The sequence below is a fragment of the Tinamus guttatus genome, unplaced genomic scaffold (genome assembly GCF_059628265.1).
Source record: "Tinamus guttatus ecotype Peru unplaced genomic scaffold, ASM5962826v1 Tinamus_guttatus_pri_ptg000188l, whole genome shotgun sequence".
Classification (NCBI taxonomy): Eukaryota; Metazoa; Chordata; class Aves; order Tinamiformes; family Tinamidae; genus Tinamus; species Tinamus guttatus.
This window is the reverse complement of record NW_028288722.1, coordinates 1,537,878-1,677,857: the sequence shown is the minus strand read 5'-3', so window position 1 is coordinate 1,677,857 and position 139,980 is coordinate 1,537,878. Positions and strand designations below refer to the sequence as shown.

Here is a 139,980-nt window from a genome sequence, read left to right as displayed (position 1 = left end):
GCTTCCTCCTGTGTAGCACATCAGTGAGGAGCTGGTGGCAGGACCCCATGCTCTTGAAAAGGCCTTGCTGGCATCTGCTGTGAGATGTGGCACCCAGTCTGTCTCTGTGGCAGCTCAAAAGGGAATCCCAGCCTTATGCTTCTAAGGCAGCTTTTGCTGTGGTGTACACAAAATAGCTGCTTGTAGAGCAGCAGTGGATGTTGGACGTCTCTGGAGCAGAGACCAGCATTGGTGTGGGATAGCCCCCGGAGCAGGGGAAAGGATATTTTTGTCCAGTGGTGCTGTGTTTGTGAAAGTATCTGGATGTGCTGGCCAAATAGTAGCTCATTTTTAAGCTTTTGCTCAAGCGTTAGAACTGGTGATTGCATCTCAGCAGTCTGAAGCACACAGGAAGTTATTTCCATGAGATGAACATGGAAACGCGGAGGGCAGGTGCTAACCTGATGCCCAGAACATGTGGCAGCTGCACTGCATTTCCCTCAGAAACACAGTGCTGATGCCAAGTGACCACGAGGCTGAGCAGACTGGAGATAAACTGGAGGGCCTTTGCAAGCCAAGCTGTAACTAGAAGCAAAAGGTTGTTGTTTTTGAGCTTTATTCTTTTTTTTTTTTTGGTCCATACCAGAAGAGTTTTATTTACAGGAAGCACTTTGTGCAGCTTAGAGTTTTGTTTGGAGAAGGAGTATAGAGGGAAGGGACAGTTAAAGGCGTAATGGAAATGAAAAAGGTCACGCTTATGTTCAAGAAAATCCATAATTTTCCAGTGTGGGAGTATTGCTATTCTGGGGACCGAGGGAATAGCAGAGCTCTGGCTCAGGTTCCCGGTGGGAGAAAGCCTGCACAGCAGGGGCGGATTTGCCGAGGAACCCGGCCTCGGCTTAGGCTCTCGGATGACTTAGCACCCGATAACTCTCAGCGAGGCCTCGCGTGGCCAGGCCCTCATCAGCTGGCCTGGTGGCAGAGATGGTCCCTGGTGAAGGATCCTTGGCCCAGCTTGGCGGGAGTCGTGTCCCACAGCAGGCAGACAGAGGAAAACCAGCCAAGCCAGGCCCTACTGACCTACCTGAGGAGCGAGCTGAAGTCTCCCCCGTCGTCTGCAAGAGCCGCCTCTGGGTGTGAGTTTACTTTACTTTTGATGTTATTAAGGGAAAAGGGCCTGACTGTAGCTTGCTGTATAATCAGAATAAACAAAGGAAACGAGTACAAGATGCCCTCAGCAATTACTGCCAAGAACTGTTGTTGAATGGCTCAGTGATAAAATTGCAAGTGCCTGGGCATGTACCAAAAAAAAAAAAGTTGCTAAGAAGAATAACAGAACTCGGGTAGTTACAAGTCAGGACAAGGGGTTTGCACATGGTAGACCACAGGAGGGATTTACGAAGTGAATTTCAGGTTAATGTAAAGCTGTAAATTAACATGACTGGGGACTGGAAGCTTTGGTTTGCCTGAAGGAAAGGTAAAGTCTAGAGCAGAGCGAGTGTCCCCTCCGACGTGACTGGTGGTGAGCTCCCCACCTACACTGAGGATGAGGATGAAACAATTCACTGCCTCCGTGGAATTTAGTCAGTGTCTCTGAAACTTGATGTTGCCAGTCCAGTCTCTAAACAACAGCATCCTCCCATCCCCAGCTGTTTGCTTTGGGAACACTTTTTCAACTCACTGATTTTTTCAGTTTTCTGTGATAACAGGAGTGATCTATGGCATATTACTTTTATGTAAGGCCCATTGCTAGAAGCTCCAGGAAATCCCTAAAATCAAATGCCTGTGATGTAGCATTACTACCCTGTCTGCCACCTGCAAGATTTCTTTCCCCTTTGGAGTCCTGCCTTCAGACGTTTAAGAGAGCATGTTTTACTGTATTGGGCAAAATAAGAAATAAGAGTTCCCGAGTTGACCCTTAGCTCTACCATAACCACCACATCCCACCCTTTGATTTCCCATGCTTCTGTTGCTAGTACTTAGCAGAGCTATTTACCGAGCGCAGTTCAGACTCGCACAGCCTGAAGAAATGACGTTGACGCAGTTAATTGTCCCTCGGCATTAATTGTCATTCAGCAGAGTTGGCGTCTGTAAACTGATTCTCAGATTGCTGTAGTGACAAGCGAGACGCTTTGGTTGGCTGTCCCCGTGTCGGAACACAGAGGAGGTGTTGGTGCTGCGCGGCTGTGAGGGGCTGTCATGGCTTGGGTGGTCTTTCCTTTCCGCTTTGGCAGCTGCAGCACAAGGCTGTGATTTATTTCCTGCAGTGGATTTCTGTCAGATAAACCTCCTCGCAGTGATGTGAAATAACATGACAGCTGATTTCTGTAGTTAATATTGTGAGTGATGAGCTCAGCTGTGCGGAGCGTGAGCCGTCCGTGCGCTGAGGTTTGCGATGCTGCTGCGTGGCTCGGCCTGCTGGCCTCCTAGCCGTGCAGCCCTGCGATCAGGGCTCTTGAATGCTCCAGTTGCTGCCTAGGAAACCAGCATCAGGAACAGATGTTGGAAATAAATGTCGTGGTTTTCTGACAGTGTGTATATGGGGGGGGAAGAGTTGGCTGGCTGCAGACTTTTGGCTTTGCAAGTTTAAATATCATGGAAATGTAAAAGCTGTGCTTGGGATGCTGTAGAGAAGAGATACTAAACAGTTATATATAACACTGTCTGGGCCTGTCCTCTTGTTTTTTTTATCCAATTAACCCCAGTCAGTTCATACTTACTGTTCAAACAGAAACTATTCTGAATGACACCTCTTGGGGATGCTGAAGCAATGAGGTTTACAATCTCTGCATGGCCGTGCATTTCAGTGAGAGATCAGGTGCCTCCTCTTGCAGCAGGAGCCTGGATTAATGTGCAGATTTCACTGAGGCTTCTGTGTCCTGTGGGCCATGGGTGTAAGTATAGGAGCTCACAGGAGTAACTATATGCTGGAAAAGCCTGCGTCCTTACGATTGCAGGGATCTGTGCTAGACCCCTTTCTAAGTTGCTCATATTCCTAGGAGGAAATCTTGTGGGCTGCTGTTGGCACAATTACAGGAGAAGGGTTAGTGACTGTACTGAGGAGCAGCCCAGGGCATGGTCATGAGCTCCCGAGAGCTGGAAGCAAAACTTGAACTTAGTCCGGGGTAAAAGGCAAAAAATAAAGTTCCTTCATGCTTAACATTGTGGAAATATTGCTGTGCCTGAACCCCCCTCCATCTGCCATGACAGACAGCCTCTGTTGAAGCTTGTCATGGGGGAAAGAAGTGTTTCTGGCCGGTCAGGTGTACAGCAGCATGGGATCAGTGGGGAGCAAACGGAAAGGGCTGCAGTGGAGCCGTGCGCCCTGCAGCCAGGTGCGAGCTGCCGCTTCAGGTGCTGCTGTCGCTGCCTGCTGCTGTGGCCTTGATGGGCATCCATCGATGCTACAAGGGCCACAACTTCACTGACGGCCAGAGCGTGCTTCCTCCGTGGACACCCCAGGCATGGGTGTGTGAGCCTGTTGCTCCTTGCTCTGGGGTTTGGATGGGTGGGATTTCTACATATTTAGAGTGTATCTGCAGTTAGAGTTTGGGAAGAGAGAGACAATACGAGAATGGGATTCCACCTGCTTCCAAGACAAATATGGTCACCTGTGGGAGAGGAAGAGGAGAAAGCATGAGGAAACCATAAAGACAGAAAAAGCTAACAACGTCTTCAGAAGTATGTGTGCTAGAATGAATTAAAATAGGCGCCAGCTACTGGGAGGGCAGAAGGAAGGGCAAGCCCTGATAGCACTCTGAGAGCTGTACAGGTAACACAAAATACAATTCAATTCTTTGTTACGTATTTTATTGCAAATAGCTTGATGAGGTGGCTTCTACTGATGACTTTACTCTGTGAACACTCTTCTTGGTGAAGTCAGACATCTGTATGAGAAGGTACCTTTCACATAAATAACACAGTAGCCATAAACAGTTTGTCTTTGATTTCAGAACTTTCCTTACAGAATCTCATCATGGGTACAGGGCACAAGGCGCTCTTTGTACTTGTCAGACCCCAGGCTCTGAAGTATGAGAATGATGCTTTTTAAAATTATTTTATTTTTTTAAATTTTTTCCCTTAACTTTGTTGTAAAAGATGGTGTCACTGGTCAGAGAACTGTCTGAGAGAAATGGTATTAGAATACTCATATTTTCTTCGTCACGGCAATAGTGTGACTCCGTATGGAGCATAGACTATTCAGATACCATGTTGATTTGTAGCTTTTCACCTTCCTCATTCTCACCCCCTGTTCTGACTACAGACTGCTCTGGGCATGGGGGCAGATACTTTACCCAGAACTGTTCTACCCTCCCTGGTTTCAATGTTGAGATGACCTTGTTTGAATTTCTAGGAGAGTATTGAAACTTGCAGGGGTGGGTTTGTTTGCATTTCTCCATAACCAAATACCTGGCTGTCGCATGGTGCTGGAGCAGCTGGTGTGCAGGATATTGTTCAATTCCAGGATAGTCAAAGTTTCACAGCAGAGTCATGGATTACCTAAAAAATATGGGAAGAGATGGGCCCTCTTTTAATGCTGTTCAGTCAGGGGTGTCTGGGCCCTGAACCGCTGCAGGGGCCTAGATGAACAGAAGACTTTAAGGCTAATTCCCCGCTGCTATAGAAAGACAGTGGGTAAGTTGTCAGCCTGCACCTCACTGGACATGAAGGGACAACTGGGCTTCCCCCTTTTGGGGGGGAAACTTGTGGGCCAGTTATCTGTGTATGAAGTAAGGAAGCCAAAATACACCATAATGTCAGCCAGCAGCACTAGGGAAGGGTATGGTGATCTGAGGATGAGTATGAAGAGATGTGAAGGTTTTGGAGACAGCCCCCCTGTAATCTGCAATGAGTTCCAGATCCATCCCTTCCTCCCTGCAAACACCTGCCTGGAGTCCTTGTTGCCTGAAGTCAATGATAAAATATGTCAAATTTGGCCCACACGGATCTGAATCTTCTGGAAGCACTGGTTATAGGGAGCCCTACAGTTTAGGTCTTTGCAGTGGTCCTTGCTGAACCGTGTCCTGTTTCTGTATGTTTTTTAATCCCCTTTTGATCATTTATAGTGCATCATGATCAATTTTGAATTCTAAAGTCTATCAAACAGAAATTTGCGCCAGCATAGGATAATCTTTAACTGTTACAGCATCCTCTGTTTCATGCTGCACATGGTTAACGAAGGAAACATCCATTGGTGAAAGCGTAGCTCAGACAGTGACATTTAACCTATAGATAACAGGATCTGGACGGATGTCACCGCAGAGGCTCATAGGTCTCTGTGACAGGGTGGATACTGAATCCAGGCCTCCTGAGATCCCTGCTTATCCCAAATAATGGGCTATGCTTCCCTCAGAGGCGCTCCCTGGACTTCCCAGTGCGTAGCGCTGCTTTGAGGCTGGCAGGGAGAGATCTTGTGCAGCATCAGTGCAGCAAGTGGCTGCTTTTGGTACTTAAAGCTTTCAGAAGTGACAGTGTCCCCCCATGACGTGTGGCTGGATGGGAGGCTGCTGAGTCTGCTCCTCTGGTCCTGGTCGTAACAGGAGGTTACAGCTGTGTCATGTTAAGGATAGGCACCATTACAGATTTGATGCCTCAAACTCTGAATTTATTTAGTCTGTACCAGTGAGCGTTCTTCTCCGGCTCCAAACATGCTGTTCACACACAGAGGTGCTCTCATGGAGAGAAAATGGGTGCCAGCAGAAACCTTGTTGAGACAAAGCAGAAACATTTTCTACCCGTGAACTCAGCTCCCAGAGATAAGGCTGGAATTTTAACACCCACCCCCCAGCATCCTCCCTTGGACCCCTGTCCAGCCCCGCATCCGTGCCTGGCCAGCGGGGATTCCCTCCTTGCAGGGGCTGGCCTGGGAAGCGCAGCGCTGGGGGACGATGCAGCAGCGTCACCTCTCCTCTGCAAACGAGCTCCTGGAGACCTGCTGCCTGGCCGAGGTGCAGCTCACAGAGGGCCAGCCTGCCCAATAACCCCAAGGTTTACTGCTCAGAGGCAGGGAGCGTCCTGAGCCTCCGCACTGGCTCAGGAAGAGCCGGCTTTGCCTCGCTCCGCAGCACCGTTCCCACCCGGCCTCCTGCACGGCTGGAGCTGAGCGTGCCGTGCCACCGGGCAGAGGACAACTGCAAACTGCAGCGTGCGAATCATTAACCATCTTCCTCTTCATGTCTTCTCATCCAGTTAATCCTGCTGCTGGATAAGCAAAGGAGAAGAAAATGAAGTAGACCATTGAGATCCCTGTCATAGGGTTCAGATAGGATCACTGTTAACTTGTCTCCTTTTGGATTAATAAACTGTTCCTTCTCTCTTGATCTGCACAGGCTTTGGAAAGGACATCACCCAGTGCCTGTCTCCCGATTCATTGCCTTAAGCACGTCATAAACCACATCTTTTATTACTTATGGCGTATGGTTGAGGCCCATAAACTCGACCGTATCAGGAATCTCCTGTGTTGCTGGCAGTTAACACGGTGCAAGGTCTCGGTGTTTCTGGGAATTACTGTGTGCTGAGGGGAAATGCAGCAGTGCTGCTCTGCACGCTGTTGCTCATGGGTGGGCACCGTGAAGTCATTTTGGTTTAGGTTACTCAATAGTTTCAGACGGGGCTTACTGGGGAGAGTTGAGACTAGCATGAAGCAGATTTTAGTTCAGTGTATGTGTATATATGCATATATATCTGTGCTGCAGAAATAGCTGCATTTCTTTTTTTTTTTTAGTTGGGATTTTCATACTGGAGTCTGCACATCTATATCTTTTTGAGAATCTGGTAAACAAGGGGAGAGGAGTTTTGGATTCTTTAATAGTCAAGGCAGACTTAGGAGGTCGCTCCTGTGCTGCTCTGTTGTATCAAGCATGCCATATTCAATGTACAACTCTGCCTTTGGGTGAGTCTTAAAGACTAACAGACCAGGTTTTGTGCCTCCCTGTGTCATCTGTTTTTTTTTTTTTTTAATTATTTTGTTTTTGTTTGTTTTTGGCAAGGAAAAGCTTCCTTAGATGTCACAGGCTGCTCTCCGTGCTCTTAAAGTACCATGCCAGGTACTTTTTTCTTTTCCTGAGAGTTCCCTCTCTAAAGTGGCCAATGGAAAAACCTATTAGAGTAGAGAGTTGCTTGTGATCACTTGGCATCTGTGGAGAAAAAAAAGTCTAGTTACAGAGTAATATCCGACAGTAGTTTCTACAGCTGGGATTTATTTAAATGAAACTATTCTGCCTCTGGACCGACTGTTGGAGATTAGCATGGATTAGCAGAATGCTCTCTGGGTCTAGAATTATTTTGTGCATGCTTTACAGCATAAACCAATAAGGTATTTGTACTTATATATAGTTTTTGCCTCTTGTGTTTAAGTGGCTTTAGCACTTTCTTCCTTGCTGGGTGCCAACATGTGTGTACTTTTTTCCTCTGATGTGCAGAAGCTGGACACAAGCGATTAGAGGGTTAGCATGTACTGGGCAATAAGTACTTGCAAAAATCTGCTTTAAATGCCTTGATGAGAGAGAGGAGCTCACAGGGAACTTAATCCAAATGTTGGTTGTCAGAGCCTCACAGATCTAGCCCTGAGCTGCCTGTGTTGCTGGCACTGGGGCTGTGGTCGTCTTCTGCCAGTGTCCATCAGTCTTGGAGACAGAAGAAAGAGCTGTAGATGCAGCATCAATGTTTTTAAGAACATTTAGGTCCTCTCAAGATGCAGCTAGAATGATACTACAGTTTGTAAGGGCACTCTTGCAAGCTGCAGCAACATTAGGCACTCAGATACTTCCTAAAATTGGGCAAAGTTTCCCTGCTTACAGCCACTATTAAATATAATTCTAAGATACAAGGGGAAACATTCAAGGAATGTTACAAGCTTATGAAATTGAATTGCCTTGGCTACTTCTGTGGCATATTTTGTAGAGAGAGAGAGAGAGGAAAAAAAAAAGAAAAAAACTCCATTGCATGGAGTTTCATGTACTGCTTCCTAATGACATTTCCCCTGTGCCTAAGGATGATGCCCATTGTCTCAGTAACCTATAGACAGTGCCAGGGTCATTCTTCACATGACTTAATGTTAAAACATTAAGCAACCTCTCGTGCCTGCCCCACGAGAAGGGGAAGTGTCTGACACCCCACTTTGCAGACAGAGAAGCCGTGGTGTGTGTGAGGCAGGTTAGGTGCAGGTTATGTGCAGCGTGTGCGAATGTGCAGGAGGAAGATTGGGTCCGAAGTGCCGGAGCCATGACTGTCAGGGCAAGGGGCGGCTGCAGTTTGAGCTGAAATTATCTGCATGACGAGTTGGTTTCTGAACTGCAGCTTGAACTCAGGGATTTTTGACTTCCAGGCAGTTTTGTGTAATATCAGAAGATCAGAGGCTCTTGCACAATATTTCAAACTCCTGACTGCATCAATGCATGATTGCAAAGTGGGACTGTCCGGGCTGCCACTCCACTTGGGTGCTTAGGTGAATCACCTGTGCTTTGTGTTCATAACCCAAGGTATGTCTGTAGCGAGAAAAGTACCCAGAGTCTTCTTGACCTTAATGCTTTTCCAAAACTACTTATTTTCAATCTAGCTCCTGAGTTCCTGAAACTCTTCTGAGTGTCCCCGTGAGTGACTCACAGCCCTCGAATTCCTTAGCAACATGGCAGTCCTGGCTGAGGAGGGAATGTTTACAAACTTGGCTGCTTCTTCACCTGCCCCTTGTCCCTTTGCCCAGCTGCTGCACACCCGCAGCAAAGCACAGCTCGTGCGGCGTGGAGGGGAACCAGCACTTCACGACTGCCTCCACGCAAACACCCTGGCTCTGTTCCCCCTGCACCACCACCCTTCGCAGTGAGTCAGATGTGGGTCTCAAAGCTTGATTGTCAAAGCCTGGCCCTTATCTCATCCAGCTGGGAAGGAGCAGCTGGGCAGCCTGAAGCAGCCACGTCTGCCCTGGGTGCCCTGTTAGCTGTGGGTGCTGTTGCACCTCGGCCAGGGGAGCCTGCTGGGGCACCCAGGCTCAGGAGAGCCCTCACCTGCATCCTCTTCTCTGCAATTTGTTATTGCCTTTTCTCCTTTCTGCAGCCTTGTTACTCTCTGGGAAAAATCAACATTTGCCTTTCAGAGCCTGGCAAACAGAAGGGGTCTGTATTGCATCCTGATGGCAGCCCCAGGCTTGCAGGGCTCTGGGGATGAATTCAGTGATGTCTGTTGGGGCTGGGGGGACCCTCTACAACAGAAGTTTTGGAGTTCTGTGCATCTAAAATAAGAGCAGGAAAGCAGCCAGTGGTCATCGAGAAAATTAAATTTGGTTTGCATTGAGGTTACTGGAAGAAAGCAAGAAATTGATTTAAAATAATATTAAATAAGGGTGTATTTAAAGTTTGTTTTGCTTTTTTTGTTTTTCCTCCCCGAAGCAACACATTGCTGCTGAGTGTGATAAAGCTGCCCAAGGTGTCAGTGTGCAGCAAAAAGCCAGATGCTGATGCTAGGAAGTTCATACCAGGACTTCTCCTACGTGGACAGAACTGAAATGTTATGGGCCTGCAGGGACTGGACAGGAAAGTTGTGAGGGAGCTTTGGGGCTGTTTGATCCATATGCAAATACCAGATTGCAGCTTAGAAGTTGTCTTTCTTCATTGAAATCTGTCAGTGGTTTTTCTCCAATTAATCCATGGTTATTCCCAGGTGAATCTGAGAGAAATTGGTACACACCTAAGTCTGCATGCTGTAAATGTTGGGGGTTATTTTGGAAGGCAAGGGGAAGGGTCACTTTTTGTGCTGTGTTTGTATAGTGCTCTGCATGCTAAGCCTCATCCCTAGTCCATGCAGGCTTCTGGATACTGTTGTACTATTACTGCTAATCATTAACTAAAGTGGTTTTAGCTGCTGAAACTCTTGTGGAAGTTGGTTAATGTAAGGGTCTGAGAATTTCCTCCTTTGAGCAAGGCCACAGTTTGAAAATGAGCTGAAATGGGCACTGTTTGTTCAATTGCCTTCCCTTTTCACTGTCTCTGTTAGGATGTTGCAGGGTCTGCGGAAGGGAATTGGACAGGCCTCCAAGCTGCTCTGGCGATGCCTTTGCAAATGCTCTGGGGTATTCTTGCAACACAAAAGGCTCTGAGGTATTCTTGCTCGTGGAGGTTTTTCTGTACTTGGTGAGAAACCCCCAAGGATACAGTCTGTTGTAGTTCTTAGGTCCTGTTTCTCATGTCTCTTGGATTTCAGAAGCTAAAGACTGCCCAGATGAGGAGAATGGTGAAGACAAGGCAGATTTAGTTGAAACCATCTCTTTGGAAATCTGGTTAGCTTCATAAGTGAACTGAAAGTGACTTTAGACTTGATGGTAGTTACCAGTCCTAGTCAGTATGGCTTCACAAGACTAATCTTCTGTTCCTTTATAAATCTTTTTCCCTCTCTTCCTGCTGTTTTGTAAAAGAATCACATAAAACAGCAAAACTGACAGTACACATAAAAGACCCACTTTTCCCAGTCCCTTCCAGTTCCATTACGAATACGCATTTGCACAAATCATCTGATTTGTCAGTGTGGTGATGTGGCATCGTTCCTGCTGCCCAGCCACATTACTGAAACATCCTAACCAGAAGGATCACAGATGATGACTAATGCACTTTTTTTTTTTCATACGAAGAATTGCTTGTGCTAATTTGTTTGCTGCTTTCATGATTTTCCAGTATATCTCTGAATAACAGCCATCAGCTGTCCAAGAATCTGTGGGCAGCTGATTCAATCAAGACAATATCTGATACATAGACATATTCTGTTTTGTATGATGCAGCTTGATCACCTCAGAACAAATATAAGAGAAAGAGGCCAACTTGAAGCTTAATTTAGCTATTGAGCAACTTGCCAAAGTACTTGGGGTTGTTCCAGCATTTTAATCTTGACATTGAGATTGAATGCCTCTGAAAAGCCAAGGCTTAGTTCCAGCACTAGTTACTGGGCATGATTCAGGGATGACTGGATAAAAATGTGTGGTGTGGGTTATGTAGGTCTGTCGAGGCGATGTTCGCTTCTGGCCTTAAACTCCCTGGATGCATGAATTGCTTTCCTGAGAATTATTGCAATTTAGTTTTGAATTAAAATCTTGGATCAAAGCCTGAATTTGAGCAAAATTAAGGTGTCTGGTCTTCTCTCTTTTCAGCACTGTGTCCAGGTCTGGTCCTGCTACCTAACTTAGCCCTTCATTGTAGCACTGAATGCACACTAACTATTGGAAAAAATTAAAGCTTTTTTTTTTTTGTCTCTTATCATTAACATAAGTTTGAGAATGGTTTTTTTTTTTTCAGTATTAGAGCGTGTTTGGCACCTTCCAGAAAAAAACCATTGTGGTAGGAGCATATGCATCTTGCTAATGCCAGTTTTTCTGTGTTTTCCTTGCGTGTTATCTGTAACCTAGACTGTAGCTTAGACTTTCTATGTGTGAACTCTTGGCTCTAGTTGTGTTAGTGGTGCTATACTGACTCGCAGTGCTGTGTTTGGCCCCACTCTGATCATATCCAACTACCACGCAGGTGAAATTGGTGGTGGTATTTTAGGCCTTGCAGTCTGTACTTGGCTTTAGACCTGGATGCACAGAACTTGTTGGTGTGCCCGTGTGATAGGAAATGTGTTGGAGAAAGATAATGGAAAAGGCACCCAGGGAGTCTGCAGCCTTGTCACTTGGGGACAGCAGATGCAGTCATGCCTCCCTCCCCATGAAAGCTCAGTTTGCTCTGCGATACCCAATTCAGGAGGAAACAAGAAAGCAAATACATGGCTTGTAGTTTTTGTCCAGCTGTTCTCAGCTTATTTGAAAAGAGTCTCCATTACAAAGAATCTGGAAAAGTGTCTTTCATTCTCCAGTGCATGTTTCTGATTAGTGCTGGAAACTAGCACGAATTTTTCTTTTCTCTTTTAACATATTCCTCTTGAGGTTAATGTTGCAAGGAGATTTGAAGTTTGTGGAAGTGAAATTGTAGTTGGGTGGTTCATGGAATTCAGGGCCTGATTGCCCTGTCCATGCAGGGCAGCTCTACCTATGCAACGTGATGTCCCTTGTCGGCATTAAAATTTTGCAGCTCCTAGTCTAGTGGATTGAGGAAGCCACTGAGACAGTAGCTATGCAGTATAGATGAAGCCACATGCAGGTTGTGCTCTTCTTGGAGACAACTCCAGTGCTCATTACTGATGAAGTCTTCTCCAGGTATTTTATCTAAGGAACTTCAGAGCTCATCTGCATGGAGTGTGATGAAATTCAGCTGCCGGCAAAGGCAATTCTTTTGTCTGGATTGTACTTGAGAAGCAGAAAAAAAAAAAAAAAGAGATGAATTTCACATTCCATAGGTCCTAAGAGTTTTGAAATGCATATGCAAATCCTAAGGAGAGGAAAATTCTGTCCCAATAGTCTGTACTGATACTTATGCCAGCTCTGCAGCCGCTGGAGGGCCATGAGACATCATAAAATCATTATGATTGGAAAAGATATTCAGGATCGAGTCCAGCTGCATCCATCCTTGCAGCCATTCTTGTATCCTCCCCAGTAGCCATCAGGGAAGCCTGATACCATAACTGAGGCAAGGATGGGTTAGACCAGGGAGAGAAATGGATGCCTTACAGATGCTGATCAGACCCTGCCCTGGAAGGAGCCAAAAATCAAAGAATCATATAATTGTTAAGGTTGGAAGGGACCTCTAGAGATCATCTAGTCCAACTCACCTGCCACGCAGGGTCACCTAGAGCACGTGGCACAGGACTGCGTCCAAGCGGGTTTTGAAGATCTCCAGAGAAGGAGACTCCACAACCTCTCTGGGCAGCCTGTTCCAGTGCTCTGGCACCCTCACTGTTAAGAAATTTTTCCTTAAGTTCCTGTGGAACTTTTGATGCTTCAGTTTCTGGCCATCTCCTCTAGTTCTGTCAGTGGCCACCTCTGAAAAGAGGCCAGCACCATCCTCCTCACTGCCTCCCTTGAGGTACTTGTATACAGGTACCCTCTCAGCCTTCTCTTCTCCGGGCTGAACAGGTGCAGCTCCCTCAGTCTTTTCTCATAGGGCTGATGTTCCAGGCCCCTGATCATCCTTGTGGCCCTGCGCTGGACTCTCTCCAGCAGCTCCACATCCCTCTTGTACTGTGGAGCCCAGAACTGGACACAATACTCCAGATGTGGCCTCACCAGGGCTGAGTAGAGGGGCAGGATCCCCTCCCTCGACCTGCTGGAGACGCTCCTTTTACCGCACTCCAGGATCCCATTGGCCTTCTTGGCCACGAGGGCAACTGCTGCCTCATGGTCACCTTGTCGTCCACCATGACGCCCAGGTCCCTCTCTGCAGAGCTGCTCTCCAGAAGGTCAGTCCCCAGCCTGTACTGGTGTCTGGGGTTATTCCTCCCCAGATGCAGGACCTTGCACTTGGCCTTGTTGAATTTCATGAGGTTTTTCACCACCCAGTTGTCCAGTCTGTCCAGGTCCCTCTGGATGGCAGCGCAGCCCTCTGGGGTACCAGCTACTCCTCCCGTGTGTGAAATGCCCGCCTTTCCTTTAAAAAAGGCCTGTGTTGTTGAGGTGCTGTGGAAATCTATGAAGTGGTCCTCTGCTGGGGCGGAGGAGGGGAGGTCTCCTGCCATCCTGATTCTTGTGTTGGTGGGAATCAAGGGATGGAAGCATGATTTGGCCCAGACCTGTATTTCCTAGGAGAGAGTTCGGGGAGCTAGGGGTGCCTGAATGTCTGTAGGAGGAAATTTGTCTTGGATGAGGACAACTCTTGACTCTGCTCTCTGGGTACCCTGCGGTGTTCATGCCGGCTGGAGGAAGAAGCTTAATTATCTGATCTCAAACCCGCTAGTAAATACATCTGACACAAGCAAAGGGTCACATTTGCTGCTTGGATAGGCTGGTGCCGCATTGCTGGCTCCAGCAGAGTGTGGGATGTCTCCTGGTCTCCTGCTGCTCCTGGCCTATCCCTTTCAGACGTGACCCTTGTTTGTTTTGGGTGGGTTTGTTTGTTTGTTGTTTATTTTTACTGGACTGTGCAAAGAGAGTAAGTTCCTGGGTTACATCCTCTGTTATTTGTCCTCACCCTACGTTTTCTCTAGATAGCGGACATTATCCATTTGTTCTTTGATTTATATATGCAGTAAGATTAGCAGCATAGGTCACTTACTAGGAAGAGAAAATACATCTCCTCTGACTTATTTTGTCACTATTACGACTGTGCATAGGAAATTTAGGGTGTCATGCAGAAATTCTGATTTGTTTGGCGGAATGTATATGCTGGTGTTGAACATATCTGCCAGTTTCTCTATTAGTGTGAGGTTTGGGTTTGGTAACAGTCAGCTGAAAAAGGCCATGTTCTGATAAAGACAGTTTGTCCAGACACCTTGGATTCCTGCACCACGGTAAGTACCTGCACAGCATTCCCACTTCAGTGCTGGCACGCTTGATGTCCACGGTGTGTTATATCAGCAGCTGTAAGAGGCACAAGCTGGTAGAATACATGGCCCCATACGGTTTGGGGAATGATTTATATGTGAGCCTAACCGAGATCTCCCTCGTGCTGACACAGCCCTGTTGAGGGCTCCTTGGTTTCAGCAGCTGTAAGAAACCCAGTGAAGCCCCGTGTGCCTTCAGGTACCGCCGCTTTTGTGCCGTGTGGTGCTGGCCTGTGGATCTGGAGGGAATTAGTCGTTGATTATAAAATGTGAAAAAATATTGCGCAGTCAGCCAAGGTGAGGCTAAGTGCTGGGAACATTATACTTCAGTGCTGCTGCAGCACATCCGCTGTGTTGAATGAACTGTTCTTGGCTTGACCTGTTTTAGCTGGGGCTGTTCCGTTTTGAAGCCATACCGACAGGGGATGTGGGGAAGCATTCCTGATTTCAACCAAATAAAACATAGTTCATTATGTTTCTTAGTCCAGTGCACTACAATAAATTTATAGCGTGGCCTGCGGGCACTTGAGCTGTGTTAAGAGGGAAGACTCACAGACAGTATGTCTGGGGTGGAAACCTTTGATTTTTCATTTAATGGCCCCACAATTCAAAACTGGGGCTCGGCCTGCCACTCTGCGCTATAAATAGAGGTAACCCCAGCATGTTGTCAGCACAGCGATGCTCTCCCTCCGTCCTGCCCGCATTGCAGGCTTCCTGGCAGCGTGTTCAGAGCGGCGTATTTTTAGCTAGGACTCTTTTATTTTTGAGGAATCTTCTGCCTCGCCAGACTGCTGCCTTTCCCTGGCGTTTGTCTGCTTTCCAGCGCTGCGGCTGGATCCCCTCTGCGGAGGGGCAGCGTGTGGCATCGGGGACAGCAAACTTGGCTTAGACTCAGATTTACTGTCGTGGTGTTGGGCGGCCTGCGCGAAATACTTATTTGCCTCTTACTTTCCTTTCTGAAAGTGGTTAGGCAGCAATAATCCCCACAGAAAGCCGTGGTGATGAGACTTGTTGTTTTTCTTGGTTCCATCTTAACATAGTGTGACTCACTGGTTAGAGCAAGAGTTGTCAGATCTCACTTCTGACCTGACCATGTTACTGACTGGCTGTAAGAACTTAGGCAAATCAGTTTAGCTTGGCACAACAGTCAGAGCGGATTATAGGGGTGTTTTTGCACTGAAATTGTTGCTAAAGGGAATGAAAATGACTTCCGATGGATGGTCGTGCCCAGGCTTGTAAACTCCCCACTCTGCTTCTATCCTGATTTGCTGCGCAATGAATGAAGGGTTTGAACGTGAAAGGATGTGTTTAACCAGCTCTGCGTGGCTGCATATCTATGTTCTTCAGTGTGCTACCCAAAATGGACATTTTCTCCAGGTTTCCAACAATTGTGAAAGCCAGATTTAACACCATGCCCAGCCCTTGAGGCAGACAAGGTGGAGGTGTTCCTCCTCAGCCAGGATTCTTGCTGTTCCTGAACACAGGAAATGAGCCTCTTCATTCGTTCAGCAATAGACATTCGAGGGGGAAAAAATAATGAAGAAACGACGGGGTTTTAAGAAAAAATATAATGTTGATTATTATGAATAACCCCCTGGACGCATTAGACCTATGAGATCCTCTGCCAGGTGCTGCTCAAGCACTGATAGCAAAACAATCCTTGTGCAAAAGGCTTTGCCATCAAAACAGATGTCTCCCAACAGTTGCACAAAAGTTTGTAGTGGAGACGTGCCCACAGTCCCAGCCTGCAGATCCCAGGACAATATTCCTGCCCTCTGCTCTCCTTTCTCTTGCTGTCATTTATGGAAACTGCAGACGGAGTGATTTGTATAGCAGCAAACTTCCCTGCCACAGTGAAAATAAAGATGTTGAGGGAGTCGTGCTGCGGCCTGTGGAGGGGCCGGTCCGTGCCCTGGTTTGGTACGTTGGGGCGGAGGGGCAGGGCCCGGCTGCCCAGGCCCTGCGCAGGGGAAGCTTCGAGAGGGGCTCAACGCAGCTGCGCCGGGGAGCGGTGCCGTTTCCCTGGAGCTGGCCCTGCGGTTCAGCCGCAGAACCTCTGAGGCACAGAGACCTTTTATATTAAAAAAGGAAAGGGGGAGAGAAAATGTGCACACATATGAATATATATAAGCAGAGGCTTCTGAGCATGAGACAGTTTTTCCATGTCAGGTTGCCAGGCAGCGCTTTTCCTGTTCCTCCCACCATCCTAGGCTCATTAGTATGAAAGTTTCCCTGTCCTTTTATTTCTATTTATTTATTTAATTATTTATTTTTCCTTTTTCTGGATGATGCAAACTCTTCCAGATGACAAGGCTTGTAAGGTTGAGACAATGTCACAAATAACTGTGTGGGAATTTTGTGTGGCTTAAATTGGTGCTGTTTTAATCTCTTTGGTTATTGTCCAAAGATCTGGTAGATGATAAGAAGATACTTGCTTAAAAAGCATCACTTATAGTCAAGTAACAGCATCACTTAAAGTATCTGGGGCTCAGCTGCACAGCAAAAGTGCTTATTCAAAATATTCCCATGTTCCAGCAGGGTTTCTGTAAATTAATGACTCTGCTTGGCTGCTGCATTTTGGAGCTCAACAGTTACAGTATCTGAGATGCTGGAGCATGTTGGAGCTGCTCTTCCCAGAGCAGAATTCAGCAAAGATGAAAAAATGCACTGGATCTTCTGCAAATTCCTGTACTTAAAAATGAGAAATGGAGGCACTGTTCAGCTTGCAGTTTCTGCATGTTGCTAAGTTTTAAGCAGAGGCCAGTTCTGGTGAACTTTTGTTCCTGCTGAGTCTCACAGCATAGCTGGGAAATGAAGGCTGTGGCAATCTCTGCTTTACAAACAGGCAGCTGGGAGTGCAGAGCCATTAAATGAGTTGCTGACGGATTAGAAGTGCATCCCAGCATTCAGCTTGTTGCCTTCCAGCTCGCAGAGCGCACTGTTCTGTGTGGCATCTGGGAGCCTGGCAGGTGCCTTAGAGTTACCAGTTACTTCCTGAGATGGGGATGGGAATGGTGGGGACCAACATGTCTGTCTTTCAAAATAATTGTGTTCTAGGTAGGTTAAGCTTTCACATACCTTTCTCCAGCATAGTGTAGGTGAAAGACCTGTGTGCAGCACTAGCAAATCTGAAGAGGCCTTTTGAGCTGAAAAAAATGATGCAAAACTAACTGAACATCTGGGTTTCTGTGTTCTGGTTCAGGATCTGCCTAGGACAAGCAAAGTGCCCAGTGTTTCAGCTGGTCCAGGCCCCAAGTAGGGTTCCCCATATGTGACTTGTTCCCAGGGTGTTGGGAACATCCATCTGAAAAGTCTTACTCTCTTTGCCTTCTTGCAATGCTGGGAAGGCTCCCAAAAGCCTGTTTCTTCTCTTAGTCCCTTTGCCAGTGCAAGGCTTGTTCTCAAACTTGTTCTCAAACTTGAAATCCTGTGTTTTCCTGCCTTAGAAATATACCCATTTTCTCTGGAAGGGCTGGGAATCCTGGAGTGAGAAATGAGCCTGCAGGTCCCACTGAGGCGCTTCAGGAATGCTCACGTTTCTGGAAATCCTCAGTATATCCATGCTTCTGATATGTTTGAATAATATTATTTGACATCTTCAGGAAAAGGTGGAGACTTCTCCTCAGGTGCTTTTCTGCTTAAAAAATAACAAATAACATTCCTTTGGCTGTGCAGATGACAGTGCAGAGCGGATCCCCAGCGTGTGCCCTGCCAGATGTAGGATCCTAGCATGGGGATGGTTCCACACGGCATATTCGCATGAATTCACTTAGCCTATTCTAACCTTCTCCTTGCTGTAGGCATCACCCGGACGTCAAGTGGGCGACTTCGGAGACTCAGCGACCAGACGAGTCCAAGTAAGCTGCATGAATCTGTCCCTTTGAAACCTTCACCTCCAATAGCAAACCCAGATTGTGAGGATGCAAGAGGTAACTCTCAGAAAACATCTCTCCTGCTGTCTGTCAAGCGCTTCCACAGTGTAGAAGGCAAAGCTGGCTGCTAACAAGTGAAGAAATCTCTGTGTAATGCAATGAAAAAGCAATATGAAAAAAAAATTAGTTAATAATGACTCCAGAGAGGATAATTAAAAAGCCCTATCTCAGTTGAAGGGGTCTGACACTGGGCAACAGAAAGCAGCAATGCCCTGAGGATGAAATATAGCTTTAGTAATTAGTGGTTCCTTCTCACTCTCTTTAGCTATTACTTTTTATTGGCTGTGGAGATTTATGGATTGTGTGTGCTTGTGACTAAAATTACACTCCTAATTGCAGTTTGATGTTTGCAAAGCTGTTCCTATTCTGCAGGAAGCAAGCAGGGGGGTTTCTTTTTTGAAACGAGTGTTTTCCAGCTTCATGACAGTGTAAGTCTGGGTGCTTGTGACTGCCTGAGCCCATTAACACCATCGTGCTTCTGTGTGATGCTGATGGGGACTGCCCAGGGCTATAGACAGGTCCTCAGGGCTTACCTACATATTGTGACCCATTTTATCTGGTGTAGATGGAAAGCTTCTCTCTTTGTGTCTAAATTGTGCAACTGGAAGCTCAGACAAAGCCCATTTTGGGGTGTTTGCTTTGATAGCCCCTTTGGCTAGTGCTTGTAGTTCTCTGATGGACTAGTGCTGCCTCGCGGTCCAAACTCCTGTGAGAAACTGCTATTGCTAAATGCAGACCTTGGTACGTTGCAGAAGTTCCTCTTAGCAGGTGGATTTGTGTTTGCTTCTGAGAGATAGGCGACCTCCCCTTGGACTCTGCCTCCTTATCTTCTCCAGGATGCTGAGGGTTGTCTCTCCTGCATATTTTAGGCTGAATTTTCTTGTTGTGGCCAGCCAGTCCCTTGCAGAACTCCCCTCGCCTCCTTGGCACCTTGTTCTGTCCATGGTCTTGCTCATTCAGGCCTTTCATCTTGCTCTCATTCCCTCGGTCTAGCAGTCATTCACAGTTGCTGCCTTTTGGCTCTCTTTGCTATTTGTATTTATTTTCTCAGCCCCCATATCCTGTCTCAGCTCCCAGATGGACTTATCAAAACAGTCATTTTCAGCCTTTCCCTCTGTGTTTGTGTGTGGGAGGAGAAAGCCCCCTCGGATGCCTTCCTGCAGCAGTGACTTCAGCATTTTGCTGTATCAAGGCCTAAGCCCATGTGGTTGGGGGTTATTCACCTGATTCTGGTGACACACGCACTTTAATGCCTTGGAAGCTGTGACGCTGGCTGCCTGCCCCTTGTCATGTGCTAGTGAAGAGGACAGACACAGGTATTTACATTAGGGTTCCTCCAGCATCGAGGGTTAGTCCAACACATCCCGTGATGCTACACGTGGCTGCTGGGACTCTGGCTGCCTTGTGGTGGGATGTTCAGTCCCCTACCTGCTATCATGATGTAGAGCTGTGAGGACAGAATTGCAATAGAGGGGCTATGAGCTAATGTCAAATGGATGGAGAAAAGCAGCACGCTAATTTAGCAGGGAATGGCGTGCTCTTCTCCTTGATGAAAAGGCTTTAGTGCAGTGATGGTTCAGTCTAGAGGGAACTGAGCCATAGTTCACAGCCGAAACTTCAGACTTCTGCCACCATCGTAGAAGGTGGTAGATCTGAAGTGCAGGTTTGTCTTCTGCATGTGCAAAAACAAGGTTGCAGTCTCAGCCTTGGTTACGCATGTTTTCACATACCTATGTCCAAAGACAGAAAGGGGATTTGGTAGAGCTCCAAGGGTAACTGGAGCGCAGTGACTCTACATTGAAAGACATAGCACATTTGTTCAAGCTTGTTTTCCTTAGACTCTAATTATACACTTCTCCACTTTTCTGGTGAGAGGACTTTTTAAATTTTAATAATTTTTTTTCAAATTAAAATCAAATGAGAAGCTCAGTGCTCCAGTTTACATTGCAGTAAATATTTATGACTCCATATAACTGCAGCTCAATTTCCCCTTGTTTCAGGTCCAAATTTTCTCTTCTGCACATCTGGCCCTGCACCCAGAAGCGTTTATTCCTGCAAAGGATAAATTGGGATTGGAATGACTGAGCAACAGTTGTAAATGAAGCATCACAGAAAGAGGTTGCTTTGGGCTCCTTGCCACCCTAAACAAAGACAGGGATGACATGTATTTCCGTAGCCACTGAGTCTTGGGAGCTAGGCAGTTGCACATTCATCGGCAGACCATGTAATATACTGGGGCAAATGGTGTTACTAAGATCCTGAAGATCTAATTTTGACCTCTTTTGGAAACTCTGTTCTATGATACCTTCTGTTTTTCTTGTCCCTTTGCAAGCAGTTATGTTGCATAGGCAACCAGCGTAGCCCCGCAAGTTTAAAAAAAAAAAAAAAAATGTGACTTTGAAATCTGGGATTTTGTGTCTTACGAGTCTACTACATAGTTCTAAGTTAGCCATTGAGATCTACTTCATCCAGACCTCCTTAGTCGATGGAGAGATCTGGATGCTAACAGAAAGTGCCTGAGAACAACAGCTTTAGGATGAGATCAGTAAGTTTCTGGAAGAAACCGTATCCCCTCACAGGGTAATGGAGAAGCATGGCTTTTAGGTAGCTGTGTGTAAATCCTGGACTGTGTCTAAGTCTGTTTTAGTTTGGCTGCAAAGTGCAGTTAATACCTACATCCCTCAGAACTTTCCTGGAGGGCAGAAGCACCAAGTGAAGATCGTGTTCACCTGTCCTACATTAATGAAGGCTCTGGCTGTACAAAGCAGAGCCAAAATTACTGGTACAAGAAGTGCTGAGCTAAACCCAACCAGGAGATGCTGAGTTATACCTGACCCGTGATAAACATGCATGGAAATGGTCTGGTTTCTGGCTCCTTCTCTCCCCAGCCCTACTTGCACTGCTGGTCCTCAGCTCCATGTAAGCTCTGAAGTGGAGCCAGGAGGTTGCGGTCAGCCTTGAGCTGAGCTTCGGTTCTGGTTCTCCATGGACAGCAGCAATCTGCCACAGGGTACAAGGTACTCGGCAGCAGTCGGAATCTCTGCTCAGCAGCTTGAAGGACATGTAAAATGTTTGGAGTTTGGCTCTGTCACCCCTCAATTAATGTATGGGACTTTGCCTGTGAGATCGGGTTCTGTGAATGGTTCGTAGTCTGTGTTCAATATGCATTTGGAAATGGAAAGGTTTCCCGGAAAGAGCAGGGGAAGGAAGTGGAAAGCCACTTGTGAAAACTTCCACCAGAGTTTATGGTTTTGTGCCCTCAAAATGCCACCTTCTTCTGATTTTGGTAGTTAGGACTAATATTTCTGCAGAGTGTGTTAAGGAAGTTATTCCTACTTTCACTTTCTTAGGATTATACCTGATGAATTTGTACAAGAGAGGTATTTGCTGACGTGTGCCATCTGGAGCAGAGTGTGTGGTGCCTCACAGGCCGGAAAATAGCCCCAAAGCAGTCCGAGTGGAAGAAATCCGCACCGTATTCCTCTTGGGCTGCCAGATGTTCTGTACTTTGATTTGCTTCCAGCCTCCAGTTTGGTTTTCGCTAAGAGGAAGGAACAGGAGTGATGCGGGAGTGTCCAGAAAAAGGTATAGCTTACCCATTTAGTTAAAACAGCATGTGTAGGCAAATGTGCTTTGCAAGTGGGAGGAGAATGCCTTCCAGTTGCTACACAGCAAAGCTCTTCATGGGCCAGCTCTATTTCTGGGTCAGGTGCTTTGTTCGTGAGAAGTCCCAAGGGGCCGGGAGGGGAACAGGTGCCTCTGCTTTCCTGTTCCAGCCTTTGTCTCGTCGCAGGGCCACTCGGAGGGAGCCAGAGCGGAGCAGGCAGCCTGCCAGGGCCAGCTGCAGTCCAGGGCAGGCACGGGTTCCTATCCAAGAAAGACAGGGCGCTAACAGCCCTAGTTCTGCATCATCAGCAGTTGGCCAAGGATCAACCACAACTTGTCTTGGTGCTTCTTGGAAACACAGGGCATGATTTAGAGAGGCATAAAGCTCAAGGCCAGCTCTCGGGGTTGCATTACAAAGGGGCACTCGCTGATGTCGTGAACCCTTCTTCAGAGCAGCTTGTCTCGTGCTATCCAGATACTTCTATTGGGTATGCCATGGAAAGGAAACCCATGCTAGGCCTTTTTGGCTTGAACCCCATGTCCACCTCTCAGGTTGATGATATCAGGGAGAGAGACTGAAAGCCACAGTGGGTGGGAAGCCTGGGATGGAACCATGGGGCATGGGGCAGGGTTTGAGGGTGCTCATGATGCAGCACTCCTGCTTTGAGTGTGAGTTTGAGGATCCTATTGACCACGAGGACACTGCGTTGGCAGGACTACTGAGGGCACCCGCTGCGCTTCTGTAGGAGCTACCAGCTTCTGTTCACAGACAGCAGTGTAAAGCCCCTGCCAAAATCCAACCCTAACCCTAGGGCTCTGTTATTACATCCCAGTTGTTGCAGGGCTCCATTGCCGATGAGGTTACTCCCATACTGTGGTCCTCATCCTTTGCAACTTGAGAAAAGGGCTCTGGTAATCTTGGAAGAAGGGAATGTTTCATTAGTCAGCACTGAGCTGGGGATGGTCTCACACGTGGCGACTCCTCACCGGAGCTGCGTTGCCCTGCCATTTAATGACAGTCCTCAGGATTAATAAAGTGGGAAGAATCCAGGCTTGCGTGAACATTTGGAAAAGGCCATTCACAAGGAGCTGACTTAAGTCTTATATTTTGCTTTTTCCTGATTTAAGCCTTGCAGTTTCCCTTTAGTAGCTACTGATGTTCCTCTTTCATAGATTAGGGAAATAGAGCAGCAGGGAAGCAGCATTTTTTCTTGCATTGCCCCTGAGTCTGGGGATGCTTCCCCATGCACAGCGAATTGAAAAGATCTGTCCTCTGATGAGGGGAAGAACTGATCAAATACGGTTTAGGGCAAAGCTTGTTTTGGCCCAATTAAATAGCCCCCAATTAGTGAACCTTGCTAAAATCAGGTGTTTAAGTGATGAATCCAGCAAATTAAAGGTAAATATGGAAATAGAATTTGTTGTTTCTGTATTTCAGTTTAGTACTTTCCCCAAAGACTATCTTCTGTCTTTGTCTAGAGTCTCTAAGAGAATTGTTTTAGTAAGGGCTTTATGCTTGGTGGCAGATGAACTAGAATAGTGGAAATAAAAGAAATCTCTAAAGCCAGGGGCTGCCTACTAGCACGTAAATGATTACAGTTATGTAAGCTAGTTCAGAGTGATACAGGAATGATTCTTCTAGGTCTTCTATTTTTTCCCCTAGGGAAATGCTGCCTGAACTGCCAAATGCTTCCTGCAGTTTGGATGTGTGCTATGCTTAGGCTGCACATGTAGCTCTCTACATACTGTGATGGTATTTGAGTATGCGGCTTTCACCTCGCTAGAGCAGCAGAAGGGTTAACTAGAGACACGTGGCTGTATCTAGTTGCTTTGGATGTGTCCCTAGATGAGGTCATATGAATTTCTTTGGGCATTTTCTGTTCCCCTTTGTTGTAAGCACCACGCTGGTCACACCAGCTGCATGTGTCTCTGTGCCAAGGGGCGTCCCCATGCACATGCATCGCGTGCTCTCCTTGGACTCCCTGGTGACCAGCCTTCATTTGAAATGTGTCCTGGTTGTCTGCCCCTTCACAAGGGGGAAGTAGGAGAGGATAAAGTTTGGTCACCACCTAGCCAGGAAGGTCCCTGTGGCAGCAGTGCATGCTCCATGGATGTGGTCATGCAGAAAATCCCAATTCCAAGCACCCATAAATTAAACCAAAAAGGCTGCTTGTGGTTCAGGTGGTGGGTTTCCTGCATAGACAGAATTCTTGCGCTTGCATAACACAGACACGTGGATTCAGAGCTGACTGGGAGACTGCCGTGGGGATCCCACGTGCTGGCAACTGCTGCTTGTTAGTTACAGTGGACGAGGGGACATCGTTCAGGAATGCCTGCAGACGGATGCTCGGGGGTGTTTGGGGGTTCTGGCTGCAGACCGTGTTTTCAGATCGTCGTCTTTGCCATTGCGGTGTGATGTGAGTTTGTTGGTGAGTGTTGACAAGGCCCGTGGAGTTTTCCCTGATGGAAAGAGATGCAGGAGTGCAGAGTGTCCTCATGGACGGGCCGTGAATGAGGTTATTTACAGCCTTGTGCCAGATGTCACTGCAGCAGCTTCCTGGTCATCGCGCCCTTTCAAGAGATCCTCACACTGGTCGTGACGGGGAGGGGATGGGAAAGCAGAGAAGGGGAGTGACAGTGAGAATTTAGTTTGTCTTTGCCAGTCTCATCCTATTGCAAATGAGGGAAAAAAATGCCTCTAGAGCAGAACACAGTGCACCTAAAGAGGAAAAAAATGTGTTTATTGCCAACCCTCCCAGCCCAGCAAATGTCCTGTGAGGAAGAGGAGGTGGAGGAGGGTGGCAGTGGAGGAGGGATGTAGCCACAAGTGACTTGCTATGGGCAGGGACCTGATGGTGCAGGATGTGAAGGGCTCTGGAGCTTGTGGGAGTGCAAGGAGCATTTGGAGACAGGGTGTTCAAGGTACCGGAGGAATGGGTTAGCTTTGAAGGGTGCAGCATGGGGTGCTGAGTGTGATACCCCTCCTCATAGGAACGGGCAAAAATCCGGACCAAGTGAGAAGCAGGGCCCAGGAGTGAGGAAGACTCATGTGCTGCTTTTCTGTGCCAAGTCATGCAGTGCTGGTTACCTGAGTAGCTGCGTGTGGTCAGACCTCTCTGTGTCGGGATACGTGCGTCTCTCCATGGTGTTTATTTTCCTTCATCTCTTTGTTGCTGAAATATCAGTTTGCAAATTGCTCTTGGGCATGCTTTGGGCAGCTCGTGGCTGCTGAACTTTCTGTCTTCCCCTCCGAGCCTGGTGTCCTTTGTCACGTGTGCATGAAAGGCAAATTCCCGAGCCCTGCCTGCCCGCCACAGGCATCTTCTGAGCCTCCGAGGCAGGCACGTCCGGTGTCGTCTAGTGTTTACCAAACCCCTAATTGCACCTTAGGCAGAAAGCACCGATTTACTCCCTGCTATTTTTATCCTGCCTCCAGAGCTGCAAAAGAGATGGGAGCGCAGCCTCGTTTATGTCCTTTGCTGCAGTTGGAAGGCAGCTGTTTGCAGCTGGGCTAGCAGAGAAGCTACTGGAGATGCATAGGGCTGATCTACACATGATCCTAGGAAAGCTCCAGCAGCAGATGCTTTCCTGATTTACTGTTCAGTGGAGCAGTCCCTCCATGGCTTGACTTTTTTTTTCTTTTATTTTTTTCAGTTTAATTTCGGATCCAAAGCATGAAGTGATGTTCTGTGATTCTGCCACTTAAGTGAAATAGGGACTACGACCCAGATCTGGAGTCCTTGCTGGATTGGCCCTTCTTCAGCAATCAGGACTCGAAGGGGCCAGTTGTGTTGTGCTCTTGGTGTATCACATCACGGCAACATCTCTGTGTCCTGGTACAACAGCGAAGACCAGGTTGAGAATGAAGAGCAATAGTGGGGAGGAATCTGCAAAGGAAGGCATAAACTGGAAAGTTAACATGTACTGGAGAATCCATGCAGCATCCCGAGAGGGTGCAAGGCCGTGTGTTCTGCCTTGCTTTTCATTCTGCACTACCAGCTGCTATTAATACGTGAGCGCATGAGTGTGAAAGTGCGAGCAGAAAGCCTGGAGGAAATGCTAGGGATTTCCGGCAGTTTGAAGCTTTCGGGAGGAGAGATTGAGCCAGCGTGGAGGAGAGCCCCTCCAGGGGCTCATCTTAAAGACACATCATTCCCCCCGAGCAAAAGGCAGGGCGGAGGGAGATGGGTGGAAGTGTCCGAGCAGGATGCTGGGATGGCAGGGATGTCCTGCTGATGTTTTACTGTCTGCTGCTTCTGCTGGACTTTCGTGTGCTGTTCGGGGTTGTGATGGACCTGGAGCGCTGGGCATGATCTCTGGCGTAGCAAAAATAATATCTTGAAAAGGGAGGATCAGTGTGAAATGGGTCTGGTTTCTCATCAGAATATTCAGGGCGAGGCAAAATAGCACTTGGCAAAGATGGGCTGGGAGCCCTGTTCTGGGACTGCCCAGAGCCAGTCTGGGATGGGGCAGCTCAGCGCCCGGCAGGATGGGCGAGAGCAAAGGAGGAGTGAGGAGGCCAAGAGCAGGGCCACAGTGCTCAAAAGAAAGTGCCTCCCTTAGAAAGAAGGACATCTCTTTCATTAACTTTTCATAAAAATAGAAGAAAGAAAAAAATGCAGCCAGCATTTCTTTTTCTCCCCATCCCCAGGGCTCATATCTGTAAATGATGGGTTTTTGGAACAAATACTGAAGGGAGGCTCAGGTAATGTCATCTTCTGATCCAGCCTAGAGGTAAATGGGGTAACACTTGAATGCACTGTTTGAGTTTGAACCTGTGTTTCCTCATCTGCAAATGCTTTGCTGAGTATAATTTGGCTTAGATACGTTCCCCTCCGTGTTTGCCTTCTCTGCCTCCCTCCCAGCTCACTAGCATTACCGATAGCTGAGCTCGCAGAGGAGCAGGTTAAATGCCCGTGTTGAGTCCCTGCCTCGCCAGCCCCTCCGGGTCTTTGGGCTGCCCCAGCCATTCCCCAACGCCAATGTCAGTGCAGTCGGAACCTTTGATCCATGCGCTGACCTGCAGCCTTCATCCTTTCCAGCTCACCCAGTGCCAGAGCAGGGGTTATAAGGCGATAGATATTGGCTAGTGAAAAGCCAAGGAAGGTTCTGTCAAGTGTGGGCTCTTAATTCTAGGATAGAAGACGAGGTAGAACAGAAATACTTTGCAGTGTATCCACCTATCCACGGCCATGGAGATTTTTTTTGCTGTCTCCACAGCGACTTCTCCTTGTACCTACGTACACCCATGCAAGCAGGCGGTTCATGGCTTAGCAAAGGGCTCTGGTGCTGCTGGGCCAGCAAGTGAAAGGTGCAGGAGACAGAAAATCCCAGCTCGGCCTCTGGGAGGGCTTGGCTGCCGTTCTTTCCTGCAGTTTCCTTCCTAGCTTTCTGTGCACCTGGCAGAGCTTCCTGCTGCTGCCCGGCACTGTGAGGTTTGAACCTGCTGGGGGGCAGAGGACGCGGGCGCTGCCGCGTGGGACCCGCGTCCCCAGCTCCTGCTTGGTTTCAGCTGCCCTTTTGCAAAGGGAAATGGATTTTGTTTTTATGGTGGATGGTGGTTGCTTCCTAAAAGCTGCTCCTGACTCTTCCCTGTCCAGCCGGCTCTCCCTTGAGCCAGGGAAGGTTCCTGTCTGTCCCCTTCGCAAACCTTTGATATTTGCCTGGCTCCCGTCCAAGCATTTTAAAAGTGATATAGAAAATGCAATATAATTTATCTTGCTCTGTTTAGATGCATACAATACTTAGATCCCCCAAAGCCTGTTCAAACAGGAGCTCAGTAAGCTGCTCAGACTGAGGCAGGCGGGAGGATCCCGCTCCCTGTCCTGTGGCTCCGGGCACCAGCTCTGGTGCGGGTTCCCCGCACAGGTTTGCTTGGAGCCATGGGCATGGCATGGGCAGCGAGCCCCAGCGCCGGGAACCGCCGCCACCTGCACGCCTGGTGCCCGCAGGGTGGTGGCACTGCTCTGTGAGGACTCCTTTACAAAGGACACACCGTTGTGTCTGGAAAGTGAATCCCTTAAAACTTGCTTGGAGACGTGAATTATCAATAAATGCATCTATCTTGAGGTTTTGTGAATTTAGAGTTCACTGGCATTAATCATAATTTGGAGTCACTTCCATGAGTGTTGATCTACCCTTGGAGGAAGGAGGTCTTTGCTTTGTCTCTCCGACTCGCCTGGGTCTTGATGGGTTAAAATCTACAGGCTGAATCATGTGTGCTGCCCTCATCTCTTCTTTCTTTCCATTCACCTTCCTCCTTTTTTTGATACTTCCCCTGAGCTTTTCCCTTCCTCTTCAGCCTGAGCCTGGTTCAGACATAAGGAGTATGGCAATAAAGTCTGCTTGGTGAAAGCCAGGGGTTGGATTTTGGGCTGCGTGTAACCATGTGGCTCCCCTGGGTCATTCTTTTTGTCCGGCACCTTTTAAATAGCAGGCAGGAAATATATGGCTTCAGATTGTGCATGGGAAACCATTGCTTATTGTCCCCTCTGCAATGCCTTGGGCACTGGCAGCAGGAGCAGGCAAAGCTCTAGCAGCAAGTAGAGAATGAACGGGAGTTTGAGAAGGAATCTGAACCTTCCTGCCTAGGGACTAATTCAAACTCAAGCCGTGGGGATCAGAGTGAACCTTTCCTGGGGAATGGGCTGTCTTGGAACTACTTCCTACCAACTTCCCTGTGTCTGTTGCAGCAGCAGCTGCTCCAGGCTCTGAGATGCTGGGCAGACCACAGTGCTCATCTGAGCCCTTGTGCTGCTTTCTTTGTTCCTCCCTCTGGTTTGGTGACGATGATATTCCATCAGCTGGTGTAAGGGAAAACATACCAGTTTGCCCAGTTTGCTGCCTTTTACTTCAATTACTTTTTTTTTTTTTAATATTCCAAGCAAAAAGCAATGCAAGATAAAAACCAGGCTACAAAATCCAAAGCATTTGTCCCAGCGGTTCTTTTAACGCCTGGATTTCTTCTTTGGAAGCTTATTCATCCAGCTGGGAAACACTCTGTTCTTCTGCCCATGCTGTGGAGGAAAGTGCCAGGTTGTGCTGTAGCTCTAACCCGTGTAATTTTCCATGTGAACTGCAAGTATTTTAGGGCATGGAGTGTCATGTGTAGGGCTCCGAGGGTGCTACTGGGTGCCCGCTGGCGTGTTTGCCCGCTCGGAGGGGCAGGCAGGTGTCCTCACATCTGGCTTGTTGCTCCTGGCACCGGATTATCCCTGGGAATCAGCTGGGAGCGACGCAGGGGCTTGGCTGCCCGCTTTGCTCCGCAGCGTTGCTGTCCTGTGCCGGGGTCCCCATGGTGTTTAGTGGAGCCAGGGCCCCCCGCGCGGTGCCGGGACACGCTGAGCCTGGGGGCAGCGCCAGCCCCGCGCGGTGCTGGGGAAGCTGCTGAGCCCAAGCGCCTGCCGCCGTCCCTGGCCACTGGCCAGGTGGAAGTTTCCACCACGACCAACCCATTGCGGCGGCCGGGGTGCCAGTGCATCCCTGCATCCCAGCCCACAGGGCTGCTCCGTGCGCTCCACGGGAAAGAGAAGGTGCCGTCAAAGCCCAGCCCTGCTCCACGGCGGGACTGGCTTTCGCGCTCGCATTGGGGCTGGCTCCGACCATCCTCTCCCGGTCACCGCCGCGTCGCCGAGGGGCTGGCCCGGCCGCTGGCTGCCGCGCGAAGGCGAATCCAGGACGCCCGTGCGGGATGCGGTAGCAGAGCTCGCCCGGCGGGAGCGAGCGTGTGCGGCGCGCGGGTGCTGCCCGGTAGCCGCATCCCGCGATGCCGAGCCTGGCAGTGAAGTCAGCCTTCATCAGCCGAATAGTTTATGCATGAATCGAAACTTCAGAGCTGCCTGGGTGGGGGAACGAGCAGGATCTTTGCTCTTTTAAAGCACTTGGAGTCGAGGAAGGAGGAGGGGAATAGAGGAAGTAGCAGCAGAATAAGCCCAGGGAAGCGGGGAGAGATTTGAGAAGCTGCAGGAGTTGTTCGCTCTGCTCTTGCAAGGAGCCAAGTTCCTTAAGCATCTCCTGGCGGATACTAAGAGAGAACTGTGGAGACCGGAGCGTTCCCCTGGACACTTGCGTGCTGTAGCTTTAAGACTGTTTTACAGAGGACTTGGGATTTTTCGGTTTTCCTGTGCCTGGTGGAGTATTCCAGGGAGCTGCAGAGTTTTGGGGTCATGCACCCCCTTTTTCTGTTGTCTTCTGCCTTTCTCTTTCTCTCTTGCTCCTTTTCGTTTCAAAGGGACAAAGCTACTTCAGTTTGGAGCACAAACATATGATCAGCACATGGAAATGTGGTAATTTGGATGCATTCATGATTGCAACAGATTGAAGAAATTAGACCAGACAAAGAGCTTTTTTTGGAAGAGGAGGAGGAGGAGGCAAGGCAAGGAGGGAGGGAGAGTGGGTGAAAGAAGGGGACGCCACCAAAAAAAGGGACGGCCGTGACACGCGGATGCTAAATATATCCCGTAGTAATGGAGAGGGACCGGATTTCAGGTAGGCTATTGATCTTTTAATATGTTATATCTTGCCTCTGCTCTCCTGCCTCCCCAATAGCTTCTGCACTTTAAGAAGAAAAACGGCCACACTCTGGTTTGATTTCAGTGAATTCTATTTTTTTTTACAACGTTTCCTTTTTACTTTTTTCCCTTTTTTCTCTTCCCTTTTTTTTTTTTCTCTCCCCCATCCTCCGGGGTCCTCTAGAGAGAATGTGGTTCCAGCAGGAGCCTGGGGGGAGCGCGGGAGAAAAAGGAAGGGGGGAAAAAAAAAAAAAAAGCTGCTTGGCTGGGTCTGGATTTCATTTGAGTCTCGCTCTCCCCCTCTCCGCTCCCATTTGCCGCGCGGCGCGAGGGGGATGAATGCTGAGCCTGTTAGCTCAGCGCTCCGAGCTGGGAAGAGGGAGGAAAATAGCCGAGCTCTTGGCATGGAGATGCATTGCTCTTCTGAAGGTTGGCTCCTCTGTTTGGGTGACTGTGTGTTGTGGCTGCGCTTTCTCTGCCTGCCAAAAAGCCTCTTCCCCCTTCTTTTGCCCTCCAAAAATGCCTCCTTTTGCCGGGCGGGAGCGGGACGGGGCCGGTTGTGCAATACTGGAGCGGGCAGGCGGTGTGGCCGGTGCTCCCCCTTGCTGACCAAGCCTGTGGGTGTTGGTGGGGCAGGCAGGGGGCCGAGGGCGATTGAAAAGAGCACGGAATAACTCCCTTTAACTCCTCGTTCCCAGCAGATCCCCGCCGGCGGTGCGTGGGCGCGCGGCTGTTGGCCAGGCGGGCGCTGAGGCTTCGCGGAGCAGCTCGGGTAGCGCTTGCAGGGTGGCTGCGACCGTTCGGTCCTGAGAGCAGGAAGGTGGACGGTACCGTGGCTGCTCCAGGGGCTGCCGCTCTTGGCGTGCTCAAAGAGGACAGAAGGGTCCCAGCAAGAGGGTGTGCGCCGGGGAGGGGGAAGCGCTTTGGAAGCGGCCGGGGTGGCTCAGGCCAGTCTAACGCAGGGCTTGTCGGACCCACGCGCGGCAGGCGCGAGGCCCTGCGCTCCCGGGAGGGCCCCGGCGGGCATCGGCACTGCACAGAAAACCACAAGGAGGGAGGAAACACTTGAGCCTGGGTGGAGCGAAACTGTGGCCAGGGAAAGCTGCTCCCATCGCTGACCTAAACTGGCCCCGTCTAGGGGACTTCCCACCACCTTTGGGGGTCGCCCATGTTGACCTCTCATCTCAGCATGAGTTGGCCTTTTAAACATGCCTCCCCTTAGACTCCCTGTGCAGGATGAGTTCCCCTTCCCAGGACAGTGTCCGAGGTAGCTTCTCCGTGCGCTCGAGCCACATGTTGCAGTGAACAAAGAGCCTTCTGGCTTCGGGCTCCTTCTCAGCCGCTTGCACCATGTGGAACATCCCATGGATGGGAAGACCCGGGTGGAGGGTGTTTGTGTGAGGATGCAAGGGCTCTTGCTAGCCCCAGGGATCACTGGAAGCGCTTGCAAGATGCTGTGCGCACTAAGCTCTTAGCACACGTGTATCTCCCGGACCGCTGCTGGAACCTGCATTTCCAGGGGTATCTCAGGTCGGGCTGAGTCACAGGTTGCCGCAGGGGTAATGCCGCTGTGGAGCGCGGTGGGCACCAGCCGCCCATGAGGGCGAATGCACCCTGGCGGGAGGCGCTCATCCTTCGGGCTTGGAAGGGATGCGGCACCCTCGCTTGGAGCTTTAGACCTGCTGGGGAAGTCGGGGAAGCCATGGGAAACTCCACGAGGATGCCGCTGCTGGAGAGTGGGCCCATGTCAGAGAGTGCCCTATTGGATGGAGAAAATGATGGGAGGAAGAGCTGGCGTTAGGTCTTATCTGCATACCCTGGTTTGGAGGAGGTAAGGCAGGAAAAGGGACTTAAAATGGCAATACTGGAAGTGTTAAATGAAAAGTGAAAAACTGAGGATATCACCAAGTTATGCTGTTGGCTTCCCAGGTCAATGGTGCAGCCCTGATTCCCAGGACAGGTGGCTCAGCGGATCCCGGTCCAGCCGGCGGCCAGGCCTGCGGCCGGGTGTTTGCCGGCTGACGTTCCAGCTGCAGCCTGGGGCTGCGCTCCTGCTTGCAGCTGCCTCTGCTACCGTGGGCTGTTGGGTTTGAGATGCTCCTGGATAGGTGAGAGAAGGACCTGCCACGGTGGCACAGCCTGCCTGTGCCTCGATCCCGTCTGGAAGATGCTTCTCCGATGGCCGAGGGAGCTGGCAGTGCTGCTACTTGTGGCAGGGCAGATATGCGCAGGGCCCCCTGCGATGGCACTGGGCTGGGGCCGCGTTCCAGCAGCACCGGTGTAGCCCTCAGTGGTTTTAATTAATACTCTGCTGTGGCTGGGAATGAGTAACTTTAATCTGAATGTGCTACCAGACTGATGCGAGGACACCTCCGAGAGGGGAAACTGGGCCTCTTTTCCTGAGGGCTGTTTTGCTACAGCTGCTGGAGCTGAAAATGCCCCTCAGAATCTCCTCTGGCCCAGAGGAATCCTTGATCTCTTAATAAAAGCAAATAAATAGTCACTATCAATCTACAGGACTGAGGATCATTTACTGTGGTGCTGGGATGCAAACATCACCGGAAGGGAACTCTGCTCTCCCGGGTAAATTAAGGTCACTTTTAAACTACCCCTCTGAAAGTTCAGTGCAAGAGTTAGCAAGTGATTTGTAGGTGAATGTAATACCCGCTTGCAACGAGGCGTTTCCTGCGGCCCAGGAGCTCCCTGCTCTAAGTGCTGGAGGTGCTCATAAGCAATCTGCTGAGCTCTAGAATTAACTGTTTATTAACTTGTCTGGTGATTATCTATTAATCTTTCAGTTAGATATATCCATCCATAAGTACTTACGTGTATATTTTTGTATGTGCGTATGCATATAAAACTTATTTGTTTGTTTGTTGCATATGCATATAAAACTTATTTTATTTGTTTTAAACTGCTGCATGGAGTTTCTTTTTGAGGTTCTTCTCACAGCTGCGCACTCTTTTTTTTTTTTTTTTTTTTTTTTTTTTTCAAATCACTGTCTTTTTCTCCTGCCTTAAAGCATGTTACGCTTGCGGGATGCTAGGCCGGTCGTTTGGAGTCTGGGTTTGTCTCCCTTCTGCTGGAGTCCACTGTGCTCCTCCAGGACAGCACCTGGAGAAGCCTCTCTGTGCCTTTGCGGTTGGCTTTTTGGTCGTCCTTTGCACTCCTTTCGGTTGCTGCTGTTGGTGTCCTGTCGCGTGGGTTGGATTCCTCCCATGTGGCCCAGTGACCTGCAGTTTGCTGCAGTGTGCAGTGGCCTGTCCCCAAGGCTGTAAGCCTATGTCCTCAGCACTGTAAATGTAACTTCAGTTCTTTCATCATGGTTCTTGTTTGAGTATCTACTTTCCAGGTAGAAACAGAGTTGTGAATGGCTTTGGCTTCATGTAATAACTCACAAGGTAAATTTTGGCTACCTCATAGGTTTAGAGTCGGGTTTCCAGAGACTGCAGCATTTCTAGCATGCTCTGTATCATTCCCAGTGTGCTCTGGGCTGTATGTTCTTGCCTGGCCAATGGATGCACCTTGGTAGTCTGTTGTGTGTTAAGGTATGAAGTATTAGCCATTTCCTGATGTCTGCTCTTAAATCTGCTGGAATTTCTTCTCATCTTCATTAAACACAATCCCGTGTGGTAGACAGCTCATCTCTTGCCTGACAACATAGGTGATGCTTCTCAACACTGCTTCGTTGAACTTGGCTAACCCCAATGTAGGAACTCCTTTCCTGCCTACTCTTCTGCTTTGTGCTTTGCTCAGTAAGCTTCCCATCAGTGTGATTCCCATGGAGCTGGGGATGAGGGAGGACGTTTCTCATGCAAGTCAGAGAGCTTCCAAGGTCCAGCATGCCATAATGCTGAGTAGGAATAAGTACGTAGTTAGGGAAGTATGTCTGGGTCAACATATGTCTTGTGTTGTCTTAGTGATCTCAGAAGCGCAGTATCTGCGTCCTCCGGCTTCTCCATGCAGTAGTGCTTGCAAGTGTAACGAAGCCTTGCAGGATGGAATAAGATGTCAGGGAGCAGCAATGCTTCATGATGCAAGTGCTGCTCTCACGGACTGTTTCCAGGCTTCCTCTGCCCCTGTGTTAAAGGGTAGGGAAGGATGGGGAGGGAGTCCCATCTTAGGGATGGTCTGAGACTTGAGAGAATTGCGGTTAAGTTTCTCGCTCTGTTTCAATAAGTTCTTGGGAAAAGATGTTTTTGCTGCCATTACATATTGATTTGGTGTAAGAATCTGGCCTTTGGGTCTCTGGGCTGAGGCTATTTGTCGGTGATGTGAGAATGACAGCGGTCTGGCTGGATTTGGGAGCAGAGAAGTGAATTTAGAAACCTGGAGGTGTTTGGCACTGCGTCATGGGGAGCTGTGGATTTCTGGTCTGAGCTTCTGAAGCTGTTCTGAAGACTGTTTATTTCTGATGGGTCCTCACAGAGGACAGGTGAAGATGACACTATCCTGTCCTTTCTATTTGTGCTTAATCAATGTCCCTTGAGTGCTATAAACTGAGTTTCTAAGGGGCTCTGCCCACTGCCCTCTCATCAAAGGCTTTTGCTGGCAAGTGCATCTTCCTTCCTTTCCAAAACAGTTCCAAAACAGACAGCAGGTTTTCAGGCACCTCTTAAAGCTTACATTCCCTCTCTTTCTCTAGCTGCTATTTCAGGCTGCTGCAGTTGTATTTATTTTCGTTGTACTGGCAGCTGGGTACCCCAACACAACACAGGATCATCATGACTGTTGCTGCTGGATGAAGCTGCTACTGGAGTGATGAGTGAAGAAAAATGGTCCTTTGATGTATCATTCAGCAGCCCTATGGCATTTTTGATCCTACAAGTGTGGCTAGAGCCTGTGAAGTAGCTCTCTCTTGTGGCTTGGGTGAGAATGGGAATGGTTTTGCAGGTGATTAAAATGCATTGGTTTTACAGGTTAATAATCATGTAAGAGACTAGGAATTGGATGTTTTTGGCTTGGTGTAGTTAATCTGCATGTGAAGTTAATGTTACCTGAGGAAGTCTGTGCTAATTTTGTGACTGCATTATCAACTATCTTATAAACCACAGGAGTAGGTCTTGGAGCAAATTATGGATTCTAGGGAAACTAATCCTGGGAATTGTAAGCATGATTGTTTGGATGTGGGATTCATGGGTGACCCTGCCATTAGCTCTGCAAAATCTCCAGGTTGCAGTTTTGACCATGAATTGACAGGAAGTTTGTGGCTTAAAAACTGTACCAAAAAAAAAAAAAAAAAAAAAAAAAGAAGTTTGGAGCGTCTCAATCCTGGCTCTCTGATCTAGAAAACTGAACCATGGTGCTGGGTGCAGATCCTCTGAGTCAGTTACAGCCAGACTCCTGAGATGCTGCTTCCTGCTTTCCATATTGTCATTTTTCAGTGGAAAATCAAGACCGGATGTGAGACTCTTGACCTGCTGTTTTTCCTCCCCAGAAGGGAGGCAGGGGATGGTGTAAGGCAGCAGTGTAGGTACCTGGGTGCTCGTGTGGAAGTTTCTCCAGGACAGAAGTGGTGCTTTGGTTTTGTTGTCTGAAATGCTGATTCCTTAAAATCCCATTAGGTGTGGAGAAGTGGTCTTAAGGCACAAAAATTTGGGCACCCTCTGTGGTTGCCAATAAATTAGCCCAAATATCCGTGAACTACTCTCATCTTGAGTGACTGCTTGTTTAATTCAGCCCAAGCTGAGCTCTCCTTCTGTGGCTCCAGAACCTCTGGGAATATCCATGTATGCCCTGCAGCATCGCCCTTGCTGGCAGCTCGTCCTCTGCCATCTGGTGCTGGTTGCCAGCACGTACTGGTCTCTCCTTCGCTTTCTGATGAGTGCAAGACGTGCATTTTTATTAGTTTCAGATGTTTCCTCTTTCCAGGGCTGCATGGCTCAAGTTCTCAGTCATGGCTCTCCGCAGTGGCTTTGGTGACGTATGCAAACCCCTTGCCACCAGCGGGAGAGGCTGATATGGGAAGTGTCAGGACCTATGGGCATGTGCTCCGTAGGTGCTGGGCTTTGTCAGAGCGCTTGATCCTTTGTGGCAGCGGGGAGCATCTGGCCTGCCTGGTACACGTGGGACGGGGTGACTCAGTGTGGCTGAGCCGCTCGGATACAGCTGTGTGGGGCCCCTGGTCATCGGGGCTCTCTGGAGTGAAGGAGCCTTCCTAGAGCCTTTGTTCTGGGCAATCTGTCAGGGTGGTTTAGGGGAATGAAAGGATGGAGAAAATTCCAAATGATTGATGAAGATGCTTGCTGTGAAGGACACCTAGGCAGCCACAAGGCAACGCTTGGGATTGTGACTCTACCCAGTGTGTAAGCAAAGGGCATGGAGATCCTCTGACCTATGGAGTGCTGGAAATACAGAGCATCATCCTGCTGGTTGTCAGTACAATGCGCTGCCTGACGTGGAGGGAATGGGCATTCTGGAGGCTCATTTCACAAAGTGCTGTTTTTCCTTGCCCAGGAGTGTTTTTTGAGAACCTCTGTGGTTCTGTTGCTACTGTGATGGTGCTGCTGGGAGCCTAACTCTAACCAGAGTTGTCTGTGCTGGCTGTGGATGGGCCTAGGGACAAGGCCTTACGACGCGTGCAGAAATGGGGCAAATTGCCCAGCTCTACACAACTGATTAGCACAGAATCTCCAACCTCCCAGTTCAGAGACACGTTACCCTAACTACACTGTCTATCAAAGAGAAGAAGAGGCTATTATAATCACTTCAGTTTGCAAAGGTTCTGCAAACCTCTATCTTACACCCAGTGCTCCAGGAACAGCCTTTTTTTCAGTGCATATGTAGAGCGGATTCTTGCATAAAGAGGGGTTAGACATGGGTTACTGAAAACAGCACTTTTTTGGCTTCATTAACTACTTGAATGCTTCTGAAAAGTAGGTAACTCCTGGGTCAGATGACTGAAGTACCTGGAGGGACTTAACAAGTTCAGGGAGAGGGTCTTCCAAGTATTGCAAGTGATGTTATTGGCAACTTCAGCCCAGCAAACTCAGTTGCTGGTTGCTGGTTTCCAGAGGGCTAGGGGAGGACATATTCATCCCTTGATGCATCGCTTTGACTCATGGGTCTAGCGCTCCCAGTGACTCATTCCCCATTCCCAGGGGTGGATAGGTCTGGGAACAGGGTGACCAAGAGCAGGGAGCTGAGGAGCAGCACAGGGCTGGGGCTGCGCACCCTGGGGATGGCCTCATCCTGCCTGTGTCCAAAGGGGCTATTTCAACCTGCCTCGTTGCTGCCACGCAAGTGTCCGTGTGCCAGGGAACACCAGCGACACGCGATCTCGAGCGGAGATGGAAGGGATGCACAACAGGCTTCTTGGGATGCACAACAGGCTTCTTGTATGTGAAGGGCTGCTGCAAAGAGCTGATCACTGGGCCAGAGCCGTGGGGAGGGAGGTGTTTGAGTGCTGCCTCCTCTCCTCTAAAATCCCAAGTCTGGAAGGGATTTTGAAGCTGCCGCACTGAGCGGGGCTGGTGCCATTAGATGGCAGTGTTAACTTCCCAACGGCGTCTTCTGAACACCAGAGCTTTGAAAAGATGCTTTAAGGCTTGTTGTTTGCTCATGATTTGTGGAAGGAGAGGTGGCTCTGGCCGCCCTTATCGCCCGGGCGGGCTCGCCGTGCTCTCCGTGTGTGCCCGCGTGCTCTCCGTGTGTGTACGTGCCGGCGTGCACCGCGCTGGCCGCCCGGGAGCGTGCGCCCACGGGGAAAGAGGAGCAGGCCCCGTGACACACCGGGCCCGTGGCTGAGGCAGCGTCCCGCAGGCTCCCGAGGGCACAGCCTGCCTGGATGAAGATGCCGTCAGATCTCTACAACTAGCAGGATCGGATTGTTCAACTTTTCTCTCCTGTGTTTCTGAGTCCCGCAGGAAAAGATCAATCAGGTGCAAGTCTGAATTTCACACCTGATAGAAGAAGATACAATTTCTAAAAAGGGAGATAGCTGGTGAGGATTACAGTGGAGTAAATCCCTGTATGTGCATACGTGGGTGCATTTTATTCAGTAAAAGTAGTTTTTTTTTCCTACATTGCTAAAGCATCTGGGTCCCTCTCTCCTGAACAGATCAGAGTAATTCTGGCACAGCTTTTATTTATCACTGAGCCAGAATTTAAACTCCACCAGGAGGGAGTAATATTGTGGCAATTAGAAAAAGTTGGACTTGTGCAGTCTCTTTCCGACTCTTCCACTAAATTGCTCTGTAACCTTGCGTAAATCATTTAACACATGTGCTCTAACTTCCTATGTGGAAAATAAGGTAGATGCTTTCCGCTTTTCATAGATGAGCACTTCAGGATCCTCTGCTAGGCAGCCGCAAGGGAGTTGTCATCATAAAGCTGGGAATTTGGCCCTGTTGTGATGCCAGCACCCCATGTGGAGCAGACAGGAGACTCTCCATGGGGTGAAGGCAACGGCTGGAACTAATCTGGGAAGTGAAGCTGAGGAGCAGCTGAACGTTTGGCTGTAGACGTGATCAGTTCTGACTAGATCCATCTTTCACTATGCTGGCGAGCGAGAGTATGAGATTTGTTCCTGGGGTGCTATTCCTGTCCCTCTGTCACACAGCCATGGGGTTATGTCTCCTCTGTGCTGATGCTCCTCTCCTCAGTAAGAACCATCCAGCTCTTCTCCACTTGCCAGGGAGATGGGAGGAGGCATAAAACCACTCATGCTGCCCTGCTGCCTTCAGGCTATGGTGTCCCACCAACCTGGGGAGCTGGCTTCTTCCTGCCAGCAGTTTCTTTGGCAGTTGCCCTGACCCCTCTCCCCCAGATCATGATCGTCTTTTCTTGGTGTGGCCATTTCTGTATCATTTCCCTTGTGTCACCTGGAGTGCCCACTCTGATGCTTAAGCATTTAGCAGATTCGTTCTTTCTTGCTTTCCTTTTGCCTGTGGCTCCTTTTGGCTCCACGGGACTTTGAGCAAGGAGGGTCTGAGATGTCACTGCAGAAATGCTCGCAGAGGACTGTGTTTAAGCATTCAGTGATTTATCTGGGCAGAGGAGGAAAAGCAGGCAACCCTGAGAGCAGATGAACTGCTGAGCCAGGAAGCAGAAGGTCTTTAGCACCTAAAATATTTATCATTTCTTTCCTTTCTTGCATTCCAAGCAGTTCAAGTGGAGAACTGGTCAAACCCAACTTGAGCTGCCTAAAAAGGGCTTGTTGACATCAATATTGACAGCTGCTCTCTGGGGAAGGGGGGCCCTTTTGAAAACTGCCATGGTTGGTGAGAAATTGGTTGTTTGGGGATTTTTCTTTTCTCCAGAAAACGTGAAAAATTCCCAATGGGTGGAGAAGGAAAGTGATCTATGGAAATTAATTATGTCTCATGCTTCAAGTGAAACACACCCTGGGGAAGGCAATATCCTCCATAAGAGGAACAGCAGTATTGGCCACAAACCAGGAAACCCTTCCCCCTCCGCTCCCCTCTTTCCTCCCTGCGTAGCAAGAACTAAGCGCCACAGGCAGCGTTTTCCATGCCGAGGGCCCGGTGGTGCCTCCTGTTGGGTGTCCTCACCCCGGAGGATGCCCGCTGGAATAGCCTGCTCAGTTCAGCTTGAGCCCAGGGACGCTCTCTTCTTCACTCATCAGTTTTTCCAGCAATCTGGAATTGCCAGAAGTGCTGGGCTCCATGCTTAGGCTATTGCACTGGTTGTGCTACAAGAACATTGGCAACATTGCTAGGTCTAGAGGAGTGTCCTCAGCTCTTTGATTCTGGTGTCTGGTGCTTGATTTGGGTGCCTGCTTCCAGCCTGCCATTCCAAAATGATACAATAATGATGTACAGCCCTGAAATTCATAATGACCAAAATTCCCTGAATGCTAAATCCCCCTCAGGTAGCTGTACTTGGAGCCATTAACCTCATTTTGCCAAAAGTGGTGTTAAATAGTTTCAGGTGAATTACAGTAACGTGCATAGGGCTAAACACTGAATCATAAAGTGCCCCAAAATTTCCTAAATGGGGAAGAAATTAGTGGGTCAGATCAGCTGAAAAATGTAGGAATTATGGGAATGGCAGTGGAGGGCCATCTTCAGACCCTACCCTTTGAGTGTTAGGTACACTCTGCAGAAAGGAGGTAAGACTCATGATTGATCTTTAGCTTGGCTCAGACACACATGGGCACCAGGGCTGTTCAAAAGCTGCGTGTCTAAAATGTTTAAACTCGCCATCTGGTTCCCAGATTGGGTGAGACCCACCTCTGATGTCCTCTGCTTGCTGCAGCTTGCTTATCTGTGACCCACGTGGAGTGTCCATGGCCACTGCTATGGCAGTGATTCTGCTGCTGAGCGTGTGCATACGCTGCACATGGTGGTCCTGGGGAGAGCAGATGTCAGCCCAGTGCCGTACAAACCAGGCCAGACCCTCACTGAAGGGGGCTGTGGTTGCATTCAGGAGAAAGGGAAATTTTCCTGACACCCAAACAGCAAGCTCTTGAGTTGAGACATTCCTGAGTGGCTCCCCCAGTCCTCTTAGCCAGCAAGGGAAGCAGCTCAGCAACTAGGCCCTCTGTGTGCAGCTGGAGAGGAAATCTCATCTTGTCCTGCACAAAGGCAAGATGATGATGACCGGCAGCACGAGGGCCCCAGAGGAGCAGAGGAAGGGATGTGTAAAAGCACGCAACGCAGAGAGGTTGTAGCAGCAGCAGCTGACACGGAGAGCATCAGCCCCAGGAATGAGAGTGCTGGTAAGGTGCTTTGACCCACAGTGAGAAAAGATGAAGCGTTTGGGGAGATGAGGTTGTGAAAGGCAGAAGGAAGAGTATTGGGAGCCCCTTGCATTGGTGAGTGGGAACCCGGTCTGACCTCTTCCTTTCTCAGCCTGGCGTCATCTCGCTCCTCCGCTCGCTTCCTCCAGAGTTTCCTCTCTTCAGACCAGGAGAGACCTAGATCTTCGCTCCATCGCTCGTAAAGCTCAGGCTGCAGCGCTCAACTGAGCTCTGCAAGCAGTAGCATTCCTGGAGCTTCTGCCAGGTCCTGGGCTTAGTGAGAGAAAGTTTTTTGCTTTAGTTCGGTGAGGGTTTTCGTTTGTGTGTTTTTTTTTCTTTTGGGGATTTCTTTTTTGCACTACTCATTACAAGTGGGGTGCAGCTGGTGCTGGCACCTCTGCTAATCTTTACAAGAGCAGAAAGCACGAGCCACCGCCTTCGTTGAAATGAGTCATGATACAGCACTGAAAGAACCAAGCAAGTCATTTCTTTCGTTTAATACTTTCTTGCATCGTGCTGCATGTTCTTTACACGGCCACTAGTCCTGTTTCTAGTCTGAGCTACTCTGCCCTGACAGAGTGAGTAATAAACATTGCACAACATAAATAATGGGAAATCCGGTTCCGTGTCTGAAGTACTGTTCAAAGGCACCTTGGTGTTGTGCATTTATGATCAGGACCTTTGGCTGACAGATTTTCCCATGGAATAAAACGTGCTGGCTGTTGACATACAAATGTATTCTAAGTGTACGCTTTTACCATCAAATTTCCCTGTTTCTGGCTTAAAATCTTCAGTGCATAGAAGTGTAAAACTAAGGAGAGCTTTAGCGGGCAGAAGTTTTCTGAGCTTTAACAGAAGCTCACTTTATTTTTTTTGTTGAAATTCAGGTTTCTGCCTTTCTGGTCTGAAATGATTCCTCAGTCAATTCAGGAGATGACGCACGCTCCCACATGGAGCGGAGAAGCAGCGTGGTTTAGGAGTAGCGGTTAGCAGGACTATTCTCTAATTTGCCTCTGGCCATCTGGGAGAAGCTGCTTAAGTTAATTGAACTCTCTCTCGAAGTTTCTTCCCCGTTTAAACAGCAAATAGGGATGTGATCAAAGCGTAAGTCAGTGCTTGTTGCATATTGCATGTTTAAAGGATGGCGATACACATGAGAATCACTAGACTTGGAGGCAACATCACCATCTAAAGCCCACGCACGTCTACTGGCGTTGGTTGCATGTGGCAGGGCCTGGAGAGAAGTCCTAGCAGTGAGTGCTCTTGGTTGCGACTGGAAAGTTGTATTTCCGTGTGGTTGTGTTGTAGGGATGTCGCTGGCAAGCAGTGCAAGCACTTGTTTCTTTCAGCTAACAAGCTCAGTCCTCAAGCAGATGACACTTGGGAATGTATGAACGAGCTTATATTAATCAGAACGGATACTTACCGTGGGCAGTGATAAGCACTGGTCCACGTTTGAATTGTTCACTGTCAAGTGTCTGAAGGGTGCGTGGATGTTCGTCCTGGTCCTTGTCCTGTGCGCGGGTGCAGACATCGGGGCAGAGGAAATCGCTCAGCCGGGGGGGTTGAACACCAGGGCCGTCAGCTCTGGGAGCTGTGATCGTTTCTGTGATCAAGCCCATGGCTAAAGGCAGACAGGATGGGCTGAGCTTTCAGGTCATAGTGAGGAAATCTGGAGTGGTTCCAGGCAAATCACAAGGCAAGGTTAACTCCAGCCTGGTTCTGCTGTTAATGAGAGCAAAATGTGTTTGGCCCCTGTGCTGTGCAGATGTTCTTGGAGAAATGGCCCCTATTTGTCCTGAGCTCCTGGTGGCTTTCACTTGTTTTTCACTGATCACTTTAAATCAGTCAGAAGGTTCCTGACTTGCATCCTAATTACCTCTTAGATTAAGTATTTTTCCTGTATTTAGGAGTGTGAATTAATGTTAAGGATATCCAATGTCTGCTTAGCTGCTTCTGAGGCAAATGGTTGTTTGCATGTGGCTATGAGAATTTTGTGTGGATGTGTCAGCTCCATTAAAATATATATCCTTCATCGCCCTCTCATTCATATTTCGTGTGCTTAATAATGCCAGGCTGCTTTTCAGTCCTTTGGCCAGGTCCTAACCTCAGATAAACAGCAGTAGTGTGATTGAACAGCTGTGCTCATTCCCAGTGTCACTGGCTTGGAAAACAACCCCCCTTTTTAAAAAAATAAAAATAAATAAAGCAAAATAAGTATAAAAAGCCCACCTCCTGTTTTTCTTTTTCCAGTGTGGAGTTACAGAAATTGCTCAGCAGGAAGCTGGTCTCTTTCAGGAAGCTTGGGAAGTGGCGTTTTGGAATTGCTATAGTGCTCATCAGCTGTAGCTTTTCTTGTGAGCAGGAACGTGTCATATCACAAGGGCTTTGCTGTTTTCTGTTAGATCGGAAGTTGCTCTTCTTATTAAGAGGTAAGAGCAGGAGCAGATTATCGGAGCTCCACTGACTGCCAGCGTATTCCAGTGCTGCAGCGCTTAGCGTTTTCCTCGTGTTACATAAACATCCCTGTTTAATAGGGGGGGCCAGGACATGCGGTCTGCAGATTGCTGCCTGTCTCTTGACAGAGCTGCACGAGAAACTGTGGGAGCTCCTCAGCACTGGGGAGGGATGGGAGAGAGCTCAGGCAGAGCCAAAGGCTTGAATCAGAGAGCCTGGCACTCGTGCCAACATTGAGGTTCGGCTGCCAACATTGAGGTCCATGGGCCTGCTGCTTTGAGGTGAGCCCAGCACCTGCCTCTTCTAAAGGAGCTGATATTGGGTCACTTCAAAATGTGCTTCAGAGCTTACTTGAAGGTACCATTCTAGAAAGTTGGGCTTATAATGACAAAAGTCACCAAGACAGTTTGTGATGTTGACACCCGATCACAGATATTCCGGGCGTTTACAGCTGGGGGCAGGGGAAATACCAGCTCTCGTGTCTTCCTGAATTCCTATTGCAGAGGTGACTTTCCATCAGCTCGGGTGTTACCGGAGCTGGACCTGCGCATCCGCAGCCGCGAAGCCGCGCGATCCGCTCCTCTTCCTCCGTGTGTGTAGGAGTCCCGGTTATCTCCGCGCTGGCAGGCAGGGAGGATGCCGCACCTCCGGGAGCCCCTGGGGATGGGTGGAGGGGGAAGCAGAGGAGCAAGACAGGCTTTCAGGAGCCTGAGAGCTGTGTCATGGCTTTGCCTCTGAACCCAGGGCATTTGGAGACTTGCAACATGCTTCTAGGGCCCCTGTGGGAGGAGGGTGACAGTAAATCTGAGTCATAAATAACAGCGTATTGCCATTCCTGGTGATTTTTGACACACTATGCTTTTCTGACAGCAAATGAAGCAAGAGGCTGAAATCCATGGGGCTTTCCTTGGCTCCTGAGCTGAGAAGGCGCTCGCTCCAAGTGGGTTTGGCTGCAAGGAACTCCCAGCTCTGGGGGTGAAGGTGGAGGGGAGAGGAAGCGAAAGGGCAGATGATGCTTTGTGTGGCTCTTTCCTTGCCACGCTTGGAGATTTTGTTCTACTCAAAATTTGTCTCTTGCCCTCTGCTCAGAAGAGCTTGATGGCTGATGCTGTGGCTGTTCCCAGAGGAACATTGAGTGTCACATCTCCATCAGAAAACGCACCTAAAGAAAACACAGACCACATATGTCCTGTAAACTCCAAATAGATCTAACTGCTGGGGTTGGAAATTCAGCCTCTAGTGTCTGGGGTGAGTTGGGAAGCACTTTGACAGAAGGTAGACAGACGTTCAGTCTGTGAGTGTGGCTAAAAGATAGAGCTACTGTTGTGTAAAAGATCAGGATTGGTAACAAGAGAGATTCAAAAAAGCCTCAGGTCCCCACTTTTGGGATTAAAAACTTTGCAGAATATCCCAGAGAGTCTGGGACATCTTGAACTGTGTCTGGCTTGGGATGCATTTCCCTGGAAGATGCCCAATTCATCCCATGGGAACCAGCTTTCTGCTGCATAATGTGACAAAGGGGCTTGTGTATCCCTTCCACCCGCATTCACACCTGGCTATACCTGTCTGGGCAGAGGCCGTGGCCGATTTTAATTTTATTATAAATTGGGACTTGGGATCCTGCTTATAGGCCCTGTCACCAGCACTTGAGTTTTGCTGGTTCTTCTCTGTATTAGCTAGAAGAGTGTTAGAGGTAGGAGGAAAGCAAATGCACTGCATTCAGTGCGCCTTGTTTTGAGCTTAATTCAGGAAGGTGAAGAGAATTGTTTGTAAGTAAAACTTTGCCTCTGAGTAACAACCCTTATTAGGCCAGCCAGTGAGGAGGGCTCTGTCGCTGTCTGATTTTCAGGATGGGGGCAGGTTGTCTTCTCTCTCTTATGGCCAGCAGCTACTCAGCACATCTGACACGCGAGAACTGTGCTGGGCTCTTTGCCTCCTTTTAGAGGCAATCCAGCATGGACTATTTGCCTTCTTTTGGAAGCAGTCCAAGCTGCCAGTTCCTGAAAGCTCATCCTGTGGTTTAATGGCTAATACTGCGTCCTTGTTCAACTCCCACGCTTTTGTGCCTTGCGAGTGGGTAGGAAAGACTTTGCAGAGCCTGTACTGTGCAGAGATCTCAACTCATCTTTGTGGAAGGCAGCATGAATATTCATTATGCTTTGGAGTGTTTGCTCCATAGTTTTAATAAGATGTTTATTATTGCGCAGGAATGACCGTGAAAATCATGACAGGTTGTAGCTGGTCAGCATGTCTAAATGATGTAGGATGGTGGCAATACTGTGAGGGAACTTGTTATTCCTTTTGCTGGTGCCTTTACAAGAACTTGACTTTCGCTGCTGTTGTCATCCTCTCTGCCAGGACGAGCGCTCGTGTCTGTGGCAGCTTCCTGGGCCCTTGTCACAGTGGCTGTAGTCAGCAGAGGCTTCACGGAGCCAGAGACCGGGAGGAAAGTTACACAAACCTGCGTTTTCTCAAGAAATTAGCCAAGCTGCTGAGCGATGCAAATCAGTTTGACAGTGAAGTCGAGACCAATCGTTTAGAGATCAGCAGGCAGGCTTTACTCCGTCTGCAGCAACGTGACTAAAAAGGAATCCAAGAATCCCAAAACTAATGTTGTTTTCAGCACATTGAGGAATTGGCTGCTTTCTTATCTCAACAACCACCTAACGCTTCTCTGTAGGAATCTGTGTTTCACTTTCCCAGGTCTTTTTCAGGTTTGGAAGGTAATGCACGCTGCATGGTAGATATGTGGGTGATGTGCTAGATAGGAAGTCAAACTGAAAGGGATTGAGGAATCGGCATCTGTTAGCAACCCTTGTCTGAGCAAAGCAAATAGGTTTTCTGTGTGTTTTTGGAAAAGCACTGAGCAGCACTCATGTGGCTAGCAGAGGAAGATGCTTAGTTCTTCGAAAACTGAAAATTCTCAGCATTTGGAATTTTTATCTGTTCAGCTGCCACATCCAATTGTCACATGGGCCGCCCAGCTTGCCCAAACGGCACACCAGGTTACACCAGTTAGTGTGCAGCTACTGCTTTACTGCTGTGTGCCATTCACCTTGCTCAATACGTGCAGAGCGTCGGTGTCTTTGGTGCTGGGCTGTCCGCAGTGCTCAACAGGTGTCACACCGGGAGAAGCGCAGGCTAGGAGATGTGGATGTTTTCCAGCATGGAGAAGGGATCTTGAGAGCTGTGTGAGTGTCAGGGCTTGAAACCTGGCCATGAGCTCACTGGAAAATCAGGAAGGTTTCGTGGCTCTCTGGGAGACCGCAGGGCGCGGATGGCAGCATCGTCATGGCAGTGTGTAGGAAAGGGTCTGCAGGAACCGTCTCAACGTCCGGAGGTTTCTTCTGAGAGCTTTACTTAACAAAGCTATGAAATACTAAAGCTTTTAGCCACATCTGTTGTGAGGGTGCTGTAACACCGTTGACCTTGGTCTATATATTATTAAACTCCCGTGAAGGTGCCTAAGTGAAGACAGGATGGAAGTTTCTGCACAGAGCACAACAGCACAGAACACAATGGAATTTGCTAGCGAGCCGCACAATTTTTCCTGCCCTCCTACTTCACCTAGGCCTGTGGATGTGTTGAAGATATATGAGGTGAGCACGTTTTGGTATGAATGTGGCTGGCAGCAGACACAGATCATGGCTTAAACATGTGCGTTGTGAAAGAGGCTTTCTTGAAGCAGACAGAGAGGCCTGCTGTTGCCACGCAGCCGTATTCATCTCCAGCGCTGATGCTAACATCATTATCAACATGTTTATATGAAGCTTGGCTGCAAGATGGCTCATCGTCCTCAAGTTTTTTCAAGAGAGTCTGTAGTTTTAGTAAATACTTCTTTTATTGTGCTGCCAGGGGTTCTCCCAGAGGCCAATAAAGGAGGTGGCCTGTTTGGCCAGGGTGATGTCTGGACCGGATGTTCAACTCCCATGTGTCTTAAATCTGTCTGCAGACTGGCAGGAGGCCAAGTGGGCACCTTTTTTCTCCAAATAGTTGACTGCTTATGTGCACATCAGCCTTCAACTGCTTCCGTGATGCCTGGCTCACCATAGTGGAAGCAAAGCGTGCCTCTTCACCACCCGACTTGACCAGAAAACCTCACCTGTTCCATGCTGGTTGATGCAGGAAATTCCAAAGGCAGGAGCAAGCCAGCCCACCTCTCATTCTTCCGCATGTGGTCACTGTCCATCACTCCAAGGGAGTACTGAATGCTGCCCTTGGCCTCCAGCATTTCTTTGTGCTGCAGGAAACAGTCCCCAGCTGGTCTCCAAAGCTATAAACAAGCACTGTGAAAAAGACTGCTATTTGGAAACTACATGGAGAGGTGAATCCATATCGGCACATTCTGGGAATCAGATGACAGCGGCAGACGATATACGAGAGATGTGCAGCTCAGGTGCCTTGGGCCAGCGGCTGTAACTCCAGGCCTTAAGTGGCTTGTGTCTGCCCACGGATTCAAGGCCCCTGGGCGGGTGCGGCAGATATTTTCAAGGCTTGTGTTTCTGTAGAAAAGGAGTCACCAGTGACCCAGGGAATGGATCTAGCCTGTAGGGCAGTTTCATTTGGCTCTCAGGAATGTTGACTGATTATGAAACGACCCCATCTTGGGAGTACTGTGGTGCATGGAGGGTTTCTGGAGGCTGGTAGAGTGGAGGGGAAGGGGGCATGTAAAGACAGAGCTCTGGTCTGGTGGCTTGTGTTACTCTGCCCCTTGATTATTTGTCTGGGAATAACCATATCCCTTCAGCTTACAGGCATTGACCATCCCTGCTGAAGTGAGAAAGGCAAATGTTTAATGCCTACAGCTTCCTTTCACTCCTTTATAGATAAAGTCACTACAGTTTTTGTTTCTAGCTTATATTTAACCTCTCCAGAACAAGGGTGGTTTAATTCTGTTGGTTGAATATCCACTACAATGATGCCATGACCTGTCGTGGGTATCCTAGGTGCTAGTGCTGTAAATTAAAATGAAGTATTAGCAGAAAATCATGGGGTGAGGTTGAGTTTACTGGCTTCTAAGGCGGAGAGACAGCCTGCCAGGCATGTCTGGAGATTGCAGAAATGATACAGCAGCCGAGCACTTTGTGAACTCTGCATTGCTCCGTGGTCTGATTCACTTTTGGGTGCAGTGGCCGTACATCATCGGAAGAGGAACCTGGCCTGTTCCTTTTCCCCTGCTGGGCTTGGCTGCAGGAGCGATGGGTATGAACAGAGCGCGGGTTGTGTGCAGGCACTGATAGAACAAGCCCTGTTTCATCACCGCCAGGGAGCAGGTCCAGCTCTGCTCCCTTAGGAAACTTTGACTCTGCAGTCTTCATTTAAAAACAAAAGCAGCGGAGCTAATTACCCCACGGCCTCCAGCGAGATGTGGGGGTTTGTGCAATACCCATCCAATGGTTTTGTCTCCCAGCTGATGCTGGATCCATTTCCTGTCCAGAGTGCACTGGTGGAGAGATCAGCTTATGGCAGCACTTTGCGAAGCCAAAGGCAACTTTTTAACCCCCAGCCCGCCCCACACCAAGCTTTCCTCCTCATCCTGCCCAGGTGCGTGTTCAGATAAGGCAGTGGGGTCAGACCCTGAAGCACACGCGGCTCCGGTGCCTCTGAACTGTACCCGATTCCGGGACTCCCAAACTCGCCTCCCGAGCGTACGTGGCCCGGCTTGGTCTCCCTCCTCCTGGCGCTGCTTCCCGCTGCAGCGCCCGGCTCTCCCCTCCTCCCGCCTGGCTCGGTGCCCCGGCCCCTCCGGTGCTTGCGCTCGGCCGCCCTGCGCGCACGCAGGCCCCTTTCCATTTAGGGCGAACGCTGCAGGGCCCCCGGGTTTGGCTGCCTGCTGCACAGCTCCAGCAGCCTCCGGAGCCTCTTTTGTTTGCAGAGGCTGAGATCCCCCGGGGTCCCGCACGCACGTGCCAAGCACGGCCGGTGCCAGGAGACGGGGCTTGGAAAGCAGCGCTCAGGCGAGCTGTGAAAATGGGGATAGCCCCAAGTGGCACCTTGCCCTGAAGGAGTTTTGGGGTTGACCTCCTGGCAGGGGAGAGAATGAGCGGGTGATTGTGCGTGAGTCCCTCCTGTGAAAAACGGGTAAATCTCAACAGCAAAGAGCTCCCCACGCCAGAGGACCTGGAGGCAGCACGGCTGCGGGTGGGCAGGCAGAGGCTGCTGGGCATGTGAGAGGGACGGAGGGACCTCCAGGGAATCTCCCCTAAAACCTTTCATAGTAGAACCATTCTGCAGTGACTTAGTTTTTAAAACTTCTCTGTGTCTTGTGCATCTGTCAGGGAGGCGGAATCTGGGTTAGGAGGAGCTGCTATCTGAGCAATGGGAGTGGAGCAAAGGGCAGTGTCTTGCCCACCGATGGAAATTCTAGTGAGAGGGCATCTTTGCCACCACTGCTCTGTTTTTGTAGCAGAGAGGTGAGTTGTCCTTGCAGACCTGCAGTCCCGCTGGGTTTAGTTGTATTTGCCTTGAAGTTGCATCTAAGATGACCGCTGTGTTGCTGCCCAGCGAGCCTCTGCTAGCAGGAACGTGCAGAATCAGGGCATTGCAATGGGACACAGTGTGGGATCATCCTGGTTATGTCTCTTTTGTAGATCTGATAGCGTTTGCAGTGAGCTTTTAGAGAGGACGCTGAGATTTAAACACAAAGACAGACCTGACTCACCTACATGACTGGTTTCCTGCAGGGAAGTTGGTTTCATCCTCTTCCATGAGCTGGGCTGCCAGCTGGCTGCTCTGTTGCACGTTTGCATTTGTCCAGCCCAAGTTTGTTACGGGATTGATGATGCCTAATTTTATGTATGTGTATGTCTGTGACTGGCTTAGTCATGCTGAGGTGGAGCTGAGGGTATGGCCCATCTGACCAGATGTAGGCATCTGCCTTAGGGTGATGCAAAAGCAAAATCCATGAGAACTGTCTGTGCCTCTGCTGGTCTGAGTGGGATTCGCCCAGCATAGACCTGCAGAGAGTTCGCTCTCTCCCAGCAAATCTCCGCTGAATTTGCTGCAGGCGTCTGCATGTTGCGCTGAGCTGGTGGATGTTTCCTGCATGCTGGAGTGTGAGAGATGCGTGGGGATGTGCTGGGGTTGTGTCCTGCTGCCCACCCCTGTCCCCGCACATTGGCAGAGGCAGCCACTCTCCGGGCGCAAGCTCCCCTCGCTGTGGCGGGATGTCAGAGCAGGGCTCGCTGCGGGCAGTGCTCCTGGCAGGCGTTCGCCACGCGCGGCCTCCCTCGGTGCGAACCTCAGGTGCTAACGGGAGACGCGACGGTGGCTCTGCGCCCCGGCTGCACATACCCGAGGCAGCGGGAGCAGCTCCTTGGTGCCCGCGTGCGGCGAGCGCAGCACGAGCGAGCGCGGGGCGGGCGGCGCGCCCAGCTGCGCCGGCACTGGGGACATCCTTCCTCACCCAGAAGAACAGGGAATGATGCAGCAGCCCTTCCTCATGCAGGACTGTGTCTTGGTCCCGTCGCCTCATGGGAAACCTGCGGGTACCTCTTCCCACCCTCGCGCCAGCGATTCGGGGGGTGAGGGAAGGCTGGGGCTGTGCTAGGTGCTGCCTGGTGTGCAGAGCATCCCCATGTTCCGTGATCTCAGCAGGGGCTTTCCTTGGCCTTGCCAAAGGCTTTGGAAAGGAAAAGAAACATGGCTTTGCTCTTCCTCCCCTTTCTGTTCCCTGCCCTCGTTTCCTTCTCCGTAACGTGGTGAGCGCGCGGCGCTCTGGCCGGGCTGTGCAGAGGAAGCCGCTTGGGTGTGGGACGGAGGCTCGTGGTGGGAATTGTTCTTATCGGGCCTTCTGCAGTGGAAAAAGAATAACCCAAATAAAATCTTTGCTGGTAAGAAAGGAGATGGGGAGGCCCAGCTGGCCCGGAGGCCCGATGTGCAGCTCGAAGCCCTTCCTGTGCCTCACTGGGTGCTTTTGGGGCTTGGTGGTGCTGCAGACTTGGTCGTGTGCCTGAAATATCTGAGAGGAGCAGGGAGAAACTGCCGAGGGGCTGGCGTGGGGGCCACGGCTGCCGAAAGCGGCTTCTCCAAGAAGCATAAGAAAAGCAAGTTTCCTACCATTAGCCGGTATGTTTATGAGTGGAAAGTTTGGGGTTGAAAAGGTCGCGAACAGGCGGCTGAAAAGAGCAGCCAAGGGAGGCAGCATCTGTAGAAGCTGCTTTCCCAGCTCCGACATGATGTACTCGGCTGCGTGGAGCAAAGAGGGAGGCTGAGAGCTGCATCTCACAGGCCAGCGTAACTTGAGATGGAGGAGGAGGGAGGGAGGGAGGGATGGATGGATGGAGAAGAAGGGTACTGAGGGAAGCAGGGATGAGCGTGTCAGAGGGCTTTGCGTGTGCCTGAGCAGCCGGTGGAGATCTCTGTGCTGCTTTGCTATGGAAAGCCCATTCTGTGCCTGAGTCTTCTCTCTCCTGGGAAGGGATGACATTTCCAGCCCTGCCTTGGATACCACACGTGTGGACATTGCTCAACAGGTGTGGTGTTGAGGGGCTTGCAGTTGGACTCGATCTCAAAGGTGTTTTCCAACCCTCATGACTCTATGATTCTATGAAAACAAGAGCGAGACACAACTGGAAGCCAAGTGCATGTGTGTAGCAGAGCCAGCTTGCCTCTTCCTGCAAACTCTCCATAATTAGGGACTGCTGAGAACTTTCCAGTACTGGGAATCTCTTTGTTTCCCCTCCTTGCACCTACCATAGGGCGCACACATGGTGGCAATGGAGGGAGGTCTTCTGCACCTCGAGATAAAGGCCCTGCAGTTCCCTCTGGAGTCAGATGCACCCCTCAGCTGTCAGGGAGGGCTTTGCTAATGGAAACGCTCTGGGCGTGTGTTAAAGTCATTAGAGGATGAGCAAGGTTTCTGAACCCTCACATTCCCATTAAAATATCTGTGCTGTCATGCAACACCAGGGTTTGTGCCTGCATTTGGTTTTAGTGTTAAAACCTGCTGTTTAATAATGCTGTCATTAAATAATTAAAATAATTAAGTATAATTGCTGCTAATCTGGGCTTGGGCCTTAACCCACTGCACCTTGCATTTTCTTAAGAAAATCTGCCCTGAACATAAATGAGAAAAATAAGGGAGTTAGGTTGAGCATGAGGCTCAGGCAGATGAGATCCTTCCATGCCCTCCGCACAAGTCTCTTCTGCTGTTTAATTAATGCCAGGGAATTGCCTTGCCCTGCCTTGCCAGGCACCGTGCTCTCACAGCCCACCCCACCGACACGCTGGGGAGCCTGCAGGGCCGGTGTGCAGAAGGATGAGCAAACGCGTGGCTTTTCCTTTCCACGCGCCCCACTCCCTCCTTTGGCTATCGGGTCTGCCTGCTGGCTTTTTGGCTCGTACCGAGGCTCTCACTGTGCCGCTTGGCCCAGGCTCAGCAGCGGGTTTTCCTTTCCCAGTTCTCTGCATGCACAGTCGTTGGAATTGCTGCTGCCCTGCAAAACGCGTCAAGCCGGGCTCTGACACGGCCGTGCCGAGCGACTCGGGGGTTTGCAGCATGAGGTCAGTGTGGCCAACAGCGGCTCATTGAGCGCGTGCAGGTCACTGCATAAATGGACAAATTGCTCCTTCAAGTCAATAAGGCTTTGAGTGCTGCTGGGAAGGAGGGGGACGTGGCCCTGCCAGCTACGGCCCTGCAGCCGAGGAGAGCGGCACAAGGAGGCCTCCACGGAGGCCGTGGGCCGCCCGGGCCCTCTGCCCACATCCTGCTGGTGGCTCCTTATCCCTCCACGCGCCCTGCCCTGTTCAGCAGGTCTCATCCCTGGCTCCTAAGCACACGTTTCCCTGTCTCTTCCGTGCCATGTCTGCCAGCGTTCTTGCCACAAGCATGCAGAGCTGCAGGCACTGGGAAAGCGAGGAGGAGCAGGTTCTGCTGGAGCACGGTTGTGCATTCAGAGCTCAGTGATGACATCAGGCTCCGAGCAGGGTTCTTGCTAATCCACAGTCGTCCTTCCCAGCCTATGGTTATTATTAACCTGTTGTACTGTGTGACACTTTGGGTTTAAGGTTTTGGTATTCTCTTGGCCATGTCGCTCTTTGCCTGCAGTACCTTTCCCATGTAGTGCATATCACTGCAATATTTCTAGCAGTTGTATCTCTTCTCAGTCTTCATTTTTTGCTAATGTTTATTCAAGTCAAGTAGCCAGGATGAGACCTGACAGAGCGCTAATAATTTCTACTTGGCTACTGAAAGTATCTGCTTTACTACATTTAAGAGGGCACTCACTTTTTTAATTGCATCACACAGGTGCCTCAAAGTCACTCCGTGACCCACCAGTGCAGTGAGGTCCTGGGGATTAATTCGGTTCAGAAGTAAAGACTTTGTTAAGGGCCCTTGAGGTACTGACCTTGCATTCATTCTGCTAGTTGTCATCCTGCTGCTACTATCCAGTCTTTGACTCTATCCGGGATATTTTGTGCAGGACACTGACTCCGTGTTTGTAGATGTCTCTTCATAGCCTTGAGGCACCAGGCAGATGAGATATGAGATCTGACTGCACTTCCTTTATTTATAAAATCAATTAATTGTCCAATAATGTGAAATCACTAAATCTACTTTGCATTTTTTAACTTTTTCCGTGATCTTAGTTCCCTTTCACATGTGCATCTTTCATGGCTGAAAGCCCTTAAGCAGAGACCGTCCCTTGCCCAACTCCTGTGCTTTCCTTCAGAAGCTGAGCAAAGACTTTCTCACTAGGGTTTGAGTTTTTGAGCTGGAACAGAACCGGCCTGGGCGTGTCAAAGCCTTGCAGTTAACTTTTGGACTCTTCTTCCTTTTCGCTTCCTGGTTAAGCCAGGATGAGGAGTGTGAATATCACTGCAATAAGGCTGTCTGCAGTGTATTTCCTACTCCCTTGGAGGCAGGAAGGCCATGACGTCTTGTGAAAGAGCCTTTTTCTCGTGAGAATTCCTGCGTAATCAGTAGGATTGGAACCATGGTGTCATCTACACAAAAGCACAGGCAGAGGTGCTGGGAACCGAACGTTTGTATCTTCTCCTAGGATCTTCCCCATCCCCTTCCAGTCACCCTGACACAGTTTCCAAAGTGCTCAGGGACAGATTCTGCAGTGACTAGCACCACAGTTGGAGCCTGGGCTTCCTAAAAGCCTATTACTTGCCAGCTCCCTCTCTGAGTGATGGATGCTACGGGCCTTGGTTTTCCCAGCTTCAAAAGGGAGATTGTTCAAAATAGAGATTTTAACACCTTTATATGCTGGATTTATAAACAGAAATGTTTTGGAACAGAATCGTAATAACCTGGAGGGTGCAGGGAGCACACAAGCAGAAGGCTTTATGTGTTGGTATTTGCAAAAATATTACATGTTCGTAATTGCAAAAAGGGTGTTTTTTTTTTTCTTCTAAAGAAGAGATGTTACTTGCCATTCCTTCACTTTCAGAATCTGTTTTTTTTTTATTTTTCTCTCTCTCTCTTTTTTTTTCCTCTGTTATACCTGTGGTTTTGTATGTTTCCTTAATTGATGCTACCCTCTGGACAAAAGCTGGCTGGCTGGTCCCATCCATGTTGCTCTGTGCTGAGCTGTGAGGTGATGCTAAAGTGACGCTGCAGGGATGCCGTGAATGGCAGAGGGGTTAGTTCTGCACCGTGCAAGATCCTCTCTCTGCTTTGTGCACCTACTCTGAAAGGCTGAGAAGGATGTTTCAACTCAGCAGTAAAAAGACTTTTGGATTTCCGGTGGAGACATTCGGCTGTTAATAAGGATCCTTATGTGCTGCTCTGTAGTACTTCTGATGAGTAAGTCTCAAAGTATTTGATAGAGGAGGCTCCAATTCATAAAGGATTCTGTTTTCTAATTAAAATAGGAGGAGGAAAAGGAAGATGATGTGGATTAATTTACTTGCTTTCTTGTACTAGATAATTTAAGATTCACATAGCCACAATGACTAATGCCATGTAGTCTAAGTGAGCCTCCGCTTATGACTGCAGCAGATTGTGAGTCTGATAAGAGAGCAGTGAGGGTTCAGAAAAACCTCCACTTGTGGGAGGAAGAAAATCTGCTTGAAAACTGCATTCTTGGCCTCTTGCAAACAAACTACAGTGCTGTTTGAAACCTGTGTGTACAGAAAAGAGTCTAGTCTGCCTTAGCCTGACTTGAAAAAATATCTTAATGCTGACACCTTCCATGTCCTTGTGGTTTATTTTCCTCTTCCTACTCCTTTTCTTGAAGCGACTTCCTGTCTTCTCTGTATCAACAGGCAGTTAAGGGTCCTCCAAGCCCAGCGTTAGGGTAGGAGCAGCAACCAGCCCTCACCGCCTCTGCGGGAGGCTCTGCTGGGGTTCGGAGAGGCCCGTGAGGTCCCCCGCTGTGTGGAGGGCCCGGAGAAGCGCTTCAGCTCCTGGCTCTGGACTGAACCTGGGCATGAAGTGCTTCGGACAGCAGGATGCCCCTGCCAAAATGTGCGCTAGGAAGTGTGGGCATCCTCGGAAGGCGTGCGGCTTCGGCCGGCCACGCGCGCAACGTCTGCAGGTGGGAAGCGGCGGGTATGGAGAGCGGCTCCGTGTCGGCAACGTGGGGAAGGTGGAAGCCTCAGCAGCTAGCTGAGCTGCAGATGTTCTACCAAGTACTTCATGGGGCCTGGGAGAAGCAGATGACAGAAGACAGACAACTTTAGAGAACACACTTTAAAAAGTCAAGACCACTCCATTCAAGATGGTAGTGACAAGCAAAGATAACCAAAGGAAAAAGAGTCAAGGCTACTTGCAAGTGCAGGGTATCATCAGATCATGCTAGTTTAAAGTTGGTGATCTCCTGCTTTACAGGCTCCTTTCTCAGAGACTGAAAATCACTTGCAGGTCATCAAAACAGCGTCATAGGAAGTTTGTTGCTCATCTAAGGAGCAGAGGATGGGGAACAAGAAAAGGCACAGGCAGTCAGTAAGATGAATGGCCTGGATTACCTAGGGAATGGCTGTAATACAGAAAGCAAGAGGGGAGATGTTCTCTTCAGTGCCATATACCACATAAAAATCACAAGACAGGTATCCAATATTCTCTTTATTTTAAAAATAGAGTTAAAAATTAGAGTTCTTCACATTAAAAACAGATAAACAAAACCAAACACTTGTAGTAAATGGAGGAAAAGGAGCAAGAAAATCACACAAAAAAAGAAAAGACTAAGGGACTGGAGAAAATACCTGACACAAGGCCCAAAGAAGTGAAACCTGATTAGTTCATCAAAAGGAAGATAGTTGACTTGATTAGTGTGGGAGAGCTTTCATCAGGAGAAGATTCAGGGTCCTAATCTTCTCAATCTGCTAGACAAGGGTGAAACAGGGCTTGTGCCAAGATTGCATTTGGATGAGCAGTACGGTGTGTGCTTTTGATATGCTGATGATGAACCCCTGCAAGAGATTTCAGGAGAAGTGGCGGATTCTCCATCGCTTTGGACTGGGTTCTCCATTTTCATCTGCAAAGTTGTCACATTTCAAAAAGAAAAGTTTTAGCTGAACACGAATTTGAGGGCTCAGAAGATGGGTGACAAACCAGAGGAAATGCTACCGAGCCTAATACGTGCAGACTAGGTAGCTGAATGATTCATTTGGTCTTAAAGCCCCATGGTAAAGCTATGCCTCTGAGAGAAACTAAATCAGATAAAAGTGCAAGAAAATCTCCGGAGAGAGAATTATGGGCTTATCTCATCTCAAGAAAAGCTTGTTTCTCTTCTAAGTAGCAGGAGCTTAGGTTATGCACTGGGGTGAGCTGTTTACATACCTTTCCATTTTAAATATTTGTTATTAGAACTCTGGATATTCTTGTTATTCATTAGTTTGTTGTAATTTTCCATCTTCCTCTCTCCTTTTCAGAGCCTCAGGTTCATATGGGTGCAATATTTGCTGTCCTGGCAGCTGATTTTAATGAGAACACTTACACCCAAGACATTTTATTTTACACTTCTTGGGGGTATCCTCTAGGCCTGTCAACGTGCTTAACCTTTATTAGCAGCAGGTATTAGACCCAAGAGGATAACACGGTCTTTGTATAGAGAATGCAGAGGGATCCAGCGTCATGAAACTACCTGAAGCTTTCATGCTGAAAAGCTCTGAGCATCCTCACTGCCTGTATAAGACAGACTCATGTCCTGATACTCTGTAATCAGAGTAAATCAAGTTACAGTTTCTTTTAGTGGTTTACTACTTACTGCCTCTAGTGAAATTACAAGCAGAGCCCCCATCCCAGTGCAGCACTCTTCCCTGTGTTACTCTGACCATTAAAAGATGTGCCTAGTCCTTCCTGGGTTGACCCTATCGCTTTTTTCTCTTTTGTGCAATGCTGATTTTTAGTTCGTCTTGCTTACTTCATTTTTCCCCCTTTAAAAACAATCTGCAACCTTGATGACAGCATGCCAGAGATTTGTGATTTTAACAGCCTTCGTAGAAAGCTAATCCAGGCTACAGAGCTCCAGCAAGGGAATCATCACCAGCTTTTAACAAAGCGGCTTTTTCTCCCTTACTAACTAGCAATAAATATTGATGTTTTTACCCATTTGAAATAGATTGCGGATGTGACCTGCACATCAGCGCGTGAAAGAAATAAACCCACTTTCTTTCGGTGTGGGTGCCCCTGGAACGGGTCAGCCAGCTTGTGGTCCTGGGTAAAGCAGCAACAGCCACCGAAGGCCACACGTGGGCACGAGAAGGGCAAGGACCCAACCAGGGCCCTGAAACGAGCAGCCCTGGCTGCAAATCCAGCTTCTTGCTTGCTCTGTCTGGAAGGATTTGGGTACTAGGGACATTCAGGGAGGCTTGTGCCCATGTCTTGCTAAACAACAATCACATGGTGACACATTTATGTATCTAGCCTATATATCTAATATATCTATATATCTAACCTTGTGATGGCACAGAGTGTGCCCTGCTCTGAGTTGCTGTGGTATATTGGTTTCTGATGTCGCTAAGAATTTAATGGAAAGAGATCAGCATTAATTTTTGTGAGCGGAGGAGGAAAACCACACTGTCTCACACCATGCATCTGTTTTAGAGGTGTGTTACTCAGCCTATTTAAGTGGTTCTCATGTTTAAAAATAATAATCTTTCCTTGGATTAAAACCTTAAGCTGTTAACAGCACGGAAAGCCTAGGTCAGCATTGCTTTCCATTCTGCCTTCTTTCTTTCCTCTTTTTTTTAAGTTGGATTTTCTTGAGGTTGTAAGGTGGTTGCAGTTGGTTTCATTTTCTGGTTCACATGCACTGCTGAAAGCCTGTGGTGTGAGTAGAGTTTGGAAGTGGGAGGGCTGTAAAATTAAAAGTATAAAATAAGTGATGAAGCGCTGACCTCCTGCAGCAACAGAGGCATCCTCCTGCTTTGCATGGTTTTTTGCGGGGGGAGCCGTTAGGTGGATTAAAACCTGCGCCCATTTGCTTTGACTCTTCTCACGTTCAGTGGGCAGCAACGACCCCTCGGTGACGCTACTGAAGTGTGAGGTGGGCGGATAAAAAGGTAGAGGGTCAGAAAGGCAGCATCTGAGTCAACCCGGGAGGCAGAAACGTCGTCTAAACTGCGTAAATGGAGAGACGGGGAGGTAGGTCTGCCTGGCAGAGCCTGGGGCTGGCACAGGAGCATGGAGCTCGTGTTCCGCGTGTAGCTCGGCTGGAGAGGAGCGCGGCTGCAGCAGCAGAGCTCAGCCCAGCTCGGCACCCCGGCGCTCGCTCCGATTCAGTGCAGGGTTTGCAGGCTTTCCTGTTGCCCTGTGCTAATCATCTACCTCTGCCTGCAGAAATGTCTTGGGTTTGATGGCGATGGGCGTTAGCGATTTGGTTTGGTTTGCAGAGGGGGCAGTTGACAGAAGAGCAGGGGATGATGGAGTTGCTGTTTCCCTGGCAAAGACAGAGGGAGCAGGGCATGGGACAGCAGAGGAGGTGATCAGCACTCCAAGGCACGGCCGGGATATGCCACAAGCCCACCCTGGTGCCATCCCTTTTCTGGGCCCCGGCTGGCTCTGCCTAACCCATGTCCCGCGCTAAAGCGGCAGGATGCAAAACCGCGCCCGGCAACAGGGATTTCAGCGGGCGCTTCCCGGGGCCCGCCCGGCGGCGCGGGGCGGGGTGATGGGCGCGGGGCGCAGCCAGTGCGCGCCGAGGAGGCCGGGCCGAGCCGGGCCGGGCCGCGCCGGGGCCGCCGCTCCAGCCGCCCCCATTCATTCGGCCGCGGGAGGGGGCGGCGGCGGCTGCTGCGCTGCTCCCGCCCAGGCACCGCGCGGCCCCGCCGCAGCGCCCCGGCCATGGCCGACCCGGCCGTGAACGCCCACCTGGAGGGCATCATCTCCGACTTCGAAGGTGGGTCGGGGGGCGCCTGGTACCGGGCGAGCAGCGGGCGCGGGGCTGGGTGGCGAGGAGAGAGCGGGAGCCGCTTGTTGCTCTTGCGCGGATCGAGCAGCGCTGCGGGGAACGGGCAGGAGCCGCAGCCCGCCCCGGCGGGGACGGGGCACGGGCCCCCCGCTCCTCCGTGGCGGGGCCGCCGCCGCGGGGCGTCCGTGTCGCCGGCGGGACCGGTCCCCGCAGGGCCGGACAGGCCGTGGCCGCCTGCGCGCAGCCCCGCGCTCGGACGAGACCCTTTTCCGCACTGCCTTTGCGCGCTGGTGCCTTTTGTTCGGAGCGGGACCTCGCACGGCGCATTTTTTTTTTCCTGCATTTCCAAGTTGCACAGATTTATATTTATTTATGTGTGGCTGACAGCAGTTAAAAAGTTTGTGAACCCGTCAGGCGCAGGCTTTTCTCTTGGTTCTTGGATGTGAGCGCAGCTAGGAAGCGGCTGCGCGATGGGTAATGAGTCTAGTTTTCCAAAACGTCCGTAGCGGGAGCTGCCCGCCCTAGAAAGCTCCGCGCTCGTCCTGTGGCAGAGCTCCAGCTGCCTGATAGCGCCGCAGTGCTCTGCTGCGCAGGAGCTCCCTCAGTCCCCTTGCCGTGCCGGAGGGGCTGCCTCCTCGCGGGGCGGCTGCCGCTCTGCCCCACGCGCCGCCTTTGCAGCGGAGGATGCGAAAATACCTGAGTGGAGGGCGTGCTGCTGCCGAGAAACAAGGGAGAGGCAGGGCGAGGAGCGTGGGGTTCCCCCGGAAAGGACGTGGAAAATGGCTCGGGGAGCTCGGCTTCCTAAGCGGAGCAGGGTTCGGGAGAAGCAGCTCCATCCCTGTGCACACACGTTCTCACATCCTGGCTGTTATCCAAGCTGAGCTTCTTATGGTAGTCTTTAGGGGAAAAAAAAAAAAAGAAAAAGGAAAACAGAGGGTACTGTGACGAAAACTTATTCAGTGTCTGCGGGGCTAGCTGTGGGTTGAGACAACTTCCCTGCCTCCTGGCATGTTCAGTTCTGGGAAGTTCTGGGAAGGAGCACAGTATTGTTTTTCTTGCTTTGTAGATGGGGAAGCTGAAAGCACAATCGTTCCTCTTCCAGGTCATACAGGAAACGTGTGGCAGAGCTGGGAACTCGACGCACTTCTGAGTCCCAGTTTGGTGTCCCCACTGTAACGTGCAGCCCCATCCATCTGTGTTTTCTTTTTGAGCCCCTGGGTTATTCCACGCGGCCCAAGTGCGGACAGAGCGCTGTGGGTGGAGGGCATGGGGGGACACAGTGCGGGTGGTGGCTCATGAGAGCGTGAGTACAGAGAGTGGCCCGAGTCGGCGATGGGTTTTGTGCTCTTGGCTCCGTGGTGCATTTGTAACTGCCCTTTGGGGCCTGCGAGCCTCCCCACTGCCTCTCGAGCGCTGATGTAATTGCAGCCCTTTTTTTTTGTCTGCTCCAATTGTATTTAAATCCCTGAAAGTGAGTAATTCTCTACTTGAATATGGTAAAGGCTCTGCCCTGAGCCCTTGTTTGCTTGTTCCTGGATATGTATGTTCCTCCGTGGCATGAAGCTGCTCATAGTAAGATTTTCAACCCATAGAGCACTTTATAGTTCCTGTCTCTATACGGAGAGGCTGAGGAGAAGCGCTGTGTACCTCTGGCCAAAAGGTCTGGCCTTGCCCTTGAGCAGGGATCCAGGCTACAGTTTCACAGTTTAATTAGTTCTCTCAGCTGCACAGCAGCTTCCCAAGAGCAGGACAATTAATTTCTGGCCTGTAGGGCAGTAGATGTAATATTCACGTCTTCTGGGTGGGTATCTCAGCCTGAGGCAGCCCATGGCCAAGCAGGAAAGATCAGCCAAAAATACCATGAGGCAGAAACACCAGCTCATCCAGGCAGTGCCACTTTGTTCTTACCAGTCACAAGGCAGCCGCCTTTCCGAGTCACCTCAATGGTTCCTGCCCAACTTCCTCATAGCGTTCCTTCCAGATGTGGGACCAACAGGTTTCTTTAACTGCTGGAGCGCAGAAGGAAGAGAGGTGCCGACTCAGCTGGAGGTGCTGCTGTCACCCTTAGTGAGCCTGTGGAGCATGCAACTGAGGCCAAAATATTCCACTACAGTTTAGTTTCCAAATCACAACAACGTATGAAGGGGCAATATAGCACAGCAGGTTGCGTGTGCTCTTCCTTATGCCCAGTGATTACTTTGAGCCAGGTAGCAGCATTTCCACTTCTCATGGAGCTGACAGGTACACCGATGAAAACACTAATCCTGCTTATTTGCCTGGCAAGAACTTCCTCTTCTTTGCTAAGAGGAGAGCAATATCAGGTCTGTGGTTTGCCAAGATTTGCGGTACTTAATAGTTACTCTTCTGGATTTAAAGATTTTGGCAGGTCTTCTGAAGTGTCCCTGGTGCAGCCTTGATTGCACTAGTCCTTCCCACGCTCACGTCTGCCATCAGAATGTCAGGGCTGATCCGAAACGGAGCAGTGCCCTGGGGCAGCCAACCTCGTGGTGCAGCAGCAAGGGGACTGCAGCCAGCTTGGCTTCCGTAATCCAAAATACATACCTGGGAGCAGTGTGGAAGGGAGCCCATTGCAGCACTCAAACCAGGCGGTGGGATTCCTGGGCAGAGCGTTAACTTTGTGTATAGGCACGAGACTGCTGTGCTCAGATTGAGCAATCCTGTATTGTCAGCATCTTAGACAGTCAACTGTGGACATCATGGGGTCCTGAAGGTTAAGCAGCTTGCACCTCTGATGGCTTGTGATGATGCCCGGACATAACTCTGGAGTGGGACACTGAGGCTTTGTTTGCTGAGGATTTCAAAGCATGGCATGCGCAGGCTGTCATGTGCATCTCTTGGAGAGAGGGAGAAAGGCTCTGCGGCTCTGGCCCTCTCTGCATGGGAACATGCCTATTCCCTAACGTGATCGTAGGGGTAATTGAGACTCGTTTTTGCTGGGGATTGCTGATGGTGACTTGGCAGCCAGAATGCTGAGTGCTCTTTGCCAATGATGTCAGTTGACACCAGATTTGGTTCTTTGCAATCACGCTGGAGCTCAGAATTTCATGGCAAATGCAAACAGCAAATGACAGTAAGGACTGTGTGGTGCTGTAATCGCCTGAAATTGCAGGGTAGCGTAGTGGAGTAGAACGTAATTGGCAGAACTAGAGGCCGAGTAGGGCTGGAAGGTCCGTAGCTTTGCTTTGGCAGAAACCCCAAGGAAGCCTTCATTGACAATGGTCAATCCTCTGGAGAGCTGTCGCTGACTTATTCTTTTGTTTAGCCCAAGTCTAGACTTGCATCCTGTGAAATCTGGGATAACCTTGCAAAGGTGACTGCCCCAAGCAGCCGCTGCGGGGGCACCGCTGGTGGCGCGTGCGGTTGTAACGTGCGATGCTGCTGCCATGGTGGTGGCTGTGCGCTGCTGTGGGGCTGCACGTTGCAAGGGCCGGGAGCCTCCCAGACCTGCCAGTGGCCTCCCCTCCACATGGGAAGGGTTCTTTGGCTTTCCTGGTGTTGGACTCCCCACCGACACGCGCTTCCTGCGCTGCCCACCACACGCCACTTACAGGATTTCAGCACAGGCTGTGTGTCCGTGAGGGCCCGAGTTGTGCTGTGGCTTTAGGGGTCATTAAAGACTAAAACAGGCAGTCAGGTTGTTTTCCTAAGGGGTCCATACTAAAAAATCAGCATTTTCCCTGTGTGAATCTCATGAGTTTGTCCATGAAGTCCTTAAAATCTCCTTCAGCAAATGCATGGACTCTGTTTGGGCTGCGAGGCTGCAGCTCGTCCCCGAGGCCGCGCAGGACTCGCATTCCTGCTGCACGGGAAGCAGCTGCTGCCTGCGTGCTGCAGATGCTGAGATCCAACCGCGTGCTAATATTAGCAGTAACGCGCCAGAGGGATGGGCACGATGTTATGTGGGTGATGTGACTTGAATTCAGTATGGTGAGAAGCCTCAGAGAAGGGAAGTGCCTGGTGTTTCCATAGCCGTCTCCTTTGGGGTTCAGGCTGCTCCGTCTGTCCTTTGAGCCCTGCTGCAGCTGGCAGGGTGAGCTCTCAGCTGTGCCTGTGTGCTCGCGTGCACGGGAGCGGGATGGGAGCCTGGGTCTGTGACTTAACAGTCCTGTCTGTGCCGTAGTTCAGGGCCTGGAAAAGAAAATGAGGAAAAAAGAAAAAAAAAAAAACGATTATACCTAGAATTGAGGCAAAGCTCCCAAACATCTGACTTTTGAATTTCCTTGACCGTCCTCAAAAAACAAAGTTGTAACTAGTCTTTTCTGATACTTCTTGTCATCAGGTTTGTGTGGTTAGAGTCAGCATCTGCTCTCCTAACTCATGGGACACGTGTGCTGCTCCAAGACAGGCTGCCACCTCTAATATTCTCAGAAAGCTTTACAGGGACCTCGGAGGGTTTTCTTCTCTCCCTTCTCCCTCCCTAGCTATGTTTCTGATTGGAGATAAATGGCTGGTGTGGCTGGAGGTATTCTGCCAAATCAACACGTGGTGTAAAAGGCTGACCAGCCCCAGGAAAGTGTCTGTGGGAAGGCATGAGTTATCTTTTCCCAACAGAGCTGGTGTTCCATGATCGGAGTGGAAAAATTGCATCTGTCTGTTAACAGCAATGGAGACCTGCATGAGTAGGTTGTTTTTTCCCCATGTATATTTAGTTCCTTGGGAATAAAAAGGTTGTGAGGGGGTGGGAAAGGACAGGGATCTCTTTATGCACATGAGCTGGACTCTGGGGATAGCCTTTGGCCCTGGGTAGGATGTGGGATCATCCAAAGGTCGTTGCTAATAGTCATCTTATGCAACAAGGGCTGGGCTGCCTCTCCTTGGGGGTGGGCAAGCTCTGCAGCGTGGAGCCGCGTGTCCTTGGCTCGCTGTCAGCATGGAGAGCATCCAGCGTTGGCTGGTACGGGTAGGCGCTCGCGGTCCCTTGGAGATCAGTCTCGGACAAGCTGAGCGCAGTGTTGTGCCCATAATAGAGACTTGTCAAAAGTGGTTAGATGCGAAGGGGCAGGGCAGGGGTGAGGGCTTTACGCTGGGGCCAGGCTGGCCGCTTTGGCGATGCCAGCATTGCTGGTGCCTGGAGGCAAGGCAAGCTCTGGGCGCACACACCGTACTTGCTCATCCAAATTCTCACCACTCCCTGGGATCCTGGTAAGCAATTCCTGAAATTTAGGCTCATCTAAAGTGTAATCATTCTGCTGCTTTACTCTTTGCTAATTGCCAGTGGGTGGTTTATGAGAGCAGAGTGAGTAGGAAGCACCTCCGGTGCGCTTTGGGTTACACTCATGCGCCCTAGGGACCTTGCCTACGTCTATAGGCCAACAAATGCCCGCAAACCTGCTGCTACAGGAGGGTCCTGGTGCACCAGAGGTGCTCGCTGGCGTGGGCAGTGCCAGGGTGCTCATCTAATTTCTGTGTTTTAGCCCGGCTTCCGCTCTCCTTTCGGAGAGCCGAACAGCCTGTTTTCCCAGGAGCAGAACCCAGGCAGCAGCAGTGCAACCGAGACTGGGACTTGTCATAAATCCAAAGACAATAATGGAGACTTGAGAGCCCATAATCACTGCAGATATTCGTGTTTCTAGCTCTGATATTTGATATTTAAGGCAATGTATTTCTGCAGTCTCATTATACAGGCTTTCCTTTTTCTGACCTTGCTCCTTCTGTTTGTCCTCGTGCTTCAATGAATTCTGGAGGGCACTTCTGTAATCACAAGAAGGTGGGGACGAGACAGCAGGCCAAGTATCCCTAAATCACTGCCTCATTGAGGCTGTTTGGCACCTGTAAAAGATGTTGATGGGTTCAAGTCTGGTTTCTGATGCAGAAGTGCTTATTTGGTAGGGATCGGTCTCCGTCATGGGAACTCCTCATGGGACAGGGCTGGGCTGCCCTGTTGTGCCCTTCAGCGCAGGCCGGGATTGTGTCCCGGTCGTCTTTCATTTCGCACATCCAAGGTGCCGTTTGCTCTGCCCATGGGGCAGGCAGCAGTTTTGGGTGCGCTGGCTCTGTGGCTGTCTTCTTCAGCGACCCTGAAACCACGGAGACCTCACTTGTACCCCTGTCCCATGAGGGGTGCTGGGGAGCAGCAGGCCTAGGGCAGTGGTTCGTTGTGATTCCTGATCTGTTCTGAAAAGCTGCCCCTAGATTAATGAAAGCTCTTATCTCCTGACAGCTGTGACTCAGGCTTTTGCTGTGATTGCTTCTGCAAAGGAGCTGGACGGAGCTCAGCACCTGGGGCTCCTGGGGACATTTAGGAGCTGTGACTTGGGGGTGCGTGGTCTGAGCTGCCTTTCAGCTGGTTTGCATGCCAGAAAGGCAAGACATTGCAGGTGCCAGTGCAGCCTCTGCTCGGCCTCCTGCAGCTGCAGATATCCTCTTGTTGGTACCAAAGTAGCTAGGTTAAACTCAATGTGCTCTGTGGACGTGTCCTGTCCATCCATACCTGATCCAAGGTATTTGTAGCTCTGATTTGTTTGAAACTTCAGTGGATCATTAGTTTTTGCTGCTAGCACGACTTTTATCACTGAAACGCAAAGAGCATCCCTTGTCTCTTCTCTCTTCAAGTGTGTATCTCCCCTGGAACTCAGGATCTGTCCCTGTACAGCTCCTGTCTCCTTCTCTTCGTTTCCAGCCTGGGTTGCAGGGTGCTTCAAGGCTGTTAACTGGCCTCTTAGGGAGTTGGACTGATGGTCAGGTGCTGCATTAGGTGACAGTAGCAATGCTTGTCCTGTTACTGCTCCCAGTGAAATTGTCCATTGCGTCTCATTTGCTAGTGCTAAGAAGTGGCATCATGAGATATCTGCACTCACAAAGTCGATACAACAGTGTTGGTGAGAGGGGAGTCATATGTGTTTGCAATTGCCATTTTCTGCAGTGAGCTGGAAGAGAGCCTGAGCTCAGCCTGTGACAACAGAGGCCACTTTTGGGTTGCTCTGTTGAAGGAGCCCATGCTGTGGGTCCAGCCTTTTCCAAGAGGGTGACTGGGATCTGCAGCCAGCACTTTGCATCTTGTGACATGAAAAGGGTGTGAAATGCCCCAGGTGCTCCAGGGAAGATCCAAAGCGCACCCAGAGATTTCGTGATCACGTAGGTTGCAGGACCAGGGGCGTGGAGAGAGCACCACAGATGCCAGTCTGTGCAGGTGCCCTCCCTTTTGGGTGGAGGTGGCAGTTGAGTAGCCACCACCACAATTGATACACAGTCCCGGGCTCCTGGTGAGTTGGATATCTTCCAGCATGGCCCGGGACTCATGACTGGGATTAATGGTGAGGGGAAATGGCGTCTAGCGTGAACCAGCGCTGCTTATCTGGGGCTTGTTATGGAGAGGAGCACGGCAAGCCTGGAAGATGCCTCCGTGGAGCCAGGGCCTATGGCGTTTCTTCCATGTGGTCACTGGAAACGCAGATACAGGAGAAACACAGAAGGATTCACTTTGGTTTCTTTTGAGGCTCGTTTATGTTACTGACGAGGATATTCCCGTTCCTCCTCGGGGGCAGCTGCTGGCCTTGCAGACGTCTGTGAGCGCGCCCGGTGCCGTGCACGCTTCCCTTGCCGCCAGCTGCAGCGATACCAGCAGCCGCCATCGCTCCTGTGCCTGCTCCTCCTCCCCATCTCCCCCCGGTTACAATGTCCATGGGGTCAGTAGGAGCCCAGTTGGTTTCCTGGGCCATCAAGGACAAGCGGACGATGGTTGGTGCTGCTGTTGGACCCTGCGAGACTTGTGTGCATTTTGCAGCCGCTATGAACGAGCTGTCCCTGGGGACCGCAGCGTGGCCGGCGGCGGCCGGGGGCATCTGGTGGCTGTGGGGATGCTGCGGGCTCCCTCGTCTCGCAGCTGTTGTTGGGTCTGTCCCTGCTGTTGAGACGGGGGCGAAGCACCGAGGTGGATTTGGGGAGGGGGAAGCGCATCGGTAGCGTGGGCCGATGGAGCTGCGTGGCGCTTTGGAGCCTCTGCTCTCCTTTTCCCACCCGTGCAAGGGGGTCACCTTGTCCTTCTCCTTACCTTATCCTTACCTCTCCACCTTATCCTTCTCGTAACATTTTAAGCACTGTGTGGTGCTTCCAGTCATCGGAGCGTATTATTGAGCAGGAAGTCGATCACTTAACAGTTTATTCAGTTTAATTGCTGCTTTTCCAGCGAGGAGCGTCCGTCACCCACAAGACGCTCATTACGTGGGTGTCTCTGCTTTGGGGCTCGTGAGTCACCGGGACAGTGGCTAGTGTTGGCGTCTGACGTGATACGGTGCTTGTGGCTTCTTAAAATTGATACCTTTGTTTTTAATCCTCTTAATTATTTTGGGCTTTGGTGCCCTGTGAGTTGGTAGTACGGTGCTGCCTGGGGGCTGTGATACCATCTGCATCCTAATTTAGCTGCTTGCCAGCAGTTTTGAGGAGCTTCAGAAATATCAGTGAACCGAAACAGTTCTGCAGCCCCCAGGAGAGGAGGAAGATTTATTTCCCTCTTCTCTGCTTCCCTGAGGGAACTGGAGCATGGATCGGAGGCAAAAGCGGTTCAAAAAGGCAGTGGCTGGGCCAGTAAAAGGGCTGGATACCCTATACTTTATGTAATTTTCTGTACTTGTATGAAATGAATATAATGGATGTGAAATACACTGTTCTGATCTGGAAGCATTTTGCTGAAGGTTAATGATTATATAAACTAAAGTGCAGTGGAGAATGGAAACAAAAACCTTTCTAGAACTCCATTAAATTGAATAGAAATCTGGGATTTTGGCTTAATTTGAGTGTGGATTCTTTCTTTCTGTCTTCGTAAGGCCAACTTTGCTTTTGCATGTTCAGTTCTGATAAATGAGTGGTTTTACTGTACGATTCCTACAGGCTGTCTTTATAACTCACCAAATCCACATGAAACACCACTCAAAAGTCAATGTTAAGTTAGAGCCCTGAACTTGTATGCGTCCCCAAATTTCCTCCATAACTCAATCCTTGTTGCCATTTGCACAGTTCAAGCTGTGTGGTGACAGCAGTATCTATCTATATAAAATTTAAATGTTAGGCTTTGAAATCTAAGGAAACCCTTTCTTTTTTTAGTGCTGTTTGAAAAGTCAGCAGAAGTATTTTGTGTGTGCTCCTAATTGCTCACGATAAACTGACAGCTGTGCTGCAACAGCAGATCATTGCATCATCTATCTATCAATCGTTGCATCATATATATAGCTAGATATAAAATAGCATCTTGGATTATGCGTGTATATATATATATATATATGAGATGCATATTTAAAATTTAGGCATGTATTGCAACAAGGTTGGTTGGTTGGTGAAAGAAAGGCTTTAAAACTCCTGGTGCAAGCACAGGGGCAGGATGCAGCATTCCTAGTTTTCTGTCTTCCATTGAACTGGAGCTCTGGGCTGCATGTAACTGGTTTTGGCACTGTGGAGGGCTGTGCATCGCAGTGTGTTGGTCAGGACAAGTTGCACATTCCCACCGCAAGCTCACAGCTCCTTAAGTCTGTTCTGAAGGGGTTTGAGCCGCAGGAGGAGGGTGTGTGTGTCTGCCTGCAGTGAGGGGGTAGCACCCTCTCCTGCGATGGAGACATCTCGCTCCTTTGGCTCACGAAACCACGTCCGCCTTTTTACGGGTTGTGGCACCTATTCCGCAGTATCACAGACGGCAGTTTTGGATAAGCAGCTCCAAATACCAAACCCGAACGACCCTGGAGGCGCACTAATGCGGAGGCCACTTTATTTAAACTAGGATTTGGCCAGAAAGTGGAGGCGCTCGCCCTGCTGTCTGGCGATAAGGATCTGGGAAGCTTTAATGGCCACGAACGGTTAATGTTGTGGGGTTTCGAAAGGGCTCATTGAAAGATGACACCTGCGGTCCTCAGCCTCCCCCTTTTTCCTCCCCCTTTTTCCTCCCCGGGAACAGGAGGTTGCCATCTGGTAGCAGTTTAAAGAAAGTCCGTGCTCTGAAACGATACCATTGTATCATGTGGAATAACAGGGCGACCGCCGGGCCTATTCCCGCAAGGCTCTTGTGTGCCTGAAAATGCAAGAAAAGCTTTCAGCGCTTAAGCAAGCAAGCAAATGTAACCCCTGGGTTACAGAAACCATGCATGGGGCGAGGGAACTTTAATGGGAAGCAGTTTAGGGCTGCAGTCTCTGCAGAGCCCGAGGCTCCAGTTGCAGAGCAGTGAGCGCAGGTACATGTCTGGCTGTTTATTTTGGTCTCTTCCAGAGCCCTGGGTGTAGAGGTTTCCTTATATAAAGTGTCGCTTTTGGGTGCTATTTGGTGCGTTCTCTTAAAAATAGTAGATGTTGCTTTGTTGACCACCTCCCTTCCCACGTGGACGCTGGGCCTGGGCAGGGCAGCGTGGTGGCAGCAGCATGGCAGGCCGGGGAATACGGAGCCTGCGGGCAGAGCCAGGCTCCCCCTTACGCCATCCAGAGCCTTTGACTTGGCTTTGTGTCTGGGGGAGTCTTTGAAGCTGGGATTCGTGCCCTGGGGGAGAGGAGGGGTTAGATGTGCCCTGTCCCATCCTCCAAATGCACGTTGCCAGGCTGGGGCTTCATCCCTGAGCCTTTCCCTGAGGAGGGAAGCAGGACATGGAGTGCGCCAGCATTCGCAGCATCAGCCCGGGAGCAAGGAGGAAATCCCAGATGGCTGCGGCGCTGAGACGGGATGTGGCTCTGCCGGGAATGGCTCGCTGGGGAAGCGGCTTTTAAAGCATAGTTGCGTTAAGGAGGGGGAAAAAGCGCCAGCAACTGAAGGAGATGGTGCAGTTAGAAATCTCAGTTTGCTCCGTTACATATGTGAAAACACTTTCTGAGGATAAAATTACTTTCCAAAGTACTAAAGCTCCTGCTTAGGCATTTACTTTACTAAAGGGATGGGGCTGCCAGTTTGGGTTGGAGCCCGTGGGCCTCCCCAGTGCCGGGTTTGTCATCGGTGCTTTGGAAGGCCGGGGTCAAGGCAGGGGGAGGCCACGCGGACTGCGGCTCCTAGGGGCTGCAGCAAGGGGGACCTCTGAGGGGGACACCTTGGCCCTGGGAATGTTGTGACGGGAACACCGGGAAGGGCGGCTGGCAGCCGGCGCGTGGCCCTCGGTGCAGGCCGCGAGCAGGGCCTGCGGGGCCTCCGCGGTGACCGCGCTCCGCTTCTCCCGGCCGCTGTCGTCCCGGCTGAAACGCCAACCTCCCCGCAGGAAGCCGGGAGGCGGGTCGCTTGGAGCAGAGGCTGTTTACTTTCCTTTCTTGGCTCTGGCCAGGACAGGCTATTTTTAAAGCTTTTCCCTCTTTTTTTGAGTTGTTTTGCTTCCTGAGGTCTCAGCTTTGCTGTGTTCGGCAATGCCGAGCAGGGCAGCCGGAGCAGTGCTGGGTTGGTTGGGCCGAGCTCAATGCGCAGTGCAGGATGGGATCCTCGAGCTTCATGTGCGCCCAGGAGCACAAGGAAGGCAGGAGGCCCCTGTCTGCGAGGTGCAAACACAAGCCCTCGTGGCCACGGCCGCTCTCCCGTTCTGGGGCATGGGAAGTCTGAGCTCTCCAGGCCCAGCTGAAAGTGGGGCAGAACCTGCTGAGGACAATGTGGCTTTGCTCCAGGCTACCCTAGGTGCTCTCCAGACTTGGATCAGCAAGGTCTCCTCCATTTTCTTGCTCCAGTTGCCTCTGCCGTGATTTAACAGGGATCAAGCTGCAGGACTTCCAAAGTGATTTCTCTAAAAGCCTCTGAATTTGGCAGAAGCTTTTTGTGGAGCTGATTGGCAGGTCAATGTTGTTGCTGGGGGGATTCCCCCCCACTCCACAGGCTTTAGACCTGATTCTTCAGAACAGAAGTGGCCAATGTGCTGGCATGACTAGGTGGGTACCAAAATGCTTGTGCAGCCAGAGCTGTAGGATGGACACCCTCCGCTTCAGAGAGCCGGTGGTGGGCAAAGCTCTGGGAGCTGCTCGCAGGCACCGACACCACAGGGACACCATCGTGGAGACGGGGAATGCCACTGGGTCCCAGGGGTCCTGGTGGTTTTGCTCTCAGAAATGGTGCTGTGCTTTTTCCAGCCCTTATTTGGGGATGGAGGTTACTGCTTGTTCAGCCCCCCACCCCTTGCTGCCAATGGCAGGACGTAGAGCTGGCACGGAAGCGTTATTGAGGCTGCTCGAGTCTTCTGTGGCTGTAGTCGTGGTTTTGCAGCTCTTCCTTCTTGCACCTTCTCTTGAACCTCTTTTTTGTCAGAGTTTTGAGCTGTTCCTTGCCAGATTATCCCTTCTACGGTCTTTATTTTCTTGCAGAGTTGAAACTAGACATGACATTTGTGCATTTTTTTTCAATTCTTGACTTAGGGAAAAAAGTGCTTTTTAAAAATTTATTATTATTATTATCATTATTATTTTGGTAAGATTAAGGCATGATGGAGAAGGGAAATGGCAAGAAATTCAGTGCTTGGGTTTTCAGCAGAGCCAGCACAGTGCCTGTGCCCCCAGAAACCCCAGTCCCTCACAGAGGCTTTGGGAGTTTAACCGGAGGCTCTCATGAGACCTTTCAGCTTATTCAGAAAACAAGGTAGATAAAAGGAGGAAAACTGTTTCCTCAGAAGCCTCACATGCCTCTCATCCCCCCGAGTGGCACAGGCGGCTCAGTAGGTGGCACTCCAGGCCCGTGCCCGCCCTGCGGCCCGGGGCCATGCGACCCTTCTCGGGAAGTGCGATGCGAAGTCGGACATTTTGGGGATATCCTGGCCACACACTGGCAGGCCACGAGCTTCACCCTCTGCCTTGTGCCCTGCTGCTGTGGGCTGGCCTGTGTGAAGCGCTGTCCTGGCACGTCCCGCGGCGCGTGGCTGTCCCTGCGGTGGCTGCGTCCACCTCGGCAGTGCCCGTATTTCTACAGAGGCTGAGCTTAGCCTCGTCCCCTGCCTGTGGGCTATGGCTTTGCTGCCTCCTCTCCCTCCTTGCTCCTCCGTATGAATATTTGTGATGCAGGACAGGACATTCCGTCGTTGTTAGTTGGCCTGGGGGAGAGGTTTCCGGGTTGTGCGCGGCAGGATGGAGGTCGCATGCTTTGGTGCTTGCTGTGAGCTTGCGTCTCTTAATAGTAATAAAGACTGCGTGGTTCCTGAGCCGCCCATTCAGCTGCATGGATACTTAACCCCTCCTGATAGAGACTCATTACCTTGAAAATTCCTATATGTCTATAAATAGGTCTTTATCTTAATTACTGGGGAGGAATAAATGAGGGAGGTCAAGTCTAGCATGCCAGCAGCAGTACTTGGCTTCCTAGGCTCTGGCAGCCTCCAGCGGGGTGACACTACCTGGCTTATGGAGGTGGGGACCAAACGGGTGTCCCTTGTGCAAGGCCAAGCCGACGATGCTGATCCTCCAGAACTGCTGGAAAAATTCACTGGAGGCTTCTCTAGCGCCCTTTCCGTCAGATTAACGTGCAAGGTAAAGGACATTTCATGGCACTATGTATACCTCCCTTCTATCCTGGCTCGTGCCCATCCCCAGGGCTGTCCAACTGTGCCCCTGCGGCAGCCCCTTCCTCTCCGCAGCAGTTTTGGGATGCAATGCAGCAGAGCCAGAGCGAGGCCCCCATGGCCCATGGGGCCAAGGAAACTGCCATGGCGGGACCTGAAGTCTGAATGGAGCCCTTGGCCTTGGGACGCTCCTGAGTCTGCCAGTGCAGGTGCCTCTGCGCTCCTCAGCTGCTCCCAGCTTTGTCAGCATCCCTGAGTTCAGCACCAGGAACCAGTTCCCAAGTCCCTGTTTGCTTCCTAGCGTTTCCCACTTCAAGGTCTGAACCTCACCTGGGAGAGAGTCTGATCCCAGTCTGCATGTCCTTGTGTCCCTGCTTGTTGCTGAGCATAGAGGACTTCCACGGAGTTGCTTTTGCAGGGTCGCTAATATCAAACACCCAAGAGGAGCTATAGGCTCATAACCCCAACCTTTCAGGGTGGTTTTTGAAACCTGATATTCGTATTTAATAGTTCTTGGGAACCACTCCCAAAAAAGGAAGAAAAGCCCAAAGCCTGCATCTCATTCGGACGTCTTAACCCCAGCATGCTTCGCCTGGCGCAGCCTGTGTCCGACGTGTGAACCCCTGCTCTGGTGCTCGCTGCCAGGGAGGAGGGCTGGCAAGGTCTAAGTTTTGTCACCTTCTCCATCCCCTAAAAGCCTCGTGCCTGGCTCTCTCCGTGGGTACAGAGCTTGCGGGTATGGTGCTGCTGCACGGAGCTGGCACCGTCTCAACCCGGATCCCTGGGGGCAGCGCCTGTGTGTGTGGAGCTCGCGGCGCCGGGAGGAGAGCGCGGGTGCTGCTCGCGCGGCCGTGTCCTGCTCGCGGAGCAGCGCTGGAGCGGCTGCCACGTGGACGGCTCTGCCGCCCCGGCTGCGGCAGCTGCTTCCCATCGCCGAGCAGCAAAGCTGCGCTCCGACGGACAGACGTGTCGGAGGGGCCTGATGGTTCCCAGGCCTCCCGGGCCGGCCCGCTGCCCCGGCGGGGTCGGAGCGACTCTTGCCAGCCCTCCGGAGAGGAGGCGCTTCCCGCGGAGCTGGAAGAGATGGGCTGGCTGGAGGGCGAGGGCAGATGTCCTGGGGGAGGGAAATCCGTGCTCTGCCCAGCGCCTGGCATCCTGTGTGATCCCGGGCCAGGATTTTGAAAGGCTAAGTCGCTCTGATTTGATCCTGTTAATACACGGATAAGTGGACCCGTTGCTCGTGCTCGCGTTAGCTGTCAGTGCTGCAGCTGCCCTGCAGCGGTTTGGTTTTGCAGGGACCCATCCACAGCTCTGTATGTGGCTGGAGGTGAAGGCTGTGCCTCATCCTCACCCGCCTGGGGCTTGGCACCTTGGCGCCTGGAGCAGGGTGGGAAGCAGCTCCTCCTGGCACCGGGGTGTTCGGATGGGATCTGCCAGCAGTTCCTTGCATTTCTTCCCTCCTGCTCCTCAAGCTTAGCCTTTAGTTTCCATAGAGATGTTTTCTGTATGGAGTGAGGTGCGTGTTAGGCTTCTGGGCATCTCTTCCTTTAAGGAGATCTAGCTGGAAAGGTGAAAAGAGGCTGCGTGAGTCATTCTTGTCCATTTGGCCCTGAGCCAGGACATCTTCTCACAGCTGCTGGCCCTCAGCTGCTGATCTTGGATGGGAACATCCATCAGTAGCCTGGGTGCTTCCTTCAGCAGCGTGTTGTGTCCCCTCTGATAACTCCAGCTCAGAGCCGGCAAGCAGAAGCTCTGACACTTTAACCCACTGGGTTTCCTTAGAAAGATCCCTGGCTTTGGGGATTTTGAAGATTTTATTCTTAGGTAGCTTGTCATACTGGGGGAGTTCTCGGTGCTGAAGGGGACGCAGAGCTGTGGGACCTCTGCAATGAAGAGTTGGAACAGTATTGAGTGTCATTTGACTTCATTTGAACGTTTCCCTGCTGTGCAGCGGTGACCTGTGCTTCCAGGTGGCTCACTGCAGCGTGTGGTCTAAGTGATTGAGAGAAGTCCTGTCAGATCCTGCATGATGCTGGATCTTGATGAAAGCAGGGGTCTCTGCTGCCTCTTTCCAAGTATAAATTGGAAAATTTGTTCTCCTGAATCTCAGTGCTAATTGAGTGATGTTGCATGTGTCAATCTTGCTGCTTAACTTTACAGGGATGATGATATTTGCATTTGGGGATGTTCCTAAGGCCTCCCAGTTGGCCCCTTCCATGTATTGGGGACATCATGTTTTTAAAGCACATGAATATTTGGCTAAGATGTTCTCTGGGGTTGTTTTTAAGTATATGAGCTTCAGTGTCTATCACCTTTGTTTTATTTTTTTTTGCTGTTGTGCTTGTACGGATTTGCTGTGCTGAGGTTGTTTTCACATTCTGGACTTGGGCTCTGCTGGCAGCGATCCCCGGGAAGCCTGTGTTTATGTGTACATCCTTTTAGGTTTGAGAGGGAAAGTCTGGTGCTTGGAGCAGGACTTTGCTGTAGGCAGGGACTTCCTCTGAGTGGGGAGAGGCTGATGCACGTTTGAACACGGGTGGGGTGTGAGCAGTATGAAGGGCAGGATGGAGGTTCGTGCCCTGGGTTATGGGGTTTAAAGCTTCCCTGAAGAGACAGAGCCTGACCTCTCATTTCCCACATACATTAAATGATGTTACTAACCCACGTGCGACAGAAGGGAAGAGAAGCAATGGGGTTATGAGACTCGGGGAATATCTGTGTCTTTTGAGATGTGAAGATGGATGATAACTAAATTCCAAATTCTGTTTACTATCTTTCAGCTCTGAAAAGATCTTTTGAGGTCGAGGAGGTAGATCAGTCTTCAAATTCCTCCACCCCACAAAGACGGACCCCAAACCCTCTCCTCAGATCCACTGTGTCCAGCTCCACACAGAAGTTTCAGGAACTCGGTGCCAGGAATTCAGAGCCATCTGCCAGGCATGCAGACCCCACAAGCCAAAGATCACCCAAGCCCTCTCTGAGGAGAGTGGAGCTCTCTGGACCCAAACTGCCCGAGCCGGTGTCCAGAAGAACAGAAATCTCCATTGACATCTCATCCAAGCAAGTGGAGAACTCCACCTCAGGGTTGTCAAGGTTTGGCCTCAAAAGAGCAGATGTGCTGGGGCACAAACCTCCTGAGCCCAGCCCGAGAAGGACTGAGATCACGCTAGGCAAGCCCCAGGAGCCGGGTCTGCGGAGGGTGGAAGCGCCCGTGTCAAAGATCCCAGAGATGCCCCAGCGGAGAGCGGAGGCAGCCGGTGCTCCTGGGCCCGATCTGGCCACCAAGCGAGTGGAAATTCAGGTAGCGAAGGCTGCCGAGGTCCCGGCCCCGCCGCTCCGACAGGGGGAGAGTCTGGAACCTTCTCTAAGCAGCCAGCCTCCCGCGGCAGAAGCAAAGCCTGCACCTGTGGTGATCGAAAGCCCACCAAAGAGAGAAGAAGGTGAGTAAATCTCTGTGTAGCTGCTTGGGTAACGCGCTGGCTGATACCTCCCTTTGTTGGTTGATAAGATAAGAGGTTTTGCAAGGGCTTCGAGAGGCATTTGCCATTAATAGTTACTCTTCTGGCTTCAGTGGTGGTGTCTTATAGTGCTGGCACTGCAGAGTCTTAGATATGTGCTCAGGGGCGTCTAAATACATGTCTCTCATGCTTGGTTTTATGCTGGCTGAAAGCGCTGCCAGTTTGAATAAAAATGGTACCAGGCCTATAAGAAATAGAAGGAGGAAAAGGCAGAAGCCTGGGTGCTTACGGAAGAAGACGTTTCTGCCCTTTCTATTTCTGTGTTCAGACTCATCTGCCTGTATCGTATCTCCTGAAAAGCTTCGGACTTGTGAGGAGGTGTGGTTGTTGCAAAACCTGTAGAAATGCTGTTGCGAGTGTTTCTTGGTTTATGTTGTTGCTTATGCTTGTGGGGCAGAAGCAGCCTCTTCATAAACCAGAGTCAGATTTTTTTTTTCCTTCTGATCCCAGAGACAAAGACTGAAAACATCATGGACAAGAGCCACTATTAAACTGGAGCCCTGGCTTATGTTAGCTCTATCTTGTTTTCGATTAATCCTGTATTAGGCAGTAAAGCCAGCTTCCCTCCCCCACCGGCCATCATTTATTTTTCCCTAGCATTTTAGAAACTTTTCTCTTCTAGCTCTTTGATTATTTTTCCGTTCCCCGTCACAGAGTGGCTCTCCGCTCTGCGAGGCTCGGTGTTCATGCGGAGGCCGCAGGCTCTGCGCATGCACCGTGCGTTTGTCTAGGGGTGGACGTCTGCTCCTGAGCCCTGACACGTGAAGTTACACAGCCCTCCCTGCCCTCTCCAGCCTGCACATCTCTGGGCCAGACAAGAGTTAACCAGACTTTGTTACAAGGCAATGGGGTCTTTGAAGCCCAGCGGCTGGGTTAGGTCTGGTAGTAGTTGAAGGCGGCTGATGCTAAAGGCAGCTTTTCCTCTACTCTGTCCATTACATCAACTTTTCTGGACCTAAAGCTTGCTCTGTGCAAGAAGCATCTCATCACTGAATCTCGAGGACTTCCCTGCCCAGAGCCAGGGGATGGAGCCATTGGGGAGCTGTCAGTGGAGGCTGCTCAAAGCTCTGCTTTGGGGCCAGCTCAGAGCCAGGCTCAGGCCATTAGGCAGCTGCTCCTCCCACTCAGGACTGGTTCTCACCCTGGCTGGTTGGTCAACACCATCTTGTTGCTGTTACATCCATCTGTGGAGACAGCGCCAAGGCCTGGGATCAGGTTGGTCTTCCACGGAAGCTGGCTGCCACGGTGCCGTGTAGCTGTGTGCCTGGACCCCGTCGGCAGCGAGCTGGGATGCTGCTCTGCTCTGCCTGGTCTGGGCCGGGACAGCGGTCGTGCAGCACCTGCAGTCACCGAGACACAAGGCCTCCAAAGAGCCTGTGTTTTGTTTTATGTATTCTGTGTAGAATCAAATCAAGTATCAGTGATAGAACTAATACTAGACTTCTAGGAGTAGCAGTGTGGCCTAGGTATGGCCTTTCTGAGTTGTATTTTAAAGCATGGAGAGAAGTCTCCACCAGGCAGCGGGTCGGTTTAGCTCTGTCGGGGCATGGCTGAGATCTAAAAGCCAATGCAACAAGGTATGGGGCGTTCCAGCTGCACCCCCTTTGTAAGCTCCCTGTCCCCAGATGAATTGTGAATACCATCCAGCTTCTCTCTTGTGTGCTTGGTCTCGCGCTGCTGCGTTGTGGCTGCCGTGCTGAGCTCGGAGCCACTCGTGGTTGGGCGCTCTGTGGAGAACAGAAGACCATCCAAGCGGCCGAATCCCAGGACAGCTGCCCATGGTGGGAAAGAGGGGGTCTCAGAATGAAAAAGGGCTCCAGAATGCCGGACAGCTGCCAGGGATGAGTTTTGCTGAACAGCCCAGCTGTCTGGAGTCCGCCTTACAAAGCAAGGCAGCCGTGCTCCTCGCTGCCGCTACAAAGGGCGCTTTCAGTTGAAATGTGTCCAAAAAGAGCCAGGAAACAGAGCTGAAAGGATCGGAAGGCCTTGGGCTCTTTATTTCTCCTCCTCAGCCTGATGAATAGCCCAGGGTTGTGCTAAGAGCCTGTGTCCCTTCTACCCAGACATCTCAATCCTCTTCCATCTCTACTCTCGCGTGAGATCCCATTTCTGGCTGTTCCTCTCTAAGATCTGCAACTGCTCTAATTCCCCCTGCCAGATGCTTCAGGGGTGTCTCACTGCGTGGCTGGCCCAGGCGTGGACAGGAGTGCAGGGAGGACAGAGCTCAGTTCAGCGGCTTGTGCAGGTCCTGCCCGGGCGAGCGTAGCTGCTGGAGCCGGGAGCCAGGGGCTGCTCGGCGTGGCAGGAGGTGCAGCCTCAGCAAGGTGTCCTGGGCGTCCTCCCTATCTGGGAACCACACTGAGTTAGATGCTCTTCAGCAGGAGTCCTGAGACGCAGGGAAGTGCCTGATGCTTGTGGAAACAAAGCAAAGATGATCCTCAAGATCCCGAAGTGATAGCTGGTGAGAACCTCTTCCCTGGGGAAAGGGTGAAGGCAGCGGGGAGGCCTCCTCTCCTCTGTGTTTGAGGAGAGATCCTCAAGCTGGTGTTTTATTTGCAAGAGGAGGAAGTAGTCGTAAAGCTGCATATGGCCCTTATCGTGGGACTGCGCAAAATAGCCCATGGGAAAAACGAGCTCTTCCCATCCCTCCAGGAATGGTAGCATGGGAGGATTTACGCCAGAGGTGAACTCTCTTGGTGACTTTGAAGGAACTTTGATTTGGAGCCTGATGACAGCTCGGTGACTCGGCTCCTTCCAGCCCCAGGGAGGCGCCGCTTGGGGAGAGCAGCCTGGGGCAGATGCCCAGGCGCACGGCGCCGGCTCCGCTGGATACCAGGCAGCTGCTGCAGGTGACTCGATGTCACTCTGCGGTTGTCCTGCATTTCTGGCCTTGTGGCAACCCCCAAAAATGAAAAACTCTGCTCCGAGTCATGCGGCAGAGGCAACATGGAACCTGCAGTCCTGCTTCGTCTTGCGGCCAAGTGCTGCCAGGGTTTGGGCAACGTGGATGCTCACATGGTGCTGGAAACTCCTCTCTGCTGTGGCCTCTGCCCCTCTCCAGCAAAAACAGCTGAGTGGGGGAAGCAATTCTGGACTCCTCGGTGCCTCCAGCCCCTGCTGGGATTTGCCTTTATTCCCCCGGAGCTCCAGCTGCTGGTGGCTGGGCTGTGCTCCCTTGCTGCTAACCCCTTGTTCCAGGCAGGCCGCCTTGGCTGCAGGTATGCAGGAAAGCGTGTTGTGCAGGAAGGGGCCAGCTGGAGGAGAAGGGCAGTCACGGCGAACTCAGCAGTTCAGAGCAAACCACAAAGGAAAGGAGTAATCACAGCACGCAGCTTCATTAGGGCCGCTGTGGCTGGTTGCTCAGGCTGAGATCGCTCTGGAGCAGTGGTTCTCAAGGTGGGAGGAGTTCAGAAGGTATCTTGGTGGGGCACAACACTAAGGAAAATTCCTTCCTGGCTCTGTTTTCCCTTTCCATCTCCTTCCCATGCTCTGCTGCACATCTTGAGGACATTTTCGACGCTCCTGCAGTTGTGCAAAGGGGTTTAGCAGTGAGCTAGACCTCTGGAGGTAGGAAGGTAGGAGACAAAGTAGGGGAGGGGAGAGAAGGTTGGGACAGGAGAGGACAAGGAAACAGGCAAAAACCCTGGGAGAAGGAAGAATCGATGGAGGCAGCGATACATGGTGCTGGATAACAAGGATAGGGCTTGCTGTATCTGGTGTTCAAGGCCATAGCACAGGGAAGCTAGAAGTCGGGACGGAAGTTGTGGGGCTGGAGGTGGCCTGCCTGGGGCAGAGACACTTTGCTGAACAAGAACTGGGGTGAGGCAACAGATGATGTGGTCTGTTATGTCAAAGTGGAACAGAGAAATACACAGCAGGTATATGCATTACGCAGGCAAAGAATGGATAAAGGGGGACAAGAGGCTCAAGAAATTAAAAAAAAAAAGGAAAAAAAAAAAAAAGAAAGGGTGAGGGGAATGGCTGAGAACCTGCTGCTTCAGAGACCACAGGGTGGTGCCAGATGTGGGCAGACTGACCTCAAGCTGTAGGACTTCACCCAAAGAGTAATATTCAAATACAAGAGTTGCCTATAGTTAGGCAGCTCTTACCTAGCTGGGTTACAATTATAATGAGTTACAGCAGAGTTACCTACACCTTCCTTTTACCCCCCTGCACACTGTTCTGCGCTGACTTACTCCCTCAGCAGCCCTGCAGTGCGAGGTTCCCCCCAGGCTTGGCTCCCCCACAACAGGGAGCAGGTGTGCAGGCTTCTCCGTCCTTTTCTTCCCTAATGTCGTCTCAGTGTGATGCTACCCTGACCTCATGGATTCATCACATGGGAAGAGAGCGGGGGGTCGCTCCTCAGCAGCTTCGTTCCTGGGTCGTGCTGCGAGTGCCCGATCACAACCTCGGTGGCTCAGCTTGCAGGTAGCTGCCGGGCCCGGAGTGCTGCCCAGGGAGGCGCTGTTGGCTCGGGCTCTGTTCCTGCTGGGGACCGGCCTCCTGTGGCTCTCCAGGACAGGTCTGAGCACGGCGTGGAGTGGCCCACGCTAGCCTGGCTGAACCTGGTTCGTCCACGCGGTGCTGAGCAACGCTCTGCAGAGCCGGTCACGCCAGGGGTGGATGGGGAGGGAGTGGAGCTAGCATGGAGCTGCCTGGAGCGGCATCCTTGCAGGCGTTATGTATACTGATGAGCGCGGGGCTTGGTGGGACAGGTGGGGACTGGAAACATGTCCCCCTCTTTCATCATCCTTGCTGACCTTGTAGCCACTGGGCTGCTGCCTTATTCATACTCTGACTGCTCCTGCTTTGGCCCCTCTTGCTCTCTGGTCCAGTCTGGAGCAGCATCTCCACCTGAGATGTCCTGTATCGTCCTGAAGAAGGAGGGGAACCACATGATATAGAGGTTGTAATGAGGCAGGGGTCACTCTCTTCTCCAAAATAACTGCCAATAATATGACAAGAGGAGATGGCCTCAAGTTGCACCAGGGGAGGTTCGGGTTAGCCATTAGGAAGGATTTCGACGTGGAAGGAGTGGTGAAGTGTTGGCACAGGCTGCCCAGGGAAGCGGTGGAGTCACTGCCCCAGCGGTGCTCAAGACACATGGAGGTGAGGCACAGGGGGACGTGGTTTAGCAGGATGGTGTTGAAGGGCTTACGGTTGAACTCGATCTTCAAGGTCATTTCCAACCATGAGATCCTCTGATACAACCTCCTTTAGCCTGAGCGTGCTGGCTTTCCCAGGAGCAGGGACTCTTCAGCTTTCTGTTACGTTCTTGCTAAAGTTGTAATTTTGTATCCTCTAAAAATACTCATGGAAATTCATGTGTGCATTCCCTACAGTGTGCATGGATTTGCAGGCCCAGATCCCTGTCCACGCTGTGCCCCAGGAGGGCTCTGCGTTTCCGACCGGTGAGCACAGCACACGGACAGCGCAGGACGCTCTTCCGCAGCAAGGAGCGTTTCCAAGCACTGGCCAGGGCAGCGCACGTAGAGTAAGCACAAGGCTCAGAAATGTGTTTAAGCACGTGGAAAATTTTCAGGTTTAGGATTGTTACTCCAGGGCTTATGAATGCACGCGATGCTCTCGACAGTGGCTCATCCATGTGGAAGAAGGTCTCGTTGCCCTGTTGTTTGTCAAGGTCACAAACGTCTGAGCTGGGAGGTGCTCGAGGGCCCCTTGCTGGCGTTTGCACGCGCTGCTTCGCTCCCGCGAGCGTTGGAACAGGCTGCCCAGGGAGGTGGTGGAGGCGCCGTCCGTGGCAGTGTTGGAGATGAGGCACTTGGTCCATGTCCACATGAGGACATGGTTTAGCAGTGTGGTGCTGACGACTGTACGGTTGGGCTTGAGGTTCTTGAAGGTCTTTTCCAACCATAACGACTCTGTAGTTCTAAGGCAACGCTGGTCCCAGGACAGATGATGTTTTCTCCTCAGTTTTACCCCTGTTCCCCTAAATTTGAACCTGCTCGTATTAGTTGTCGAGGCTCAGTCCTGGGACCTCAGGTGGTAGATTAGAAATGATCCCAGAAGAGCGAAAGCCCTTTTGATCCGATGATCCTTCCGCCCCCAGTGCGAACTCCTGCAGCCTCAGGGTGAGCCCGGCGCGTGCTGCTTCCTGGCTTGGAGCTGCTCTCTGGCCTAGGAACACGGCTCTCCCTTGGCTGGGAGCTCAGGGGTACCCTCTTTGCAGGGTTAGGTAGAGATAAGTGAAGGCAGATATGCCCACTAATGGGAACCTTGACCTGAAAAGGGCTTGCGCCCTTCCCCTGCAGCAGTCTGGCCTGGCCTGACATCCTGGGCTAAGTGCATCTCACTTTTGCCTTTATTTATTTTTTTCCCAGCCCTGCAAGTATCTTGTTTTAGAGCTTTTCTGTTTCTTGTTCGGAAGGTTCTTTAGAGCTGGGTGAAAGAAGCAGAGCAAACTGTGATCTGCAAAACTCCCCGCGAAGGATCCCCAAGGATTCCATAGGATCACAGGCAAACTCGGGGCCAGCCTTGCCAAGCTGCGGCGCGTTCCAGCCTCCGAGCAGCGCACGCGGCTCGAGCGCGGAGAAACGGAGGAGGCTCCTCCAGCGCCAGGAGGTCTCTTCCAACCACCACCCCCTTTTTCCCCCCCCCCCCTTTTTTTTTTTATTCCCTTGTTCCTCACGGATGAAGCCCCCTGGGCAGCTGGGATGCCTTGGTGTAGCTGGGGGTTTAGGGAGATTTGGAAGACAATTAACACAGCGACTCTACCCGCAATAAAACAGGCCAGGCCTGTGTGGATAAACAGTGAGTAATCATTTCCAGCTCCCTGAGCTGCACAGCAATTTAACTGCACAAAGAGATTAAAGCTGTAGGAGACATTTCCTTAAAACCAGCTGACACATTTGGGCTAGATTATGGTCTTTTTTTTTTTTTTGTTATTTTTGTTATTTTTAACAGGAAAGCGCCTACAGCCTGAAATACTGAACAGAGAGACTGAGCTTGAACAAGAAATGCAGAGATTCTTCCAAATTCGTGCACTTGGGGCAGGTGCCAAATATGAGATAATCTGGAATAATGGAAACCTGCAGCACCAGTGACTTGGAAGGAAAAAGCGCAGGGGAGACGTGTCCCCGTGCCGCGACTGTACCTATACCGGGAGGCCGGGTGACGCCGGCCTGCCAAGGAGGCCCTGTGTGCAGGGAGGGTACTGGGGACACAGAAACTTCCCGCTTTTTCCCACCACGGTCTCCGTCCCTGGTTATACAGGGAAAGGCAAGGGTAGCTCATGTGGTTTTGAACAATGGGGATGGCAGCAGAGGGATGGGGTGATGCAGGGATGTTGTGTGTGCGTGTGTGTATACCTACCTATATAAAAGGTATAAGGTACTATGCATATAATCCAGAGCAGGGTGTCTTTGAGCCCGTCAGCCCCCCTATCTCCAAAACAGGCTGTAGTTTGGATAGGTTTTGCTGTCTGTTCTAAGCTATTTGCGAGGCAGCATAAATTGGTTTTCCTGGCGTCTGGTCATGTTGCCCTTTTTAGCCAAGCTAAGTAGTCTGGAGTCCCTCCCAAAGTTGTGCTTGGTTATGGGCACAAGATATTTAATGTTGCTGATGTTGTGGAGTTTCACTGTTTTTATATTCCCCTTTGTTTTTGAATAGGAACCTGGGCCAAAACTGCAACTTCTGTACTTCTTCTCTAGCAAATTCACGTTGTGTTCTCTCTTCACTTCATGAGACAAACGCAAATGAATGGAGAATTTGCTTGCCCCGTTGGAAGTCCCTGAGGGCCTGCAGTGAAAGCGGTGATCTCACCAATGGAGATTCATTATACTAAGTAATAGTTTCCCATAGGAAATGTTTCCCCCTTCCCTCCCCTTCCTCCCATCATCCGAAAGCGGAAGGGGGCTAATCCATGGATGCTGGACTGAAGGGGCCTTCTGGCACTGGCCTTAGCAGGTCTCTTCCATCTCCAGCGCGGCTCTGTGGACCAGATTGTGAATTGGTGTAATTGTTTCCAGAAACCTTTGGGAAGCGCGTACGGCTGCGTGCAGCTCTGGAAAGGTCAAAGCCGCCTGTTCCCAGGTGGCAGGTGATGACACGGCGCGTAGGGGCATCGTGCTGGAGCATCATCTCTTGGCAGGCTCGCGGGGCCGACGCTGGCTGTGCCAAGGCATGAGCGGGTCTGGGGACCTGCTCCTCAACGCGGAGCTTTGGCCTTCAGGGATGCCCGGGCAGCCAAGTCCCTTTGCTGCGCTGAGAAATGCAGCGATGAGATTTCCTGCCCGTTACTGGATGTGCCTGTGTGTGAGCGGCAGTGGAAGCGAGGGGACGGTGGCGCTGCGGGAGGGTGAGCGGTGTTGGGTACAAGCCCGACCGAAGATTTGCTCTGTTTATCTGGCGATAAACACGTCTGGAGCCCTGGGCAGGAGTGCTCTGGAACACGCTCCCGCCCGCTAAGTCCTCTGGCATCTTCCAGCTTTCTCACATTGAGGTTAATCATCCTGCAGGCTGATAAGACCAAATCCGTTATCTTGGCGAAGATAAAACAGCAAGCTTGCTTTGATCTCTTACAGTAAGGCCTGGCCACTCGTTTTGTGACTTCTCTGCTGCCTGCCAGGGAGGGAAGCAGTGGCAATGGTGGGGAACCTTCGGAGTGAGGCAGTTTTCATCTGAACTATTTCTAGATCTCTGCCTAAGATGTTGCTGTTGGCCAGTAGTTGAGGGGACACCATAGGTTGGGTACAGCGCCAAAGCTATAAACTGTGGGAGAAGACTTAAACTAAAGTAAGATTACACAGAGATAACTTTGTTTTGAGAAGATCAAACATTGTTGTGACCAAAAAAAGATAGCTTGACAGCAGGCCAGTTGTGTTCTTTACTCCTCCAGCAAACAAACAGACACTTTTGTATTGTCCAAGATGTTGCAACGAAGCTGGAGTGAATGTGGCTATAAATGGAAGAAGCAGCTCGTCTTGGATTAGAGCCTGTGCTCAGGCTGCAGCCGGCTCAGTTTTTCTTACATCTGCTATAGTTTTTAAAGGAGAGACGTGGGGAGAGGGCTGCTGCCATTTCGGTTAGTTGAACTCGGGGCATTCATTTGGTGAGTTTTCTGAACTGAGGGTCCAAGCAAGAGTTTCCCAGATTCCTGTAGAGTCATTTGCAGTAATATTTCACTCCCTTGAATTTTCATTTTACTTTGGCATGCAGATAGCTCAGGACATATCTGCGAGACAAAGCTTGACCAAAGGACATGGTTCAGAGCATTTTGTGAACAACAGTTCACAGATGTTTAGGCATATATGAAAAGCAGTGAATGTGAGTAAACCATACCAAGTTGCTGTGACTACTTGGGAGTGACATGATGGTTTTTGTTTTCTGAGTTGTTTGTTTGCTTGCTTGTTTGGGCCCCTTCACTTTGTTCTGTCTACAGTTTGTTCTGAAGAAGCGGATTGATTTTTTGCCCAGCAAAGGCGTGGGTTTTGTTTTGTTTCTTAACTACGGGGATGAGAAATGGCCAAAATGAAGCGTCTTTCAACTTCACATTCAAAGATTGCCCAAGTACTAGCAAATATGAACATAACCTTGGATTTATGTTTCAGCTTTTCAACCCAAGTAATTGTGCCCAGGTCGTGGGTGGAAGTGAGCTGGGTGGTCCTAGCAGCCCCTCCACGTTCAGTGGGTTCTGCATGTGTGGAGGTTAACCACGATGCCTCCAACATGTGCTCCTTGGCCAACATGGGACATGGTACCCAGCCCCTTTTGCATCTTTGAGAAGTCGGTCTTGGTCTGCGTGTGAGCAAGCCAGACCTGCACAAGTAGTATTTCTAACGTATTCCCAGCAAACCTGGTCTCACTATGTCAGACTGTTCTGCAGTCCATTCACTGTGGACAATCATTTGCTTAAGTGTCTGGATCAGGCCCTATTGGGTGCTTATGGACAGGACTTTCTTTTCTTTACGATGGCCATATCTTGTCCCCTCTCCTCCTCTTGCCGTGCATCGAGTGGAACAGACACTCCTTCCCTCTTGCAAAGAAGAGCTTGGTTTGAGGAGATCTCGGGCAAATAAGATTAGATGGGAATCCAAAAAGGTATGGTGCCCAGGAGAAGAAGGCAGTGCTAAAAGTTAATGATTCATAACCTGTTTAAAGGAAAAGCCTGCTCAGTTACACTGGTGTCATAGCTTGTAACTTCTGCACGAGAAGGCATTGCTCTGCACCCCATCGTGCACCCCTGTGCGTGTTTCATGTGTGGCTGATGCACTGGGAGGGCTTCCCTGGTGTTGCTTTGGGCTGGGGTCTCTTTGCTTTGGGCTGGGGTCTGTTTGCTTCCCCTGAGTATTTTGGCTTAGGAAGGGGGGTTTGCATTTACTGTGCTTATATTCGGTCAGATTTGGGAGTCTGGGCTGCTTTTTGCTAATGCATTAAAATGGTGTGGTCCTCTAAACCTTTCTCTGCATGAAAATATGGGGTAAGGCCAGGATTGCAGTCTTGGACGCTAAGACTGAGCAGGTTCGTGTTGTTATGGTATGTATGTTACCTCCGTTGTACACCTGACACAGGGAGTTCATTAGCAGCTCATTGCATCTGTAGTGCAAATAGGTTCAGGATTGTGAGCTTCAAAACCAGCATCTTCTGAAGAGCCAGCGCAGGGCTGGGTGACAACCTCGCAGCCAGGAGCCTGGCCGTGCTGTTCCACTGCTTACGGCCCTGGGCAAGCCCCCATGCCCATGCCATTTTTTTCTTGTATAAAAATGAACTGGCGCATGTGGTGTTCTGGTATTAAGGAAATTTCTTTTGGACAGAGTTCTGGTTGCTGTGTTAAAGCTGGGTCACTACAGATGAGAAGCTGCACAGATTAATGGGGTGCTGTGGGAGAGAGATCCTCAACCTGTCCAGGAGGAAACACTTTGCCCTGTCCAAGCCCTTCCCAGTCTCCTCTTCAGTCTGCTTTCTCCTAACTCCTAAACTTCAAAATCAACTGGTGGTGTCTAGAAGCCCAGGGTTTAGTCATTTCTTTTCTCTTCTTCTTTCTCCTTTTTTTTTTTCTGATTATCTTGGAATATTAGATCACAAAGCTCTATCCAGGGCTAAGGTTAAACCCCGTGCACTTTCCAGCGTGCATCACCATGTGCAGCCCGGACTGAGCAGTCTGCCCTGCTTGGGAAGGAGGAGCAGAGGCAGGAGCGACGCACGTGCGGTCACGCAGCCTCCTAAATCCAAGGCAGTGCTAGGGGGCCTGCAGGGCTGCTCTTTTACCGTCCATGCACCAAAAGAGAAAATCTCGACACCGAGCATAAAGAGGGGGTCATGTCCTCCCTGCCCTTCCCGAGGCTGAGGAGGTGCTAAATGCCCATGCGAGGAGGAGCTTTGCAGGGAAGATCCTGGCGCTGTTCAGAGCAGAACATCCCTGGGGCCATTTAGGCTAAAAGTTGTGATCTGACAACTAGTTTCACGGGGAGCAGGGCCGCTATCGCCGCCTGTCAGGACACTTCACTGGTTCTTCAGAGCCTCTGGCGCTTTTTTTTTCCCCTCCAGTGCTCATGGAGAAACACAATTAGTGCAAGTTTCCAGAGGAGGGAAGGAGAACTTTGTAAATCCTCAGACTTGCACTGGGGAAGCTTGGAAAAGGTAACCTGAGTGCACCCAAAAGGCTGCAAATGCAGAGGCAGGAGAAAATACTTGAAGTTAGGAGGGGGAAAGGAGGGCTCAGGGGGTAACCTGTGGGTGCGTGGGAGACATCTCCTGATTTCTGAGTGATGGAGACTGCTGCAGCTGGGATGGGTGGAGTGGGTGCTAGCAGGGAGCTTGGGATGCCGTTTGCCTAATGTCCTCTCCAGTTTCCATCTTGTCCCTATAGGAAGGAGAGTGGAGATTACCTTGCAGTTGTTGAGATTTGCCTTGGGAAAAAGAAGCAGATCTGAGCAGCTTTGCAGATAAAACATGATTGTTTAGACAAACTCTGGCTGAACTCACTTCCTCCTGCAGCTCAATGCGCTGATAAAATGGGGCTGGGAGTGGGAGAATGAGTTCACAGGCTCCTAAGGCCTTCGCTGTGGGTCGCGCCACCCCTGAGATCCAGTGTCCACCCTTTTTTTGTGGCCTTGAAGACGACAGGTCATGGCCTGGCACTGTTCTCGGTGCCTAAGCCTGCCGTGGCCTCGGGGTACTTTACTGCTCTTACATGCAAGTGGTACCTCAGAAATAAAGCATGTTAGTGCTGGGAGGGTGGACACACAAGTGTCTTGGTGGGTGTTGGACTTGATGATCTTACAGCTGGACTTGATGATCTTGAAGGTCTTTTCCATCCATAATGATTCTATAATTCTGCGATCACGCATGGTTAATTTAGTGATTTGGTCTTGTCTGCGTTTTGCTCGGCATTCAGTGGATTTTCTAAGCCATGTCAGGCTGCCACTGCCACCCGAGCAGCTACCCTGGCTCTGTCCCGTTGCCATACGTGTGGGCAGACCCGGATCCTGAAGAGGTTCCTGCTTAAATGTGTGAGAAGGACGAGAGAAGCAGGGAGCGCGCGGGAGGCCTCCATGGCAGTGCCCTGTGTGCCTCCTGCTCTGGGAGCTGCGCTGTGGAGATGGGTGAAGGCCGAGTCTGCCATAATGCCCATGTTCCTCCTGACATCCCTTGGGAAATGATCTTCCTTGCCCTATTTCCCGTAGTAAATAAAAGTTTATGTACGGCTTAGGAACGCGTGGCCTAAGGTTTAGGAGGTGAGAGTTTCCTACGCAGCTGGGAAGGAGCTCTGGGATTTCCTCATTGCTACGTGGCTTTGTTTTCCAGGCAGGAGAATCTTGCCGAGGGAGCTCAGCAAAGCAGAGAGCTCCGTCGTGGAGCCCGGGGCTCTGCTCCATTTGGCTGTACCAAGGAAGTGCGTCCGTGCCCGTCGGCTGCAGCGGGGGCGCTGGGGTCGCTTAACCGCAGCCTGTGGGCTGGGGGAGCAGGGCCGGGGCTGCCGGCCGAGCGCCTTCCCCCCTGGGTAGGGGCACCCGGCAGCTGCCCAGTGGCTGTGGGAGGGTCTGGGGGGTTTGTGCTCTTTTGCGGCCTTATCTTTGGGACCTGATCCAGTCCTGGTGCCAGCTGCTCCCTGGCTGTACTAGACTCAGTGCCCTCTGGTTTGGGGCCCAAATAAAGCTCTGCTGATGCCCGAGCTGTGAGCAGCAGCTCGCCTCCTGCCTCCTCCTGGGCACGTCTCCGGAGTTCAGACACTGCAGTAATACCAGCTCCTTATTGACATCCCAGTTTGGGTAGAGAGGAAGGAGATAAGGAGCACGGATTAAAACAGATTAAACAGGAGAGGAGCAAAGCCAGAGCAGAGAGCAAGGCCCGGCCGTTCCTCCTGCCTGTGCACCCCGGGCAGTGGGTCTGGGAGCACGCGGTGGCACCCAAGGGGACCCGGGATTTGGATGTTGCTTGTGGGATCAGGACCATGGTCCAGGGTGTGGCATGTAGCAGCAGCCCACTCTAGGGGGTTGATTTGTGCCATTCTGATGCTTTGGCTTTTTTCTGTATTTCGCAGCACTGGTGGGAGAGAGGAGACTTTGAAACCAAATGTGGAGGAAAAACACTTGGAGGAAAAGCAGGCAGGTCTTTGCTCCCAGGGGAGGTAGCGTGAGACTGTGGACCCCAGAAACCTCACCCCAGCTAGCCAGCAAGCTCTGCTGACCACCAAGCTCTGTCTCCCCACAAAAACCTCCGTCGGGTTTCACTGATGCTCACTGGGAGGCTGTGGGGCTGCCGGACAGCCAGCCCTGGGCTGCAAGCCCCGGGGAGGAGCACAGGAGAGCAGGGGACAGGAGCGGGGTGACAGTTCGAGCTGCAGGTAGGGGCTGTTGGCGCTCCGGGCAGCGCGGGTGTCACCCCGCGTTCCCGCTGCACCTCCTCCGCCTGCGGGAGCGGAGCCACCGCAGCTGCCATGGCAGAGCTGATCCGTGGGTTCGTGCTGTAGACTCCGTCTGCCCTTAGCTTTGGAGCAGGCAGAGAGGAGATGGTTCCTCCGCTTCTGCTCCTCGCCGCAGTGTAGCAGATTGCATTCTGCACCAGCCCCTGGGGGCCGCTGGCCTGGCCTGCTTGGAAAGGCTCTAGGCCGCGATCCCCAGGTCCCTCCTCTCCAGGAAAGGAGCCCTCTGAGGTGATGAGCAGGGCTGGACTCTTCCCCTGCATGCGTGACCTTGGGCAGCGGGGGAAAGGATGGTGCTGAGCTGTGACCTCCTCCTTGCTGAAGGGGTGGCTGGGAGATGGGGCCAAGCTAAGGTCAGCCCAGAAATGTGGTATCCGCAGGGCCAGAAGTGATGAGTCCCCAGCTCTGCCCTGCAAGGGCAGAAACTGCTCTGCAGAGCTTCAGTGTCTGAGCATTTGGCCTTCTTTCCGCTTGGAGAAGCGGGAAGAGTCACTTTGGGGTTATCTCAGCCACTTGACTGCTTTGTGGGATAGACAGTCTACGGGATAGTCCTCGGAAGGACCAAAACCATCATTTGGGCCATCATTTCACTGAAAGGGCAAAACTGAGGAAGCCTCAAATTATGGGCTGGCGAGATCAAGGGATACTGCTGTGAGCTTCTGGTGGGAAACATTGCTGCATCCCTTCGGGGACATAGAGAACACTTTTTTTGAGGCTCTTTTATTTTTTTCCTTCTCCTTTCCAGGCATGCACAATTCATTTATCTCTCACTGCCCACTGTTGCTGCTGCTCCGTGCTTGCCCTGGGGCAGTGGGGGGACTGGGGCTGTTTCAGATCCTGGTTTTCCTCTCGCAGGGCTCCTCCTGTGCTGCGGCTCCAGCTGCCAGGCTTGGCTTTCCAACAGTTCATACGGAGGCTGAAATATTGGAAGGGCAAGCAGTGCCGTGCAGGAAATGGCTTGAGCTTCCGGCTCCCAAGATGGTGTGAGTGTTAAAACAGAACTAGAGAAATATTAGACATCGTGCATCCGGCTTAGCAGAGGAAAGTGACCCCGGGGTGATCTGATGGAAAGTCCATACCCACCCAGCTGCCTGCACGGGGCTGCTTCCTGCAGGCTGGAGGCAGGACGAGGGGTTGGGCTGGCTCCCTTCGGAGCAAGGGACCCCTGGGGTTTTTCTCCGGCTGCTCCCAGCTTTGTAGGCGAAAAAAAAAATGAGCAAATTGTTTCCTGCTCTGCTCGGCTTTGCTGTGGTTTCGTCTTGCACGAAGTGTGTGGGGAGAGCTGATCAAAAGTAGTGGCAAAATGTCAGAGGAATGATCTTTCATCGGAAAAGGAGATTTTTGTGTTGGAATTGAAACAGAGACCGGAAATTGGTCATTGCATTGTGTTTTCTTTTTTTTTTTTTTTTTTTTTTTGTTTTGTTTTGTTTTGATGAGATGTTTGCTACTATTTCATCTGCAACCAAAATGGGGTCTCTTCCATCCCCAGTGAATGGTGAATGTGTAAAGTACATAAAAGATGGGGTCTGGCTCACTCCAGTTGGTTTAGAGGTAGCTTTTGCATCTGCGGAAAGCAACACTGCAGTATGGAGTTAATGAAAAGCAAGTAAATTTTCCAGCTCATTTTCCAGCACAGATGATTTCCTACTTTGTGCTGGCTGAGCACCATCTACCTGGCCAGGCGGGGAATAGCAACTTACTGCTTGTCCATCCAGGGCAAAAATGCACTGGAAGTGGAAGAGAAAGACAATTTGTGTGAACCGAGTGGGGGGAGACTTTGGAGAGGAAGGCAGGAGTTGTTGCAGAGCAGGGCAGTCCATGCTGGCAGCTGTGGGACAGATGTTGCATCTCCAGAATTCAGCTAATTGGATATTACTGCACCGTTGTGGAAAACTTCTCCAACCCTCAACTCATTGGTCGGAGCACAGGAATTGAGCTAATTTCATGCAAAATGCCATTAATAGGTTAAAAATGGCCTGAATGTGAAGGCGCCGATACGTGGCTGGGAGCAGGCGGCTGCGGCAGCAGAGGGAGCGTGAACCGCAGCGGGGCAGGCCGGGGACGGGCACGGGGCCTGCAGCGTTCTCCTCCGCAGCCTCCTGAGCCAGAGGCTGATCTCACTGGCATTGGCTTTACCTTAATGGCTATCATGAAATTGCTAGTAATGGAAGAAAAATTAGGCCTATTATTAAGCCTGTACCTTGGACCAGAGTCATTGTGGGGTACCTTGTTCCAGCTGCAAGAGCAGAACATGTGAGTGTCCCGTCGGGCAGCTTGAGCGTGGCTGGCGCTTCATGCTGCTCCCAAACATCCCCTTTTCTGGCTCTCGTACATGAGCCCTTCTCCTCCCGTGCTGGAGCGTTTCTCGTGGCAGACACGGAGCTTTGGTGGCCCCTCAGGAGAGGAGAGCGGGCGAAAGGACTGAAGTACCTAAGTCTGGAGGCGCCTGATGCCTGGGAAAGCCGGTGACGCCAGTGCCGACCTCTGGCCGTGGCTCGTGACCCGTCGGGCCCGTGCGGCAGCGCACCGGGGGCCGGGGCTTTGCTCCGCATCTGCTCTTGGTTTTCGCAGGGGCTTCCCGGGGTTGCTTTTCCCCGGGAAAGCCTGTGATTTGTCAGGGAAACGTGGAGGAGGGGCAGGCTGAGTGAAGGGCCCCAAACGGTTACAGATGGTGGGAGGCTCCGCGCACGGCCCCGCACGGCCCTGGTTATTCGCCCCGGGCCGGGGGGGGTGACGAGCCACCCCCTGTGCTTGCAGGGGCTGCCGCCCAGGTCCTGGAGGGGGGACACAGCCACTCGTCCCCAGTGTTGCTGCGTTCCCGCTGGCCTCCGGCCTGGCCTTCTTCCTCCACGGATGCCCTTTGGCCACAGGCCTTTCCCAGCTTTCAGGAGGTGGCACGCTCTGGTCCTCCAACACAACCCTGTGAAATTAAAAGGGAAGAAACACGTGGTTTGGTGCCTTTCATTTGCGTTCCTGTTTCTCCTGCCTGAGGCTGGGTTTGTTTCCCCTTCCTGGCAAGCGGGATGGCAGGAACGACCTAGCGATGCCTTCCAGGGGCCCCAGCCCACACGCCGGGGATCTCGGATGGACGTCGTCCTGGAGAAGTACCTGGACGCCACAGATCTTGGGTGGACGTTGTCCTGGATGCCTGTGAGGAGAAGTCAACAGCAAAGGGCCAGTGTCTTTTGGACTCTTCTGGTAGTGACAGTGATTTGGTTTATGTACTTGGTGTTCTCCATCGGGGCCTGGAGAGCTGACCTTCACTCAGGAGGTCCGTAAGGTGGCCCAGCTGCTGCAGACTGATGTCTCTTATCCATATGTCTGTTCATGGAAAACAGCTGCACGGGAGGAAAAGTTACTGACAGGAGAAGAAGTGGGTCTGGGCCCCCATGAAACACCGAGGTCAGCAGCACTCCCTGCTCTTGGTTGTGTGTTAGAGGCGAGAGCTGCAGAACTGAAAACCCTCAACCCAGCAGGGCTGTGACCTTTAAGGGCCTCAAGCACTGCAGACCGAGGTGTTTCTGCAGATCATGTCTGGGAGCCAAGCTGCTTCCTGGGGTGAAATGCAGCTTTGAGCTGCTTCTGGGTTGTATTGGCAGTTCTGGTGTGACCAGCTGGGGGTTGCTGGGGTGATGTTTGGCTGCTGCTTCGCTCCTGTCTTCTTGGAATGAGGATTTGAGGGGCTTGCAGGGACTTGGTGTCTGCCCAGCCCCTTTGCTGTGGGTCAGCGGGTACTGCCTCCCCTTTCCAGGTGCTCAGGTGGGTTCCTGTTGGCCTTCTCGTGTGGAGCATCCCCAGACCTGTTCCTGCAGCCACTTCACGTTCCAGCCCTGTCACCGAGGATGGCCACGCTGGGTGAACCCTGGCTGCCCTGGGGCCTTGTACCTGAGGGATTTGCTCTGGGTCCTGCTGGAAGAGCCTCCTTCCAGGGAATCCTAACAGGGATGGCAAGCAGGGTCTGCCGTTTTGCCATTAGGTTTGTGGGTGCTTTAAAACTGAGGATTAGGTTCAGCAGCTGAACCAGGTTTTAGGTGTCAGACAAACCTTGCAGTTTCATTAGGAACAAAAAGATGTCAGTCTGGGGGTTTCTCCTGTTCTGGGTTGCTGTGGTTCCTGGCCAGGAGCACAGACGCCCACACGCTCCGGTACATTCCCCAAGTGCAGAAACCTGCATCAGACTTTCCAGCACCAGGACTGGTGAATGGAGGGAGCTTCAAGGAGGCAAAATGCTCCTTTTCATTACTGATTTCTACAGCTGAATGTTGCAAACATGGTTGAAGTCTCTGTGAGATTTCCAGATTTGTAGTTTTCAGAACATGGGGAATATAGCTCACATGTTGTACTTTAAGGGAACGGAGCACAAAAGGGATACCTAGAACTTTTTTTTTTTTCCTGCTCTGAATCTGTTTTTTATTCTGAGGCTCGTTTCTTCCGGCGTGAACTCTGCTGACAGCAGTGCAAGTGCTTGTCACCAGTCGTATTATCAGCAGCTCCTGGCTCTGTCAAAGTGCTTTAAAGTGGCATGTCAACCACAGCCAGGGGACTTGCACGAGGTTAAGTATTAGGTATGGAAGGTGACCTGGCTTGGAGAACCCTGGATGACCCAAACCTTATTTCCAAGCTCCTAATCCTGGACGAAGAATAAAAGAGACAAGCGGAAGAGCCGCCTGGTCTGGAGACTCGCAGAGCCAGTGGTCAGAATTCACTTTCTGAGGACGCTACGTTCATCAGCCGCAGTCCCAGGTGGAGTGGGAAGCATGGAGGTGCAGGAGGTTCAAAGCAGAAAGAAACTATGCAAAGAAGAGAGAGTTTACTGAAATCACACGCTGAGGTTTGTAGGTGCTGTAGAATTATGACTCTGCTGAACGCACCTCATAAAAATCCCTCCAGACCTTGACCTTGTGTGTGTTCAGCCTGACAGCTCAGCAGATTGGTTACGCTGGGCCATGGCTCAGAGTCCGAGGGCTCCGCGTGCTCGTGCGCTCTGCTGAGTCAGGCCCCGCGCGCTCGCAGATCTCCTGCCGCAAGGTGAGCGGCACGAGGGAGCAGGGAGAGACATGGGGTAGGGAACGGGGTTATCTCTGGCACCACGAAGCCCTCAAGGATTTCAGGGCTCCTTCCCGTTTCCTGTTGCTGCTCTCGGGATGCTCAGTGGGAGCTCCTTCTTTGCCAACACGCAGCCCGTTCTGGGGAGACGTGTGGAACCGTTTTGCAATGTGCCCAGCTGCTCGGGGCAAATCGAGGATTTGGCTTCCCTGAGGCAACACTGGGCTTCGGTGGGACGGGGCAGGTCTTGGCCCTGCTCGTCTTCAGCTCACCGCAAGCAGGAAGCTGCAGTGCTTTTATGGTGCACTCAAAAAATAGCAAGTAAAGGAGGTTCTGTGCAGCAGTATCACAGGATAGCACGAGCTTGTAAACAGTTGAAATGCTCCCAGTCCAATGCTAAATAATTTGGCTCTTGGTTTATTTCAAAGGCAAGAACCCGCTGGCACTGTTTCAAAGGACACCCAGGTGAACTCCTTGGTGCTTCTCGGCAGCACACGGCCCCGCCGGGGAGGGCTGTTTGTTTCCACAGGGAGGCACGGGCAGAAGCCCTGCTCGCGGGCAGGGTGTGCGGGCGGCGGGTGGCAGTGGCGGGATGCGGGGAAGCCGCGGGGACGGGTCACACCGTGCGGGGACGGGTCACACCGTGCGGGGACGGGTCAGGCCGTGCCGGTTCTGCTGCTCTCATGGGAGACGCGCGGGGCTTGCAGGCCGCCCGGCGAGGAGGAGCAGGGCGGCGCGGGCGCCCCGAGCCGCCTTTGCTGCGAGAACGGAAAGCGATAGCGCAGCGATAACCTGGGCTGCTTCCTGTTTACGGGGAAGAGCCGTGTCCCGGGCTAGCCGTGCGCCCCGGAGGCGGGAAGGCTCCCTCAGCAGCACAGGGCCACCGCTCTTTGCCCTTGGGACTCTTTGCATCGCTCCTGCCCTCCAAGCACTCCCCGCTCCCTCCCAGCTCCTGCTCCTCATGCCGGAGCGGACACACAAGTCTCCACTTGTGCCACGCTCCTCGCTTGCGTCTCCACGGCTCGTCACCCTCTTCCTTGGGGCAATGGGCACCTTCCAGGGCCTTCCTCATGCGATCGGTGGCATCCTCGCTGTGCTGAACCCTGCGTGAGAGGCAAGAGAGGCAGTGTCAAACCTGCCAAGGAAATCAGTCGTGACCAAGTGAAAATGGGAATGGGGGAATGGGAGCAACTGCCAAAGAAATAAGCCATGGATTACAAGGGGCGCAGCCCATGAGCCCACTGAGGGGGCCTGGGACTCTCTTCAGTGCTTACCCTTGGGGTATGGGACTCTGTCCCCTCTAACAACTCCACAGGCTTTTTTCCTCATTACCATGTGAATAGCTGTGGAAATCTCTGCACTCGCATGAGCTTCTGCCCCCAACACTCCCTGAAAAAATTGCCCAAAAATTCCACCTCAATGTAATTTAGGATATGCTCCAGCCTGCCCAGAGAACATCTGGTATCTGTGCATTGGATGATATTAATCATAGCATTAACTCAGCCAAGTGTTAAGCAGTGTAGCCCTCCCACCTCTCCGCTTTTAAATGAAGATTATTTTCCATGTTCCAACAATAAGATCAACCTAGCAGCCTGGTGGTGTTCTGGCGAGAACAAGCACTGTGTGGGCTGACGGGATGAACTGCACTCAAATGGGCCAAGAAAACATGTGCTCCTATGACTTTTTAAAATCCCTGTGGTGTTTGAGCTATTTCCTAATATTCCTGGTCATCTAAATCCACTAAGACTTCTCCTTCATGGAAGCTGCATGGGCAACTGCATGCTCGCCCCAAATATTTTGTGTTGAGTCGAGCCTGTTGTTATTTGGGGTCCAAATTTGCTCCTTGTTGCCAGGAAGATAACAGGAATCCTCCCCTCCCTAGCCGTAGACATCAAAGTGCTTCGTAAAGCGGGAGAGATGTTATTTCTGTTTTGCAAATGAAGAAACAGAACTGGAAAGCAGGTTACTGCAGCGATGAGCTGTTCAAATGAACCTGCATCTCCCCTGCTTGCTCTGAGGGTGTTGGAGTTACTGGGCCCTGGACTCTTAATCCAAGTGGCTTCCTTAAGAGTTAAGGCCCACAGAAGCTTAGTGTTGGCCTTAATGTGTTTGAATAGGATGGGCATAGGCAATAGTATTATTTCAATTTTCCTGGTGACTTGAAGCAGCATACGTGTCAGACAGGGGCCAAATGTGCATCAACATCTGATGGATGTTAAAGTTGCCCCCAAAAGAGAACCTGGCTTTGACTGATTTGCCCAAAGTTACCCTGGAAGCCTGTGGCCAAGTTAAGAAAAACCAAAACCACGTCTCAAATGCAAGTGCAATCGGCTCCTTCACCGCTGAGCTGGAGCTCTCTGCAGCTGTGAGGGGCAAAGAGCTGTGGAAAATCGGTCTCTGCAGTCACGCACACGGGAACGGCGGCATGGGAGAGGTGCAGCCCTTGCCACGGGACGAGCGAAGGAAGTTGAAGGATGGGGAAAAAAAAAAACAGAGCAGGGGCTTACTACGGGGGAGGAACCAAAGGAGAAATCTGTGTGCGTGATGCAGGCACCAGCGCAGGAAAACGCTGTGTCAGAAACGCTCGTGCCTGCGCGTTTCTGCTGGGCGTCGGAGCTGGGGGAGCCCCTGGACGTGTTTGAGGGTTCGGAGCCGCCGGGGAGCGGGAGAGCTGGAGCCGCAGCGGCCGTCACCCGCGTTGGCAGCGCCAACAGCACCAGGGAGCCGCCGCAGCCCCGCGCCGCGTGCGCCTGTGTGCCCGTGCCCACCGGCTCTGCTGCCTGCCGTGCGTTTCTCCCATTGGGGAACGCGTTTCCGTAGCATCACAGGCCTCTTTGCACTTCCTTCTGCACACACTGGGCAGACCCTGCGAGCTACGGCTTTACAGTGAAGAGGACAGAGCGCTTCACTGCCCCGCGCTGTGCTGGAGCGGGCTGCTTCCCCGGCCGGGCTGCGGGGGACGGGACGGGGCTGCCCGGGAGAAACTGCGGAGTGTCTGTGTGCCCGGGCTCCCCAGCCTGTCAAAGCAAGAAATAACCCAGAATATAAATGCGCACGTGAAAAGCAGTACGTTTTCTATAGATACATGCATATAAACAAATGCATGCACGCGCACGAGGCCGTGGGTGCGCGGCGGGGGCGGCGCGCGTGGGCCGGGGCCGCCGCGGGTTTGCGCCGCTTTCCCTTTTAATTGGCTCTTTTGAACGCGGCCCCGGCCAACCCCCGGCGCCGCTCGGCGCCGGTTCCGCCTCGCGGCCGGCACCCCGGGCGGCCGCGCGCCCGCGCCAGGAGCCGCCGGAGCCGCCGCCGGGTGAGCGGGGCCGGGGCCGGGCGGGCGCGGGGAGCGGCGCGCGGGGCACGGGGAGCGGCGCGCGGGGCCTCGCGTTCGGCTCCCCCAGCGTCTCCCTTCGGGCTCGAGCGCCTTCCTCTAAAGCGGCGTTTGCAGCTCGGCTTCGTGCGGCCGCTGCCGAGCGGTGTCGGAATGAGGACTCTTGCAACCGGGGAGCGGGAAGTTTGCTCTCCTCCTTTCTTTTTATTTCTCTCTTTTTTTTTTTAAATTTTTTGTTTTAACAACACTGCCTTATTCTTCCTTAGCTCTCGGCACAGCTGATCGCAGAGCGATCCTGGCCTGCGAGCTTGCATGCTGGAGTGACACAATGGGAAAGCTCCTGACTTGCTGAGTGCACAGTTTTCCTCTAGGAAGAAGCGGTGTCCCTGGCAGGCAGGGGCAGCCCTGCTGTTGTGAGCACTGCGTGCTGGGCGCTCGCAGGAAACGCTCTTTTCCTCTTGTACCTGATTTATGCTGTTGCCTGCCACCTTTACACCCCAACGGAGGCAGATGTGGGTTTGCAGATCGGCTCCCGGAGCTGCAACATTTTTGTCCTGCTCAAAGGCAGTATCTGGAAATGCTTTGTGCCAGCGAAATTCCCAACTTTTCTTCTTAAATCTATTCCTTGTGCAACCATGCTGCATTGAGAGAAGAAGCATTGAGGATGGCTCGGGGTTGATGGCGCCGCTGTCATACTCATCCTCCCAGACTGTCTCGCCCTTTGTGAAGGCTGCTGCCTTCCTCCTCGCTGGTTGCGCTTGTAACAGGGCCATTGTGACTGCTGGGTGACATAGTTTCCAGCCATACCCTGGACTGCCTACATAATGTTTTCCAGCCACCCGGGTCAGAGGGCACTGACAGATTCATCTTATCTGACCTTCCATAAATCACAGGCTGTTGAATCTCGCCCACAAACGCCTCTTTTGAGCCCAGTGACTGGCTAACAAAACATTCATTTCTCGGCAAACGAAGCGGCTGTGGGTGCAGCGTTGGGCTTGTTGTCACTGGTTTCTAGGGTGGCTTCGCATGAGTGCAAAGACAGGAAGCACGGGAACGTCTTCCTGCAGCAGCAGGCGTGTTTCAAGGTAAATATCCTTTGTGCTGCGTGAGTTGACCAACTTTGCTTAGCTCTTCGCTCCTGCTCTGCTGCAGGCGCTGTGCGAGGCGGAGGAAGCAAGCCGAAGGCCGATAGGGTAGTGCTATCACTTGAGGATAGATTCTGTGCAGCTGTTGGAGACTCACCAGCTGGGTGTCTTGTGCCTCCGCTGGGCTAATGACTTTTGGGTTGCTTGACTCAGTTTTCCGGTGAGGTACGTGCGCCTAGCTCGGGGCAGGAGAGATTTGCATGTGCAGGCGCTGCTTGATTGAGCTGGTGGTTTTAAGAGAAACGATGGCTCAGACGCTGTCCTGTAAAAACAGGCGTTGCCTCCCAAGTGATTACGTGCGACTCCAAAAGTGCCCCTGCACCGTCCAGGTGTGATTTTAGGGGGAGGGGGATTATTTAAGTACAGCGTGCATAAGGAGCAAAGGCATCCAGCTTGTGTCTGCCCTGCTTGCAGCCTTATGGTACTGACATCTTAAGTACAGCTAAGGACATGTCAGGGGCAGCAAAAGATGCCTGAAGCATCTGGAGATTCTGGGAGGTTGTGTAGCCGATAGCTCGGGGAGCTGTGAGCCCTTTAATGCTTTTACAGTGACATTTCATGTTTTCCTGTGCTGAGAGCAGAATACCTGTGTGGCCGTGGGGCTCGTGGGTAGCCTGGAGGTGGCAGATTGAAGACATCTGACTACACAGCCGTTAAACATAACGGCTCGAGCGCAGCTACATCCCAGCCGTGGCTCGTGTTGTGCCGATGAAGCCAGGTCTAATTGCTTGGTGGCCAATAACTCAGCGCGGCGGTTCCTGGACTTGTCTCCAAGGGGAATCCAGACTTCCCCTCTCAGAGCACAATGGAATTTTTATAGGCTGTGGTTTAAATACTGTGATTTCCTTATGGCTGTGACGCCACATCCAGCCCTGTCAAAGATACTCTGGGGCCAGGTGAAGCACGTGTTGGAGGTTTGGTTTCCTATGTAATGTGTCCGAACCTCATTCTGGTGCTCCTGCAACCTTTCAAGTGTGCCTGAGCTGGGACAGGGAAAGACAGCAATCCTGGATGTTATTCCTCTAATGCCCAAATGCTGTGATTTGTGCAAATAGTTTAATATACCTGTGTTTTACTTCACTGTTCTCTAAAATTTGTTAGGTATTCATTCATTGAAAAAACTAATAGCAAAAACTCGGTGGAAAGAGTTGTTGACAATATGGCTCAGCAGAGCCCCTCTAAAAATCCCATTTGGAGCAGACCGGTGGCTAGCGACCTTTTGAGGTAGTTCCACGATGTGGAGCAAGTGGTGGTGGGGAATGAGCAGTTGCAGAGGGCCCAGGCTTGCAAATCTGATTTGTCGCAGGGGCGCGTTTGAACTCAGCTGCACCGAATGCTGTTCCATAAAGTGTAAGTAGAGCACTTGGACACGTGCCCAGGTGCCGGTTGTGAGATGAATGCAAAGAAGGTTCGTCCGTATCCGTAGCACATGCGAGTGCCATCTGCCTCCCAGCAGCAGCCCTGCCTTGCAGGTAGGTCGGTGGTGCAGGCGGCAGCGCTTTGCTGATGCCCTCATGCCCAGTGCGGGTTTTGGTTTCTAACAGAAATTCTAGCTCAAAAGTCAGCGAGCCTTTGGCCGCCCCCGCACGGCGGCCTCCCCCGTGTCCTGGGAACTCCGAGGGCTCGGAGCAGGATCCTTGTTTCTCACACTTGCGAGGCTCTTGGGAACGGCCGCACGGGAAGTTGCTTGCCCCGTGGCCTGCTATTGTGGCAGGGCTTGGGATCCTGTGGCGCAGTAATACGTCTCCTGCTGAAGCCACTACCTGCGATCCCCATCCTGTTTACAGAAGAGACAGAGCGCTATTGTTAGGGCTGTGATGCTCGCCAGATCTCGCAGCTCGCGGTGTCCTGTGACCTTTGTTATCTGCAACACAGCCCCCGAACGCCAGGCAGCGGGGCTGGGGCTCCTTGCCCTCTTGGCTTGCGTCTGGTTCCTTCCTGCAGCCCTTCACGGCAACTTGGAGATCTCTGCGCCGCTCTCAGAGGGAGAAGCATTGCCAGGGATGAAGTTCCATAATGGCCCTTTCTGCAATCAGTGATAAGTAAAGTCAGAAGCGATGCTGAGGTCTGGCTGGAGCAGAGGTACTCCTGGCCCCTCAACCGTTGCCAGGCTGAGGTGGCCGCGTCCCCCCGGCTCGTTCCACTGCAGACGTGCTGCTCTGGCTCTGCTGCCTGTATCCAGTTGCCTGTTTTCACAAGCTCATGGAACAGTGATTTATATTTTGGTTTCCGAGTCCTCTCCCAGACTTGGTTAACAGTTCCCGTTAGGTTCACGGCTTGCTGGAGTGGCTCCAGAGCCTGGGACTGCACAGGCCACCTTTCCCTAGGGAACCGGCCTAAGTCCTTCTGTGGTCCCTAGGCCCGTGAGTCGCATGAAGTCCCTCTTTGTCCTCGCCGCTATTTCTGGCCCAGCTGCAAGAGGTTAACCCTTTCTAATCCTGCTGTAACCCAATCCTGATGAATGGCCCTTTGCTGGGCAACGGGGACCTCTTCCTGCCGCCACCGCCTCGTCTCTGCCGCGTGCGCCAGCAGCAGACGGCCCTGCCTGGCAGCCCTGTCCTGGCCGAGCAAGGAGGCCGGCAAAACGCAGGCTCTCTGCAGGCCTTGCCCCGCTTTCTCTGCCTCTCTTCCCCTTGCTGCGGTGGGAGGCGGTTGCCATCGCTTTCCTGGAAGAGAGGCCCCGTCCCCGCCGCTCGCCCCAGCGTGTCCCTGTCACTCGTTTCCTGCCAGCCAGGCCTCAGCCGCAGACCCTCTCCCCCACGGCCCACGCCACTGTCTGCCAAGGGATGGGGAAGAGCAGCAAGAGCTGAGGCCGGGCCAGCTGGCGCAGCTGGGGATGGTATGATGGTCTCTCCGTCTGGTCCTCTCCTCGGAGGAATTTCCATCTGAATGCTGCCCTGCTGGCCGGAGGCCCCGAAACGTCGCTCCTGGTGCGACTTAGCCGCGGGCTTCGCTGCGCAGCGGGGCGCTGCCGCCGCTCGGCCTGGTGGGGATGGCGGCCTCCTGTCAGCAGAGCCGGAGGAATCAATTAGCGGCGGCAGCAGGGCACATCAGTGCAGGAAGCAGCCCAAGAGCCACCGGGAGACTCCCGGTGCCATCCCGGGGAGCAGCCCGAGCGCCAGCGGGAGGCTCCCGGTGCCATCCGGGGACTGCTTCAGCCTGGCGCTTGGTGCCACGGCCTAGCAGCGGCCAAGGTAATCTTCTGTCTGGGGCTGCTGCCACCAGATATGGGACTTGGAGCCTTTTTGTTTTGTTATGTTATCTGCTCTGACATGTTTCTGAGTCGCTTTGGGGCAGCTCTTTGGCTTCCCTCCCCTTGGGCTCTGCTTTGCTTATTTATTTATCTGAAAAACGAGTTGCAGCAAGGACTGTTCCCTTTGTGAGGCAGAGCCTGGTCCGGGGAGCCCCAAGTGTCACCGGGGTCTTGGAGCGGCTGCTGGCACCTCATGGTGCCCCTGGGAATGGGGAGCACCATCGCTGCCCGCAGCCTGTTACCAGGGCAGGCCCCGGTGATGTTGAGCTTGCTGAGGAAGCCTGATTTAGGTGGCGTTTCTGGATGTCCTGCAAACTGGGGCTGCTCTTCTGCTTTATGCCACCTACTGCTCACTGCAGGATAGAGTGGCTTCTCCAAAGCCACACAGGGCATCAGTGGCAGAGCGGGGAGAGAAGTGGGCAGTAATATTCTAATAATAGTCTAGAGAAGAGACGGCCCTTTGGGATGAAGTAGAGTTTAAACTGCTTCAGCAAGCTGTTTTCTGGTGTGGGATGACCCACACATCTGGATTCTTCACTGTATGCTTGTCTATCCATCCCTCCCACCTCCAAAATATGATTTATTTTAACAAATGCATCTGTGCATCTGTCCCTTCGGCTGAACGCCTGCCATAGCCTTCGTGGCTGCGCTTCCTTCTTTGTGTTTTTATACAAACCACTTTTTGTTGGCTGCTGGTGGAAAGAAAATGCTGGTGGTGAGACAGCAGTGCTAAACCACAGCACAGGGCCACGTGCGAGACGAGCCCGACCTCCTCCGCGCAGGGCAACGGAAGGGCTCTGTGCCCTCGTGTGTGCAGAGAGGGCTCGAGATGCTGCTCGCCTTCCCGCAGCCGCACACAGGGGAGCCCAGAGCAGCCTTGCGGCCCCTTCCCGTCTGGGATCGAGGGCCCGCTCAGCACGGCCAGGATCCTCCTGCACTCCCTGCCCCAGCAAGCGGCTGAGCTGCGTCCCCTCCAGGGACAGGGTGACTCACTGCCAGGACGCCGTGCCAGCTGGGCTGATGGTGAAAGGGGAAATCACTCCTTCCTTGTGTCCATCCGGCACCGACTCGTGAATGGGAACGAGGGCGGAGGGGTCGGGCTGCAGGAGCTGCTCTCCCCCCCGGGAGCGAGTGCCTGTCACCATGGGACAACGAGCCGTTTCCCTGGAGAGCCCGAAAGCCCCTTGTCCAACCCGTCTCCTTCTGCTGGAGTTGTTGCAGGGATGCCAGAAGGGATTAAATGGTGCACAGGTTGGTTTTCAGTTCCGTTGGGACAAGCAGTCACAGGAGGGAAACCGCAGCAGGACCGCAGGAGTCAGCCCGACTCTCCTGGCACGAGTGTCCGGGGTCAGTGCCCTGCACAGCTTGGGCAGCACGTGAGCCCACGTTGGCACCAGGGGGGTGGATGTGTTTGCACAGGAGTGACTCCTTCGGGAACGGACACGTGGAGGAAATGTGTTCTTGCACACGTGCTTTGCAGGCTGCAGCGTGTGTGGATGGGGCCGTACCTGGCTACGCGGGAATGGTCACCAGCGCCGCTCCTGATGACGGGTATGTGCGCTTACCAAACGGAACACGATTCCGTGAAGCAGTCACCTTCTGTGGTTTGCTCAGTGCTCCTGGTTCTGCCAACAAGGAAGGTGTCATTTTCCCCTTTTGGGGACATGACAGACACAGAGCTGGGAAGGTTCGTGGGTGCCCGTGCAAGCGAGTTTGTGTCCACAGGGAGGGGGCTGTGGTGGTCCCCATGCAGACCTCCTGGATGGACTTCCCTGGTGGTTACTCAGGTGCAGTTACAGCAGGGCTAGGAAAATGCTGGGGCTTGTTCTCACTGTCAGCAGCAGTAGGGAATTCATTTCTATTCTTGCTAGAAACAAACTTTCAGAGTTTAAAAAAAAAAAAAAAATGGACTGCTCTGCAAAGCAGCATCCTGTTTCCTCGGTCATGCTGCCTTCCATCAAGTTTGCAGGTGCTTTACCAAGGTCTCTGGATGTGATTTTTCTCCTACTATTGATCCCGGTTTATAAATACAAACTGTCGGGTTGGCCAAGGTGGCTGAGTGCCTGCCGCATCCCTTGAAGCCACGAGGGACTTGCAGGTGGTCACCGCTGCTCCTCCATTAAAACACGAGAAATGATTTACTCAGCCCTAGCACTGCACTTCAAACGGGCAGTCAGCAGATTGGAAAGTGCTTCTCAGCATTCCTGCGAGCAAAGATGTCCTGCTAGTCGGCCCCGCGGACCTGGAATTTGATATTTTCTTAGAGGGACTCCCAGCGAGGTGGGTGGGTGAATCCCTTTTGTCCACAGCTGTGTGAGTCTCCTTGGCTGGTTAGTCCTGCTCTAGCTGTCTTGGTCTGCAGGTCGCAGCGGCTCCCTGAAGTTGGGAGATGATTGCAGTGAGTGTGTGCTGGCCAGGAGACAGAGCCTGCTTGGTGCAGCAGAGCCTGCCGCACTGCTGGGCTGCAGCCGTGCTCTGCAGCTGCCACCGGGCAGGGTTTGCTGCAAGATAAAGAAAAATGGGTGCTAATTGCCCCAGAAAATCCAGATACTGTGAAATGGGCTAGTGACAGTCACTGGCCTGTAGCCGCTCCTGAGCTTTCTTGAGGAGCAGCACAGGGCCAGCTTCTCCATCGGATCCTGCAGGCTCTGAGCTGATGCTCAGACTGCTTTCTACCCCAAAATTCCACCCCCCCCTTTTTTTTTTTTTTTATGAACAATGCCTTTGTGATTAAAACCTCTTAACTGGGGATTTGGATTCAATTCTTGGCTCCACTGTGAGTTTTCTGTGTGACCCTGGGCCAGTCACTTAACCCTTCGGTTGTTCATCTGCAAAATGGGGATAAGGCGGCTTCCTTCCTTCCTCCAGGAATCTGCCGTGTGGACACCGAGCTCTCCAAGGCAGAACTGTGTGTTGGCAGAAGCAGGTCCGACTGGGCCCTGCTCTTGTTCCAGGAATGGAAAGGTGCTGCTGTCACAAGTCCCGGAGGTTGCTATTGACACTGGGCAAGGAGCTCCTGTGTCTAGACAGCCTGGAAACCATGAGGTCCTTCACCATGAAAGGCTGTCAAAGCCTTTTCACTCGTGTGTTTTTGAGTCAAAGGATGTCTTTTTTTTTTTTGTCTTTCTGAGCTATTTGGCTACATCCCTCCCTTTCTTCCTATCTCTCGCCCCCAATCCTTGGGTCACTTCTCCAGACTGGACGGTTGAGATGGCTGAAATGAAAGCACCAAATTGGCACAAAGTAATTTCTAGGAGTTTATGTGAAAAACAACTTCCACAGCCTTGGAGTTTCCATCTGCAAAATCCTGCAGACGAGGTCTTTGCAGAGCTTCAGTGAGTGAGTCGGGGGAACTTTTCTGAAGTTCTGGGGGTTCTTTTTTCTTTTGTTTTTCTCATTCCCCCCATGCAAACAAGAGGCAATTGAGCCCCGTGTTGGAGGTGTCTCTGCTCCCTTCCTGCAGCACCCAGCAGCTTTAGTGCCTTCAAGAAGCGGGAGCTGCGCTCGTGCACGGGCTTAGTTAGCAGCGTGGGCCCCGTTTGCAGCGCTGCTGTGCGCCTGCCACACCTCTCTCGTTTCCTGATCGGGTCTTCAGACCGTAATGGAGCTTTACAGAGATAGGCCTTGTCCCTGGGCGGGCCTGCTCGCTGGTTCTGGGCCATGTTCCTGCCTTCTGCAAGCGAACGCAAGTGCCTCGCGTTGAACCGGAACAGCCCCAGCTGCTACTTGGGCAAGTCCAGTTTGGCATCCAGCGTTGGATTTTCATGCAGATTAAGGAGATTAAAACACTAATGCCCATTGATAGGGGTTAAAGCTCTATTAAGTCCCCAGAAGTGGTGTAATCCAGCAGAAAGCTCAGCACAGCTGCAGCGTAAGCAGATTGCGGCTGGATTTCCTGTCTTCGAGCGATGGCGGAGGTTTCTCAAAACTTGTTATTTGCAGCACTTGCTGAAGTGGGGGCAGGAACACGCTCCTTTTAACGGCCCTAATTTTCAGAGCAATCCAAGCCATCCATGTGAAGGCTTGCAGGCAGCGTTCAAGTTGTGCCCAGCGAGGAGCGTAGGGTGAAAGAAATGCAGCAGCTCTGAAATGCTGCCCGCAGAGGGGAGGAGGAAGGCGGCACCCACGTGAGTGCTGGCCAGGAGCGCGGGCAGGCGCACGGGGCCGCGGGGCTCCTCGGCCTGGGCTGCTGAGCTGGTTTTGGGGGAGCTTTCCGGCCCGAGAGAGCTTCTGCTGGGAGCAGCCCGTGCATCTTCACATCCCGGCCTCCCAAGTTTGCCGGAGGGCTGGGTTACGGAGACTTCTGATGCTGATTGCCCTTGATGCTGATAATGGGTCCCTGTGTTTGCCCTGTCTTTATCTGCTTTTACCTGCCCCCTTTCTGCCTGGCTTCAAAGTGTGGGCATTATCGGCTGCTGCAAATGGTTTGGAGCAAAGGAGGAGGCAAGTGCTAGCCAAGTCCTGGGGGCAGGCGCTGCCCTGGGAGGCTGCGTGTGAAATGGAGCCTCTTGTGTATTGAGGACTGAAACTGGGATCCCGCTTAACCCTTTGGGGGCCGCGCACGGCCCTGCGCACTCCTGGGCCTCCTTCGGGCCCGCAGCGCGGTGCCCCGGCGTGTGGGCAGGCGGCGGCGGCGAGCTCTGCTCGTGCGGGGTGCAAGACGGATGGGTTTGATGGGAGATACGGCAGAGACATGTAATGGCTACCTTCACATCAACAGACTAACCGAAAGGAGCGTGCGAGGCCCTGGGCTTACGTCTGCCTCTCGTAGCGAGTTGCTCTGAGCACCCGGAGCGGGTTTGCGCCATCGGATGATCCCCTGGGGCAGGGAGGTCTGTCTCTAAGGGCTCTTCAAGCAACTGCACCGAGACCGGGCTTGGCAGGGTTAGCACCTGCCTCAGGCAGGCTTTTGTATCCAGCGGGAGCGTTTTAGGAAGCCTGGAAGCAAAATGTCAACGAGCTTCATCCCTGAGCACTTGCCGTTGCCAAGGCTACGGGCTGGGTACCCACAGCTCACTTCTACCATCGCATCTGGGAAGCAGCCGCCGTCCCCGTGCGGGCGCCCACCAAGCTCCGGCCTGGCCGTGCCGCAGCACTGACGCTCGGAGATGCCCCTGCTCGGGGGACATCTCTGCTGAACGGGTTGACACCCCTGGTAGTGCCCAGGGGAAGGTGGCTCTCTCCACGGTCTGCATGCGACCGTCACACAGATCCCCATTGTGGGGATAGGTGCAGGCCCCACAGTGCTGCAGACTGAGGTGGGAAGAGCTTCGTGCTTCGCATCCCAACCCCTTCAACCCTTTCGTCTGCAGGAGCCCTCCCCTTCCAGGGCCAAATGTGGAGCAGATGGCACTATTGAAAGGGCCCTGGAAGGAAACCGCCTCCCCAGCACCAAGAGGAGCAAGCGGCCGGGGCCGGGGGTGGCCGGGGCGCGTTGGGACTAGGGCAGTGATGGCTGGAGGGGTCCCGGCTGCAGCAGGGCCCCTTTAAGATGATGCTGGCGGCGGCCGCTCGCCAGGCGCTCCCGGAGCTCGCGGATCCGGGGAGGAGGCAGCGGGCGGGACGAGGCGCCGGAGCGGCCGCCGCAGCCGCGGGTGAGTTGCCGCTGCCTGCGGGTCCCGCTGCCCTTTTGTTTTTATTGACCGAAGAGGAAGGAATGGGGGTGGCGGAGAAAAAAAATCTGCCTTTTTGGAGTGAGTTATGTGCTGCTCTCTCACTTACCCGGGAGCCGCCGCTTTATGAGGCGGCCCCAGCCCCTGCGCAGCCTCCAGGTGCCATTGCCCTTCATTTAGAAAATAATAATATTACTGCAAACAAAGCTCCGGAGGTGACTTGCTCCGCGGCAGCACCCGTGCCCGGCAGCGCCCTGGCCACTGCCCTGCCTTGCTGCAGCAGCCGAGAGCCCCTGGGAATCAAGTTGGACCCGAGGGGGAAGGATATCGGGCAGCTTTGGAAGCACTAAAGCACCAGTGTTTTGGGATGTGCAGATACCCAGCAGCGAGATGCGGGAGCCTGGGGCTGGAGCTCAGAAATACCAGTCCCGCAGCTCTTTTTTGCATTAGTATTATTTTTTAAGCAAACTTAATTTGAGCATCTTGCTTTTCTCTTTGTTTTCAAAGCCTGCAGCTTGGCGGGTGAGCCAAGCCTGGACTCGGAGCAGGCTTTCCTGCTGCCTGGGGGCTGGGAAGGGCTTTTATGTCCCTCTGCTGAATGCAGTGAACCCAGAGCAGGGGTTCTGGGGGGGAGCCTCTCCCTGCAGCCCCGAGGAAATCAGCTTTGGAAGTCCTTGAGCTAACCTAGCGGTAGCTGCACCTCTATCCTTCAGGTGGTAGCAAGGGGTTTACTGCATTTTATATTTATTTTGTATTTATTTTATGAGGTGACTTTTCTTTTTCTGGTGTTCTTGTCTGGGAGAGCTCGCCCGAGCCATGGGTTCCCCCCGCAGCCCGGGGATGTCCCCGGGGTGGCCTCACTCTCCCCCTTTGGCGGCTGCCGCTGGTAGCGCTGGGCATCAGCCCGAGTCCCGCATGGAGACCCCGCGCCCAAGGCTTGACCTTCAACTTGCAGGGCGGGAAGTCTCCGAGGCGATTCTGATCTTGCCTTCACTTCTAAAATTCCCCGGCAAGTGGAAATGGGAGATCTGTCCCCTAGCTCCTCCGTGGAGGTCTCTGCGTGACCTCCTGTGCTGCTGCCTCCCTGGTGCAGAAACATCTTCTCCCTCCACCGAGGGGTCTAGCGGGCGTCCGAGCCTGGCAAAGGGAGGTTGTCGTCACCTTGTGATGCCACCCGCGTGCCCAGCGTCGCAAGGCTCCAGTACAACGTCTGAGGCTGGGGTTTGCAAATGCTGTGGGTGATTCTGACCCTGCTGTTTGATTTGTCCTCTGTGATTTGGACTGGGGTTAGAGATGTGATGGGGCAAAGTAGCCCTGAATACATTTGAAAAAAAAAAATCCTTTCAATTGAAACACGGCTCAGTCTCATGCTCCACTCATCCTTCATTGACCCAAACGTTTCTTCTCACGCGCAGGAGATGTGGGGCTTGGGCTTGTGCTGGTGAGTGCTGGTTTGTCCTGCCCTTGCGTTGTGCTCGACATGGTCTCAGCCTGTCCCCGTGGTGTCAGCACTGTGGTTCCCAGCGAAAAACGGCCTCTCCGGGGATACCTGATGCTCTGCTTGCTCCTGCTGACCGAGATGTGTCCGAAGGCAGGGATAAAGGCGGACCCTGGAGTGCCACCGCTTGGGTGTCCCCCAGCAGGCTGGGACAGCCCTGGGGAGCGGCAGGGCCCGAGCCCTCCAATGTCCCCTCGTCAGGGCGGCAGCAGCAACACAAGGGTTAAGCTGCAAGGGGAAGCGGAGCCTGGGAAGCGGTTTGCAAAACTTCTGTCTCCTGTAAATGAAAGAGGGAGCGAGAGGTGAACTCCGAATGAGCGTTTCCGGAGCCGGGAGGGGGAAGCACGTGTGGGGAGCTGGGGCCATTCAGCCTAACAGTCTCCGTGCTGGGTCTGTGCCCTGTGACTCGGTGCTTTGTCCGGGCGGGATCTTGTTTTGAAGCGTTTAGAGCCAGACTAGTGTGTTCCTCTTCTGCCAGCATCGCTCTGAGAACGGACTCAGCCCTGGCGAATGACAGGCCTTGCACTGGGTGCCGCTCCGGGTGCTCAGGGCACATTAGAGCTTTGCCCTGATCTGTGCTGGTTGCCAAACGTCAGCAAGCGCCAGAGCCCAGTGAGGGGCATTCCTGGGTCTTGCATCAAGGGAATGTACTCTCCTCCCATGTCTGCTCCTCCGAGACAGCCCTTCTGCAGGCTGCTTTGAAGGAGGGCAGCCTGCAGAGATGCAAAATGAAGCTTTTTGCTGTTTTTGCATGGCCAGGAGGCTCCTGGTCACCTCTCTGACAACTCTTGGGTTGATTTGTCCAACTGCAGTGTAGTTCAGTGTCCTCTGCTGTTTCTCAGTGATGCAGACTTTTACCAGGGCCAAACCAGACGAGACAAGAAGGAAACGGAGCCAGTGGGTAGATGGTCCTGAGCTGGCAGCGAGCCTCAAGCGGAAGCCAGGAGCAGAAGGGCTCCCGCTCGGAGGAGCTTTGCCAGCTCCAGGTCAGATGACTGCAATGAAATAAATGCTCCTTAGTTACCGCTCGTCACTCCTGGATTGGCAGCGGCTCCGGGAAGCCTGCGCGCCGGCTGAGCCCTCTTCCCATGCCCTGGCCGTGCTGACTGCCCTCGAGTTTCCCCAGGGCAGCGCAAGCCGTGTCCCGGTGTTCCCCGGTATCCCCACATCCCCGTGGGATCCGAGAGGGATCCGCCGCCTTTGGCACTGCGTGATCCCGCGGTGCCGAGCTGAGCGTGTGCCGGGGAAGCAAGAGCTGCTCCCACCCCAATCCTTGGCCTTCTGCCTTCCCAAAGAAGGTGGCGGCAGCAGCCGGGTTGCACTGGGTCTCTCTGGGCTTCCCGCAAAACCCCCGTGCGTTGGAAGACGCCGAAAGCCTCAATAGCTGCTGCGAGTTTGGCGAGAGACGTGGGAAGGACCTGGAAGCTGCATCTCCTGCAGTCTTGCCAATCTGCTCTAGCTAACTGGGAGCTATAAATTCTCTCTCTGGTTCTAAAAACATCTCTGTTACGCCCAGTGCTCATAATTTTGCAGGATTGTTGCTCCCAGTAATTGAAAGGTTAGTTGGTCAGCAGGGCTCTCTTGAAAACATCTGCGGATGCTCGGCTCTCTGGGAAGCTGCTGTGTTTTCACGCCCTTGACCGACTGATGTGCTCTTGTTTGCTGCTATGAATCTTCTCTCTGCCATAGCATGAACCCATCCAACAAATCTGGAAGCCGGTGCTGTTTTCAGTCTAGCGCAAAGCACTGCATGGAGGGACGGGGGAATTGTGCCCAGATCAGAGCTCTGCAGTGAGTTTATCTTCTGGGCACTTGTAGCTCTGCAAAGTTGAGTGCAAAGTCTCCAAAAAGTAACTAAAAGCTGTCCAAAGTCATCTGGGAGCCCGTTACAGTGGCACGCGCTGTGTGCAGCCGTGCAACAGCCCCTGTGCAAGGGCGAAGTAATGGCAATGGCATTTGGGCTCTGTTGCCAGGGAATTAGTAGCCCTCTGGACTTCTCTTGCATTATTGCACACTTATGAATTCATCTCTTCTTGCAGCACTCTGGAGGGGCTGGATCGGCGGCGCTGGCGCAGAAAGTGCCGCAGTTTTGGCACAGACCCGTGGGGAACGCGGCAGTTCACGCGAGTACAGGGAATCCCGGCAGCGTGTCCCCAGGGCTGCCACGGCTCCTGCTCCAGTTTCATTCTGGGATCTTTCTGTTTTAGCCAGGCGCCTGCCAAGAGCAGTCCCCGACCCCGGGCAGTGCAGCGGTCCTGCATCCCAGCCTCGTCCTGCCTCTGCTCATGCAAACCCATTGCATCGCCCTGGGGTACTCGAGTCCTGCCCAGCTAAGGCAAGACAGTCTCTTGCTGGTGCTGCTTGTAGTGCTGGGAAGCTAAAAAGATGATAAATGTTTTGGCTGCAACACATGAGTTTGCTCTGCAAAGGGCAGTAGACTTCTTGGCATCCCCGTTGTTGTGCAGATTCCCCCAGTTACAAGATGGTTTTCTTTCTTTTTTCTTTTTTTTCTTTTTTTTTTGCTCAAATAGAGCAAAAGTCGGTGGCTTTGAGCTTGCCCCGAGGCTCCCTGTGCTGCGTGTGCCCCCCGCTGGAGTCAGCCCTCCCTGCTCCAAGGCACAGGGAGCTTTTGGTGTTCTCCCTATGCGCCTGCAGTAGCTAAATGGTTGCATCCCCTGCTGCTCCTGCTGCTGGTATTTTCCACGTGATTTATTTTCTCTAGTGGAATGTAGGAATGTAGGAATTTTTCCCACTTTTTGGCCACTTTGCAGCGGTGCTAATTCGGGATCTATGGACAGCCCGCTGGCATGCTGCACCTGTAACGTTTTCAAGGAGCAGCGCGTGTTGCCAGCTGTGCACAGCTGTGTCCCCGGTCCGGAGCTCGGAGCCGCGCGCCGCTGCCCTGTGTGTCCACGCTGGCCCGCTCGCTCGCTGGTGCATCGCTCCTTAACTGCCTAGAGGTTGGAATGAAGCATTCACAGTAACTCATCTGTCTGTATGATGAATTCCGGTCGGGATTTGGGGTATTTTGCCTGTGTGTGCTTGGCCTGCGTCTGGGCTGGTTGAAGTGTGCTGTGCTTGCAGGAAATGAGGGCTTCCTCCTCGCACATCCTTGCGGGCCCCGGTCCGCACGGCTTCCAAGGCGCTTGCCGGTCGCCAGTGGAGCAGGGATGACGTGTTTGTGCTCGGAGGCAGCCCCTTCAGAGCAGCTGCGCTCCTCCACACGGAGCCCTTTGCAGGGAAGGAGAGGAAAACACGTAGCACCTCATAAAAGGCCAAAAATAACAGTGGAGTTAGGCGAACAAGCAAGAGGAGAAGGTCTGTGTTCTTCCTTTCAGGAATGTAATGAGGACCTACGAAGTCTTGCAAAAAAGCTTTAAAACAGGGTTTGCGCAGGCTGCCGGATCCAAGGGCTTGGGCAGTGATCAGCTTGCGGGGTAAGGTTTTTATGAGTGCATTTTCCTAAAAAAACACTCCTCAGCTCCTCCCCCTGCACCCGCATTAGCAGAGCTCGGTTCCGCTGCCCGTGTCGCAGCTCCTGGCAGGACCTGTGGCTGGGTGGTGCGTGCTCCGCGGCGCGGCACGCGGGAATCACCGCAGCTCCTCCTGCCGCGGAGCAGGCGCTTCTGCCTCCGTTGCCCGTGTGCGTGGGTGGTTCCCAGCTCTCGTTTGAGGCGGTGCTGGGTGAGGCAGGGAGCTCCGCGGGCAGCCGGGAGCGCCCAAGCACCGGGCAAACCCGCACGCTCCGTAGCACCTCGTGCGTGGGACAAGTGTCCTGGCTCTTTGGAGAGCCCAAGGGCTGGGTTTGCCCCATGCGTATCGGCAGTGTCACGAAAGCCTCGTTACTGCACAGGCATCAAGCAGTGCAGCATTTTGTGGCCGTGCCACTTCTCAGTTTTCGCTGTAGAGCAACAGTAAGAGCTAGAGGTGAGCTGGGGACAGCAGCATCTCCAGCGCTTCAGCCAAAGCTAGGAGACATGTCCCTAGATGCAGAGGATTTCTGTGCTTGACGGAAAGCCACGCGGTTCCCCAAAATAGGGCTGCAAGGCTTTTATACCCGTGATGAGTACGGCCTTGTAATCATCGTGGTAGGGAGCAGCGGGGCACAGACACGGAGTCTGTAAGAGCAGCGCCCACACAGGGCTGGCTCGGCCCCAAGCCTCCGTCCCGCACACGGAGCGAACGCCCGGCCATGCGGAGCATCCCGGCGCGGGGAGCTGCGTCCGGGTGCCAGGAGGAGGCCGAGCGGGACCGAGCCGCGGGGGCCGGGCTGCCGCGCGCTCCCTTTCCCGCTTTCTTTGCAAAGGGCAGGAAAGGCGGAAGCCCAAATTCGCGATAAGCGCCGGCACAGGCAGGTCCCGCGTGCCTGTCCCCTCTTGGCGCCCCGCTGTTGTCATTAGCGGCGACACAGCGCGCGCTTTATTCCCGCTTCGGATGCTCCAGGCGGCTCCTTTCACTGGCTGCCGGGAGGAGCCGGGCCGCCCCTCACCGCTCCGTTTGCTCCGTTCGCAGGTCCCGAGGCACTTCCCAGCTACGCGCCCAGCATGACGGACGCTCCCAGAGATGCCGGCCTCAAGCAGGCGGCGCCGGCGCGGCCGGAGAAGCCCCGCCGCGGACTTCGGCTACGTGGGCATAGACGCCATCCTGGAGCAGATGAGGAGGAAAGCCATGAAGCAGGGCTTCGAGTTCAACATCATGGTTGTGGGTGAGTTGTCCCTCGCGCGTCCAGCTGCCTGCGAACGCGCTCAACAAGATGTTTATTTGATTGTTCCGCGGCAACGCTCGTCCCCCTCGGGAGCAGCAGTTAAGCCTCGGTGCTGGAGTCAGCAAATCCTGCTTCCAGGGATGAGCTTGGTTGTTGCTGAAGCTCAGCAGTTGGAAGAGGCCCGTTGCAGGCGCCTTCCCGCGTGCCCGCTGGGACTGCAGGTGCGTGCCACTGCCGCGGTGCCGCAGCCCTGCCCCGCGCTGCCACCGCCACCGCTCTGGCTGCGGTCCCCGCTCGCGCGCTCCTCACGGGGAGCTGTGCCCTGAAACGCTGGTTGTCGCCTGAGAGGGGTGACCAGGTAGGGGGAACCTGCGGGTGTGATGAGTTGTGCAGGGCTGCAGCTGCCCTGGAGTCGCAGAGCCTGAGGTATAAAAGAGCGCAGAGGAGTTGGAGTTGCAGCAGGTCCTAATTCAAAGAATTTGCTAATTCTGAAAAAAGAAAAATTAAAGAAACGCTGCGCTGTAGCTTCCTATCAGAATCCAATGATCTCTGCGCGCTTTTTCCTTTATTCCCCCCTTTTTTTCATACACAAATTGGTCTCTGATATGAGGTCAGGTCTCCACAGGACTCAAGCGAGGGGATTACTGTAAACCAGGTCGCTGCGAAACCAGTTCTTGCAAGTCCCTGTAGCTTTTTATTTTCACCAACCCAGCTTTCTGCAGCTGGTTTCGCTGCCCTCCCTGGGGAGGAGGGTCGCCTCCTTATTCTTCAGGCTGCAGATGAAATTGCACCCGTTAATTAACCCCGCTGTTGCCACAGCAGAAGGGGCCTCCAGCTGCCTCCTTGGGCACGTCCCGGCCGCGCAGCCCCAGCCGTTCCCGGAGCCGTGGGCGCCTCTGCTTCCCGCTCCGTGGACGATGCTGCGGCGGCGCTGGGCGCTGCCGTGGCCTGGCAGGGCGCTGTGGGTGGCACGCCGGCCGTGGCGCATGCAGGACGTTGGCCTCCCCTCAGCAGCTCCTTGCGGGCTGTTTACAGGGTGGGGAATTCAGCGTAAACAAGCGGAGCGCAGCCCTCCCCGGAGCCGCAGGGTGTGACGGGGCAGTGGCAGGAGCCGGCGGGGGGGGATATTTCTCCAGGATGGGCTTTGAACGCTGCCCGTCCAAGGGATCTGCAGTGCTGGGTGCCCGCGCCGTGGGTGACGCTGGTCGTCCGCGGGAGGTGCAGGGGGATGAGGCACCGCTCCCGGTGTGGGATTCGTTTGGCTCCTTTCCTCCTGCGCAACCCAAGTCCCAGGTCCTTGCATGCAAACGCCCGGCCGTGCAGCACTTGGCTCTCAACCCCAGCGCTCCGGCACGGCCTCAGGCTGGCTCTGTTCCGAAGCCTCGTGCCCCTGTGGAGCAGCGGGCGCAGGGCTGGGGGCCGCGGCCCCACTCGGAGCGGCGTCGAGGAGGGGCTGGAGCCCGGCTGCCGCCGCGTCCCTGGAGCCCCCGGTGCCACCGCACTCCGGGCTCCGCTCCCGGCTCTGCTCCCGCTACAGGCGCTCGGGCTCCAGCAGTTTGGGCAGGCAGAGACGAGGTGCCTGCCGCGAGCTGCAGCAGCGGGTCCCCTCCGTCCCCCTCGGCCCCGTGCGACTCCTAGCTGCTCCCCGAGCAGAGAGGCCCGGGAGCCGCTCCGGCCTGCCCCGCGTTTCTGCAGGACCAGCAGTGCTTGACCCCGGCCTCCTCCATATGTTTCTCTTGCGATGCAGCTGTGAGAGTTGCTGACGAAGAGGGTTTTCCTGTGCTGCATTGCAGAGCCCTGGGATGGGGTGCAGGGTTGTGGCCGGGTTGTAAACTCTGCTTTTAATTGCTGCACGTTCACTGAAATGGGAGCAGGCGGATTTAACCTTCTGCATTGCAACAGCACTGGGAGCCGGTGCCAAAATTCGATGCCTGATGCTGAAGTGCTGGCCAGCCCCACAGTTGGAGGCCCCAGGTTTGACTTTTGGTGCCTTTGGCAACCTGGCAGCTCTGTTGGTGATCGTAAGGGAAAGCCTTGCCATGTGCTGCAGCCGGATTCGGTTTTATCTCACGTGCCCAAATGCTCCAGTTATGGGGATCATGCTTCCGTGGCAGGTGGTGGGGGCTCCTGTTGGAGCCTTGCGTGGACATGGGGGGATTCAGCCCTGCGGCTGAGCATCTGCTCCCCAGCTTTGGAGCGATTGCTCTGCTTTCTTTGCAAAGGTTCCCTTTTGAGCTCACGGGACGGCTGCTCTGGAGATGTGGGTGCTGACAATGTCCTTCCTGCTCCGCTCCAGGGTGTAAAGCATGGAGATGTTTCTCCCTAGATGCTGTTTTTTTCAGAAGCTGCAGAACTGGCTGCACTTAACGACGCTGCCAGTCCAGAGCTGCTGAAATGGTCTGTGCATCCAGGAGTGCAAAAGCAAGGGAGATGGCGGGCAACAGGAGCAGCTAATGAAGGGCTTCTGCTGCCTGCCTGTGCTTGAAGACCTTGCTCAGCTGCTTCTCAGCCCAGCCAACCCCGAGCATCTTCCCTAGGTGCCTGCAGCATCGCGGCCACCGGGATGCTGAGGTCCAGCAGTGCCATCCCGCGGGGCTGCGCTCCTTGTGCCGTCCCGCGGGGCTGCGCTCCTTGTGCCGTCCCGTGGGGCTGAGCTCCTTGTGCCCTCCCGTGGGGCTGCGCTCCTTGTGCCCTCCAGTGGGGCTGTGCTCCTTGTGCCCTCCCGAGGGGCTGTGCTCCTTGTGCCCTCCCGCGGGGCTGCGCTCCTTGTGCCCTCCCGTGGGGCTGTGCTCCTTGTGCCCTCCCGAGGGGCTGCGCTCCTTGTGCCCTCCCAAGGGGCTGCGCTCCTTGTGCCCTCCCGCGGGGCTGCGCTCCTTGTGCCCTCCCGAGGGGCTGCGCTCCTTGTGCCCTCCCGAGGGGCTGCGCTCCTTGTGCCCTCCCGAGGGGCTGCGCTCCTTGTGCCGTCCCGCGGGGCTGTGCTCCTTGTGCCCTCCCGAGGGGCTGTGCTCCTTGTGCCCTCCCAAGGGGCTGCGCTCCTTGTGCCCTCCAGTGGGGCTGCGCTCCTTGTGCCCTCCCGCGGGGCTGCGCTCCTTGTGCCCTCCCGTGGGGCTGCGCTCCTTGTGCCCTCCCGCGGGGCTGCGCTCCTTGTGCCGTCCTGAGGGGCTGTGCTCCTTGTGCCCTCCCGAGGGGCTGTGCTCCTTGTGCCCTCCCGCGGGGCTGCGCTCCTTGTGCCCTCCCGCGGGGCTGCGCTCCTTGTGCCCTCCAGTGGGGCTGCGCTCCTTGTGCCCTCCTGCGGGGCTGCGCTCCTTGTGCCATCCCGCGGGGCTGCGCTCCTTGTGCCCTCCCTCGGGGCTGTGCTCCTTGTGCCCTCCCGCGGGGCTGCGCTCCTTGTGCCCTCCCGAGGGGCTGCGCTCCTTGTGCCCTCCAGTGGGGCTGCGCTCCTTGTGCCCTCCCGCGGGGCTGCGCTCCTTGTGCCCTCCCGAGGGGCTGCGCTCCTTGGCTGGGCCTCTCTCACGGCTCACGTCCGCTCTCCTCTTCAGACACTGATTCAAACAGACTTTGCTGGTGCTGCCCTGCTCTCAAGAGCCTCCTTGCCTGGCGACCCGTTAAATCAGGCCTCCTGTGGCGGTCGGGTTGGGCAGTTGCTTTGTGTCTTTGCTGAAAGAGCCAGTCAATCCTAGGGGTTAATTTATTCCTTTGTGATACTGCTGCAAGTGGTTGGGTTGTTTCATTAACCCCATCCTGACTTGCCCCATGTAAATGGGGCCTGGCATGATGCTTAAGGAGCCTCCCTGCCCATGTCCCCAAAGCTGTGGTTGTCCTCACTGTCCCCTTACGCCTGTGCTTAACAATCTCTTTTTGCAGTTGGACCTTTTGCCACCCTGTGCAGAACCAGTGTGGGCTGAATCCATCCTGGTACAGGTGATGTGGAGGTACCATCAGCTGAGCTGTTCCCTGGAAAGGTGACCTGGGAATGGGTTAGGGCTGACTGCTATTTATCCTGCTCTTTTCCAGGTCAGAGTGGTTTGGGGAAATCCACATTAATCAACACGCTCTTTAAATCCAAAATCAGCCGGAAATCTGTACAGCCAACTTCGGAAGAGCGGATCCCCAAGACCATTGAAATAAAATCCATCACTCATGGTGAGTCTCTGCAGATCCTGCTTGGTGGTATTTGGTCCTTCTGTGCCTTGTCTCTCTAGAGGCTTTCTGGGATCGGAAACTTCCACTCTTGTAATTTGTCTGAAGGGACTTCCATCATCCACAAGTGCTTACTGGGCCAAGCAAACTCATCACCTTAGCGCTGTGTTCACTAGTGTTCATTTAATTATGATGGAAGAGGCCAGCTGAGGTGGTCATGGGGGTTGTGCTTCAGGGCAGATGTGAGATTGGATCCGTCATCTGGTTTCGGGCGGACAGGCTTGGCCCGAGTGTCTGTCAGCTCTTGCCTCATGAAGCTGCTGCCTGCTTCTGTGTTTCAGAGATTGAAGAGAAGGGAGTTCGCATGAAGCTGACAGTCATTGACACCCCGGGCTTTGGAGACCACATCAACAATGAGAACTGGTGAGAAGGCTGAGCAGGAGGTCTGGGGGCTTTGATTTGGGCTGCGAGGACACACCATCCCTCTCCGTGTTGGAGAGACACAGAGTGCTGTTAAGCCAGAGCACGCTAGGCTCGTCTTCTGGGCTGCTTGTGTGGAGAAGGCGAGAGAGGTTGGTGTGGGTGGCATAAAGAGGGGTGGGAGACAGCCAGGTCTCCCCAGGACAGTGTTTCCTCCCATGCAGCCTGTCACCTCAGAGACAGCACCATGTCACGCTCTACAGCGCTCTCTGCAGAGCCCTGCAAGAGCCCTGCTAGAGTCCACAAACGTCCTGCTGTTTCTGTCATGAGACAACCTTTGTTTTCTGCTTGGATCAGCTGCCGCGCTGGGGTGACCGGTCCCATGACCTTGTTCACAGGTCCTAAAGGCCAAATTCTGCAATAAGTCTCTGGGACAGCAGAGTTCTCCGTGTGTAATGTATTCCTGCAATAAAGCAGGGCTGTCCTCTGCAAGACTGCCCACAGTTGGGTCGCTCACATGGACGTGACCACGCGTGCGTGTGCTTCTGCTGCTGGGGAGCTCTTTTTGTACCCGGTACACCATCACATCCCCTGTCCCTTTCCCTGTAGCTGGGTTCTTCAGAAACCCCTAGATCCTGTCATCACACACTAGACACACTAGGGAGAGGAAAAATCCTGCTTTTAGGCAGCCCAGTCCTGGAGTAGAGAAGGGAGGAATTTCTAGGCACTTGTTCTTTAAAGGACACAGTAAACAAGATCCAGTACTCCCACGGTTTAAGGAGTGTGAGGAGCTGCCAAGTGGTGGACACGTGAGGTTTGTGATTCCTACTTCCTGCAGTTGCTGTATGAATGGGACCTGATAGCAACTAAAATGTTCTGTGTGTGTGCGTTTGGGTGTTGTTGTTTCTGTTTTTCCTGGGGATTCTGTAATATACTTCACTTCTAAGGACTCCGCTTTGCAGAACAGTTAAGGGGGGTCCAGATCTCTCATGTAAAACCCCCGTCATGTGTTTATGTCTCTCTAGCTGGCAGCCCATCATGAAGTTCATCAATGACCAGTATGAGAAGTATCTGCAGGAGGAAATCAACATTAACCGGAAGAAGCGGATCCCGGACACCAGGGTGCACTGCTGTATATACTTCATCCCAGCCACTGGCCACTCGTACGTACCCTCTCTCTTCGGGGCGCGTCTGCCCTCCAGGTCGGGCCTGGGGACCCGTCTCCGCTCAAATTCTGTGTGCTTCACTGTCCTACTTGTGGTCTCACCTAAATTAGCTGCTCTGAATCGTCCTTCATTGGAGATGTATTCACCTGCCTCTCTGTAGAGACTTGAAGGAGCTCAGGTCCTTCACAACACCCTGCCTGAAGGGCATAAGGTCTGGTGATGTCTTGTGTGCCCCTGTGGATCATCAGGAGCAGCATGGTAGCTGGGCATGCCGTCCCCAGCAAATAGTACATGTGAAACCTGCTGTCCCTAAAGCCATAGCCAGCTTCCTTCTGCATCTAGGGTCTTTGCAAGACCATGACAAAGCTGCCTTAGCCAGGCAGAAGTCGGCATTTTCCCTTCTCTGGAAGGACTTCTAAATAAGCCTCCCTCACTTGGCTGACAAAAGCAAAGCAAGCAACCGAGTCTCTCACTTGGCCAATGGACTTCAGTCAGTGAGTTCTGGAATCTGATGGGAAGGTTTCCTTTGCAGATGGGAAAATGTTTTTTTGCCTATGATGCTGCCATTGTAGGGGAAGAAGCCAGTTGCCCTCGGGCTATTATACAGAGCAAGCGAACACCCAAGCCCTTTAGGAGTATTTGGTAGATTTTGATCAGTGTGCGAGTGAGATGCAGTTTATACCATGCAGAGATTTGTTGGCTCTGGCGCTTCTCACATGACTCACATGACAGCATCAAAGAGCCAGAAGATTTTTTTGTGTGTGTGTCTTGACTTGACTTGTAGCCCTCAGTGAGTATCTTGGGCACATAAAATATCTTTGAAAATCTGACTTGAAGTATCATAGCATAAAATGAGACCCGAGTTTCCTTTTGATTTGTGTCAGTTCCTTCCACTTCTGGCTTTGGCTGCATGGGGATTTCTTTGTCTGTTTTTAAAAGTAAATTTAAACTGCCAGAATTGTATTAAGTTCAGCTTTTTTTTTTTTCCTCTTCCCTGTGTAGAACTTTATTCCAAAAGAAAAGAATTTATTTTGCTTGTGTCAGTGGGTAGACCAAAAATGCATTCCTCACTGGAATAAGATGACTGCATGGGTCAGTTATGCTGTGCTTGTGTAACAAGCAAAGCTTACTTGTGTGGATGAGGCTTTACAGTCTCTCGGAGGAGAGAGCAGGATGCTCAGAGCATCTTGTATCCAGTAGAGCAGGTAAATGGATCTACAAGGCCCTCAGACTTTCCCATAGGGGCATGGCTTTATGTTTACACCCTGGCCGGTGTCTGTTTATGGCCTTTGATCGCCATGGGATGTTCTGCCATGAGATAAGCTGATAAAGTAGAACACTTTCAAAAGGGCGACGATGTTTTTAGACTCTTTGGCATGTTGGTCCTGCTCATCTATGAGGCCTGTGTCTACGAACCGTGCCATGGTGGGTCTGGGTCATTGCAGCACCCGCCACGCTCCAGCTTTCTGCACATCCCTGCAGGCACTTAATACTAGCAAGCAGCACCCTCATGTGCAGCACCCTCATGTGCAGCACCCTCATGTGCAGCACCCTCGCGGGCAGCACCCTTGCTCCTCGTGGGCAGCTCTTGGTCCCTGCGGGTCCCGGCCGGGGCGGGCAGCCGCTCGCGGACACTGAGGCAGCGCAGGGCTCCGCTCCCTGGGAAACCCAGCTCTGCCCCGGCCCTCGCTGCATGTGTGGCCGTCACGTGTGTGGGGAGGCCCCGGCTGGCCCCGTCCCCTGCCCGCGCCTCTCGAGCGCTGCATTCTGGTTTCTCTCACCCACCGGCTCTCTGGCGTGGAAGTTCAGCTGCTTTTTTTCCTTCTCTCCAAAGAACATGTGTTTCCAATAGGAGAGCCGTCAGAGGGACGTTGCTGTGCGCGGTCAGGCCCTCGCGCGGAGCCGCACACGCTGCCGGGGGCTGCCACTCGCGCTGCTCCCAGGGCTGCCCTTTCCTGTCCATGTGTCAGTGTGGACATCTGGTTCCTGAGTTCCCTCTCACAGCCGGGTTAGAGATAACCTGAAGGACATTAGCTTTTAGGGAAGCTGGGAAGCCCGGGTAGGGTGGAAAAACCTCCCTGCGGGGGAAAAGCTGGTGGGAAATGTTGTTTCTCTGAGCGCTCAAGCAAGTGCTGGGACTTCCCTGCCCTCTTGCAAAGTGGGCAGTGTTTCTCGTCACCCTGGACATGCTTTCTCAAGTGCTGTCCTTGGTCCCTGGATGTGAACGAAACACCTGCTCTGCTCTTACTGCAGCGGGGATGCATCCTTTGGGAGAGCAGGGGCTTGGGAGACAGTTTCACAGGGGAAGGCCATGGTGTTTAATGCAGACTTCGTGCCTCTGCGGGTGCCATCAGTTGTCCCTTGCAAAAGGGTGAAGAGGTCCTTAATCCAGTGCTTCTCCATGAGTTAGTGGGGAATATGTTTGGAAAGGGCGCTGTAAGGTACATGGTGCCCTAAGGACCTTTACTAGGGGCAAGCTCACCAAGCCGGGCTGAGCTGAGGGTCCTGCAGGGGCCCAGTGACACCCATCCATGTGGTGGCCTTTTGCCTTGCGTTGGTCCCCACTGCTGGCTGCATTCAGCACCTGGTACAGACACAACCCCTGTTGTCACCAAAAATCACTCGAGCTCGGAGCAGCTGTGCAGCGACGGGAGGCAGCAGTGCCGTGCAGCCCAGGACACTGCTGCACTGCCCTCAATCAGGGGAGCTTTCTGCTTTCCCCGAGGGCTGCGCAGCCCCGTTTCAGGCAGGCCATGGTGTCATCACGCGGCTGAAGGGTTTGTCAGTTGGGAAGCTTCCTGTCGCACGTGCTGTCCTCCTTGTAACCCCGCTGTAACACCGTGTTTGCAGAGGCTAAGTACCGTGCTGGCAGGGGCTCCTGCCGCAGCAGCAAAGCCCTTGCTTTTTGCTTCCCAATAAACTCCAGCGCAGCGACCCCCGTGACCCAGCTCTGAAATCCTGCCCCATCTTCCTTGGCAGCCCCGTTTTCTGGGCATACCAGCACTGTTCTTGACGTCCTGATGCCCCTCTGGTCCTTTTGCTGTCCCCCAGCAAAGCCCGCGGGGCTGCAGCCGGGAGGGTGGCTCCCCGCCTGGCTCGTGGCCCCGCAGCGCTGCTACCAGCCAGGGCCGTGCAGCAGAGTGACAGCTCCCAGAGCTGGGCTTGGGTGGCTGCAGGATGCTCGCTGGTATTTGCTTAATGCAGGGCTCAAATTCTTGCTGCTAGCTGGATCTGGGATTCAACCAGAAGGAAATAACTTCTAAGCTTGCAGTGTTTTTTTTGTTCCTATAATGGTATTTCAAGGGAGCCAGCAGGCATGAGCCTCTGTTCAGATACTCTCCGTGCTGTGTTTATGGGCCAACCCAGGCTGGATTCCCCAGCCCCTGAGCAAGAGGGGACGGGGAGCACCTGGCACCAGCTTGGACGGGCTGGAGCTCTTGCTGCCCTCAGCAGCTCATCCTGTCTCCTTAGGGGTTTCTCAACCCCTAGCAAGTGTTTAAAAGGGAGCTTAGCAAAGGCAGAATACCTAGAAATGTGTAAAATAGTCAGTCTGAGTCTGAGTACAGTTTACTCCTTGGTAGAGTCCTTTGCTTCCCTTCCTGTTTGCCAGGACTGTGCAGGTTTTCCTCGAGGAGAGCGATACTGCTCGAGAGAGCGGTCGGGGCTCAGCACGCGGGTCCCAGTGCCAGCCCCTTCGCGCACCTGTGGGTCGTGTTCCCCCTGAAAGCTGAGGAAGCCAAGTCAGGGACGGGCAGTTCTTCAAGGTGCACAGCAAGACCTGAGCCTCACGCAGTGACCCCCAAGCTCAGCATCCTGCGTCAGCCCCGCTGCCTCCAGCACTGCCCGCAGACTTTGGAGGAGAACGGATGGCCTGAGTGTTACACTAGCTGGAGTAAGGCTTCCCCACCGCGGTATAAAGCACATGCAGGAGAAAAGGCTTTTTGCTTAGATTGCTGGGAATTGTTTTTCAAGTAATTTGGCTGGGGCTGCTGATTTTTGCTCTGAAATATCCTGAGGACCTGTCTGTTGCTGCCACCCGCTTACTGGCTTGCTAGTGCAGCAATGCCTGGTTTTCTCTTGTCGCCTTGCTGCTGTTAGTGCAGGCTGTGTCCTGGGAACAGTTTTCTAGTACTTCTTCATCACCTTCAGACCTCATTGGCAGCTCTACTTGCCCGAGTGCCTTTTTCTCAAGAGATGCTGAGGTTACCCGTGTTGGTGCTGTGCTTCCAGAGCACCAGGGAGGTGGTGGATGCTGTGGACACGGAGCTGGGAGGCCGCAGGCTGGCTATGGCTTTGCACGCTGCCGTCACCCTTGCAGGGAGCCTCTGGCCTCCTCCAGGTATCGCTAAGGGCTTGGTAACGGGGTTCTTGGACAGCAGCCCGAGCCAAAATGCCAATGCCTGGTGGATCGTGAATCCATCTGCATGGGCCACCTCCGCGTCCTGGTCTTCATTTTAAAAGAAAAGCTGATGAAAGAGTCAGGAACACGGTCTCAGTAGGGAAGAAGCTTTTAAAGGGGAAAAAAAATGTTTGAAAATAGCAAAGAGAAAAGGAGGGGAAAGAAATCTGCTGGGAAAGGAATATAAGTGCATTGCTTCCTTGGAGGTCTGGGAAATATATTATGCAGCGCTCCAAACAATGTTTGCCAGCAGCAGTCTGCTTAGATGTGTCCGCGGGGGTTTCCTTGTGTGCTTTATTCCCTTTATTTATTTATATATTTATTTAAATAGCCAAAATGTTTTGTTCCTGGAGCCGTGGGCGATCGGCGACTCCCGTGTTCGTGTTGGTGACTCGTTTGTCCTCGTGCTGGGTGAGCTGCTTGCGCGGCTCCCCGGCAGCTCCGGGAGGAGGGTCCGTGCGGGCCGGCGGGCACGGAGCCAGCCCCATGCCTGAGTGGGGAGGGGACTGGACCAGGGAAGGACGCGGATGCGTCGCGGCCGCGCTCCGCCTCGGAGCAGCCCGGAGATGCCCAGCGTGATGAGGCTGAGCCGCTCGGCACGGCCCCTGTCCCACGGGCAGCCCTGCACCTGACTCTACCTGAGCATTTTAATTCTTCAGCCCGATTATAGCCTCTCTCATCCCATTTATATCCTAGTTCTTCCTTGGTTACACAGGCTTCTGTTTTGCAAATGGGGCTGACCTAGATTTGGGGTAGTCTGTTCCTTGGCCCTAGCTCTGCAATTTCAGTTTATAGCTCTGAAAAGTGACTTTCCTCTCTCTGCCCTAGTTCCCCAAGGATAAATCGGGTTGTGTCCTGCTGGCACCCCTTGCCAGCTGTGTTGTGGGCTGCTAAAACTGACAGCCTCCACTTGGGACCTCGGTGTTTCCCTTTTTAGGCTGGCGCTGGTTCAGCTCGCTGCCTGGGAACGTGTCCCTTGTCACCCCGGGAGCCGCCGTGCGGGGACTGCAGCACGTGGAAAGCATCCCCAGGCAGGCTGCCGTCTCGCTAGCTCGGGAACCACCAGCAATAAAAAGACTTTTGGGAAGGACTGAGGGCTGAGTACCAAGGTAGGGTCACGGGCAGCCCCCCTGAGCCTTCGTGGCTGCGAGTCGCTGGATTGCAGCCCGGAGGGGCAGCAAGGAGAGTGGCACTGGAGGTCATGCACATGCTGTCAGCAGGAGCGTTTAACGGGGAAGCGTTTCCGGAGCCGCTGATTACTCGGGTTATGCAATCTCTGTAGCTGTGGTCTGCTGAGACTTTCGTTGTAGAAATTTCCTGACTCTTTTCGCCCTCTGGAACGAGCGGAGTCTCTTTGTGCCATGTGATCAGCTTGAGAATTAACAGAGCCTCTTTGAAGCTGAACCAGCAGATAGGAGGTGAAATCCTGGCTTGTGCATGGCAGCAGGTTGGTGCTCGGTATGGGAACCTGCTGGACCAGCAACGGCGACCTGTAGCCGGGTTGTGCCCGTCCAGCATGTCCCCAGGTGGTGTGTGCCTGCGCAGGGTCCCCAGCACGAGTCTGGAGAACACTTGGCACCATGGTCGCTCTTCTGCTTCTTGATCCAGGCCGTGTCGTGGGCGGCCCTGAAGCCGCTGATGCCCAAGCTCTGCTCCCTGCTCTGCCCAGGGCTCGCGTAGCCCTGGGCAAGGTCCTGCCATCGTCGGTGGACGAGCATCTGTTCAGACATAAAAACTCTCTCCCGCTTCATGGGGGTTTGCAGTGCTGAATCCATCCAGGTGCAGCATGTGGCCTTGAAACGAGAGCACGGAGCGTTTTACATGGGTGTCCGCAAGCCGCCTGTGCAAGGCAGGCGTGTGCAGCCGTACTTTTAGGAAAACGTCTTTGCTTTGGCTCCCTGAAAGAAAACGATTCCACGTCTGCGTGTAGCCTCTGAACATCCTCTCTCTGCCGAGGGATGGCAGGTCCCGATGGGCCGCGCACGATTCCCTTTCCCCTCTGTGCTCCACAGGCTCCGGCCGCTGGACATCGAGTTCATGAAGCGCCTGAGCAAGGTGGTCAACATCGTCCCGGTGATCGCGAAAGCCGACACGCTAACGCTGGAGGAGAGGGACTACTTCAAGCAAAGGGTAAGGGCCGCGCGTCCCCCAGCCCCGCTCTCCCCCTGCCTCCGCCCCGCACCTCCGCGGAGCCGAGCGCCTGGCGGGGCGCCCGGCGCATTCCTCCGGCTGCAGCTCTGAGTGATCCCATGTGGCAGCAGGAAGGGCCCTCGCTCCAAGCAGTTCCTTGTGTTTCTCTTGGATCGCTGTCAGTGCAGGATGAATTTTGCACTCTTAGTCTTGGGGCCTGTTCCTGCTGCCTCTCTTATTGTTGTTGTGGTGCTTATGTTGAGGCTGGTTTTTATTAGTGGGGAAGGCGGAGGGTGTTGCACGGAGAGCCTGGAAAACCCTTCTTTACACCAATACAGTAAGCAGGCAAAGATGTGTGTGTTTGCTGAGCTCGGCTGGGCAAGAGTTCTGGGAAAAGCCGTGAAACTCCCCTGATCCCCAGATCAGGCAGATCCCCAGCTCCGCAGCAAGGCCCGTGGTTCCCTGCACACATTCGTGCCTGGCGCTGCTGAGGTGCAGCGATGCTTTGCCCTGGGTTTGGGCGAGGACTGCGAACGCGTTACCGTAACTGATGATGTGGCTGCAGGCACGATGGCCTCAGCGCTTACTGCAAAAACAAGCAAGGCTCCAAAAGCCTCTTGGCTTGTTGTTCTGAGAGTCTGAATTGCATTTTTGAGCATGAATAGGCTGAGTTTTGCTGGTGTCCATCACTCAACCAGCTCTCCCTATGTATCCCCATGCAGTGCAATGAGTCCTGAAGATTGCTAGGACCACGGTTCTCTAGCCCAATCCTGAGCTGCAGAGCCCTAACAGGAGCAGGCGGGTGGCCGTGTGCAGCTAATGGCCCTGAGCAGGACAGGGTTAACTCGAGCAGGCTCCATTTCTTGGTGTGCGAGACAGTAAAGGAAGATAAGCCTGTGCTGGGCCTCCTGCTCTCTGACGTCCTGGACTCGGCTGTCCCTTTGCGCTCTCGGAGGTCAGGAATTTGCTTCCTGCACATCCCTGCTTCGAGCAGAGATGTGGGGCAAGGGGAAAGGGTGGAGGGGGCTCTGCCAAAAGGGCATTTGAAGGGGCCACCTTTGGTGGGGATGCACAGTGCCAGCATCTGGAGGGAACGTTATTCAGTGCATCTGTAGAGAAGAGCCATGAGCCTTCCCTTGCGAGGGGGAACCATGGTGGGCTTGAGCTCATTTTACTGTCTTCCCTCTTCCCTTTTTATGAAGAGCAGGGTCTTGAACTGAAATATCCAGTCTGGTTTTGAGGGCTGTCCCAAATCTGCAAGTGGTTCCCTCCACAGTGAGCTAAGGGATTCCTGGAAATGGAGCCGAGCCTTAATCCAGACTGGGCTTGACAAGCGTGTCGGCCTGCTCACGGAGAGCAGTGCAAGGAGCTGCTGCCAGAGGAGGGAGGAAGGAGGGCTGAAGAGGTGCGAGAGGTGTCAGGCCAAGGCGCCGCCGGCTCTGCAATGGCTTTTCCAGACTGCTTGCTCCGTGCACAGGCCGTGCGTTTGCATGAAGACCGGTGTGTCTGTCAGCCTGCCTGGAACCCCAGAGTCAGTCTGGAATCTAAAACTCCATCTGGGCACGCTCTGCCTCTGATATCATCTGTGTAATAGAAGACGGTGCTGTGGGAATGGTGCTGACAGCGTTGCTGATGCTGTGGGAGATCCATCTGGCTCGGCAGCCACGCGGTTAAATGTTCCTGGTTAAAGCAGCAAAAGCAGGACCCAGAGCGGTGCCCTCTGCTCTTCTGGGCCTGCCACTGGGTGCAGGCGGTGAAGAAGAGCAGCCTGTGACACAGGGAGTAGGCAGGGTGGCCTTCCCCATCTCTAGATACGTCACGGATTGTAAACAGACCACTGGAATCCTCCCCAGGTGGAGGGGGAGCGGAGCCGTCCTGGCCTGTGGGTTGTGTCCATGCTGCAAGGGGCTCATCCTTGGTAAACTCAGCTCCAGATCAACTCCTGGTGCAAAGCAGAAAGCAAATAATCAATGCAGTTTTACACCAGCTAAGATCTGGGTTGGGATTTTAGCATGGTTCCAGTGTGCATGCGTGCACACTTCCAAAAGGCCTTGCCTGCATTTGGTGAGAGTTAGTTAGATGGTGTGTTTAACTTCTGGGTTTTTATCGAGCTGGATAAGTCATACTGGAGCATTAATCTGCCTGTTTGCTGCCTTGGGTTCTTCCTGGCCAATGCCAACATTGCACATGGAATCCTGTGCCCTGTGGAGTTGGCTTGTGCTGCGTTGTTCCCTTAAAGTAGTATGTGGGCTTAGTATGGGGTGAGGGGCCTGGCGCGGGGGGTTTCTTTGGCATGGATACATCTCCTTTTCCACCTGGGAATGTAGAGCCTATGTGGAGGAGTTCACTGCCCTAGGAAGCGATAGGAGCTGGCGCTCGGGTGCGGATTCAGGCTTGGCCCTTCCTTTGGGAAGGACGTGTTTCTGGTGCTGCCCTCGCCAAGTCTCCACCCAGGAGCTGAATTTCAGCGTGATGCATTTTCCCCTATCCCTGGTTCCCGTTTCCACAGAGGTGATATCCTTAGAGCTGGCTCTGAGCTGTCTGTGTGCTTGTCCCCTCTTGGACCATGCTCTGCTGTGACTTCTGAGGAACATAAATGAACACTGGAAAGCAGCTTATTAATTTTGCGTCCAGCACCACATGCCTGGCAGCTAATTCCCTATTGTTTAGTGCAACTTTTAACTTCCTATTGTTTTCTCAATGCAAAAGCAGAGCCCAGTTGTCGTAACATCTAGCTCTGCAAGACCCTCTCCTCATTCCCTTGGAATAAAGCTCTCCTAGAGCTTCTAGGGCAAGCACTCGATAGGTGGCTACTAGTTGAACGTGGCTCTCTATCCTCCAGGTGGGCACTGTCAAGGAAGGAAAGGGACAATATTATTGCTTGGCTCTCTAGCCTCTTAGTAGTGCATGGAGCCTGGCAGGCTGGTTCCTACATCCTCATGGGTTGGCAGGGGCAGCCGCTGTACCGGGGTGCTGCTGCTCTGCTGTTCCTCCCTCCTGCACATCTCATTCATGTGGTTCTCTGCCCTTCCTCTCCTAGATCATGGCCGATCTTCTTGCCAATGGGATTGACGTGTATCCTCAGAAGGAATTTGATGAAGACTCTGAAGATCGGCTAGTAAATGAGAAATTCAGGGTTAGTGTGTGGTGCTGTGGCTTGGGTGTGTTTGGATGGGAGGCCTGCAGCTCCTGATAATCTGTGACGTTTTGGGGGCCTCTTGGAAAGTACCTGTATTTTCTTTCTGAAGGTTCTGTCCCCCATTCCTGCCTGACAGAGGATGGGGCTGGAGATCAGAGTGACTTGTTGTGCTTGGACAGGCTTTAATCTGGTCTTACATTCACATGAGAGCTTAAAATATTGAAGCACAACAGGCTTTAAGGAGAGGAGTAGACAGGGCTGAGGCACCTGTACTGACGCCCAGTGGAGAAGGCCAAGGGTGCAAAGTGGGGCAGATAGCACACAGGGGCTAACAGCCACCTTCTGTTAGAGCCCCGTGCTCCTAGTGCCTGATCGGGTCTCATTTGAAGGCTTCTTGGAGCTAGGAGCAATCACTAAGGGGAAATTGGAAGTGGGAGATGTGACATTGCTCAAGAGCCTCAGACATTGACTGTATCATCTCTGGAAAACCACTTGAGACGTAGGAGGCTGGGCCCGGAGCTTGGTGGGAGCAGGATCCATTGAGTCCTTGCTCTAGCAGCTGTCTAGAGGCTGCCTCACATGAGGCTTCACTCACCATCTTGGTTTCCTCACTGTTTTTCAGGAGGAAAAAGTAACTTGTGCCTTTTCTTTGCTCAGGAAATGATCCCATTTGCAGTGGTGGGTAGTGACCAGGAGTACCAGGTTAACGGAAGAAGAATCCTTGGAAGGAAGACCAAGTGGGGCACCATTGAAGGTATCTTATCCTTGTTCTCCTATCTCCTGAACCTGTTTCCCTGCCCTGACCGAAGCTGAGGAGACCCAAAACTAATGTGCACACTGCTTCCCTGGCCCTCCAGAGAAAATTAATTCCCCTGTTGTGAGGGACTTGAAACGATTTGGCCAGCACCACTGCTGCTGCAGTGAGTTTCTGAGCCTTCGTGCAGTGCTGGGGTGGCTGCTGAGTGAGAGCACGGTGCTTTTGTTTCTCATCTCTGCTTTCTTTCTGGCCTTCTGCTTTGATGTTTCCATCGCATTGCTTGTCACACAATTAAATGCCTGATGACTGTATTTGAGTGCAGATGAATTCAGTGGTGGTCTTTGTCTCAGGTCCAGAGCAGAGCCTTTCTCTGACATCCACAGTTCTCGGCACTTTGCACCATGCCCTTGACCTTGTGGAGCCTATTCCCTTCTCATCACATTAACATCTTCCTTTTTCTTCCCCCCATTTTAAATCACAGTTTAATGGCTAGAGGAAGGTTCATAGCTCTAGTTCCATCAAGACATTTTCCCCCATCCCTGACCTCCAGTAACCTGCAGAGACATCTTCAGCATCATCCTTCTATCTTCTTCCCTTTTGTTTCTTATAGATTTCTCTCTTTTATGTCTCTTTATAGGAATCCTGTTTTCAGTGAGTGTCTAATAAAGATACCAGGAAAAATCTATGTATTTTAAAGCTCTGCTGCCCTCTTGTGATCTGTCCTTGGAAGCTCCGAGTTTGCTGGGTTTTGGTGTAGCTTAAGAAAAGCCACTCACCTTTAAAGGAGCGTGTGGCCTCTTGAGCACCAGGAGACCCACAGCCCCAGCAGTGGTCACTGGCAGCCTTTGCTAAATAGTGTTCTTTTTGTCGTGTTATTTTTGCGTTATGTTCAAGACAACACACAAGGGAGTTGAGTCTCTAAGTGCAAATGCCTGAAGAACTGAGAGTTGTGTTACTGATGGTGCTAGAGCAAGGCCCTTTGCTTCCCCGCCACCCTCTTGCAAACAGTCTTCTCCTCCCGAGCCCCGCTGAGAGCAGTCACGTTTTTGTCAGCGGGAGATCCCGATATTCCTCTGCAGCAGGCAGCGTGGGGAAGCAGAGCCAGAGACATGCTCGGGATGTCAAAGGATGTTCATGGTGAAGCTAAAAATGAAACCGCTTTTGAGTAATGCCTGCTGAAGATCTCACCTTCCTCTTTTCCTTCAAATCTCTCTGGAAATAGTTCACTGTTTCTGCTTGCCTTGGTGACCACGCTGTAGATGGGGGATGCTGCAGAGAGCTCCCTTGTTTGGAAGACAGCAGAAATGTGACTCGTGTCCCCTGATAGTGCCACTCCCCGGAGGGCTCTTCCTACCCTGTGCGCGTGCGGCGCTCGTGCCGTGCTGTGCACGCTGTGTGCTCATGGCTTTCTCTCTCTTCCCCACCAGTGGAGAACACGACACACTGTGAGTTCGCCTACCTGCGGGACCTCCTCATCAGGTTGGTGGCACTGCCCCTGTGACGCGGAACCTTTGGGCTCCAGGTGGCATCCAGACAAAGGCGAGAGCCCAGCCTGAAGTGGGTGGTTACTTCACTGTCCCTCCATGATGGCAGGAGCCCCCGTGCAAGCCTGTTCAAGAGGGCTTGTCTTGGCTGTGCTGCTGAGCAAGGGAGGCTCTTAGGCAGCAAGAGCTCCTCCTGCCCCAAACACAACAGGCTGTTGGTGCTGGTGAAAGCTTCCGTGATTGCTTCTGCTTCCCTGCTGTGCTCTGGAGGGGAAATTTGGGCTGCCAAGGCGGGTCGCAAGCAGCTGTTGAGGGGTGCAAGGTGCCATTTGGGTTGGAGTAGCAGAGGTGGTGCTGGCTGGACCTCCCCTGTGTGTGCAGGGAGATGTAACTGCCCCGCTGTCTCCTCCTTCCCACAGGACACACATGCAGAACATAAAGGATATTACCAGCAACATCCACTTTGAAGCCTACAGGGTCAAGAGGCTGAACGAGGGCCAGAGCTCGCTGTCCAACGGGGTGACCGACAAAGAGCTGGTGGCCAACGAAATGTAACCGTCTCGCTCTGTAGCCAGGACCTTACTCGCTCACACTCGCTATTTTTCCCTTCCTCTTCCCCCCCTTTATTTTTATATAAATCCTCTGCCACTGTCCCTTCTTCTCCAGCCCCCCAGTGCCAATGTTAACTGACCAAATACCCAGGTGCCGCATCTCGTTGGGCCGCGCGCGGCGGCTCCGGTGCCCCCGCGCACCCGCCTCATGGCAGGACTCCTTCCTCAGCCCCCGCCAAGCGCCCCCTCGCCCGGGCGAGCCGCTGGGGCCGGGGAACGGGGCCAGCAGCGGCCGCCCCGCGCCGGGGTCGGTGCCTCTCCGTTCTCCAGCGCCGCCCCCGGGGCCTGGTAGAGCCTCTCACCACCCGCTCCGGCTTCTGCTGCCTGCGGGGAGCCCGGCAGCAGAGGGAAGGTCTTGGATAAGCTCCTGCCTGTTGTGCCGAGGCCGCAGGAAGCGGGTGAATTTGCCAAAGGCCGAGTCCTTCTCTCTTTTTTTTTTTTTTTTTTGGTCCCATGGCTTTGCCGTTTTCTTCTCCGTCCGTTGAAGGCAAGGGTTGCGCCGAGTGGATGTAGCCTTCAGAAGCAAGGTACGGTGAGATGAAGAGAGCAAGATGGTGACACACTTGTCTCCTGCCTCCTCCTCCTCCTCCCAAGCCCTCTCCAGCCCTCTGGGACCAACCAGCCCCTCACCCCGGCCCCCTACCTTGTCTTCATGCAATAAACTGGGAGTGTTTAGGCGTGAAGTCGCCTATCACGACATTGCGGCCAGGCAGAGCTACCTGCTTTGGGAGAAGTGCCTTTTAAGACTGTTCGCCACGCAATAGTTGGGAAAGGATGGGGAGAGGGAGGGCTTCGTTGTCTGTCCTTGCAGTCGGGAAAATGTGCATCCAGGTGGCGAATTTTATAGAGACTCCTTTTCCCTGTCACTCGCAGCTGGGACCACAGATTCAGCTGGTTTCCTGGGAAGCTTGTATATTTATTTTTCATTTGGGAAGGTTTCTTTTTTTTTTCCTGTCGAAGGCTCAGAGTATGTTTGTGCGAAGGGGGCTGAGAAGGGAACGTCTCTGCAAAGCGGTGGTAGGAAACGGGAGTCTCTTGTTCTGCCCAACCTAATGGGGCTCTTCAGGAAGTCGAGGGTGGCTGTTTGGGTTTCTTTTGTTGTTTTTTATCTTTTTTTTGATCCCACATGTGCTGTGTACGTACGTAACGACCTCCCTGATTTGGCCAGCCCTCCCGTGCACGCGTAGACCGAGCCCTGCATGTTAGCGCCCCCGGCCACCGGGCGTTTCGTAGGACCTCCTGCTCTCACGTGCTCCATTTGAGCAGCTCTGACCCCATCTGCTTCATCTTAAAAAAAAAAAAAAAAAAAAAAAAAAAAAGACAGATCCGCAGGACGAGCTCGTGCAAAGTCGGGAGCTCCATCCATGCGATATCCCATCTCATGGATGAAACCACGCACGGATCCGCCCTTCCTGCGGCACGCGCCAAGGGAGCCCGGGAAGCACCGCGGGATGCGGCATCGCCCACGCGGGCACCTTTGCCTGGCGAGGGGAGCCTGTTCGCCCCTCAACTCTGGTGTTTTTTTCCCCTCCTCAACAGCACATAGGAATCATTACAGAGCTGTTGAGGAAGAACAAATATTTACTTGCTGACTTGCTATATTTTAGCAAAAACAAACAAAAAATGTGTATTAGCGGAAAAAAATATGTATTTCAAGTGTTTAAAAAGAATATCGGGAGAGGCAGAGGCACTTCTGCAAAGGTCATGTTAATTTTTATTCCCCTAGTTAACATCTCAAGCTGGGCCAAGCAAGACATGCCGCTTTCACCTTTATAACCTGATTTTTTCTGAAGAAAAAAATAATAATACAATAAAAAAGACATCCAGATCTATTAAAATGGCCTTTTGGGGGGTTATAAGCATTATGACAAATTTAGTCCATTTTTGTATAAATAATAGTGTTTAATATGTATTTCCCAAAATAAATGTTTCGAATGCAAATAGAAGGAGGCCTGTTGAGAAATGTGTGTTTTGTTGGGTGGGGGTCCCAGCTGTGGGGTGATCGATGCTCTCGAGTCCTGCAGGGCTGGCCAAGGGCTGGAGATGTGAGAGCAGAACTGAACCGTACAGGTTTCCTGCAGGTAAAGCAGAACACGGGACCGGCTCATGCACATTTTATTTCCCTTTGCTGTCACTTGGGATTTCAGAATAGAGGAAATGACTTTAAAGTGTGAGATAGCCAGTGCTGTAAAGCTTGCCTGCAAACCTACTTCACCCCAATGCTAAATCTCTTTATTCGCGATGCTTTTTTTCTTTTCCCCGTGCTGCAAAGCCGCACACCCCGTGCTAACAGACTTGCTTAGGTTGCAGCCTTCTTCACATCTGCTGCTCTGCCAAATGAGCCTCTGCTGCCGCAAAGCAGCCGGGAGCGACCGCAGAGGCTCCTCGCCCGTGTAACGTAGCAAGAACCTGAGTTAGAGATTGCGTTTCTGAGAGGCAAAGACCCCATGTACCTCTAAGTATTATGGATGTGGACCACAGGCTGTGCTGCTGTGCAAGTCCACAGCAGGCTTCCCTGTTGCAGTTTTTCCTTCGCTGGGGTCCTCTTTTGCTGTTTTCCTTAGATAATGGCTCAAACCCAAACATGCTCCAGCAGGAAAGGTGGTGGCTGGGGCTGCTCGGCCGCGTCCCCCCACTGTGAGCACTGGGCTCTGGGCAGCAGCTCCGCTGGCCTCAGCCTGAGAAACAGGTTAGTGCTTGGGAGAGAGGGAGGTAGGAAAATTGCCATGCTGAGAAACAAAGGCCGCTTTCGCCCAAAGGAGGAGCGTTTCTGAGGCAAGGACCTGTGCGTGGGACTGGCGCAGTGAACAGAGGCCTCCCAACGCAGCTCAACCATCTGCCTTTCTTTTCTAACATTTGAACACCCGAAAAAGCCGGGGTTAATGCATGGCATTGCACAGTACCTGCCAGAGCCAGGGTGCACAGGGGCCGTCCCCAGCCCTGGGGCTGGAGCTGAGCTCTCCTGAGCAGCCTCCGAGGAGAACTGGCCTCGCGCTGCTGCGGCTGGCAGCAAGGCCCTTGCGCTGCCGGCTTCCTGAGCGGCCTCACTTGGGCAGATGGGGGAGATGAAGATGAGTGAGAGTTTAATTACTGAGCGCTCCGCAGCGCCTCATGTTGAGGCCGTATCTGCTGTGGTTCATCCTGCTGCCCAAAAGGGCAGGAACACCCTCACCCAGCTTGGCTACGGAGCCGGGGGGCTCATTTCTGTTCCTGGCTGGGAGCAGGGCTTGCTCCGGAGGAGAGGCCGTGCAGCCAGGCCTGGCTCGAGGAGGGTTTGCGTCAGCCTCAACAGGCCAGGCCGGAGAGCATCCCCCTCTCCGAGAGGAGGACTATAAATAATAGGAATAAAAGGGAGTATAAATAATTAAAGCGAGTAGTTCCTGAAACGTCTGCCTGATTTAAAAACTAATTATTCGGAAGGTAATCATGACCGGGAGCGCATATATTCACCCGCAGTGCTGCCTCCCCTCTCCTTCCTCTCGCTCGCCCTCTCTCCTGATTGCCATCCGAGGCATTGGCACTTGGGCTGCTCATTCATCCACAGCACACAATAAACCACCTTGTACTCTTCCCTCTCGCTGATTAATAACTTCACTGGAGATCTGTTCAGGGGTAAATAAATCCCCTCCTGATGGCAGTGCAGGTGCCAGCAGAAGCCCTGGATCCAAGGCCTCACTGCGGGGCCTTTGCCACCAAGGGCCAGCCCGTCCTCGTGGGGCTGCCGCAGGACAAGGTAGCTCTGTCCCTGCGTTTGGTGGCCAGGGCTGGTGCTCGGCCCGCGGCTGCGGGGACGTCCCCACATGGTCTGAGAGCGCCATCGCGGGGAGCAGCGCTGTCCCCTGCCCGCGGCCACTTCTTGGTGGCCGGTTATTCAGTGGGGCCAGCCCAGGAGGAGCAAACGGATGAAGACATCAGCGCTAAGCCTGCAATCTGTGCTTGCAAACGCCTGCACGCTGAGCCAGCCCGAACAGCAGAGCAGGTCCTTTCCTGCTGCCCAGTGACAGGAGTTGCTGCCTAAGAGTTGAGGACTTTTGCTGGGGAGGGCAAAGACTTGCTGGAATGACAGCGGTTATAAAATCTGCTTATTTTTCCTGAAATTAGCAGTGAGACACACGGTTAGAGGATGAGTTTTGTGCACTTTTATCCAGCTTGGGCTCTGACTTCGGGAGTAAACAACCATGCTCAGAATTTTCTGGCTCTCAGCTCTTCCGCACCAACCCGTAGCTCTCATCAAAAGATGAATTCAGCCGTGCGGGACCTGGCCTCATGGGAAACGCCGTTTGAAGTGAAAACTGATCCGCAGCAGGGATATGCAGGGCTGGATTTCTCAGGCTTTAATTACTGCGAAGCTGCTGCACTGCAGCTGAAAGCCTGGTTTTTGATCATCTGCACTGTGGCTCCAGCAGAAAGTCCATCCATCCGGCACCATCCTGCCCGGATCGGCTCTGTCGCACAGGGCTCTGACCCCAGCCTGTGGGCTCTCCAAGCAAAGCCTTTCTTTCCTTGCACACAGGAAGCCAGGGTTTGTGGCTCCTTGCAACGTTTTGGGCCGTATTTATCTGGCACAGCCGGTGCATCATCCTCCACGAGTTAATAAATAATTACCACCATCAGCCTGATTTAAGAGCAGCATCGCACTGCCTTGCTTCATTTAGGAAAACAGAATAATTCATTTTGAACTTACGGGATTCATGAGAATTCTACTCGCAGATCACAATATTTTCTCATTAACATTACCCAGCTAAGCTAAAAACTGCAATTTCATAAGTCATGCTTCCTTCCAAAGCACATTACAAGCTTCCCAGGGACTCCAAAAGTTTACTGAAGCTTAAAGAGATATAACATGCAGTCATGTACCAAATTCCCTCTTCTTGTTACCACTGGAACCATCTTTTTTGTGCATTTTCCACCCTGAACTGTTCCCACATGGGAATTAGGAGGGTATTTTGGAAATCGCACCTGAAAGCATGGTTAACAAAATGTACAGACCCAGTTTTAATATTAAAAATTGTAGCCTTTTAAGAATCACGGCCTGAAATAGCTTTGCAGAGGACAAAGACAGGAATCAGAAAGACACTCAGTCCCCTTGTGTGCTTCTAGCTGGCTTTGTATCATATTAGCCCTAGGCTTAAATTGATAGAGGAGCAGAGGAGAGCGGTCTGAGCGCCAGCTTCAGGAACCCCTTCCCTGCCCTACGCCTCGCCTGCCACCATCTTCAGAAGCAAGTCAAAAATTAAAATAATTTTCCTAAAGCAAAATTACACATTGGAGACTCCATGGTCCTCTCGGGGAGATCTGGGCATTCCTCTATAAATATCTGTCTCGATATGTTTAATTTGCAGATGAAATTAAGGCTGTGAAGAAAGGGAAGGCTGCCTTTTCATGTGTGGGCTGTCCAGCGCTGCCTTGGATATCAAAGTGAAACGAATTACAAAGCACCGACTCTCTGGGATTATCTAAGAAACCTTGTAGGTCCCAAGTGACAGTGGTTAGGGGATCAAAAGGTGTGGTGCTTATGCAGAAAGCCAGAAAAAGCCAGGGTGAGTCTTAGATCATCCCCGAGCAACCACATCTCAGGTCAGTTCACAGAGTTCAGAGATTTCCAGGGAAACATGGTAGAGGAGAGACTGGAAGAGGTTGGGGTTTCATGTGGATTTGGGATTAAATATTAACTTGCTACAGTAGGTTACGAGGATAAACACTCTCATTAATCATGTATATGCTCGTTATTATGGTGGGAAGACACTGGTAGCACTTCAGCTGCATAAGCATTTCCACACCACACTCTTTTCAACTCAGAACTTTCTGAAATCCACATCTTTTATGCTGAAAAGATTTAGTATGAGGATGAAGAGGCAGGATAAAGTCCGCCTTGAACCCCTTAAAGAAGGAAAGCAGGATCCATCAGGGAACATTTCCGTGGGGGCTTGGCAGGGTGGGAAGCTCATGTCTGCCGAGAAAAGGGCTCTGGCCAACGGGATGCTCCTTCATGTACCAGGGAAAACGTTTCAGTGTATTGAGTCGCGTTGCTATCATGGGCCGTGCACCCTGCTGACTTTTTGAATGGAGTTTGTTCACCAAGCTTGCGAGACACTTCGCTAAGCAGAACTACATGTAGGACTGGGCAGCAAAGTGCAGTGTATCTGCATAAATGAGAAGTAGCACAAGATCATGTCATAGGCTGGCATCAGAGTTAGACCCTGCTGACATTTTTATATTAAAAATACTTAGTTGAAACAGTCCTTTTTTATAATCCATTTTGTTAAAAATCAGATTTTTTTTTCCTTCCTCCCTCAGTTTTATTGAACTTCTCAATCATGGTAGCTTTTTTTTCCGTCACTTTTCCTTCATTTCTGTTTCAAACTGTTCCTTTCAATTATTTTGTGTTCTCCTTTTTATTCTTTTTTTTTAAAGACTTGAGGAA

General features: G+C 52.4%; 1 protein-coding gene across 2 annotated transcripts; it reads left to right on the top strand.

Moving 5' to 3' along the window:
- The first annotated feature begins 76,663 nt into the window (after positions 1-76,663).
- On the top strand, positions 76,664-133,565 carry SEPTIN9 (septin 9). 2 transcript variants are annotated; one of them, XM_010217532.2, is made up of 10 exons: positions 76,664-76,763; positions 115,118-115,310; positions 119,325-119,453; positions 119,792-119,873; positions 120,896-121,033; positions 127,448-127,565; positions 130,606-130,701; positions 131,362-131,458; positions 132,889-132,940; positions 133,365-133,565. In XM_010217532.2, the coding sequence occupies exons 2-10, from the start codon at positions 115,169-115,171 to the stop codon at positions 133,498-133,500; spliced, it is 990 nt and encodes a 329-aa protein (XP_010215834.2). In that variant the 5' UTR covers positions 76,664-76,763; positions 115,118-115,168; the 3' UTR covers positions 133,501-133,565. The 2 variants fall into 2 exon arrangements, with proteins under 2 accessions (XP_010215834.2, XP_088379555.1); XM_088523429.1 differs by lacking the exon at positions 76,664-76,763 and having other exon boundaries at positions 115,230-115,310.
- The last annotated feature ends 6,415 nt before the right edge of the window (positions 133,566-139,980 follow it).

Excerpts from the sequence above, each read along its gene's own strand:
- SEPTIN9 (XM_010217532.2), top strand. The coding sequence starts at position 115,169 with ATGCCGGCCTCAAGCAGGCGGCGCCGGCGCGGCCGGAGAAGCCCCGCC. Across the intron at positions 119,874-120,895 it reads CACATCAACAATGAGAACTG|CTGGCAGCCCATCATGAAGT; the intron begins GTGAGAAGGCTG and ends ATGTCTCTCTAG. Across the intron at positions 130,702-131,361 it reads TAGTAAATGAGAAATTCAGG|GAAATGATCCCATTTGCAGT; the intron begins GTTAGTGTGTGG and ends TTCTTTGCTCAG.